We start from the raw sequence: 144,179 nt of genomic DNA on the forward strand, positions 1-144,179 counted from the left end.
TGAGGAGTCAGAGGTGATCAAATTAACCCACACTCCTCTCAACTCTGCTAGCAAACATGCAATCTTTGGACAATAAAATGGAGGAGTTATTGGGAAGATTTAACGACCAAAGGGACATTAAAAACTAACATCTTATGCTTCACAGGGTCGTGGCTGAACAACAACAAAATCAACATAGAGCTGGCTGGTTATACGATGTACCGGCAGGATAGAACAGTGGCGTCTGCTAAGACAAGGGGTGGCGGTCTATCTATTTTTGTAAAAAACAGCTGGCGCACGATACCTAAGGAAGTCTCGAGCTATTGCACGCCTGAGGTAGTTTCTCATGATATGCTGCAGTCCACATTACCTACCGAGAGATTATCTATATTCTTTGTAGCTGTTTTACATACCACCAGTCAGAGGCTGACACTAAGATAGCATTGAATGAGCTGTATTCCGCCATAAGCAAACCAGAAAACGCTCACCCAGAGGCGGCGCACCTAGTAGCTTGGGACTTTAATGCAGGGAAACTTAAATCAGCTTTACCAAATTTCTATCAGCATGTTAAAGGTGCAACCAGAGGGAAAAGAACTCTGGACCATCTATACTCCAAACACAGATATGCATACAAAGCTCTCCCTCACCCTCCATTTGGCAAATCTGACCATAATTCCATCCTCCTGATTCCTGTTTACAAGCAAAAATGAAAGCAGGAAGCACCAGTGACTAGATCAATTAAAGAAAGTGGTCAGATGAAGCAGATGCTAAGCTACAGGACTGTTTTGCTAGCACAGACTGGAATATTCTCCAGGATTCCTCCAATGTCATTGAGGAGTACACCACATCTGTCATTGGCTTCATGACCCACAGTGATGGTACGTACATACTCGAACAATCACGCTCTCCACAGCCAATGTAAGTAAGATGTTTAGACGGGTCAACATTCACAAGGCTGCAGGGCCAGATGGATTACCAAGATGTGTACTGCGAGCATGCACTGACCAACTAGCAAGTGTCTTCGCTGACATTTCCGACTGCTCCCTGTCTGAGTCTGTAATACCAACATGTTTTATGCAGACCACCATAATGCCTGTACAAAGAACACTAAGGTAACCTGCCTAAATGACTCCCGGTCCATAGCACTCACATCTGTAGCCATGAAGTGCTTTGAAAGACTGGCCATGGCTCACATCAACACCATCATCCCAGAAACCCTATACCCTGTCCAATTTGCATACAGTCCCAACAGATCTACAGATGATGCAGTCTCTATTGCACTCCACACTGCCCTTTCACACTTGGACAAAAGGAACACCTATGTGAAAATGCTATTTATTGAATACAGCTCAGCGTTCAACACCATAGTGCCCTCAAAGCTCATCAATAAGCTAAGGAATCTGGGACTAAACACCTCCCTCTGTAACTGGATCCTGGACATCTTGACGGGCCGCCCCAGGTGGAAAGGGTAGGTAACAACACATCCGGCACGCTGATCCTCAACACAGGAGCCCCCTCAGAAGTGCATGCTCAGCCCCCTCCTGTACTCCCTGTTCACTCATGACTGCTCGGCCAGGCACGACTCCAACGCCATCATTAACTTTGCAGATGACAAAAGTGGTAGGCCTGATCACCGACAACGAGACAGCATATAGGGAGGTCAGAGACGTGGCCATGGGGTGCCAGGACAACCACCTCTCTCTCTCTCAACGTGATCAAGACAAAGGAAGTGATTGTGGACTACAGGAAAAATAGGACCGAGCACGCGCCCATTCTCATCGACAGGGCTGCAGTGAAGCAGTTTGAGAGCTTCAAGTTCCTTGGTGTCCACATCACCAACAAACTAACAAGGTCCAAGCACACCATGACAGTTGTGAAGCGGGCACGACAAAACCTACCCCCCCCCCAGGAGACTGAAAAGATTTGGCATGGGTCCTCAAAAAGGTTCTACAGCTGCACCAGAGAACATCCTGACTAGTTGCATCACTGCCTGGTATGGAAACTGCTCGGCCTTCGACTGCAAGGCACTACAGAGGGTAGTGAGAACGACCCAGTACATCACTGCGGCCAAGCTTCCTGCCATCCAGGACCTCTATACCAGGCGGTGTCTGAGGAAGGCCCTAAGAATTGTCAGACTCCAGCCACCCTAGTCATAAAAATAGTCAGACTGCTACCACATGGCAAGCGGTACCGGAGCGTCAAGTCTAGGTCCAAGAGGCCTCTAAAGAAGGGTAGAAGCTTCTAAAGAGCTACCCCCAAGCTATAAGACTCCTGAACATCTTGTCAAATGGCTACTCGCATTGTCATCTATGCATGGTCACTTTAATTAACTACATGTACATACTACCTCAACTAACTGGCACCCACCTGTATATATTGTTATGTTTTACTGCTGCTCTTTAATTACTTGTTACTTTTATCCGTATTTTTTAAAACTGCACCGTCGGTTAGGGGCTCGTAAGTAAGCATTTCACTGTAAGGTCTACACCGGTTGTATTCGGCGCATATGATTCATAGAATTTGATTTGATTGAGAGAATGCCAAGAGTGTGCAAAGCTGTCATCAAGGCGAAGGGTGGCTACTTTGAAGAATCTCTAATATATTTAGATTTGTTTCACACGTTTTTGGTTATTACATGATTCCATGTGTTATTTCATAGTTTGTCTTCACTATTACTCTACAAATGTAGAAAATAGTAAAAAGAAAAGAAAAACCCTGTAATGAGTAGGTGTCAAAACATTTGACTGGTATTGTAGCTTCAAATTTAAATGACTCAAACCAAACTATAAATTGTATAAATGTATAATGTATAAATTGTATAAATGTATGAATGAGAAAACTAAGAATGAGACAATGAAAATGTTTGCAACATGAACATTTTGTAATTAATTGAAGGTCTCTAACTAGCCCCGGAGATAGGCTATCCAAAGTCCAACCAATATTGCCAGTTGCACACCTGCCAGCTGAAGCTAATTGGTGTCACGCCTTGGTCATTGTATTTTGTGTTTTCGTTATATTATTTGGTCAGGCCAGGGTGTGACATGGGTTTATGTTATTGTATTTTCGTATTGGGGTTTGTAGTATTTGGGATCGCGGCTGAGTAGGGGTGTTGTATGGGCTTGGCTGCCTGAGGCGGTTCTCAATTCTCAAGTCAGGTGATTCTCGTTGTCTCTGATTGGGAACCGTATTTAGGTAGCCTGGTTTCGCTTTGTATTTCGTGGGTGATTGTTCCTGTCTCTGTGTAGTTTCACCAGATAGGCTGTAATTAGGTTTCACGTTCCGTTTGTTGTTTTGTATTGTATAGTTATTTCATGTATCGTCATTTCATTCATTAAAGAACATGAGTAACAACCACGCTGCATTTCGGTCCGACTCTCTTTCGACAAATGAAGAACGCCGTTACAGAATCACCCACCACACACGGACCGAGCAGCGTGTTAACAGGCAGCGACAGCTTGAACAGCGAAGGGAGGACGTTATGGACAGCAGAGGCATGGAGTATACGACGTGGGAAGAAATCAACAGGTGGGCGGCCGACCCAGAGAGAGTGCAGGAGCCCGCCTGGGATTCGCTGGAGCAGTGCGAAGAGGGCTATAGGCGAATGGAGTCGAAAAGAAAAACACGGCGGCGCAGAGCGAAAACCGAAAGTAACCCCCAAATATTTATTGGGGGAGGGCTCAGAGAGAGAGTGGCTGAGTCAGGAGTCAGACCTGAGCCAACTCTCCCTGTTAATCGTGAAGAGCAGTTGCAGTTGCAGAGGCTGCACCACTTGGAGAATTGGACATGGGAGGAGGAATTAGACGGAAAAGGACCCTGGGCTCAGCCTGGAGAATATCGCCGTCCCAAGGAAGAAATAGAGGCGGCTAAAGCGGAGAGGCGCTGGTATGAGGAGGCAGCACGGCGACGCGGTTGGAAGCCCGAAAAGCAGCCCCAAAAAATTATTGGGGGCTTAAAGGGACTACAGTAACCAATAGACCATGCCAAATAATTTTCTTCCAGGATTCCAACAATGGTAATTGAGAGGGATGAACTTGAGCTTAGTGTTTATATCCACATTTTTTATTTATTTAACTAGGCAAGTCAGTTCAGAACAAATTCTTATTTACAATGATGGCCTACCATATCCACATGTAGGTAATTAAATCATATGCTATTTAAAGCTGTTAGCAATAAGCTTAAATCAGAGGTTGAATAGCGTATATGATTATGAGAACCTAAAAGATAAAGTAAATTAGTAAGAAGGCTTAGATGGGGTAGTTCATATTGAAAATGGTCATAGGTAGGCTGCACTGCAATTCCATCATCTTTATTGTAAACTGCCAAAGTGCTCCATTTATTTTTTCTTATAAATGAAACCTCTATTCTATTAGCATCAGTGAGCCACATGCAATATCTCCTCAGTCATCGAGTGCACTCATATGGTATTCTGACTGGGCTAGACATTCATCCTTGTAAAAGTCCACTCAGGGTTTCAGGCAACTGCTTTTAATGTGAAATCAGAAACATGTGCGAGAAATGTGCCGAGATTCACAATGTCAAAGAAAATAGGCAACACATAACAGATCCCTACAAATCGGGTTTCTCATCAATTTCCCACACTAGATTATGTTTACAGATGTCTCTCCAACACAAGCATCAATACAAGGCCAATCCATATTGCTTCGCTGCACAGAATATAGATAAAGTAGAGAATTAAGAGTTGACCTAATCCATGTGACAAACTCCCTTAATTTTGTTACACAAGAAATCTAAGATGGAACAAAAACGTCAAGCAACCATAACATGGCCTCAAATACTCAGGCATATGCTAATAAACAAATGACAGGCCAGAGGCAGTAAGTGAACAGCATCTGGAACAATACATATGGCACCACACCTTGGAAATGGTGTAGATCAGTTATGATTTGATTGTCCCTTCAAAGTGTTCCAACTGAACCAAGGGGCTAATCAGAACCAAGTACTAACAAAGTGTTGGATGATTTGTTTGTACTTCAACAGCAAGAATGCAACATGTATGGGGAAAGGAATTCAACTACACAAATAAGAGTATAGCCAGGGAAATGTGCACAATATTCAAAAAAGAGTTCTTTAAAACATTAAAAAAAGCCTGTGCAAACAAGGTGCCTAGCACAAACGAGGAGTGACAGTACAAAAAGGAAATAAGTGCAGACAGGAGACAGGCAGGCACAACGATTGGCTATTACGTTATTTTTGTTCCTTTTCTGTCATCAATGTTATGATTATACTGGATGGTAAGCTGAAAGGAACATAATTTAAATTCAAGTACAACAAGATCGAACAAATTGAAAAAAAAAAAACTCTGGGCTTCAAGACACTAACAATAAACATACAAATCTTGAGCGAGGATAAATTAATTAATTTCAAACAAAAACAAAAGACATTGTTAAAAGCTGAGAAGAAGTAAAGGATTAATTCAAGTTTTAACCGTTTAACCGTTACAATATAAGAGCTCAAATCTTAGACACCTAATGACCTGAGTGATGTCATTTGCCAAATTTAAAAGTGTACTTCCCTATACATTCCTCTGGTAAAATGCTTTGTTGCTTGGATTTACAGAACTGGACTTCTCTCAAAGATCTGTGGGAGATTGGCAAAGCGCTGGTGGTTCCTGTAGTTCTGGTTCTGCCATTCGTCCAGAGTGTAATTTGTTCTGTCATTTCCAAATCGTCTTTGGTAATTTCTGATGAACAAACATTTGAGAAAAATAAAATAAAAAATGCGCTCTCTTAAAAACGGGAAAAAAATTGTATGGGGTAAAGTGAAATCAATACTCAGAAAGGAGTATGTGACTGCATTAGAAAAGATGCAATCAATTGTCCAATTAAGACTGAAATGTCCTCTACAGAGGGCAGCTGTAGAAAAACACGCATGTAGATGCCTGTACCTGCGGGTGAGATCCGAGGGGTGCTGCCACTGCCTGCCGTTGGTGCCTGGTCTCTGATCGGCCACATGGTTCATCAGGTTCAGCAGCTCAGTCATCACCCCTGGAGACAAACCCATACAGGTAACACACACACACACAAAGCTGAACAAGTACTATGAAGAAGAAGATACAGGACAGCAAGAATATACAGCATCAATGGCACAGAAAACCTGGGAATTATGCCATTTGAGGGTCATTACAAGCATTATTCAGAAATCTAGAACAAGTGGCTTCAGATAAGTGTCTGCTAAATGACCATTATTATTATTTTTATTAATAATATTAGATTAAGCTGTGTCCATAACAAAAAGGATATAATTATGGCACAAAATAGACAAGAAAAAAAACCTAGCCAGTCAGTGAGCAAGTCCTAATAACAGTATTTCTGTGAAAAAAGTCAAACTATCAATGAAAAATGGAAATCCAAGACAACTTCCTAGTGAAGATGATTATCCTCCCCAAGCAGCTCTTAAAATTTGTTACATGTGTGGTAAAGTACCTGGCGACGGCTTAAAAAAAGATGATGCCCAGAGCTTACCTATGATGTTGCACTATTGTAAATTTTATGTATGGTATATTTGGGCTTGAAGTGGGATCTTTGTGGAAATCAGTGTCAATGACGTGCAAGTGCATTCTGACTTGCGTGTCAGTTACAGGGCTGGCTTTAGTTAATTTGGAACCACCTACAGTACCAGTCAAAAGTTTGGACACAGCTACTCATTCAAGGTTTTTTCTTTAAAAATTGTACTATTTTCTGCATTGTAGAATAGTGAAGCCATCAACATTATGAAATAACAAACATGGAATTATGTCGTACACAAAAATGTTATTCTAAATATATTTTATATTCTTCAAAGTACCCACCCAAATCAATTAAATAAATGCTTCAGAGTTCAAGTAACAGACATCTCAACATCAACTGTTCAGAGACTGAATCAAATTGTATTAGTCACATGCGCCAAATACACAATTACTGTGAAACGCTTACTTACGAACCCCTAGTAGTGATAGTGTAGTTTAAAAAAATACAGATAAGGTGAGATAAAAGTAACAAGTAATTAAAGACCAGCAGTAAGTGTATATCCCCCTTTATACATACATACATACATACATACATACATACATACATACATACATACATACATACATACATACATACATACATACATACATACATACATACATACATATATATAAAGGGGGATGCCGGTACAGAGTCAATGTGCAGGGCACTGGTTTGTTGAGGTAGTATGTACATGTAGGTAGAGTTAATTAGAGTGACTATACAGGCAGTGGTGTGGAGAGGGGCAATGCAAATAGTCTGGGTAGCCATGGGTCTTATGGCTTTCTAGTCTGGTGCCGACAGAGATGGCCGCCTCGCTTCGCGTTCCTAGGAAACTATGCAGTGTTTTTTTTTTTTTACGTGTTATTTCTTACATTGGTACCCCAGGTAATCTTAGGTTTCATTACATACAGTTGGGAGGAACTACTGAATATAAGAGCAATGTCAACTCACCATCATTACGACCAAGAATATGACTCTCCCGAAGCGGATCCTGTGTTTTGCCTTCCACCCAGGACAATGGATCGGATCCCAGCCGGCGACCCTAAACAACAACGCCGTAAATGGGGCAAACGAAGCGGTCTTCTGGTCAGGCTCCAGAGACGGGCACATCGCGCACCAGTCCCTACCATACTACCAAGACTGCTTCAATCACGTGGATTGGGATATGTTCCGCATTGCGTCTAACAACAACATTGAGGAATACGCTGATTCGGTGAGCGAGTTCATTAGAAAGTGCATCGGCAACGTTATACCCACAACAACGATTAAAACATTCCCAAACCAGAAACCATGGATTGATGGCAGCATTCGCACGAAACTGAAAGCGCAAACCACTGCTTTTAACCAGGGCAAGGTGACCGGAAACACGACCGAATACAAATAGTGTAGCTTTTCCATCCGCAAGGCAATCAAACAAGCTAAGTGTCAGTATAGAGACAAAGTAGAGTCGCAATTCAACAGCTCAGACGAGAGGTATGTGGCAGGGTCTACAGTCAATCACGGATTACAAAAAGAAAACCAGCCCTGTTGCGGACCAGGACGTCTTGCTCCCAGACAGACTAAATAACTTTTTTGCTCGCTCTGAGGACAATACAGTGCCACTGACATGGCCCGCTACCAAAACCTGCGGGCTCTCCTTCACTGCAGCCAACGTGTGTAAAACATTTAAAAGTGTTATCCCTCGCAAGGCTGCAGGCCCAGACGGCATCCCTAGCCGAGTCTTCAGAGCGTGCGCAGACCAGCTGGCTGGTGTGTTTACGGACATATTCATCCCAGTCTGCTGTTCCCACATGCTTCAACAGGGCCACCATTGTTCCTGTTCCCAAGAAAGCTAAGGTAACTGAGCTAAACGACTACCGCCCCCGTAGCACTCACTTCAGTCATCACGAAGTGCTTTGAGAGACTAGTCAAGGACCATATCACCTCCACCCTACCTGACACCCTAAACCCACTCCAATTTGCTTACCACCCCAATAGGTCCACAGACAACGCAATCGCAACCACACTGCCCTAACCCATCTGGTCCTATGTGAGAATGCTGTTCATCTACTACAGCTCAGCATTTAACACCATAGTACCCTCCAAACTCGTCATTAAGCTCGAGACCCTGGGTCTCAACCCCCAACCCCCGTGCAACTGGGTACTGGACTTCCTGACGGGCCGCCCCCAGGTGGTGAGGGTAGGTAACAACATCTCCATCCCGCTGATCCTCAACACTGGGGCGACACAAGGGTGCGTTCTGAGCCCTCTCCTGTACTCCCTGTTCACCCACGACTGCATGGCCACGCACGCCTCCAACTCAATCATCAAGTTTGCGGACGACACTAAAGTGGTAGGCTTGATTACCAACAACAACGAGACGGCCTACAGGGAGGAGGTGAGGGCCCTCGGAGTGTGGTGTCAGGAAAATAACCTCACACTCAACGTCAACAAAACAAAGGAGAGGATTGTGGACTTCAGGAAACAGCAGAGGGAGCACCCCCAATCCACATCGACGGGACAGGAGTGGGTAGTAAGTTTTAAGTTCCTCGCGTACACATCACGGACAAACGGAATTGGTCCACCCACACAGAGCGTTGTGAAGAAGGCACAGCAGCGCCTCTTCAACATCAGGAGGCTGAAGAAATTCAGCTTGTCACCAAAAGTACCCAAACTTCTACAGATGCAGAATCGAGAGCATCCTGTCGGGCTGTATCACCTCCTGGTATGGCAACTGCTCCGCCCACAACCGTAAGGCTCTCCAGAGGGTAGTGAGGTCTGCACAACGCATCACCGGGGGCAAACTACCTACCCTCCAGGACACCTACACCACCCGATGTCACAGGAAGGCCATAAAGATCATAAAGGACAAGAACCACCCAAGCTATCATCCAGAAGTCGAGGTCAGTACAGGTGTAGCAAAGCAGGGACCAAGAGACTGAAAAACAGCTTCTATCTCAAGGCCATCAGACTGTTAAACAGCCACCATTAACATTGAGTGGCTGCTGCCAACATACTGAATCAACTCCAGCCACTTTAATAATGGAAATGGATGTAAAAAATGCATCACTAGCCACTTTAAACAATGCCACTTAATATAATGTTTACATACCCTACATTACTCATCTCATATGTATGTACTGCACTCTATATCATCTACTGCATCTTGCCATCTTTATGTAATAAATGTATCACTAGCCACTTTGTTTATATACCCTACATTACTCATATGTATATACACTGTACTCTATACCATCTACTGCATCTTTCCTATGCCGTTCTGTACCAGCACTCATTCACATATCTTAATGTACATAGTCTTTGTCCCTTTACACTTGTGTGTATAAGGTAGTAGTTGTGGAATTGTTAGGTTAGATTACTCGTTGGTTATTACTGCATTGTCGGAACTAGAAGCACAAGCATTTCACTACACTCGCATTAACATCTGCTAACCATGTGTATGTGACAAATAAAATTTGATTTGGGGGTAGAAGCTGTTTAAAAGCCTCTTGGACCTAGAGTCAGGCCTTCATGGTAGAATTGCTGCAAAAATAATACTAAAGGGCACCAATAAGAAGAAGAGACTTGCTTGGGCAAAGAAACACGAGCAATGGACATTAGACCGGTGGAAACTTGTCCTTTGGTCTAGAGTCCAAATTGGAAAATTTTGGTTCCAACCTCCATGTCTTTGTGAGACAGGTGAACAGATGATCTCCGCATGTGTATTTCCCACCGTAAAGCATGGAGGAGGAGGAGGTGTTATGCTGTGCGTGTGCTTTGCTGGTGACACTGTCTGATTTATTTAGAATTCAAGGCACACTAAACCAGCATGGTTACCACAGCATTCTGCAGCGATACACCATTCCATCTGGTTTGGGCTTAGTGGGACGATCAATTGTTTTTCAACAGGACAATGACCCAACACATCTCCAGGCTGTGTAAGGGCTATTTCACCAAGGAGAGTGATGGAGTGCTGCATCCCACAATCCCCCGACCTCAACCAAATTGAGATGGTTTGGGATGAGTCAGACTGCAGAGTGAAGGAAAAGCAGCCAACAAGTGCACAGCATATGTGGGAACTCCTTCAAGACTGTTGGAAAAGGATTCCAGGTGAAGCTGGTTGAGAGAAAGCTTTGCACGCTCTTGGCAGTCAAGGAAAAGGGTGGCTATTTGAAGAATCTCAAATAGAAAATATATTTTGATTTATTTTACACTTTTTTGGTTACTACATGATTCCATGTGTTATTTCATAGTCTTGAGGTCTTCACTATTATTCTAGAAAATATTTTTAAAAAGAAAGAAAATTAGTAGGTGTCCTAAAACTGTAGTGTACACAAATTACCTAGACTAACCTGTACCCCTGCACATTTACTTGGTACCGGGCCCCTGTATATAGCCTCGTTATTGTTATGTAATTCTTCTGTTAATATTTTCTTAACTAAATAAAATAAAAGTAACTGTATTTCTTGAACTGCACTGTTGGTTAATTAATGGCTTGTAAGTGTGCATTCGGCACATGTGACAAATCAGAGTCTCTGAATGTCCTTGAGTGGCCCAGCCAGAGCCCGGAATTGAACCAGATTAAACATCTCTGAAGAGACCTGAAAACAGCTGTGCAGCGACGCTCCCCATCCAACCTGACAGAGCTCGAGAGGATCTGCAGAGACGAATAGGAGAAACTCCCCAAATACAAGTTTACCAAGCTTGTAGCGTCATACCCAAGAATACTTGAGGTTGTAATCGCTGCCAAATGAGCTTCAACAAAGTACTGAGTAAAGGGTCTGAATAGTTACATGTGGTATTTCAGTTGTCATATACATACACACACGCTAACATTTCTAAATGACTGATCTTGTCCTTTACGCACTGCACAGCAAAATTCATAAGTAGGTTAGGATTCAAGGTTATTAGGACTGGTATGAATTAAGTCTGACTTAGAACGGGATTTCACACAAAGCCTTACACATCATTACAGCAAACCAGAGGATTCACGACAACATAAGATAAGGACTCAGTGTGGAAATGGGGTAAGGTTTTGGGGCGATAAATAGACTTCAAGAGAACGAGAAATTAGTTTAAATAACTTATGTTGGGATAACAAGAACATTTCACTAAACTCACCAATTGAAGCACCCGGTTAGCACCAGGCCCCCAACATCCCAAATAATGAGATACACCTCTTACCTTCTCCTGCACCAATGTTCTCCCTTATGTGTCTGGTGACTGAGTCCACATAGAGCCACTTCTCACGCTGCCAGTCCTCCTCCCTGTCATAGACCACTGGCCTGGAAAAGACATCCACCCAATTCAAACACTCAAGAAATCTATTCTGCTTCCTTCCACTCTCACAAGACCTCAGATCTGACAGAATTGAATAAGTAATGCTTTATTGAGGCTTTGACCATTCAAGTCATGTAAAAGCATTGATTAAATAAAGATGCATTTGTGAAGTGGTTGAGTGGGAGAATAACCAGACCGTCTGTCTACATTCTGAGAAGAAAAATAAACAAGTCTCTCTGGAAATAATACCAGTCAGCAGGGCCTGAAGCTCACTTTTTGGTCAACTACGGCATGTAGATTTTAAAATTTACCCACCACCCAAAATATTTTTGTCTGCTGGAATTACACCAACACAAAAAAAGGGATGAGCATCCTTTGTCATGTTTCTAAATCAATAATTTTATTACTAGTAAGATGTAATGAGGAATGGTGTTTCATTTGATCTTTTGTGACCAAGTCTAAACCAAAATGTCAGATGAGACAAATGTTCACCTGGCCCTTTCAAGGTGGGAGGTTACAGTGGTAATGCCAGTTGAGCCATGTTTGTACCTGTGAGATTGAGTCTGACTAGGAGCCAACGTCTTCTCTTCCCTAGCAGTTGAAACTCAAACATTGAAAAACAACCTAGCTTGTGAACAAAACAAAGTATATAGCCATGAGACACAAGGACAGTCTCACTTCAGTCAACTTTCGTTATGCCTATGCGTAGCGCATCTAAGCACTTCACATCAGCACAGCCCCCAGCCAGGCAATGTTGCTGAGCGCGGTGGGATAGGCTATAGGATTAATAGTTATTTGACTTTGTGCGATTCATTTACCAACTATGAAACATAAAATAGCAGAAATACTGCGGATGCATTTATTTTGCTATAAATCATACTATTTTAATTCATAAATGCAAGTGAAATGCTAGCACTGGAGCCTTGACCACCCGCCAACATGGCTGGTGAAATAGACATCTTACCGCCAATGCCAAAATCTGCCTGCATTTGGCGGGTGTTAATTTTAGGCCATGCCAGATAGGGAAGAAAAATCATCAAATTGCTCCCTCTAGCGGAGATTTAGAAAACATCAAGGACTCTGAAATGTACCTTGGTGCAGTTTTCTGGACAGGTCTTGTATTGACCACTTTCTGGTCAGACGAAGTTGAAGCTGCCTGGACAGGTTTTATCTTTGTCACTTTCTGCCCAAGCGAAGGTTTATGGACAATTGTGTTCTTGATAATGTTCTGTCCAGGTGAAGGTTTCTGGACAGGTCTTGTTGTCGTCTTGACAACATTCTTCTCCAGAGAAGGTTTCTGCACAGACCTGGTCTCAGACACTTTCTGCTCAGGCGGCGTTGAGGGTTGGCTGCTGCTGCTCTGTTGCACGCTGGGAACCACCAATACTGACCTCACCTGGACACGGCAGAAAGGTGTTACAGCAATATGACCAGAGAAATCCACACAAGCACTATACAGTCACAACCAAATCTAAGCTATCCTAACAGTTGATGCAGGCAAAACTATTGATTAGGCAAAACTGATTAGTTAAATCAAACAGCTACATTGAGAAAACAAAAGAAAGTATGCGTTCGGACCACTTACCTTCTCGTAGCTGGGCTCCACGGTTACCTCTTCGGCCAGGAGTGTGACCTGGCACTCCTGAACTGAATCAAGCACACCTCCCCCCCCCTCCACCACATTTCCCTCACAACCCGCATTGAACTCCACTGGGGCAACGTGACACAATGAGGACTCCAGTATCGGGGCACCGATACTCCAATCGTCCCCTGCCGTACCCTCCAAGCCCTCATCTGCACCCTCCACTGCGACCAGAGATGCCCCATATAACCCATAAGCTACATCCTCCGAAGTGAAAGAGTAGTGCGGCTGGCAAACCATAGCCTGGCCCCCATTGGGATCAGGGAACCCTGGAGGACATGGAGGTTCCCCATCATCTGACACAGCCACCTGCAGCCTCTGCATCACCTCCCTCCCCATAAACAAAGGGCTGGACGAGATGCGGGGCTGCAGGGGTGGCACATCCTTTCCTGCTTTAAGTGCTGCAAGGTAGGACCTGGAAAAAAAACCCTCAATGCTCACAACCTCCTTGTCCTCCTGATTGTTTATCTCCTCATTGCCCTCTTTTCCCCTTTCTCCTTCTCCCACCATCTTCTCTCCTTTCCCCTCCTCCCGCTCTCCTATGTCATATCCCTCCCTTGAAACATGGTTCTGTGTTGAACTATGAGCTAAGAAAGGCTTAGTTTGCTGGGTGTCGCCGTCACTGGGGTTACGGGTGCAGTCGTCGTAAAAACTGTTACAGCTATCGACAAAGGCTTCAATGCCCTCATCGCTCCCCCTGTCGCTGTCAATGGGGCTCAGGCACATGATGTCGTCAACGTCAAAGTCAAAAACAGGACCAAGGTCCATCGAGACTTTCTCAGGCTCATGGCTCAGGGTCTCAGACGAGGCCTCAGACTCGTTTGATACGGGGCCGCCTGGAGCTACAGCACCACCCGGTCTACTTCCAGCCTCTCCTGAGTTTGGCACACATATCACAGCTTCGGATGTACCTTTATCTTTGACTGTATTTTCAACACTAGATGGCACTTTTTGGAGGTCAGTGGTAGGGGAGACAGTGGCTACATCTGGAAGGATGCTGCATGAAACTACAACACAAGCCAGGTCTGGGGAGATGGCCTTAGGACTGCAGGGCTTTTTGTATGTAGTCTCGTACGTGTCATCAAGGCAGGAGTCATCCAATCGCCTCTTGTGTCTTGTAGGGGCATTGTTGTTCACAATCTCTATTTTCAAGTTGCAGAATGGATTGGATGAATTCCATGACTGGTTAGTGCCGCTAGGACTAACCCTACCGTTTTCACAAGTTATCATTCTAGAATAAACAGAGAGCGGTCTCAAGTGCTCAAAACTCTTATTATCTCCTCTTGGTTTTTCACTACTTAGCCTATGAAATAGTGTCTTCAGAGGCTGGATAGGCCTCTCCATTGCCCCTGATACAGTGGTCAACCAGCTGGGGCTAAACAGATACCAGGATCAGGAACTCTTCTAGAATGTTTCCTAAGGGTAGAAAAAAATGATATCTACAATTATTTTGCTTCAATTCCAATTCAGACCCTCTGAGCTACAGTTGTGAAGCAGGAAAGAATAACTAAGCACTTCTGGATCACAATGTATATAGACTCCCCTTTTTTTCTACTGTGTTATTGACTTGTTAATTGTTTACTCCATGTGTAAGTCTGTGTTGTCTGTTCACACTGCTTTGCTTTATCTTGGCCAGGTCGCAGTTGCAAATGAGAACTTGTTCTCAACTAGCCTACCTGGTTAAATAAAGGTGAAAAAAATAAAAAATAAACATATTTTTGGAATCCTTCAGAATAAGAGTCCTGTACACCTGGTAAAAACAACAAAAACATAAAACGCAACATGTAAAGTGTTAGTCCAATGTTTCATGAGCTGAAATTAAAAATCCCAGAAATGTTCCACCCGCACAAAAAGCTTTTTTCTCTCAAATTCTAAGCACAAATGTATTTACATCCCTATTAGTGAGCATTTCTCCTTTGTCAAAATAATCCATCAACCGACAGGTGAGGCATATCAAGAAGCTGATTAAACAGCATGATCATTACACAGGTTCACCTTGTCCTGGGGACAATAAAAGGCCATTAAAATGTGCAGTTGTGTCAGGCAACACATTGTCAGATGTATCAAGTTGAGGGAGTGTGCAATTGGCATGCTGACTGCAGGAATATCCACCATAGCTGTTGCCAAAGAATTAGGGCTGACCCTAATTGGTCGATTGTTTGGTCGTTAGGCTATTGGTTGACCGGGATTGGTTTAGTCGAGTAGTAACATACATATACAGTGCCTTAGGGAAGTATTTTGACTACTTGACTTTTCCCCACATTGTTATGTTACAACCTTCTAATAAAAAAATAAAATAATAACTTTGTCACCAATCTACACACAATACACCATAATGACAAAGCGAAAACAGATTTTTAGAAATTTTGCAATTGTATTCAAAATAAAAACAGAAATACCTTATTTTACATACCCTTTGCTACGAGACTCGAAATTGAGCTCAGGTATATCCGGTTTCCATTGATCATCCTTGAGATGTTTCTACACCTTCATTGGAGTCCACCTGTGAGGTTGAAGGAATTGTCCGTAGAGCTCCGAGACAGGATTGTGTCAAGGCACAGATCTGGAGAAGGGTACCAAAAAATGTCTGCAGCATTGAATGCCAAGCGTCACGTCTGGAGGAAACCTGGCACCATCCCTACGGTGAAGCATGGTGGTGGTAGCATCATGCTGTGGGGATGTCAGCAGCAGGGACTGGGAGACTAGTCAGGATCGAGGCCAAGATGAACAGAGCCAAGTACAGAGAGATCCTTGATGAAAACCTATCCAGAGCACTCAGGACCTCAGACTGGGGCAAAGGTTCACCTTCCAACAGGACAATCCCAAGCACACGGCCAAGACAACAGAGGAGTGGCTTCCGGACATGTCTCTGATTGTCCTTGAGTGGCCCAGCCAGAGCCCGGACTTGAACCCAATCAAACATCTCTGGAGAGTCCTGAAAATAGCTGTGCAGCGACGCTCCCCATCCAACCTGAGAGGATCTGCAGACAGGAATGGGAGAAACTCCCCAAATACAGGTGCGCCAAGCTTGCCGCGTCATAGCAAAGAAGAACCGAGGCTGTAATCGCTGTCAAAGGTGCTTCAAGAAAGTACTGAGTAAAGGTTCTGAATAATTATGTAAATGTGATATTTCAGTTTTTGTAAAAATAAAAACAATATGCACACAATTCTAAAAACCTGTTTTTGCTTTGTCATTATGGGGTCGTGTGTCGATTTCTGAGGGGGGACGATTTAACCTCTAATGACTCCCCATCCCGCATGAGGGAGCGTAATCATCGAATGACACTAATTAGCATAACGCAACGGACATAAATATTCCTAGAAAATATTCCTATTCATTAACATCACAAGTGAAATATATTGAGACACAGCTTAGCCTTTTGTTAATCACCCTGTCATCTCAGATTTTCAAAATATGCTTTACAGCCAAAGCTAGACAAGCATGTGTAAGTTTATCGATAGCCTTGCATAGCATTTTGTCCAACTAGCAGCAGGTAACTTGGTCATGGAAATCAGAAAAGCAATCAAATTAAATTGTTTACCTTTGATGAACTTCAGATGTTTTTACTCACTAGACTCCCAGTTAGATAGCCAATGTTCCTCTTTTCCAAAAATAATATTATTGTAGGCGAAATAGCTCCGTTTGTTCTTCACGTTTGGCTGAGAAATCGCCCGGAAATTGCAGTCACGAAAACGCCGAAAAATATTCAAAATTAGCTCCATAATATCGACAGAAACATGGCAAACATTGTTAATAATCAATCCTCAAGGTGTTTTTCAAATATCTATTCGATAATATATCCACCCGGACAATTGGTTTTTCAGTAGGACCGATTGGAATAATGGCTACCTCTGTATTTTACGCGAGAATCACTCTGGGAGCATCAGGTGACCACTTGCGCAATGTAGCCGCTTACGTATATTCTTCAACATAAATGCGTAAAACTACGTCACAATGCTGTAGACACCTTGGGGAATACGGAGAAAAAGTAATCTGGTTGATAGCCCATTCACTGCTCAATAGGGACACATTGGAACGCAGCGCTTTCAAAACACGAGGCACTTCCGGATTGGATTTTTATCAGGCTTTCGCCTGCAATATCAGTCTATTGCATAGACAATAGAATGAAAATGAACTTAACTTTTAAGCGATCTGATTTTTTGTTTCTAAATCATTTGCAACAATGATACACTTAGCTAGCTACCCACCTCTTTCCTTTCTGTTAGCATGTAGTACACCATCATGTTTCGGGAGGCGTGTCTTCTCAGATTCCACAATGCCTCTTTAGTTGTGGACACTACATCACCGCACTCCCTCTCTTGCTCTTTGTAAGTCAACTTGATCTTGCACCGGTGTGTTTTGTCAGTTTCTTAATGAAAATATGAAAAAAAGCCTTTGAGTAACTTTGCTCCACGCTTCAGTCAAATTGGGCACGCGCAATTCCTCTGGGCCCAGTCTGATTACCTGGAGCCTGTCGCACCACCCTGGGAAGCTTCTCCTTTTATAGATGCACTTCAGACCCTATCCTAACCCGTGATGTACTCCTAAGGAGCCGAACGTTACATGATAGCCAGAACACCACCTAAACGTGAATAGATTATCAATATACGGTTCTAGAAACACATGCGAAATGCACACTTACTGTATACTGTTAAAAATGCAGTTGGCTAACCTCACAAAATTACCATTATATTGATTTTCCTACTAACGTTAGCTAGCCAACACTGTAGCTCGCTAGGAAATGCGATTCATCACGACAAATCTCAAAATCATTTTAGAGGCAGACGAGCTAGCTCAAGTTGGCATATTTCGTCTCATTTACTGTTATCTGAAGGTGTCATGCTTCAATAATGATCTTAGATAGGTATTGTTTTACGTAAGTTAAAGTTGTAAAAACATGCTAACGTTAACCGTTGACGTTAGCGCGTCCCTTCCCCCTCATCAGAATTTTTTTTATCGGTCCAACACAAAAGTCTGATAGTTGGTTGTATAACTAGCTAACTGAACAGTAGCTAATGTTCATAAACTCACCACTTGTAATTGTTGTCAAATCACCCAATGCACAGCCAAAAACACTTGTGGTAATTGGCGCCTCAATTTAGCGGGGTGCCTGCGTGTAGCTGCATGTGCAAGGAAGAGCAATGAGTTCACGTGACATCTTCACCGTTAGAGGGTACATTTGACCGATGGACCAGAAATCTATCCTTATTTGGATACAATCGAAGTGAGGCGTGTGTACTAGGAGCTTGACACGGAAACAGGGGTCACACGGGACTCTGGCAGGAATGAGAGTTCAGAACAGAACCATATCGACAGTCCAGAGGAACTGGTTTAATCTCGCGCCTCGCTCCAGTTGTAGCCAGTCATTACTTTACTTCAGATGCACGCGGAGAAATACACAATAACACATGTCTATTGCCGCGTTCAAGACAACTGGGAACTCTGAAATTGCGAGGTTACATCATGACGTCGGTGATCTTCAGCTCGGAAAGTCAGAGCTCTAGAAAGAGCCCCGAGTTGGAATTCCGAGTTGGATGACCGTTCAAATCGATTTTTCCCAGTCGGAAAAGGAATAGATACCATTATAAATGAGACTCAAACAGGATTTTTGAAGGACCGTCACATAAAACTCTAACATTCGTTTAGTCTTGGACCTTATTCAGATGCAATTGACTCAGATGCGGTTGTCCTATTTTTTTTACTTCCGTAAAGCCTTTGACACAATTGAACATACATTTCTCTAGGTCTCTAAAACTTTTGGGATTTGGTGGAAGTGTTATTAAAGTAATTCGCATGTTTTACACAGATATAAGTCGCTTTGGATAAAAGCGTCTGCTAAATGGCATATATTATATATTATATTATTATATATTATTATATAAATAGTCCTGTGCTACTAAACCCTAATACTTCCAAAATATTCAGTATCAACAGAAGTGTACGACAGGGATGCCCAATTTCGCCATTTTTATTCATTTTGGTTGTGGAACTTCTATCTGTAGATATTCTGAATAATGCAAATGTGTATGGCTAAACCATTTTTAACAAAGAAATCAACATTTCCCAACTGGCTGATGATACTACTCTTTTCTTAAGAGACAAAGACCAGGTCGCCCATGCCCTTAATGCTATAACTGCATTTTCTATTGCATCAGGATTAATACTGAATGTTTCTAAATGTGAAATCTTATGTTTATTTGACTCTGATGATAAAGAAATAGAAAGTATTCCTGTAAAAAAAACACTAAGTCAGACAACATTTGATTTTCTCTCCTAAAATTAAGAGAACTAAAAATATATTTAAGAATTGGCTACAAAGAGATTTTTCTATACTTGGGAGAGTACTTCTGTCCAAGGCAGAGGGACTGTCGTTTTGTGTAACCCGCATTATCGTTATGTGTAAATCTTGCTACTTGTAAAAGAGATCAATAAGACCTTTCTTGACTTCATCTGGAAAAATACGTTTCACAAACTAAAAAAATCTGTCCTTTCTAACAAAAGAGCTGAAGGCGGTCTAGAAGTGTTGGATTTTGTTGACATAAAATACACTTTCAAGATAAACTGGTTGAAAAAACGTTTGATCAATACTGATTACCAAATAATGTGTTTAATAAATTGGGAGTTCTTCAATTTTACTGAAATGTAATTATATTCCTGAAAGATTACCTGCTAAATTGGCTAGGTTTCACCAACAAGCTTTAATGGCCTGGAAAATATGTTTCCTGCACAATTTTTCCCCACATAACTCTTTTGTGGAATAATTCAGACATTACTATAAGGAATAAGTCATTGTTCTACCCCAGCTGGCAAGAGAGGGATATTGACTTTGTTCTTGATATTTTCGACAACAAGGGTAATATTCTCACATATGAACAATTTATAACATTGAAAGAGTTTCCAATACCTTTCAAAAAGTTTATTTCTATGATCAAAGCCATTCCCAGTGGTCTAACTACACTAATGAAAACTAATCTTAGCTTTGGTAATGATCACAAAGTTTATCCAGAACTCAGATTGGAAGGCATGGGCTTACTTGAGAGATCTTGTTATAATAAATATATGACACATTCTTCATTTACAAAACCAACTTACACCGAGTTTTTCTGGAACATACTTATTCCTGACATTGTCTGGAAAAATGCATGGTTAAGGCCTTACAAATACTGTATCCCAAACAAAGTTAAGGAAGTGCACTTCAACATTTTGCATAAGATATATCCATGTAATTCTATGATATCCAAATTTGTGGCTATTGATGATATCTGCGTTTTCTGTGAAAAAGAAGGTGAGAATCTGTCTCACTAGTTCTTTGAATGTAAATTTGTGTCAGAAATACTTATTTACCATTATGAACACTGCCTGTTTTTGACATTCAATATATAATATGTTACTATTGCAGTGATAACAGACCACTGAAATTATTGTAAAATGTTCATTCTTGTTGCCAAATACTTCATACACAAACAAAAATTCCAAAATTCTATACCAAAATTACATATTTTTCTGATTGAATTCTACTATCTTATTAAAACATTAACCCTAGTGTATAACAACAAGAATAACATCTTCCTAAATCATTATAATAAGATTGTTCAGTGAATACAATTGCACTAAAATCGTTGATTTGTTGTATTATTTTAGTGATATTTTTGGTGTTTGAGTATTTTCTTGTTAATACCTGTTTTGTTTTGTCAGACATGTTTGATGTAGCAATGTAAAGTTGATTTTTGTATTATGAATAATACAGAGAAAATAAACTAGTCACAGAAAAAAAAGAGCTCTAGAAAGAGCCCCGAGTTGGAATTCCGAGTTGGATGACCGTTCAAATCGATTTTTCCCAGTCGGAACTCGAATGTTTCAGAGACTAACAGCTTACATAGGGTATGCAATTAAGGTCACAGTTATGAAAACTTAGGACACTAAAGAGGCCTTTCTACGTACTCTGAAAACACCAAAAGAAAGATACCCACGGTCCCTGCTCATCTGTGTGAACGTGCCTTAGGCATGCTGCAAGGAGGCATGAGAACTGCAGGTGTGGCCAGGTCAATAAATTGCAATGTCCGTACTATGAGACGCCTAAGACAGCGCTACAGGGAGACAGGACTGACAGCTGATCATCCTCACAGTGGCAGACCACGTGTAACAACACCTCCACAGGATCTGTACATCCGAACATCACACCTGCGGGACAGGTACAGGATGGCAATAACAATTGCCCGAGTTACACCAGGAACGCACAATCCCTCCATCAGTGATCAGACTGTCCGCAATAGACTGAGAGAGGCTGGACTGAGGGCTTGTAGGCCTGTTGTAAGGCAGGTCCTCACCAGACATCACCGGCAACAACGTCGCCTGTGGGCACAAACCCACCATCGCTGGACCAGACAGGACTGACAAAAAGTGCTCTTCACTGACGAGTCGCGGGTTTGTCTTCCCAGGGGTGATGGTCGGATTTGCGTTTATCGTCGAAGGAATGAGCGTTACACCGAGGCCTGTACTCTGGAGCGGGATCAAGGTGGAGGGTTCGTCATTGTCTGGGGCAGTGTGTCACAGCATCATTGGACTGAACTTGTTGCCATTGCCTGCAATCTCAATGCTATGCGTTACAGGGAATGACATCCTCCTCCCTTATGTAGTACGCTTCCTGCAGGCTCATCCTGACATGACCCTCCAGCATGACAATGCCACCAGCCATACTGCTCGTTCTGTGCGTGATTTCCTGCAAGACAGGAATGTCAGTGTTTTGTCATGGCCAGCAAAGAGCCCGGATCTCAATCCCATTGAGCACGTCTGGGACCTGTTGGATCGGAGGGTGAGGGCTAGGGCCATTCCCCCCCTGAAATGTCTGGGAACTTGCAGGTGCCTTGGTGGAAGAGTGGGGTAACATCTCACAGCAAGAACTGGCACATCTGGTGCAGTCCATGAGGAGGAGATGCACTGCAGTACTTAATGCAGCTGGTGGCCAGACCAGATACTGATGGTTACTTTTGATTTTGACCCCCCCCCTCCCTCCCTTTGTTCAGGGACACATTATTCCATTTCTGTTAGTCACATGTCTGTGGAACTTGTTCAGTTTATGTCTGTTGTTGAATCTTGTTGTGTTCATACAAATATTTACACATGTTAAGTTTGCTGAAAATAAATGCAGATGGCAGTGAGAGGACGTTTATTTTTTTGCTGAGTTTATCAAGCTAGCTAGCTACAATCAGGCTTGGTTTCTAATGCGATGCTGCCGCAGAGCGGGGACAGACAGACTAGCAGCTAATTATTTCTGATTTCTGCGCGTAAACGGGCCGAGAGTAAATGTTATAGGGATGGGGCAGGAACGTTCCGGATTTATATAACTGTTGCATGATCAGGACCATACGGGTGAACATTTGACAGGACAAGACGCGGCATGAATTAATGTTAACCCCCGTGTCAACCTCTAGTGTGTAGACTATATCTAATTTTAAACTACAGCCTCTCACAGTAACCCGTTTTCTATCCAACAGTTTTATGCTCGTAAAGTACAACAACAACAAAAAAGTATGTCGCGACAGGCCTGATGGAAACTGCTAATTTATCGGTAAAGTTTCCAAATGTCAACAAAACAAAATACGTTAGAAAAGGTGGGATTTTTTGTTTCGGTAAAATGTATTATGATATAACCATCATATCAAAGTAAATTTGGTTTCCGTCACGCGATGACGTGTATGGTCATCCCACTACGACTCGGGAAAACATGCAGTTTATTAAACTACAGAGGAAATAAACAATGAACTTCACAGGGTGGTGAAAGTGCCATGTGATGAGCTTGGTGCTCCTTTCCAATAAATATCGAGGGTCTTATTCTGGTGACATGATGATCGATGATTGCCTTCCGTTTGACAAATTAAAAGAATCTCTTCATGTAGGCTATTGTATCTGCCAGTTATTGTCTAGAGTGCAGGTGCCAATACAAGAGTGGGCACATTCACTAAATAACGCAATTGCTTTTGTGTCAAAACCATCAGTAGAGGTGAAAATGCAATGGAAACCCAATTCATTTGCATTCATTTGCATATTTAATACATGTGAATTGAACCCCAAAATGTATTTTTATGTGCACAAGTCAACAAGTCAATTTGATGGAAACATTTCTGGTGGGAAAATGTGCATATTTTATTTATGCTGATTTTCGAATATTCGCATGGAAATCTGTCGCCAATTGGATGGAAACCAAGCTACTTTGTTGGAAGAAAAATATATAAGCGGAATAATAGTGCCCTCTGCTACATCTTGGGGCTGCCTCTATTGCAGCCACTCGCAGGTCTACTGCTTACAGCCAGCCTACTGCTTACAGCCAGCCTACTGCTTACAACCAGCCTACTGCTTACAACCAGCCTACTGCTTACAGCCAGTCTACTGCCCACAGCCAGCCCACTGCTTACAGCCTACTTCAGTGACATTCATAGGATTAGGCTACATCTGTATCATTCATATTTAATCAAATTGGCCTGTCATGATTACTGTCATTCTCTGACATGTTACGTGTACTTTTAATAACAAAACAATTCAAATTCATACATTTTAGCTAAAAACCAATGTCTCAAAATTCATGTCATTACTGAAACTGCATTTAATTTCCCTTAGGAATGCAATAGCCTTCCAACTGGGATCTATCATTCTATCATGCTGCAAATGGATAACCACACTTTCAGGAGACATCTCTGAGTTACCCACAACCAGTTTGACAATCTTACCATCCAACGGAAGCAGCATGCATCAAGCACATTAGCCTGGAGGTTGCCCAAAAGTTCCTCTGATCAAGAAAGTTCTGATGTTTGTATGGTACCTTGCCAATCAGAACTGTTTCCGGGAGATGTCAGACAAATTTGATGTTTCCCAAGGAGCAGCCCACAGTGCCATCATGGAGGTCCTGACATTGGTATGCAAACTTGCACCAGTTTACATCACCTGACCTACAGACTGCAAGAAGAGGTCAACATCTGGCTTTTCCACAGAGTCTGCCATAGACGACGTCATTGGAGCATTCGACGGCTGCCACATCAAGATCCAGAGGCCAAAGATAAGGTGCGATAACTACATTAATTGGAAGTCATTCTATTCAGTTCCCATCCAAAATAATGATAATGGTGCCCTACAAGCTGCAGACCTAGAGCAGAATGCCTGTGTGAGCCGTGGGAGGGTGGTCATTGAGCAGACCTTCAGGCCTGGTCGCATAGACTAGATGTAACATAGTAAATGTACATCCAGAACAGTTGAATTAGTATGATATGTTACGTTTCGTATGGTTACATAAGACAGAAGGTTAACTAAGGCAAAAATTAAAGTAGGGCAGTTGGTCGGTGTGGATGGGTAGGTGTATAACGCCAACATCTAGCAACCCAAAGGTTGTGTGTTCGAATCTCATCACAGACAATTTGAGCTAATTAGCAACTTTGCCACTACTTAATAATTTTAGTTACTTTACAACTACTTAGCATGTTAGCTAACCCTTCCCCTAATCTTAACCAGTTTAGCGAACCTTTCCCCTAACTTTTACCATTTAACCTAACCTTAACCCATAGCCTAGCTAATGTTAGCCAGCTAGCTGACTTTAGCTTTAGCCACCTAGCTAGCCACAACAAGTTGGAATTCGTAACATATTGTACGTTTGTAAATCGCAACATATTGTACAAATTGCAAATCACAACATATTGTACAAATTGCAATTCGTAACATATTATACAACATGGATGGATATCCTCAAATTAATACATACCATATGAAACGTAACATATCATACTAAATGTAGTGTCTCAGATTTATGTACAGAATAATATGAAATGCTCAGACCAGGTTAGGCAGAAACAAATCAGTAACTTTGTTATTTAACTTCAACGAATCACGACCTGGCATAGGATATCAACACTGAAGGGTTGGCTGTTATTTAAGTGTTAGTTTTTATTGGTGTGCGGCCATCGACTTTTATACAGAGTGCCCAGAATTATCTGTGCCATGAGTTAAAAAATGATAGCTAATGACGTTCTAAATCCTGCCATAGACAGTCGCATATAACAAAATCAATGGTACCAAACCAAATATATTAATATGTTTAAAGCAATCGAGGTAATGTATTTGTGATGACTAAACAATCTAAAGCACAAAGTGTGTAATTCCATTCAATATAATGTGCTGAAAATGCAAACTTGTGTAATATAGTAACACGTTTTGTGCACCAGAGAAATTTAAATAATATAACATACCTAACTAAATATTCTGAAAGTATTCAGACCTCTAGACTTTTTCCACATTTGGTTACGTTATAACCTTATTCTATCATTTTTATAAAATAGCTTTTTTTTCTCATCAATCTACACATTATACCACATAATGACAAAGCATAAACAGTTTTTTAGACATTTTTGCACATTTTATTAAAAATAAAAAACAGAAATACCTTATTTACGTAATTATTCAGACCTATGCTATGAGACTCGAAATTGAGCTCAGGTGCATCCTGTTTCCATTGATCATTCTTGAGATGTGTCTACATCTTGATTGGAGTCCACCTGTGGTAAATTCAATTGATTGGAGATGATTGGGAAAGGCACACACCTGTCTATATAAGATCCCATAGTTGACAGTGCATGTCAGAGCAAAAACCGAGCAGTGAGGTTGAAGGAATTGCTCCAAGACAGGATTGTGTCGAGGCACAGATATGGGGATGGATACCAAAATATTTCTGCATCATTGAAAGTCCCCAAGAACACAGTGGCCTCCATCATTCTCAAATATAATATGTTTTGAACCACCCAGACTCTTCCTAGAGCTGGCCGCCCAGCCAACTGAGCAATTGGGGGAGAAGGGCCTTGGTCAGGGAGGTGACCAAGAACCTCATGATCACTCTGACAGAGCTCTAGAGTTCCTCTGTGGAGATGGGAAAACCTTCCAGAAGGACAACAATCTCTGCAGAACACCACCAATCAGGCCTTTATGGTAGAGTGGCCAGACGGAAGCCACTCCTCAGTAAAAGGCACATGACAGCCCGCTTGGAGTTTCCCAAAAGGCACCCAAGACTCTCAGACCAGAGAACCTACTCTCAGACCAGGAGAAACAAGATTCTCTGGGCTGATGAAACCAAGATTGAACTCTTTGGCCTGAATGGCAAGCGTCACGTCTGGAGGAAACCTGGCACCATCCCTACGGTGACGCAATGGAGGTGGCAGCATCATGCTGTGGGGATGTTTTTCAGCGCCAGGGACTGGGAGACTAGTCAGGATCGAGGTGAAGATGAACGGAGCGAAGTACAGAGAGATCCTTGTTGAAAACCTGCTCCAGAGCACTCAGGAACTCAGACTGGGGCGAAGGTTCACCTTCCAATAGGACAACGACCCTAAGCACACAGCCAAGACAGCGCAGGAGTGGTTTCGGGACAAGTCTCTGAATGTCCCTGAACTTGAACCCGATGAAACAACTCTGGAGAGACATGAAAATAGCTGTGCAGCAACACTCCCAATCCAACCTGACAGAGCTTGAAAGGATCTGCAGAGAAGAATGGGAGAAACTCCCCAAATACAGGTGTGCCAAGCTTGTAGCGTCATACCCAAGAAGACTCGAGGATGTAATCACAGCCAAAGGTGCTAAAACAAAGTACTGAGTAAAGGGTCTGAATACTTATGTAAATGTGATATTTCAGTTTTTATTTTCAATAAATTAGCAAAGATGTCTAAACGTTTTTTTTCCCTTTGTCATTATGGGGTTTTGTGTGTAGATTGATGAGGGGGGAAAAACGGTTTAATCCATTTTAGAATAAGGCTGTAATGTAACAAAATGTGGAAAAAGTCAAGGGGTCTGAATACTTCCTGAAGGCATTGTATGATGATAGTAAATGTAGCACACTCGTATATATTTTTGTTCCTACTTTAACCACGGAGAGGTAAAAATGCTCCTAAACACAATCCATAGGGTCTATACAGCAGGCTGAACATTTGACTTCCTTAAAGGCAGTACCTTTAGCCCTAGATATTTGAGTTGGCTAACCTTAAGCATCACAAAATGACAATTAGCTATATTGTTTTTACTAACGTCAGGGAGTGAACGCGTCAGGGAGTGACATTAATTTATGTCGTTATAGAATAGATGTTTCGGCGGTTGTCGGTCTTCGCGTTCAATGATACCGAATTCTTAGCTGCAGACTAGCAATTAATATCAAAGACTTGTTCTTATTCTGTCGGTATCGATAGTCTAAGAGTTTAACCACGTCGTATGGTTAAAAGATTCAGTCCTCTACTCAAACCTTATTTCCCTCTATGATAGAGGTACTGGTCTCGTCTCAAACCTTGGCCCTCTCGTTATCGAGGTAAGCTGGTCTGCAACCTTTAGCCATCTCGTAATTGAGGTAAGCTCGGTCTGGTGATAGAAAACCCGGGTGGGGTTTTATTCGGAAGAGCAGAAAAGGGCCTGTCCCAGAACGCCAGACAATAACTGTGCTCATGGGCGGTCTTCTGATTTAGTTCAGCTCCAAAGGGAATTGGAGTTGCCTTCATTAAACAGTCCAAAATCACATCACACAATTTCATAAACATTATCATCCTCACTCATTCATCTTATACAACAATTAGATGTAAGCCTCATATCTGAGGCTATGGTATAAACAGCGTTATGGTAATGTGGCCGTATTGTCTCCCATGAGTTTCACAAAATTGTACCAAACGGACCAGTTCGTAGTGGGATTCTTCACCGATCTTTTATACCTTCTCCAGAACATGAATGTTGTTCGGACCTCAAGTTCTGTGAGGTGGAAGAAATTCCTTTGTTCTCTCTATGAAAACTCACTCTCTCTCTATACTGTGGCCATGAGGAGATAATCTCCTCCAGGAATTTACGACCTCTGACCACAGTAGCCTGGTTGTAGGAGACAGAGAGATAGGAGATGGTGCATAGAAAAGGGCTGGTGCAGAGGGAGTGGTGGGTAGTGCTCGCGGTACCAAAAGAGGGCAACGCCAAGTCCCAGCCTTCTGGCAGAGGCAACCAGATTGTCAGCCAAAATTGCCTGGTACTTAGTGGAATTCATTATGCCATCAATCTTAACCAGTGCCTCTGGACCTCTGGAATTAAAACAGCCCCAAAACATCACTGACCCACCACCATATTTCACTGTGAGTATGAGGTGCCTCTCCTTCAATGATGTCGCTCTTGCTGCTGGTGATTCTCTGATCCACCTCTACGCAGATGACACCATTCTGTATACATCTGGCCCTTCTTTGGACACTGTGCTAACAAACCTCCAGACGAGCTTCAATGCTATACAACACTCCTTCCGTGGCCTCCAACTGCTTTTGAATGCTAGTATAACTAAGTGCATGCTCTTCAACCGATTACTGCCCGCAACCTCCTACACGACTAGCATCACTACTCTGGATGGTTCTGACCTAAAATATGTGGACAACTACAAATACCTAGGTGTCGGGTTAGACTGTAAATTCTCCTTCCAGACTGACATTAAACATCTCCAATCCAAAATTAAATCTAGAATCGGCTTCCTATTTCGCAACAAAGCCTCCTTCACTCATGCCGCCAAACTTACCCTCGTAAAACTGACTATCCTACCGATCCTTGACTTCGGCGATGTCATTTACAAACAACGATGTCATCCCCCAACACTCTACTCAGCAAACTGGATGTAGTCTATCACAGTGCCATCCGTTTTATCACCAAAGCCCCATATACTACCCACCACTGCGACCTGTATGCTCTCGTTGGCTGGCCCTCACTACATATCCATCGCCAAACCCACTGGCTCCAGGTCATCTATAAGTCTTTGCTAGGTAAAGCCCCTCCTTATCTCACCTAAACCATAACAACACTGACCCGTAGCACGAGCTCCAGCAGGTATATTTCACTGGTCATCCCCAAAGCCAACACTTACTTTGGCCGCCTTTCCTTCCAGTTCTCATCTGCCGATGACTGGAACAAATTGCAAAAATCTCTGAAGCTGGAGTCTTATATCTCCCTCTCTAACTTTATGCATCAGCTGTCAGAGCAGCTTACTGTACCTGTACACAGCCAATCTGTAAATAGCACACCCGACTACCTCATCCCCATATTATTACTTACCCTCTTGCTCTTTTACACCCCAGTATCTCTACTTGCACATCATCATCTGCACATCTATCACTCTAGTATTATGCTAAATTGTAATTATTTCACCTCTATGGTCTATTTATTGCCTTACCTCCCTACTCTTCTACATTTGCACACACTGTACATAGATCTTTCTATTTTTCTTTTGTGTTATTAACTGTACAGTTGTTTATGTGTAACCCTGTGTTGTTTTTTTTGTCGCACTGATTTGCTTTATCTTGGCCAGGTCGCAGTTGTAAATGAGAACTTGTTCTCAACTGGCCTACCTGGTTAAATAAAGGTGAAATAATCTCAAATAAAAAGCATTACATGGCAATGCAGAAATGTTGATAGCGCACAGGGCTGCGGGCCAGAAGGTTGTGGAGGTTCACAGATCACCTTGAACAAGAATAGGGGTGGAAAGATCTCGTTTACAGTAGAAGCATTACATTAACCTATCATCAGTATTTGCAGATCTGAGAAGAAATAGCCCTTTTATAAAACATTTAATGCAATTCTAAGTAATTTTACATATTAGCAGAATATTTTTTAATACCAGACAAATTACTGAAATTACAGGCTAAGAATAGACCGAGAGATAGGCCTGTGTTCATCTTATATTTCTCCAATGCCAAATCAGTGTGTCTTGTTTGTAACAAAACTGTCCCTGTTTACAAATAATTAAATCTGAGACATCAATAGGAATCTGAGCATGGTACTTAAAAAAATTAGGCCTACCTTTTCCAGCCCAGACAGTAGGCCTACCAACGTAGAAATATTTAAGCTTTAACTACTGGCTACTTTTCTTCCTTGGCTTAACCAAACGAGAGAAGGTCACAAGTGTTTCCCTAAAAGCTGTCTGGGTTTAAACATCTTCTACAGATCGAGTTTTGATTTTAACTTAACAGCCCTTCACTGACATGGAGGTAGGTTATTTAAAGAGTGCACGGTGAGTGGAGGAATCGGCCGATAAAAATCTATGTATATAGCAGCCTATAGCTTAATTTCATCTGTCAAACAGGTAGGCCTAGCTCGTATTTCTTAAAAAGGAGGAAATAGGCTCCAAAACAAAGCCCTCGTTTTTATTAAAGTCTAAATGAAGATGGTTGAAATTAATTAGCCTACTTTCAGCACCATGAGCTGTCAATTTTCGATTGATTGTGCCGCGACTGCTGGTTCAAGTTTCAGCACCACAATGCAAGTAACTAGAATCTGGCTTATTGTGAGGTCAATAACTCTGATAAATACATAATGGCAAAAAACTGTTTTTATTCAAATGAATTATAGTAGTAGCAAGCTATCAAATTTGACCTCTTTGACCTCATCTTCGCCCTCTCCTTCTCAAACTGAGCAGAACATAAGCTAGTCCGTGTGCGAGATATGGCATATTTTTGGACTAGGCCCAATCAAAAATTATTTTCAGAAGAATTCTTTGACTCTCCTCCTGACCTGCCAGTGTAGCACTACACCCAGGCAGCACAAAAACATTTTTGGATCAGCAAGATCAAAACAGACTCAGGGTTGGAATATCCATTACCGTGTGTTATGCAGCCTGGTTTTATTTTCCACATCCCAGCAGCGATCTTAGAAATACAACTTTGCTCTGTGCTTCTCCAAGCATGCAATTCGTAGCCTATGGATCATTTGATTGAGACCACACTAAATAGCCTATGGATGCATTTGATATTGCATGCCCAGCAGAGAACCAGAGACGAGGGGCTGCATTGGACACACAGGTATATAGTCTAATACGCAACTCATTCTAAAACACAGTAATATTGAAATTACATCAATTACGTGACCCTTCCCTGGACTACATTTAAAAAATACGAAACACTCCCCTTGACAGAAATGAAAAGTATGACCCTCCCCCATGTACCGATTCTGTACATTTCGATCCATCCCTTAGGTACTAGAGTAGCGAGGTCGAAAACGACAGCTGGAAAATGCATTCATCACATCATGCATAGCTCTCACACGAACATTTTACATCTTATTCACTGTTATTGAAAGAGGTGACCTGCTTCAAAAAATGACCTTAGCTAGTTGGCATCATTTACAGTTTCCAAGTTGGGGGAAAAGAAGTGAAATGTTCAAGATGGCACTTCGCCTCACCCTCCCCTCAGAAACATGCTTATCGATCTAACGCAAAAGTTTCATAATGGTTGTATGGGTTGATATTTTTTTAACTAACTGAACGGTGTCAAAGATAGCTAGCCATCTCACCACTTTTGTCAAATTGGCCACTGCACGGCCCAAAAATAACTTTTGGGGTCGTAGCAGGTGCATGCTCAAGAAAGGACAATGAGTTCAATCACATTATGGATATCAGGTAAATTTGACAAATGCACAAAAATATTTCATTTGGATACCATCAAATTTGTTTAATATGGCATTGGCCAATTGTTTTACCCACAAATAACATGTTTAATGCCAATGTTATGACTCATGAGTTACTTGAATGTAACCACAGGTGGCCTATGAGAGAAAGCTGAGCTGTAATATTTGTAACTGGTGCAGTGTGTGTACATGTACAGTAGATTATTAAAACAGCCTCACATTGATACATACATTTTATTGAATTCAATAGGAGTAACAAACCCGGAAATGATTTAAATACATTTCAAACTAAGAAAAAATGTCAGACATTAACACTGAGAAGACCTAAAATCCTCATACCCAAACTGATGAGTAAACTATCAAATCTTTATTAGCACAAACAAGGTCATAGACAACATTACAGTGGTATATGTAAGAGTTTGATGTTATAACAATCCCCAACATGAAAGTATGTGCTTTGGAGAGGGATGAGTAGAGTGCAAAAATAGATCTAGCAATAGAATAAAAGATTAATCCATACACACACAACTCACACATTATATATGCAAGTCAATTTTGATCAAGTCTGTTTGCCCAATTATTAGAGCACAGAGGAGTCACCCGCACTCATTATTCTTATATTTGGCATCAGGGCTGGAGTTCAGCTGGTGGCTTTCAATCCATCACCTGTGAAGTTTCCCCTCCATCCACAGGTATATTAACATAGGGAACATAACCATGGCATTAGCCCCGACTCCACATCAAACACTGACCATAGGTTTAACCTGGTTTATACATTTTCTGCCTCTAAATGCTTAACTGCGCCTTCACCAAATGCTCAAAAAAAATGATAAAATATAGCTCTATCAGCTTATGTATACAGTAGATACATACTTAAATTGTGTACACACAGTTCAAACATACCAGTAGACACATATACAGTGGGCAAATAGAAAAATAAAAAATTAATGCAGAGTTGAATTTAACACCAGATGGCTGCATGTTTAACATTTAATTAAAATAAACAAATGGTTACATTGCTTTGGTATGAGTTATGGAGGCTCTCTGCTCAGGAAGGTATCACCTGGTTGGTCAGCTAGATGCACAAACAGTCACATCCCTCAAGATGGCGCCACTGAGTGGACTTTCAGGGAGAATCAGGTACAAACTCCATGGCACTATATTTCACAGACATCCCAGTCACTGCCTCTACCGCTTTCACTCAAATCCCTCTATCTTTCTCTGCCTTCCTCAATGCCTCGAGTCCGCAGTGGCTCCACCCTTAGAACCCAAACATATCGTCTTTCTCTGTGTTGTCTGCGTCCGTTTTGTCCCAGTTAGTTGGGGACAGGCACTCTTCGGTGTTGAAGTCCTGAGGGTTTACCCCAATGTCCAGGACCTGGGGGTTATTGCGAGACTCAGCGAGTCTAGACAGGGAGAAGGAAAGACTTATCACATTCATCAGGCAAAAGACACCATATAACAGATGGGATGTGAACACTCAATACATTGAAATGAATGGAGATGTCGTTGCATTAACATTGAAATGCATTGTGCAGTAGTACAATTTAAAATGGTCAAATGTGTGTATTGGCTACAAGCAAACATTGTTGAACATGACATTAAATATACTATACACGAATGTGTCAAATTTGAGTAAGTGTAACTACAAATACTGTGTTGGTCTCATGTTACAGTGTCCAGAACTAAACAGTAGAGGCATGTTGTGTGAAATAATCAAAGAGTGAGGTATGGTCATCTAAGTAAGACAAATCTCTTCACACGACTACAGCTCTCAGACCTGACACAAGACAATGTTTCAACACACGCCAGACACTTTCAACACTTCACTGCTACCACAGTAACCACTTGGCTCACCATGTCATCACTCATTTAGTGATGTGGCAACAACGGTGAAATGGCTGATGATTATGAAGAAGAACACCACAAATCCGAGGCATGGACAAAATGAGAATACATAACATAACACGTTAGCATAGAACCCTGCCTTGCATACACAGCACAGCCTTCCCAGCCTCTGTGCACTTTGCTGGTTTTAAGTAGGATCCTCTAGTCCACACTTAAATCATATGGGTACTTCTTGGTTTGAGCCCTTCGTTACCACAGCATCGTCAATAGGGAAAATCAATAGGACAGGGTTCCGAGCTGTGGTAACAGAATACTCCTACATCGAGATATGCAACTACATCGTGGCAGTAAATGTACACATCCACGCTCAGACAGATGGGCTGGGTGCGGTGAGGACAAGAGAGTGACAGAGGGGGGTCACAGTTTGGATGAGAGTGGTGAATGTAGTGGTGGTGACTGGGGGAAGGGATGGGGGGGCATGGCACATCCAATGGATGACATCATTACCTGAGTATGATTCAAAGCTATCCAGACTGCGGCTGAGGGGTGCAAAGGAAATGTAAAATGTCAGACAGCTGTTAGAACGTCATACCAGTACTAAAAGATGAGAAAATCATGTCCCCTATAGTCATAATGAGGAACTGCAGAGGATGTCCGCCCATGCCCAAAGTTTCCAGTAACCTTTTACGCCGGAAGGTGTCACTGTAATCCCTTGATTTAGAGCAATGGCTCATCAGTCCAAGGTCAGTATCAGTATTGAGAAAAAGCCCTGGGCTCAACTTTGCTACATACCATTGTTTAAAGGGATGTACAGGGTGAGGTTTACGTGACCATACAGCTGAACTTAAAATCACTCACGCAGAGAATAAAGGGAAGAAATGTCAACACTGTATAGGTTTTAGAACTAGTAAAACGCTAACATACAAGGATGGAGGATTGACACGAAAACTGTTCTTGGATTCACAAGAAGTCCTGAAGGAGGAAAACCACTGTCAACATTACATGCGTCCTTTGACTTCCAGACTTCTGCTACCCCATTCTACCACCCACAGCATATTTGGAGGAACCAAAGCCCTACTGCCAATTAACTGGCTTTTACTGAAAGCTCTTTCCTCAAACACAGAGGAAAAGTTTGACCTCACTCCACCCCATTCCCTAAGAAAAGAAAGGAAAGAACAAGCATTAGCAACAACAAAATATACCCGATTATAAACTCCCTACGTGTGGACAAACAGCCCAGTCTTGAGGAAGACTAAGGTCTCAGACAGAATCAAATTTTTCTGTCATCACTGGGTCTTTTTAGAAAATTCATACTAAAAGAGCCAGCTTGTTTGAGTCCAGTGACAGAGACTTTGAAGTGGCAGCCTAAGTAATGAAAAACTCTCCATACGCATATCAGCAACAGGCATGGAACTAAAAAAAGAATTTAAAAAAAAGAATGAGTCTACAAGTACTGACATCAGCAGATCATCAAGGTCAGTCCATATGACACTTAGTTTTACCATTGGCTCAACGCCTCCTCAAAGGCTTGCACCAGATCCTCCTAAATTTCCCTCAATTAAGACAATCACTTCTCCAGAGTCCCCTCGTTAATCACAGCAACAGACACCGCAGCAGATATTAACAGCTTAGTGAGTAATTACTGTGTGCGCAGACAAATAATTATCTGATAACAGCGTTAGATGGCTTGATTACCAGTCTATGAAGCAAACTGTCCCTACCTCTAGACAGACAAACAGAGGAGGCCACTGTCAGTTTCAACTGAGAAAATTAAAAGAGTCCTGGGGGAAATTAAAGCACTGACAAGACTGGAATTAGACTCTTACTTTGTGGTAGGCATTAGAAAACATAAATATATTGGGAATTGTGATTCAGCTCCCCAAACTCCACAGTAGGCCTCAAAACCCCATCGGGGTTGATTGAAACAAAATGGCATCTTTTGAGCTCTGCATGAGTTGGGTTAGCTTAAAATGAGCCCTTGAGTAATCCCAGTCGGTGCAAAAGCACAAGGAATACACTGAAGGACATGTCCAGTCAACCTTGAACCTGCTAGTTGTGTGACCGAAAACCAACGCTCTGTATTTATCCCTCAACCACAACCATTCTTGTCTGCCAGATTCAATCTATCCCAACTTGAAAACTTACTTGTTAAATCACAGCATGTGGGGGCCAAAAGAAAGAGAGGCTGAGAAAGCAGATGACGACAAAGTGTGGTGTTGACGCCAGTAAACTGAAAACACAGTCTGTTTCTAAGATATAAGCGCAACGAGCCAGGAGGAGGGAGTGGCAGCATTTATGAGACGAGCCCTAACCACCGGCTATTTCCAGAGCAGAGTGTGTGTGTGGTGGGGTGCTGCAGAGGGGGACTGGATGAGGTACAGTAACATCACCCACCTTGAGAAAGCTTCATCCAGACCATCCTCAAGCTCCTACCAGAAAAAAAATGTCAAAGTAATTTAAATACTGTTAAAAACATTTAGAAAAGGTTTACAGTAGGTACACTTCAGGAAGTGATCTCCAATATAGATAATGGCATCAAACGGCTCTTATGGTTTTACAGTAGATTTAAAAAGGTAGAGTTATGAACAGCTAAAGTTAACACACACCTCTATCCAAATAAGTATATAATTGCAGAGTAACAACCTGACACCCTCCCCTGTTATGGGGACTATCTGACAAGTATTGTCCTTTTCAATGCACCATTGTCCTGAGCTTAACTCAACCCATACATATACTCTAGTACAGATTTTCCCAACCCTGGTCCTCCAGTACCCCCCTTACTGTATACATTTTTATTGCAACTCTGGACAAGCACACTTGATTCAACTTGTCAACTAATCCTCAAGGTCTCAATGAGGTGTGTTTGTCCAGGGATAAAACTAAACAGTGTACTGTTGGGGGTACTGGAGGACCAGGGTTGAGAAACATTGCTCTAGTATAAATACCCTGCCTTTGAATAAAGCGTGTATGCTAGGAGCTATTGCCAATACTGTATTGCTTCCATCTTACCCGTACAGTATACTGTTGCTGTTCCATCCATTTTATCTAACCCATACAGCTAGTTGTAGCAAAACATATGCTCGCCAAGCCTTGGGTTGTCATCCATAAAGCATTGCCCCTCTTATCAAGCCTGTGCAGCTCCAGTAGTACTATTCTAGCCCCCATTCTCTTACCCATACAGTATTGTTGTTCTCTGTGGAGTGGTTGCACACCATGAAGGGGTCCAGCTCGCTCTCCTTTGTCCCCGAGTGGATCAGTGCCATGTTCGCCCCCTCTGCCAAGTCTAGAAGGTTTCCTGTGGCCACTTCTGTAAAACAATGGACAGCAAACATACTTAATGGAACTCTGAGACATATACAAACCTGTCTTTTAAACAGACAAAAAAAGTATTGCCTAAATGACATTACAAGCTGTACAAGTGAGACGTCTACCAAGTTTATCATAGCATACTTAGCACCAATACTCATGCACACTTATAATCATCATATGCAAACATAACATTAACCGGAATCATTAGGACCAAGCCTTCCTTATTACCCCTCCTAATTGTCTGAGCATCGATTGTCTGGTCAGACTGTCACCGGTCCCTTGAAGAGGTCAAATCTCAGTTCTCTAAACCCGTCTCAAAGTTGTACTTGGCTCCATTAACTTCTTGATGCACCCATCCCGTTAGTGGGATCATTTTCGTCAACATCCGCTGAATTGCAGAGTGCAAAATTACTAAAATGTTTTAATTTTCATGAAATCACAAGTGCAATATAGCAAAACACAGCTTAGTTTGTTGTTAATCCACCGGGCGTGTCAGATTTCAAAAAAGCTTTTCGGCGAAAGCATACCAAGCGTTTATGTAAGGACATTTACATCTCTCTCAGTAGACAAAACATTAAACAGCTAGCAGGCAAGTAGATCGGTCACGAAAGTCAGAAAAGCAATAAAATGAATCGCTTACCTTGGATGATCTTCGGATGTTTGCACTCACAAGACTCCCAGTTACACAATAAATGTTCCTTTTGTTCCATAAAGATGATTTTTATATCCACGTTGGCGCGTTTTCAGAAATCCACAGGCTCGAGCGATCACGACCAGGCAGACGAAAATTCCAAATAGCATCCGTAAAGTTCGTAGAAACATGTCAAACGTTTTTTATAATCAATCCTCAGGTTGTTTTTACAATATATAAACGATAATATTTCAACCGGAACTGTAGCTTCTTCAATAGGAAAGAGAGAAAATGTCTGCTCCAAGCTGTTGCGCATGCAAAACGCTGCTGGCACCCAGCCATACAATGACGCGATGTGATCTTTCTCGCTCATTTTTCAAAATAAAAACCTGAAACTATGTCTAAAGACTGTTCACACTATGGGGAAGCCATAGGAAAAGGAATCTGGTTGATACCCCTTTAAATGGAGCGAAGGCAGGCTATGGAACAGAGAGCTTTCAGGAAAAACAGCACGTCCGGGTTGGATTTTCCTCAGGTTTTCGCCTGCAATATCAGTTCTGTTATACTCACAGACAATATTTTGACAGTTTTGGAAACTTTTGTATTTTCTAATCTATTTTAGATTCTGGGCCTGAGAAATAGGCCGTTTCATTTGGGTACGTTTTTCATCCAAACACTGCCCCCTATACTCAACAGGTTAAAGCACCTATCCTTCTTTTTCCTTAGAAGAACTTGGCCTTTTCTTAATTAGATTTGCTCAACTGTTGGGTTCTCTCTCCTCCGTCCTCTCTGTCCTCCTTTTGAAAAAGGTCAAAGGTAACCGAGAAGAGGGAATGTAGACAAACGCCCTTGTATGAATCACGTGTCATCAGGCAGCTAGTTGTGCAATACATTTGATAGATAAAAGCATAAGCAACATATCGTTTTTAAATGTTTGCATGCTTTGGAGCTGGGGTCTGGGCATCGTCTGGCAGGCTTGCCCCAGGGAGTGAGCGGCAAACAGGAGTATCATGTTACAGGCCTCTAAGAAACTACATCTCCAAGTGGAGAGGACACGGGAGCATGTGCATAGAGATGCACACGTCAGCACACAAACACTAGTTTGTGTGATGAGCAGGAAACTATCAGAGGGGCTCCAGCAACACACCTTCCTGAGGCTCCCAGGTGGTGTATACTTACTGTGAGCACGTTGCATCTCTGTCAATACCACTTCATTATGGGTCTAACCCACACATTCCTCTGTGAGTCATAGCTCAAGTACTACCAAAAATAAAGTGACAGGGCTGCAATCCCCTTACACTAAAGCCCCTCTGTTACAAAAATATAATTTCCAGGTCAAGGGTTTTATCCTCTCTCTAGAGAGGATCTATAAATCTCTGAACCCAAATGGCACTGATCCTTTTGTGATCTCGAGCTGATCCAGTCCCGGCCCATGTTAACAGTGTCAGCTGAGGGATCCCACTCTGGCTGGCTGGGGTCCAACTGGCCAGAAGACGGGGGTGCGTGGCTAAGACTATGTTTTAAGGCTGCTCTGTATGTGTCACACAGTGACTGATCCCCATGATCCCAAAGGAGGGGAGAAGAGGGAGAACTCAGATTGCCAGAGGTACTGTATGGTGTAGGGATCTGGAATGCAGCTGTAAACCCCCTGGTTACTTAGTTGTTTTTTTAGCACAGACTGTATAACTTATTATAAACTGGGTAGGTTGAGCCCTGAATGCTGATTGGCTGACAGCCGTGGTATATCAGACTGCATACCGCGGGTATGACAAAACATTTGTTTTTACTGCTCTAATTACATAAGTCACCAGTTTATAATAGCAATAAGGCACCGCGGGGGTTTGTGGTAGGTGGCCAATATACCACGGCTAAGGTCTGTATCCAGGCACTCTGCATTGCGTCATACATAAGAACAGCCCTTGGCCATGGTATATTGGCCATATACCACACTCCCTCATGCCTTATTCCTTAAGTATGTACTGGTATTGTTGCATGTGGGACATATTTGGGAGACTGAGCGGTTGCTAGGGAACTGTGCAATGCGAGTGAGGGAAGACTACTGAAAACTACAAGCTTTCGACATTTGCTAATTAGTTGTTTCAAGCAGTGTAAAGTTGTGTAACTCACTCACCAGTGAAAATAAAAGTACTAAATATGACAAACATTTACTTAACCACAGTGAGGGTTTGGAAGTACGTACGTACGTACGTACGTACGTACAAATCCTGTCGACAGACAGACAGACAGCATTGCCACGGTCGTGAGTTGCCATTGGTTGTGGTAAAAGTGAGAGGAGTTAATAGTTTGAGTGGTCCCGTTTAACTGAAAGAGCACCATTTAGTTTATTTTCACAAAATAAACTGTCGAGCTGTGTTTTATTGGGACAGCCACAGGTCCGTTGACCATTTCCATTCGCACGCTGCACCTCCGGTCAGGCGCCAGTAAAGCTTGGAACGGATTCTTGGACACAGGACCTTAAGTTTATTTGGGATTGAGCAGTGTTCTTGTTTCTTTTATTGTGTTGAAGGGATCCACCTTTTAAAGTATCTTTGAGCTGCCTGGTGTGTTCCTTGTTCTTCATGATGCTCTCTGCGCTTTTAACAGACCTCTGAGACTATCACAGTGCAGGTGCATTCATACGGAGACTTGATTACACACAGGTGGATTGTATTTATCATCATTAGTCATTTAGGTCAACATTGGATCATTCAGAGATCCTCACTGAACTTCTGGAGAGAGTTTGCTGCACTGAAAGTAAAGGGGCTGAATAATTTTGCACGCCCAATTTTTCCGTTTTTGATTTGTTAAAAAAAGTTTGAAATATCCAATAAATGTCGTTCCACTTTATGATTGTGTCCCACTTGTTGTTGATTCTTCACAAAAAAATACAGTTTTATATCTTTATGTTTGAAGCCTGAAATGTGGCAAAAGGTCGCAAAGTTCAAGGGAGCCGAATACTTTCGCAAGGCACTATACATACATACATACATACATACATACACACTGCTCGAAAAAATAAAGGGAACACTTAAACAATACAATGTAACTCCAAGTCAATCACATTTCTGTGAAATCAAACTGTCCATTTAGGAAGCAACACTGATTGACAATAAATTTCACATGTTGTTGTGCAAATGGAATAGACAACAGGTGGAAATTATAGGCAATTAGCAAGACACCCCCAATAAAGGAGTGGTTCTGCAGGTGGTGACCACAGACCACTTCTCAGTTCCTATGCTTCCTGGCTAATGTTTTGGTCACTTTTGAATGCTGGCAGTGCTTTCACTCTAGTGGTAGCATGAGACTGAGTCTACAACCCACACAAGTGGCTCAGGTAGTGCAGCTCATCCAGGACGGCACATCAATGCAAGCTGTGACAAGAAGGTTTGCCGTGTCTGTCAGCGTAGTGTCCAGAGCATGGAGGCGCTACCAGGAGACAGGCCAGTACATCAGGAGACGTGGAGGAGGCCGTAGGAGGGCAACAACCCAGCAGCAGGACAGCTACCTCCGCCTTTGTGCAAGGAGGAGCAAGAGGAGCACTGCCAGAGCCCTGCAAAATGACCTCCAGCAGGCCACAAATGTGCATGTGTCTGCTCAAACGGTCAGAAACAGACTCCATGAGGGTGGTATGAGGGCCCGACGTCCACAGGTGGGGGTTGCGCTTACAGCCCAATACCGTGCAGGACGTTTGGCATTTGACAGAGAACACCAAGATTGGCAAATTCGCCACTGGCGCCCTGTGCTCTTCACAGATGAAAGCAGGTTCACACTGAGCACATGTGACAGGTGTGACAGTCTGGAGATGCCGTGGAGAACGTTCTGCTGCCTGCAAATTCCTCCAGCATGACTGGTTTGGCGGTGGGTCAGTCATGGTGTGGGGTGGCATTTCTTTGGGGGGCCGCACAGCCCTCCATGTGCTCGCCAGAGGTAGCCTGACTGCCATTAGGTACCGAGATGAGATCCTCAGACCCCTTGTGAGATCATATGCTGGTGCGGTTGGCCCTGGGTTCCTCCTAATGCAAGACAATGCTAGACCTCATGTGGCTGGAGTGTGTCAGCAGTTCCTGCAAGAGGAAGGCATTGATGCTATGGACTGGCCCGCCCGTTCCCCAGACCTGAATCCAATTGAGCACATCTGGGACATCATGTCTCGCTCCATCCACCAACGCCACGTTGCACCACAGACTGTCCAGTAGTTAGCGGATGCTTTAGTCCAGGTCTGGGAGGAGATCCCTCAGGAGACCACCCGCCACCTCATCAGGAGCATGCCCAGGCATTGTAGGGAGGTCATACAGGCACGTGGAGGCCACACGCACTACTGAGCCTCATTTTGACTTGTTTTAAGGACATTACATCAAAGTTGGATCAGCCTGTAGTGTGGTTTTCCACTTTAATTTTGAGTGTGACTCCAAATCCAGACCTCCATGGGTTGATAAATTTGATTTCCATTGATCATTTTTGTGTGATTTTGTTGTCAGCACATTCAACTATGTAAAGAAAAAAGTATTTAATAAGAATATTTCATTCATTCAGATCTAGGATGTGTTATTTTAGTGTTCCCTTTATTTTTTTGAGCAGTGTATACACTTGATTCCATATGTGTTACTTTATAGTTTTGATGTCTTCACTATTATTCTACAATGTAGAAAATTGTAAAAAAAAATAATAATAAAGAACATCCCTTGAATGAGTAGGTGTGCCCAAACTTTTGACCGGTACTGTACACACTCACACACTGTAGGGGTATATTCCCACTGGGTGGAGGCTCTGCACTATTTATGGTTGCCCCCCAGTCCACACACTCATTTTCACATACTGCCTGCTTACATAGTTTATAGTTTATTATTGCCATACACCTAGATACTAGGTCCAAACGGTAATGAACTCAGGTCCCTCAGAAGAGAGGGCAACACAGTACTTCAGGGTAAATATGCCTCACCAGCAGGATTTGAGTAAACGGTCACAGGGACTAGAATCTCTTGGCTTATAGAATTCCATGGATGAGGAACCGAACAGCCACAAAGAATGTAGATCCCTCAAGCTTTTCAAACAAACTGTTTCCTGTTGTTGGACTCAAGCTTACATGCCAGAGGTCACCTACCTCCTTAACATTCCTCTGTGCCAAATAGCTTTAAAAAAAAAATACAATCAGAGAGACAAGATTCTGAGAAAAACAGACCTCAAGGAAGTATTGATCAAGCCATTATCTACAGAAGAACAAAGACAGTAACCAGCATGAGTGCGTGATGGTGGATTTAGGCTAAAATGGACTCCAAGACAAAGGACTCAACATGCACCAGATTATAATCACCTGCCCCTGGGCTATATGAATATCTTGCCTTTTGAATATCTTTCCATCCTTGAGGCAGAGAGACATTATGGTTGGTGACTCACCTCCTCCCTTCAGACTGCCCAGGCTGGCCGAGCTCTCCGACTGGCTACTACTGGCTCCTTCCCCATCCGACCCAGACTTCACACGCTTCTCCTTGTCTGTGGAGGAGAGAGATAGAAAGACTGAGGGAAAAGAGAGGTTCAATCATCTAGAATATTAATGTTTAGCTGATCATGTTTGTAATGTCTGTAAACCACTGTTCATCATTCTCAGCAGATATCGGGCACTTGACCAAACAACACTATGGGTGTGTTTGTAAATTCACTCTGGCGTGCGCTCTGGGCATTCGTAAATGCAGAGCATTGTCAGATTGTCCGCTCGTAAATTCAGAGCGTCTCAAATATTTGAGATTCTTTAGAGCGCACACTGGACACTCAGGCCGATAGTGTTGATCCAAGTGTTCTGACCTCACAAGCGCTCAAGCCAACTGGCTAAACTTGCTAGCTACTTCCAAGACACAAATGAGAGAAACTGACTATTTTACTCACCCTAGCAGAGCTGGTTAGGCTGTTTTGATGTTATCTAGAGCGTTGGTGGCTAACTGTGCTGCTGGAAACAATTGAATTACGTTTTTTTTTGCCAACGTTCACTAACGCCGGTAATATTAAACTAACACCGGTTCGTAAATTCATCAGTTATTCTGTACTCTGGCACACTCAGACGAGAGTGCTCTGAAATCGGAGTAAATAGCCAGACTGAATTTACGAATGCACCTAAACATTTAGACATGAGGGGTTGAAGACACCACAAGGACCAAAAGCTTCTGTAGCGCCTACACTTAACCATGCCAGTCAGTGGCCTTGGGCCAGGAGATTTAAATCGAGTAGAACCAAACAGTGGTCAGGTCTGTAGCTTCAGGAACCAGTCCATCAGGCAGGCAGTTCCTCCACTGCTTTAATAAAGGAGCATCTGGGTCACGTGGATAAAGCCTGTCTCCTCTCCTAACATTCTTACCTGAACGGGAGCAGGGCTCAGGTTCCAGCGTGAGGCACTGACCCAAAGAGACAGAGCTTTCCTGGAGAATAATTGTTTCTCTGAATTTCAGTTGGTCTACAGCAGTGTTCCTCAACTCCAGTCCTCCAGTACCCCCAACACCCCAACTCCAGTACCACCAACTCCAGTACCCCCAACACCCCAACTCCAGTCCTTCAGTACCCCCAACACCCCAACTCCAGTCCTCCAGTAGCCCCAACACCAGTCCTCCAGTACCCCCAACTCCAGTCCTCCAGTCCCCCCCAACTCCAGTCCTCCCAACACCCCAACTCCAGTCCTTCCAACACCAGTCCTCCCAACACCCCAACTCCAGTCCTCCCAACACCCCAACTCCAGTCCTCCCAACACCCCAACTCCAGTCCTCCCAATACCAGTACTCCCAACACCCCAACTCCCAACACCCCAACTCCAGTACTCCCAACACCCCAACTCCAGTCCTCCAGTGCCCCCAACACAACGCATTTTTGTTGTAGGCCCGGACAAACACCTTATTCAACTAATCATCAATCCTTCAATGAGTCGTATCGGGTGAGTTTGTCTGGGGCTACGAAAAAAAGTGTGTGCTGCTGTTGGGGGTACTGGAGGACTGGAGTTGGGAAACACTGGTCTACATGTTCACATTAGGTGGGTCTCTACACACACCTCAGTATCCACTATGTTTATGCATTGCATGCATGTTTTCTTGCCCCCATGGTGAAAGGGGAGGTTCTTGCTCAAGCATACACACATACGTCTGCTGGTCTGACCATACGCAGTCTGCCTGCTGGTCTGACCATACGCAGTCTGCCTGCAGGTCTGACCATACGCAGTCTGCCTGCAGGTCTGACCATACGCAGTCTGCCTGCAGGTCTGACCATACGCAGTCTGCCTGCAGGTCTGACCATACGCAGTCTGCCTGCAGGTCTGACCATACGCAGTCTGCCTGCAGGTCTGACCATACGCAGTCTGCCTGCAGGTCTGACCATACGCAGTCTGCCTGCAGGTCTGACCATACGCAGTCTGCCTGCAGGTCTGACCATTCGCAGTCTGCCTGCAGGTCTGACCATTCGCAGTCTGCCTGCAGGTCTGACCATACGCAGTCTGCCTGCAGGTTTGATCATTCGTCAAAAGGCCTGGCTGCTGACCTACTGTAACTCATGCCTCCATTAATTTCTGTGGCGATTAAAAGCACATGTCAGCTTGTCCCCCAAGGACAATAGTTACATGAAGTCCCTTTTAGGACTCCTTCGACATTGTCCAGCAGAAGCATCAAAACTCATGCACTGCGTCCCATTCCCCAGGAGAGCCAAGGTGGCTGAGTGGTGGCTGGGTTCCAAACTATTCCCTGGGTGGCTGTGCACTCTTTCCCCTCCGGTGGCAACACTGCACGGGGATAACCCCATGACAGGGTGTGAGAGAATGCCATTAGGCATTCCAAAAATATTGAGAGTTCACAGTCAATATCAAAGCTATACTAGCTAGTTGTGTCTACTTCAAATGATTGCTTCTCGTGCATAGAGATAAGATCTTATAAGGATGAGGGTCACAGATGCAGTTTGGAGAAATATGGCAGGGTTGTGTGTGGTCGGTTGGGGCAGAGGGATGGATGCAGTGGTGTACAGCAAAGAGACAACCACCCTGATGTTCCTACCCACAATCCTCAGGGGACATGTAACTCACGGAGCAGACTATGATTGTTAGTTTGCTCTCCTTCTGCCACAAGAGAACATGACTACTCCCTTTGATAGCTCCCCAAAGCATCACTTCTTTCTACTCCACTCCCTCATCAGCCACATTGTGTAGAACAAGACGAAAAGGCAGCCCAGGAAATCAGAGGGGTTAGCAGTCCTTATGGCTCTGAGTATGTGAACTCTGATGAGGCACGAGGGCAGCGAGCGAGAGAGCGGGGGAAAGCCTGCACTCCTCCTTTTCAGCTTTAATATTAATTTCTGGAATGTGGAGCAGAACACAGAACATATAAAATAGTCCACTGCCTTGATCTCTGGAAAATAATACAATCAAATGGAAATGCATCTGAATTAAAACACTACCAAAAGGATCTGCTGTAAACAACCTGTCCAAAACCACAAAAACGGGAGTGTAAATAAAAGGGTGGGAAGTGTAAAGGAATGAATAGATAACCTCTCCTTCACTCTCAGTGAGACTGGATCAATTGCACAGGGACCCAGCTGGCAGACAGGACTTAACTACCATTGTCAGACCCTCCTCCTCCTCCTCCTCCTCCTCCTCCTCCTCGACAGTGACAAACAGAAAGAGGGGAATGGGTGGAGGGTTTTGACGAAAAATAAACCAGAAACTTTACAAGGATCTAGGTGCCAGACCAGATAGTCACAACAAAACATCTAGCAACAAAAAATAACTACTTGTTGCAACTAAATCCTGATAATGAGACATTTTGTATCAAACGAGAACTGATTCTAGGGTGCTATGTTCAGAAGACAACAGTTAGAGAGGGTGTGTTATATGGAAGATTGAAGAGGAAGAATTATACTGACACCCACATGTATAGTATACACCCAGGAGTTCTCATTTACATACAAGTCATACATGCAGTAAATGACAGACGTGTTCTGCTGACCTTATGAGAACCATACATGGGTGTGTGACAACCTTCCTTACACAGCACTTTCAGTGTTCATCCGTTTAGCAGGAGCGAGTACCCTAGGGGCTGGATGTCTGTCTTTACAGTAATCTGTGTGTGTGTGCATGTGTATGTGTGTGTGTGTGTGTGTGTGTGTGTGCGTGTGTGCGTGTGCGTGTGTGTGTGTGTGTGTGCGTGTGCGTGTGTGCGTGTGCGCGCAACAGAAAAAAGTGTACTTAGTAAATAATTCAAATGGACTAAAATCTAAATATTTCCAGTCAGTTTTAAGGAGTAGACTTCATCTATTTGGCGACTTCCATCTCCCCCTTTTCTGCCCTCATGTTTTCACAGTAATAACACAGGAAACACAGCAGATTGACAAGCCTTCTCACCTAGTCCTCAGGCTACATCTCACTGAGCTCCTGTCAATATCAGCCTTTAACCAGAGTAATCTGCCCTAAATTAAGAGGGTTTAATGAACAGAACAAAGTTTCCCTTTCTGGCCTGGTTGTTCCCACAGAGGGACTGTTTTAATCAATGTGGACATTCCTGTTGGGGAGCTAACTGAAAGGTGGGAGCGGCCTTGCAGAGATCCACCATTTCACATGCCTCTGAGGGGTCAGGGCCAAGGACGGGGAGGACAGGGGAATTTATGTTGCTACATTGTAGAGGAACTATGGTGGGATTGAGCAAACGCACTCCATCCTCCCTCATTCAGCTGCTGTACAGAACATCTACATGCAGTGCATGGGAACAGGAGGGATTTAAAGGGATACTGCGAGATTGAGATTTAGGTTGTTTTTGTACTTACCCAGAGTCAGACAAACTCATGGATACCATTTGTATGTCTCTGCATGCGGTTTGAAAATGATTGAAGTTAGCATATTGTTAGCCTAGTGTAATTGCTTGAAGTCTCCAGGTACAGTAGCCAGCTCCTCTCAAAATCAGGGAAACAGACCTAACTACTTTGAAGCTGGGTGGATTGTAATTTGGCCATTGTGGCATCTGAGCACACAGGCAGCGCCATTGAGACAATTGAAATGACCAACCGGGGGCCTCCCGGGTGGCGCAGTGGTTAAGGGCGCTGTACTGCAGCGCCAGCTGCGCCACCAGAGACTCTGGGTTTGCACCCAGGCTCTGTCGTAACCGGCCGCGACCGGGAGGTCCGTGGGGCGAAGCACAATTGGGGTAAAAAGAAGAAGAAGAAAAAAGACCAACCACCCAGCTTTGGAGTAGTTGTCCATTTCCCTGATTTTAATGGCCATTGTACCGAGAGACTTTTAGCAATTGCACTGAGCTAACTCCAATCATCTCGAAACTGCTCGCGGAGACATACAAACGACCAAAATCTCAAAGTTTCCCTTTAAATGTGTACTAGAGAGAACATAGGCCGAGAGGCAACCGAGTGAAATAATGAAAGAGTAAGGGGGAGGTGAGAGAGAAAAGAGGAGGATAAGAACAGTTACACTCAAAGAATGAGACATTCGTCACACTTCTCCAGTCATCCGGGGTGACCACGCGTACCTTCTTTGGCAGCCTGCCAGAACTCAAACGCCACTCTGAAGGCTTGGGCCACTGTTAACGTCACTGCCTGGGCCTGAGGGGGGGAGAGAGGGAGCGAGAGGTAGAGGAAAATAAGCACAGTAAATATGACATACAAGATGTTGGTTAAGTGTTTTAAGATGGGAGAGGAAAACCCATTGAAGACAGATAAGAGCAGAACTAGAGACTAACAGAGGGAGGGGTCGCCGGCCTCCAGAGGAAACTCCTCAACTAAACACCTAATAAGGGAACATTAACCCACGTGACAGTGTTGGTCCCTACTACTCAATTCAACTTCCTCTTCCTTACTGGTTGTTTATGTAGCTGGGAGGAAGTGTAGCCGTTGGACCAGAGCTAAATTAGCAAGGGGAAGGAAAGAGAGGGAGTGGCACACTCATTCACAAAGCCACCCCCTGGGAGAGATACTATTTGGAAGAGGGGCCACAGAGACACACAGACTCACCACTTTCCTCTTGGTGCAGAGGTAGGCGTGACACTCCAGGGTTTCATTCTGTTGGCTCTGGGCGATGTAGGCAAACACTTTGTCGTGCATCTTGTCTGCTGTGCAGTAGGATATCCTGAGGGGGAGTCACAGAGACAAACTAGTTTTAATAAAAAGTGTCCCTGCGGATTGGGCAGGGCTATCACGCAACTTCATCTTCACTAAGCCTTTAAGCCCACCACAATCAGATTTAGACACTTAAATCTTTCATTTCCACATTAAATAAACCCATCACATTTCACACACACACCCTAGCGTGCAGGCGGAGACCCAATCAAAAGATCCAGGCTTTGAATTTTAACTTAAGGACATTCGTCTGTGGTATGTCCCCAGGGTACCTCGGCTCCATTAGTTTTAGCCAAGACGACTGTGTGATCCCTGCTGTGTCTGTCCGCCCAGCCCTGTGGTGTTTCAGTATTATTGGATTGGACCTTGCCTCTTAAGTGCAGGTCTACTCTAACATTGGAACATGCTCTGTATATATATATATATATATGCTCTGTTCTGCAAATGTGCTGAGACATGACATCATATCACCCCGAGACCTCATTGACAGGTGGGTTGGGTAATGAATGACCGCAATCTGCCCTCCCTGTTCCTCTACATCAGCACCCTACTGCTCAAACTCTGAACATCACTCTGCAGAGATCACACGTCTAGTTAACTAACGACTCAGTGATATAAAAATGCAACATGTAAAAAAAAACATTTCTCTGCTATAAAAGCCAACAGCTGCACGACGCGACGTTGTGGGATTTACAACAGATGTTAAGAGTGAGAGCATTGTGAAATTGGGCGTCTAGGTAAATACATTTCATTTACTGCTCATCCATCTTCTCTAGCAGATGACTGGAGAGGAGGACCTCAGTGAATGACAATGTTTGCTTTAAATTGAACCAAAATCCTTACATTGAGTCACAGCTAAATAGTTAGTGTTGAAGATCACACAGCCTCAGAGAAAACTGTTGTGCTCCAGTGTGATGAAGAGTTAAGCAACATGATTGTAATTTTGTCCTCAATGTGCCAACACCTCCTCGGTTGCTGCGAGAGCGATCCAACACCTCCTCGGTTGCTGCGAGAGCGATCCAACACCTCCTCGGTTGCTGCGAGAGCGATCCAACACCTCCTCGGTTGCTGCGAGAGCGATCCAACACCTCCTCGGTTGCTGCGAGAGCGATCCAACACCTCCTCGGTTGCTGCGAGAGCGATCCAACACCTCCTCGGTTGCTGCGAGAGCGATCCAACACCTCCTCGGTTGCTGCGAGAGCGATCCAACACCTCCTCGGTTGCTGCGAGAGCGATCCAACACCTCCTCGGTTGCTGCGACCTCCAACACCTCCTCGGTTGCTGCGAGAGCGATCCAACACCTCCTCGGTTGCTGCGAGAGCGATCCAACACCTCCTCGGTTGCTGCGAGAGCGATCCAACACCTCCTCGGTTGCTGCGAGAGCGATCCAACACCTCCTCGGTTGCTGCGAGAGCGATCCAACACCTCCTCGGTTGCTGCGAGAGCGATCCAACACCTCCTCGGTTGCTGCGAGAGCGATCCAACACCTCCTCGGTTGCTGCGAGAGCGATCCAACAGCGATCCAACACCTCCTCGGTTGCTGCGAGAGCGATCCAACACCTCCTCGGTTGCTGCGAGAGCGATCCAACACCTCCTCGGTTGCTGCGATCCACCTCCTCGGTTGCTGCGAGCGATCCAACACCTCCTCGGTTGCTGCGAGAGCGATCCAACACCTCCTCGGTTGCTGCGAGAGCGATCCAACACCTCCTCGGTTGCTGCGAGAGCGATCCAACACCTCCTCGGTTGCTGCGAGAGCGATCCAACACCTCCTCGGTTGCTGCGAGAGCGATCCAACACCTCCTCGGTTGCTGCGAGAGCAATCCAACACCTCCTCGGTTGCTGTGAGAGCAATCCAACACCTCCTCGGTTGCTGTTACGTTCCCCAGTTTGTGTATTTCAGGAAATGGCTTCCTGAAGTCCAAAGCAGCTGATTGGTCGGCCCCATTGCAGATTGGAGCTCTGACCCCGCCCTCTCGTCAGGGGTTACAGCTGTCTGCAATTACCGACTCCTTCTGCAGCTTGAAAAGCCAGTGTTCCTTTGTTAGGAGGAGAGAGCTTCTTTGTAAGTCCTGTGTTTTGAAGTTGTCTGTATAATTTGTTGTAAAGTATTTTTTAGCCGGTCCTGCAGAGGTATGTGCATGTCAAAAGGACTGTGTTTTTGATTATTGAAACTGCTCACTTTACATTAGTAATTATATTTTTGTTCACAGGGGGGAAGGGGAAGGCACCTTGGGAGTGTTTAGACTAAAAGCCTGGGGGCATACATATACCAGTAGTATGTACTGTCTATGCCACTAGGTAAGACCTGGGCAGACCCCAGGCAAGTCAGTTAAGAACAAATTCTTATTTTCAATGATGGCCTAGGAACAGTGGGTTAACTGCCTTGTTCAGGGGCAGAACAACAGATTTTTACCTTGTCAGCCCGGGGATTCGATCTTGCAACCTTTCGGTTAGTAGTTCAATGCTCTAACCACTAGGCTACCTGCCGCCCCCTTCGTTTCATTTCGAGAAGGAGTGCTTAGAAGCCTCCACTTCTCAAATGTGGCAAGCGATTCAAGGTTGGCCTAAGCAATAACAAGTCACACTGTTTTTGTAAGGTGAAATTGAGGGTGTGTGTGCTATCGCGCGTGCCTGAGTGCTCACACCCCAGGTTAAAGCTCAGACACACAGCTGTTGTTGTTGAGGCCTCCTGAGGGAGAGGACATTGATGGAAAGCGCTATCCACCCATCCACCCTTCATCACCGCAAATCCCAACACTCAGTCTCAAAGTGATGGATGAGAGTGGAAGGGGGATTCTGGGGGGAAAACAACTTGTTTTATTGGAAGTTGAAAATTAAGAACTTAAAATTTGGGGCACCCCTTCTCTGAGTGAGACTAACCTGTAAATGGATATGTTCTCGATCAGCTGGTTAGAGGCATAGTCATAGAGGATGATTCCTCGAGGGGACACTTTTAATGTCACTTTCTGGAGTTTCTTGCCGCTGGCTTTGGCCTAGAAGAAAGAGGGTGAGAGGGCAAATAGGTTAATGATACTCATGCAACCTCAAACCTGTGACTTTGCCAGTGTGCAAGTATGTGCTATAAGTACACATCTATAGTGAACTAAAATACACTGCTCAAAAAAATAAAGGGAACACTAAAATAACACATCCTAGATCTGAATGAATGAAATATTCTTATTACATATTTACATAGTTGAATGTGCTGACAAAATCACACAAATTATCAATGGAAATCAAATTTATCAACCCATGGAGGTCTGGATTTGGAGTCACACTCAAAATTAAAGTGGAAAACCACACTACAGGCTGATCCAACTTTGATGTAATGTCCTTAAAACAAGTCAAAATGAGGCTCAGTCATGTGTGTGGCCTCCACGTGCCTGTATGACCTCCCTACAATGCCTGGGAATGCTCCTGATGAGGTGGCGGATGGTCTCCTGAGGCAAACGTGGACTAAAGCATCCGCCAACTCCTGGACAGTCTGTAGTGCAACGTGGTGTTGGTGGAGCGAGACATGATGTCCCAGAATTGGATTCAGGTCTGGGGAACGGGCGGGCCAGTCCATAGCATCAATGCCTTCCTCTTGCAGGAACTGCGGACACACTCTAGCCACATGAGGTCGAGCATTGTCTTGCATTAGGAGGAAACCAGGGCCAACCGCACTAGCAAATGGTCTCACAAGGGGTCTGAGGATCTCATCTTGGTACCTAATGGCAGTCAGGCTACCTCTGGCGAGCACATGGAGGGCTGTGCGGCCCCCCAAAGAAATGCCACCCCACACCATGACTGACCCACCGCCAAACCGGTCATGCTGGAGGATGTTGCAGGCAGCAGAACGTTCTCCACGGCGTCTCCAGACTGTCACATGTGCTCAGTGTGAACCTGCTTTCATCTGTGAAGAGCACAGGGCACCAGTGGCGAATTTACCAATCTTGGTGTTCTCTGGCAAATGCCAAACATCCTGCACAGTGTTGGGCTGTAAGTACAACCCCCACCTGTGGACGTCGGGCCCTCATACCACCCTCATGGAGTCTGTTTCTGACCATTTGAGCAGACGCATGCACATTTGTGGCCTGCTGGTGGTCATTTTGCAGGGCTCTGGCAGTGCTCCTCCTGCTCCTCCTTGCACAAAGGTGGGGATAGCGGTCCTGCTGCTGGGTTGTTGCCCTCCTACGGCCTCCTCCACGTCTCCTGATGTACTGGCCTGTCTCCTGGTAGCGCCTCCATGCTCTGGACACTACGCTGACAGACACAGCAAACCTTCTTGCCATAGCTCGCACTGATGTGCCGTCCTGGATGAGCTGCACTACCTGAGCCAGTTGTGTGGGTTGTAGACTCAGTCTCATGCTACCACTAGAGTGAAAGCACTGCCAGCATTCAAAAGTGACAAACATCAGCCAGGAAGCATAGGAACTGAGAAGTGGTCTGTGGTCCCCACCTGCAGAACCACTCCTTTATTGGGGGTGTCTTGCTAAATGCCTATCATTTCCACCTGTTGCCTATTCCATTTGCACAACAGCATGTGAAATTTATTGTCAGTGTTGCTTCCAAAGTGGACAGTTTGATTTCACAGAAGTGTGATTGACTTGGAGTTACATTGTTGTTTGTGTTCCCTTATTTTTTTGAGCAGTGTATACGGATTGTGGCCTGTGGAACGTAGTCCCACTCCTCTTCAAATGGAGGGAGCTGGAACACGCTGTCGTACACGTCGATTCAGAGCATTCCAAATATGCTCAATGAGTGACATGTCTGAGTATGCTGGACATTTTCAGCTTCCAGGAATTGTGTACAGATCCTTGTGACATGGGGCCGTGCACTATCATGCTGAAACATGAGGTGATGGCGGCGGATAAATGGAACGACAATGGGCCTCAGGATCTCATCACGGTATCTCTGTGCATTCAAATTGCATGTGTTTGTTGTCCATAGCTTATGCCTGCCCATACCATAACCCACCACAACCATGGGGCACTCTGTTCACAACGTTGATGTCAGAAAACCCCTCTGCCACACACGTGGTCTGCAGTTGTGAATCCAATTGCACATACTGTAAAATTCTCAACAATTACGTTGGAGTTTGGCTTATGGTAGACATTGGTAAACATAAAATTCAGTGGACATTCCTGCAGTCAGTATGCCAATTGCCTCTCCCTCAAAACGTGGCATTGTGTTGAGTGACACAAATGCACATTTTAGAGTGGCCTTTTATTGTCCCCAGCACAAGGTGCACCTGTGTAATGATCATGCCATTTAATCAGCTTCTTGATATTCCCCACCTGTCAGGTGGATAGATTATCTTGGCAAAGGATTCGTCATTAACAGGAATGTGCACAAAATTGGAAAGAAATAAAGTGTCAATCACCTCTGAGACTCTGTCCTGTGTGCCCCGGGCCCTATATACTCCCCCCAATTTAATGTGGAGCTGCCAGATTTAATAACAGTACACCTTCCTGTTACTGTACAATACACCTGGCCAGAGCAACACTCGGATGCATCACAACTAATTGCATCTGGGTTAAATGGCTGTTGCAAAAGGTTGGCTTTCATGATGGCGACAACTTGAATGGGAAAGTAAATGGGACTGTTTTATACTGTGGTGGTACGGGTATCGGAATAGATCAATCTACTGTATTAGGGAAAGTTGTCAAAAGACCCTTTAGATGGGGAGGTTTGTGTTTTTGAGGGGGATAGGGTGTAGAATGCCTGGGAAGGTCAAGTGTGTGTGGTGCTGACCGTGGCCACGATCCTCTTGACGGCGGCTGCGGAGAGCTCTTCTCCTTTGGGCTGCTCCACCAGCGTGACGCCCAGGTACTTGAGCTGGAACACCATGCCCTCCAGCAGGGTCTCCCGCGTGTCTGTCCAGTTCTCTGGAAGCTCTATGGAGAGGAGAGGGCACAGGTCAGAGACCGGTACAGGTGACCGGTCAAACAGATGGCCCAACACTCTTCAATCTACAACATAGCTGAAAGGTAACAACAAAAAGGTAATTGAACTGCACTATCATTTGTGGTTCTGCCAAACCAGTCATGTATCCAGACATTGGGCAAATACAACAGGACAAGCTTGTCTTCTCCATTTAATAACCTTATCAAAAAGGTAAGAATCAGAGTCATTTGTCAAAAGGCTGCTCTCCCTACATACACTGAGTGTACAAAACATTAGGAACAGATGCTCTTTCCATGACAGACCAGGTAGATAAAGGTGAAAGCTATTATCCCTTATTGATTTCACTTATTAAATCAACTTCAACACTTTGTGTGCCATTCTGAGGGTGAAATGGCAAGACAAAAGATTTAAGTGCCTTTGAAGGGGGTATGGTAGTAGGTGCCAGGCCAACCGGTTTGAGTGTCAAGAACTACTCAACAGTTTCCAGTGTGTATAAAGAACAGTCCACCACCCAAAGGGCATACAGCCAACTTGATAACCGAGGGAAGCATTGGAGTCAACATCGGCCAGCATTCCTGTTGAATGCTTTCGACACCTTGTAGACTCCATGCTCCGGTGAATTGAGGCTGTTCCGAGGGCAAAAGTGGGTGCAACTCAATATTAGGAAGGTGCTCCTAAAGTTTTGTACACACTGCGTATACTGTAGCTGTTCCCTTCAAAATGTTTTTATGAAATTCAATGCGTGTCCTTTCCAAAGAGCATGGGTCCCGCGCTGCATAGCGATGACATTCAGTAAATCAAATATAACATTGTGAGTTGAATAGGAGCCCTGCCATTTCATTTCTTTCATCTCCAGAATGTGCTGTGAGCAGTACACGAGTGATTTCTCTCAGTCTCTGTATAATGCCAGATAGCCAGAGGCATTTAGTCACAGCACAGAACAACAGTTAGTTACAGCAGAGATGGCACGGAGCAGGACACAGGACTACTGCTAGTACCCATACTCCCCCTCTCCCATGAGACCTCAGTCTCAGCCAAGGCCATGAGGGACCACCGCAATAGCCCAGCTATAGAGGGGCACGGCACACCCCTCCCCCTCTGGCTTCACTACAGAGTAGCTGTGCAGGACTTAACAGGCTTCGTATTCACAAAATGCTTTAAAGCGCACCATGTTTAACTACACTTTGACTTAATGAGCAGTCTTACAGGCCTAGTTCTGCAAGGCTGGATGGTACGCTGTATCTAAATTCATGTTTCTGAGACAAAAGAGGAATGACAGGGGTTGTTTTGCACAGCTTTCATTTACTTTTTTTTGTTTAATCATCCTGCACTTCCTTCCTCAAATCAGTAACATGTTAACATGAAAAAGATCTGTATCAGAAATGAAAATGGAAGAAAATGACAGTTGATAGTGGCAGTGATCTCTGAGGAGAATTCACAAGCACCAGGGGTGCTCCATTCTGTCAGTTAGAGACAACTATGAAACATGTCCACGGTGGGTCTCTGGCGGTCAGTGATATTTCCTGTTGATCTTGAGGTCATCTGGCCAGAGAATCCTGTTTTTACAGCTGCCATGTTCTTACAGAGCCATTCAGCCAACTGGAATAGGTCACTAGGTTAAAATCATGGTCAGACCTTCAAAGGTAAACCCAAGGACTGGAATCCATGTAAGTTATATTCTTCAATGCAAAAGGTAAAAGGTTCAGATTGTTATGCTTTCACCCTTATTAAGCCAAAGTCACATTCTACTAGGGCAGTCCGACTAAAAAATAAAAATCTTGGGTCGACCGAGAGTTGTCTGTTCTTTCGACCAATCGATTAGTCTACATTTTGAAACGTGTATTTTTCCATATAAAGAAAAATCCTAGGTGTTTTAATTATTGATGCACCGTTATGACTTTTGGGCCGATATCAATATTTTCCTTGCCAAAAATAAAAAAACATACCGGATATTTAAATGTTTTGCGGCCTTTTAAGCATTCTAGTACAGTTAAATACAGTGGGGCAAAAAAGTATTTAGTCAGCCACCAATTGTGCAAGTTCTCCCACTTAAAAAGATGAGGCCTGTAATTTATCATAGGTACACTAACTATGACAGACAAAATTAGGAGAAAAAAAATCCAGAAAATCACATTGTAGGATTTTTAATTAATTTATTTGCAAATTATGGTGGAAAATAAGTATTTGGTCAATAACAAAAGTGCTGCAGTGCTGGTCATTAAAAACAAAAGCTAGCTCATGGATGCAAACAATGTTCTTCACCAAAAACATAGCAAAGCAACAATCTGTTTCAGTAGCTATAGTTAGCTAGCTAACTATATAGCTCGGTGTCCTCATCTAAAATAACCCAAATTTATAAGACAGTTCTCATTTGATTAATGGTGGTCTGACCATTATGTGAAGCTAGCCACAATAGTGGACTGTGCGGTTAGCCTTCAAAGTAAAAGTATGTCATCGACAGTGATGCAAATGAATACAAATAGTAGAATTATGCCATAATTGAATATATTATGCTAAAGGAGGTTGGCATGTTATATAAAATCAACAAAATACTTAATTTGACAAATCTTTTGAAATCACACTGGATGTATTATACTTTAGAATTGCATTGGGGACATACTTATTTCACTGTACAGCCTTAACTATGGATTATGGATCAATGACATGGGGTATCAGTCTCCTCCGCGACACCCAGAGAACATTAGCGTTGTAGCTCTTATTGCGGGACTGAAACAACTGAATTGAGCCACATTTATTGTCAACCTGTGTTTATTGAACACTATTGCAGAGGAAAAACAATCATGTGTGGATGTTTGAGTCTGATAATGCTGAGAAAGACGTTGGGAAAAAATTACTTGGGTATTGAGTAGACTGATACCCCATTTCATTGATCCCCAAACCTTGATCCCCCAAACCTTAGGTAAAGCTGTACAGTGCAATATGTCAATACAAACAAATAGGCTGACCGGGGAGGTGATTTTACACAGTCACAGTCCCGCGATAAGAGCGACAACGCTAATATTTGCATAAACTCTTCACAGTTGTTCGGTGGGTGTCACAGAGTAGACATAACCCATTTCATTGCTTCACATTCTAACCTGGTTTAACATGATCAAATCTAAATATGGTATGATTCCACCAATTGTAACCTTCTGCATCACTTTTAAATAGGTACTTTTATTTTGAAGGCAAACTGCAAATTCCACTATTGTGCCTAATCCTTATTGTGGCTAGCTTCACAACTTAACCCAGTCCAGTAGAGCCTCACTTCCCAGACTAAACTAGCTCGCTGCTTATAATGCTAGCTTTGGGCAACAGGGTTAAGTAGCTGGCTAGCTATTTATTTTCATGAACTGAATAGGCAAACAATACTTACTCACAAGGATTCCTAAATCATTGCTAAGAATAATGAAAATGACTGCAGTGTCTACTGGTCATCGTTTTCAGGCTGGTTGTGTTGGTGCTAGCTAGGTACCAAACTAAAGCTAGCTATCTATCCCAGAAATTGCGGTCGAACAAATAATGCTTCATTACCAACGTGGTATTGTAAACACATTGTTCGTGGCCTTTGCAGACTTTTTTGTACAGCTTTGACAGTGCTACTGATATTTGCGGTGGCGCTTGGCTTGCACGTGCAAATTCAGAACACACAACATTCTATAATAGAACTGTTATTTGAAGTGACAAATTAGAAGCTTATTTAACACGTCAAATAGTGTTATTTGAAAGTGTTCTGACATGCATCTTCTTTGACACGCAAAGACCCAAACGGCGTTCCATATTATGTTGTGAAGCCAGTGACACTATTACTGTGTAACTCTGAAAAATAGCGCGCTTGACATGGTAGTGTATACCGGTGCTCAACCAGTCGGCAAAAGCCAAGATCACCCACGACAGAGAACGGTTGATTGTCAAGGGCAATGAATTCCATTATCATGGCGTTAATGGATTTTGCCTTTGAGTGGTCTAGCTGAAATGTTGACCATTTCAAATGACTGCTCGATCCACACAGCAGACATTGTGCGCTAGGTTAGGAACGCTGTCTTGCACGTGTATCACAACATTTTACGTCATGTAGCTTTGACATCGGTTTTGTACATCAGCGTTAAACTAGACATCGGGCCGATACCGATTTTAGCTAATATCGGCCGATTCCAATACGTTCACCAATATATTGTGCATCCCTAGTTTTAATCAAATCAACTACATGCACTGAGCTTGTCTGATGCTTTAAGTGCACTGTTTTGATTAAATAATTAAGACACACAAATAACTAGACAGTCCGACTGCAATTGATTTGATTGTGCCTGGCCGGGCTCAGACTTGCTGCGCTGTAAAAAAAAATTAAATACAGCTTTTCACTAGCAACGGTTGTCTCTCTCTCGTCCCTGTGGCAGCTACAGTGGTTCCTCCTTTTAAAAGTTGCATCATACTGCAGCACACTGGGTGCATTCTGTGGCACGTCATTTAATTGTCAGCCATTTCTTCTGTTACTGCTAGTTATTGCTAGTTTGTCCACCAGAGGGCATCTTTGAGAAGCATTTGATAATATTCCATATGGGCATTACCAGAGAATTTAAAACCTTTTTTAATAAGAGTATATGCGATTGATTACGAAATTTGGCTTAATTAGTTTGATTAATATTATGGTGTTTCCATTCAGAGAAAAACGAAAGGGTTTCCGTTAAGATGGAAAATATGGCGCTGTACAACGATTGTTGGGAGTAGGCTACAGGATTGGAGGATTCTAAACCTGTCTATTTCGCCAAATTCTCACTGTGTATATTTAGTTTTTTTTTCGGGTGTAACCGGTGTGAAATGGCTAGCTAGTTAGCGAGGTGCAAGCTAATAGCGTTTCAAATCGGTGACGTCACTCGCGCTAAGATCTTGAAGTAGTTGTTCCCCTTGCTCTGCAAGGGCCGCGGCTTTGGTGGAGCGATGGATAACAATTCTTCGAGGGTGGCTGTTTTCGACGTGTGCAGAGAGTCCCTGGTCGAGCCCAGGTTGGGGCGAGGAGAGGAATGGAAGCAAAACTGTTACATGGGCATCATTTTAAAATCAGGAGAATCAAATATTTTTAAGTCTGGGCAGTGAGCTCATTTGTCATTGATCCCTAGACCAGAAATATACATGTATTTTTCCCCTACTTGTTTATTACGCAGACATAAGCACAGTTGACACCATTGAGGTGCGGATGTTTACTTTCTACACAAGTTGTTTTTTTCCAGTTTTGTCCGACGAACAGATTGGAGTAGTAAAATAAAAAGGGATACATTTAATGGAATTCAAAGCATCACTCCAGTCAAAACAGGCTCTGCAAACGTTTGATTCCATTCATTTGCTATGGGCTCGCGCTAGTGTTCCAGTTTAGCCAACGTTCTTTAGCCGTTTTTCAGCCTTGGGTGAATTTTGACTCCTATTGTCCAGCCTATAGATAGCCAGAGTGAATTTACGAAAGCACCCAAATGTCCATTGAGAAAGCACAACAACTATACCATTTAGCTAAGTTAAGAATGATGAGAAGAATGATGAGAATAATCAAGTCAATAAACATTGGGTAGTTAGATAGCCTATAGACAATATACTGGCATGTTTGATGTATAACTACTAACGTTAGGTAGCTGTAATGATATGCTATGTGGTTCGCAAGGACAGCGTAGCTAACAAATTGTCATCCAACATAACGTGTAAGGTAACTTATTTGAAAAGTCATTACTTTATTACATTGAGTAGCAAGCTACCCCGCGGTCGTTATGGCAAAACTGGTCTGAGATAGGAGGGGGGGGTTTCACACCTAGCTCGGCCCGTGCTTCACGGTTGGGATGGTGTTCTTCGGCTTCCAAGCATCCCCCTTTTTCCTCCAAACATAAAGATGGTCATTATGGCCAAACAGATCTGTTTTTGTTTCATCAGACCAGAGGACATTTCTCCAAAAAGTACAATCTTTGTCCCCATGTGCAGTTGCAAACCATAGCTGGCTTTTTTAACGGTCGTTCAGGGTATGTCGATATAGGACTCGTTTTACTGTGGATATCGATACTTTTGTACCTGTTTCCTCCAGCATCTTCACAATGTCCTTTGCTGTTGTTCTGGGATTGATTTGCACTTTTCACACCAAAGTACGTTCATCTCTAGGAGACAGAACGAGTCTCCTTCCTGAGCGGTATGACGGCTGCGTGGTCCCATGGTGTTTATACTTGCATACTATTGTTTGTACAGATGTACGTGGTACCTTTAGACGTTTGGAAATTGCTCCCAAGGATGAACCAGATTTGTGGAGGTCTACAGTTTTTTCCTGAGGTCTTGGCTGATTTCTTTTGATTTTCCCATGATGTCAAGCAAAGAGGCACTGAGTTTGAAGGTAGGCCTTGAAATACATCCACAGGTACACCTCCAATTGACTCAAATGATGTCAATTAGCCTAGAAGCTGCAAAGGCCATGACACCATTTTCTGGAATTTTCGCAAGCTGTTTAGAGGCACAGTCAACTTAGTGTATGTAAACTTCTGACCCACTGGAATTGTGATACAGTGAAATAATAAATAATCTGTCTGTAAACAATTGTTGGAAAAATGTGTGTCATGCACAAAGTAGATATGATTGGTGATATAAAAACCTTGGGACACAAATGCATAATGGATGCTCTAACTCCCCCTTGTGGTTGGCTGGAGCAATGAAGCCGTGACGCTGGGTCCAGCGGTGCAAGCTCGCAACTTTTAAAGGAGGAACCACTGTACCATCACAGAACATCAACAGTATTTGGAACAGTATAAACACTAAATGAATTCTAAGTCATACGAGAGGCTGTTCTAACGAGAAAAAAAGAAGTGTAAAGCTTTTATTACACCATAGCAAAGATCAAAAACAGCCAAATTTGTTAAATTGTTTATCCGACATGTGGTTGCGAGGCTTAGTGCGCACGGAATCAGTAGGCTATTAAACAAACACTGAAACCGGCAACAGAAGCAGGATACGTCTCATGTCTGTAGATATATATGGAGGATTTAGGCACATTTAACAGTTAGGAAATTGATTATAGCCATAATTAAGTTGGGGATCCCAGTAACTTTTTAGACAATTAAAGCAAGGGCTGTTTTCTCGTCTCCAAACTCGGCTGCTGCCTCCGCCTTATTGTTTGCAACACCAATAACCTGGTTCAATTTGCTATTATGCACATAGCAACATGGTCTAGGAAAAGGTGCCAATTCAACAACGCACTGATGTTTCAGACCCACGGACAGCGACTGCTATCAAATGCTGGAGAAAGCCCATTTGTTATAAAATAATATTGTTATTATTAGTGTTGCGCCATTGTCTTTAACCATATACAATTTCAGTAGCACGTCAGTGATGGACTGCCATCGTCACAGCATCCACAATGGATTAGTCCACAGGAGCAAATCATACAGGTGTCTTGTAGACCATGGAAAATGTGTATATTTCTTCTACTGCTCGACAAAGAAATCTTGGTCGACCAACAGCCTATCGACCAAACAATCAACTAAAATGGGGTCAGCCCTATATTCTAGCAATGTAAAATGCCTAAAGGTCTAGCTCGCTACTCAGAACAGAACACTGTCAAGGTAATGACAGTTTTCCTTTTTTCTGAGCCAATAGCTTCCCAACTGAGACCACACGCACTCAAGGTCACTGATTTGAAAAGTGCAACAACGTGACTTTCCTTTAAAACGGAACAAAATGTGAGTGCATAAATCTTCAAATGTACAGTACACCCTGTTCTGAATGTGGGGGAGGAGTAGAAACTGGAAACTAACATTTCAAAAAGGCAATCTATAATACCCATCTCTTTAGTCCCCGCCCTTGGCGACCAGCCCTCAGTAAACACAGGCTTTGTCATTTTCAACCTCCTCCATCCATAGCTCCATTTTATGCTAACCTAACCTCATCATAAACCCAGCCTTTCCAGTCCAGCTAACCGTAACCAGGGCTTCTAAGTGACTGAGTGAGGTTTAATGGTCTGTAATGGTCTTAATGTGAACCTAGACTTACCTTATAGGAGAGTCTGGTAAACGCCCATGATTGAGGTCAAGAGCCAATCTGACCGTGGGTCCTCCACTGATCCGACAATACACTTTGCACATAAAGAGACTATGTTCCTAGACATTACAGCATGAAACCACTAAAAGCTAATTATGCTCCCTTATTAGGTTGCTAAGCAGAAGGATATGGCCATTGTGAGAGTGATGCTTTCAGTTTTACAAGCAGAGGTATAGTCACTTAGTCTTATTAGTGTATTATAGGTGAAATGCCAGTCGAGTCTCATACATTCTGATAGGAATTTGACAGCTGATATATGAACTTTAAATGGTGGCAGGTATCCTAGCGGTTAAGAGTGTTGTGCCAGTAACCGGAAGGTCACTGGTTCGAATCACAGAGCCGACCAGGTAAAAAAATAAAAAAGTAGATGTGCTTTTGAGCAAGGCACTTAACACTAATTGCTACAGTAAGTAGATCTGCACAAGATCATCTGCTAACTGATTAAAATGTTATTTTATACAGTAGGCTGAATTCACTGCACCACTGCTCATTGGGCAAGGCAATGGTTTCCAAGATAGGTAAAGCTACATTACAATTACGCATTGATCCGACCACAAGGGTCCTGAAAGCTAGTCCCTGAAAAGGCATCAAGCAGTCTGAAATTACAAACATCCTCCTAAAGAAGACATTTTCCACCAGCTGTTTCTTCCTACTCGCGCAGCTGTCAGGTCAGACCAAAAAATAAAATGAAATAAAAACATGCAATGAAGACTCAACCAGTTGAGGTTTAGTTAAGACCTTAGGGGCATTTCTTCCTTTAAAAAAAATAATAATCTCCAATTCCAATTCCTAGTAGAGGCCATTTGGGGGGGGTTGACCAACAGTTCACTCTCCATACAGGACCTCAGTGTAATCCTTTTCTCATGGTCCTCCCCCCCAGAACCATACATTTACATGGCTCTGCTCTTGCTCTGCCTCCATCCCTTCCTCGCTCTTCCCCTCACACTCTCTGTACATCTTATAGAAAACTGCAGGAGATAAATCAACTATCTAGCAAAATGATGTACCACAAAAATAAATTAAAATGTTCATGCCTAAAAGCAACAGAGTAATGGAGGGGCAATTTTCCACGTGTGCCAATTACTCCTGAAATAGCTACATTAAAGTACATCTACCCTTTGAAGCCAAACTCAATGTTCATGAGAGCGGGGTAGTGAGTGAGCTGGTGCTATTTTTATACACTAGCCTATACTCAGAGAGCTGCTTCGTATGGATAATTATCCCTTTCCATATTGTACCAGAGCTCCACAATCTCCTTGCGGTGATTAGTACTCTCTTCAAAAGGCTGTCTACGCTGTCTGGTCAGCAGCACTGCCTGTAAATGAGCAGAGCGCTGGAACACTGCTGCATGCTGGGAGGCCCATGCCGTTTGGCAGCAACAGAGGACCACAGCTGCTCCCAGAGCAGGGGACATAAAAACAGTCGCCTCGGCCCGTGATCTTCAAAGCCAAGCCTGGATAATGAAACAGTAGATGTCGGTGTGTATATGTATGGAAGCTGCACTCAGGCACTGGTGGGGTAGGTGTCTACCTCTGCTCTCATGGGACGACATTAAAAACAGGCCACATCGAACCTTAGTCTACATAGACAAGAGACCGAGGTGATGGGGGCTTGATTAAGAACAAGCCAAAAATCTCACACCAAAGCTAGCCGCTGCACAGTGCACGCACATGACTTGACCGAGGCATGTTCACCGACACATTCCTGTGTGCAAATCCGAGGCAATACATATGCTCCTCTGGAAAAATGTAAAACTAGGCCCTACTTGAATTACCAGGCACCACCATTATGAATTAACAATGAAACAGTTGCAGGAATACAAAATATAGAACCCCACTGAATGTACAGACATTCTTCAAACAGTAGGGTGGCAGGTAGCCTAGCGGTTAAGAGCGTTGGGCCAGTAACCAAAAGGTTCTCTAAGCCAGCAAGGTGGAAAAATTTGCAAGGCAGTTAACCCCAAACAACAACTGCTCCCCAGGCGCCAATTAAGGCAGTCCACCGCTCTGATTCTCTGAGTTGAGTTAAATGAAGACACATTTCAGTTGAATGCATTCAGTTGTGCAACTGACTAGCTATCCCCCTTTCCCTTCCCAAAGACTCAGTGAACACCGTGTACAAAACATTAAGACCACCTTCCTAATATTGAATTGCACCTCCCCCCTTTCCCCTCAGAACAGCCTCAATTCGTCTGGGCATGGACTTCAAAGTTGTCAGGTGTCATAAGCATTCCACGGGGATGCTGGCCCATGTTGACTCCAAAGCTTCCCACAATTGTCAAGTTGGCTTGATGTCCTTTGGGTGGTGGACCATTCTTTATACACACGGGAAACTGTTGAACGTGAAAAGCAGCATTGCAGTTCTTGACACTCAAAGCGGTGCGCCTGGCACCTACTACCATACCCCGTTAAAAGGCACTTCAAATCTTTTGTCTCCCTCTGAATGGCACACACACACACACACACACACACACAATCCATGCCTCAATTGTATCGTCGCTTAAAAATACTCAACCAGTCTCCTCCCCTTCAACTACACTGATTGAAGTGGATTTAACAAGTGACATTAGTAAGGGATCATATAGCCTTCACCTGGATTCACCTGGTCAGTCTACGTCATGGAAATTTTACGTTTTGTACACTAAGTGCATGTCATAGCTGTTAGAAGTCTGAACCAATTCCAGAGTGTCTCCCGTCACAGCAGAAATAGAGCTTGTCTGGTACCTGGATCGTGTGGAAGATGCTGGGTTTTGGCAGCAGTGAGAGAAAACCAGTGAATGGCTCTGAATATAAAAACCGATGTGTGCCAGCGGCTGCAAACGGTCTACCAGTAGGCCTGTGTGTCTGTCAGTGGTTGATTCACAGTGTGTGGAAATTCCACCCATCGGAGGTCTCACAGTACTAGTGGGAAGCATCAGTGATAAGTGCCCTTAGCCGCCCTTTGAGCTTCTGTAGCTGTAACACACCTTTGATGTGGGACCGGAGAACAGGGCAGAGAGATTGTGTTTAGAACAGGAGCTCAGACTCATCTGCAGCAACACACTGACAGCATCTGTCAATCCTCCTCCCAGTTCAGTCAGGTCATTTGTTCTCACATCGCTCCTGACCTCAGCTGCACGTGCCACAGAGACTCCAAATGCACTGCTTCTGAACATCAATAACAGCATGGAGACCCTGGGTTCATCCAAACACACAGCGGCCGTTCCCTCCCTTGTAGCATTGACCAATGGGCGTTAGGAGTTCAGAGGATCACTGCCTTACTCATAGAGGAAACCCATTAGCCTGCCTTACAGTTATATTAAATTGAGGCTACATTTTCTGAAGAGAAATCTGAAGAATACCAAATTCAGTATGGCACAGAGACCATCAACCTCTCCTGACGCAAAGAGATGCCACATTTTTTTTTACAGGGGGATTGGAATCCAAAGCACTGTAGGCTTGACCCCATTGAGAGGACAGACGGTGGCAGTAGTTAAGCAGACACCGCCAGGTGCTGTGCCAACAGAGGAAATAAGGCTGGAGATTTAGAGATGGGAGACAAAGGGTCACGTCAGATCACAGCAGTCTCCTCCGTCAACAACCTGTAGTTACAGCAGATAAGGAGGAAAGGAATCCATCCCTCTAGTCTCAGCATAGGCTACCCTCTGCCCGGGAACTTGAGAGGAGGGGGTGAGAGAGGGAAAGACAAAGACGTACAGACAAATACTATTGCCATCAGCCAGAGGAAATGCTTTCTTTGAAATCAATGAAAGCTGCTATACTGCCCATGAGCTCATAACTTTGCATGCCATCCAATGGCAGTGTCCAAGCTCAAGAATCGGCAAAGACCACGTCTCGATGGCTGATGCGTGCGTTCATTCCATCTTGTGAATTTAAATAATGAGAAATAAAGTTGATTTTGGTTGCATATGACCAACTATACACCACTGGTTATTATTGTACTAAGATTTATGAAGTCAAGAAACTAACAAAAGCAACTTGTGTAATTAGACGATCCTTTAGTACCACTAGCAACAATTCAATTAGTAGTTGTGAAAAACTGGACCAAAGCTATTGTATTTACACAAATATATATTTTTAACTTTAAAATATGTATATATATTTTTTTTAAATCGATGAATATGGTACAGTAGGGGAAAAGACACACATCCCTATGCTCTTCTCAGCTCTCAAAACAAAGCGTGCTGTGTAGCAGGTAGTACTTCACATGGATGAGATCCTTTTAACGCATGTTGGTGCTAGCAAGCAGGCCAGATAGTGCTAGGTATCAGCAGTCAATCCAGTAGGGTCTGGATATTATAGTCCGCTTCGATTGGTCAATCACAACACGATGTCGCAGAGTATTTCAATAAAGTTCAGCTTACTCCAACTATGGTCCGGCCCTGTTCACATCCCTCACCCATGCTCACACGCCTACTTCTCTTCTTTATTGAAAATTAATGGGCTTCTGTTGTTTCGTCGCTCCCAACGTGCTATGTGGATCTCGTGTGACATGGAGCTATATAATGGAGCTGAAGTGTTGGACAATGAGAGAGAGAAACAAAAGACAGTCAAACAGAGAAAGACTGAAAGAGAGGGAGGCACACACACACACACACACACATATCTCCTCCTGGCTGAGAGAGTAACACAGCCAGTCTTGACAGGCCATTGCATGTTATTCAGATACAGTGCATTCGGAAAGTATTCAGACCACTTGACTTTTTCCACATTTTGTTACAGCCTTATTCTAAAAAATGGATTAAATAGTTTCCCTCAATCTACACACAATACCCCAAAATGAAGAAGCAACAACATTTTTGCAAATGTATTCAAAATATAATTTACATAAGAATTCACACCCTTCACTCAGTACTTTGTTAAAGCACCTTTGGCAGAGATTACAGCCTCAAGTCTTTTTGGGTATTACACAACAAGCTTGGCACACCTGTATTTATAGAGTTCCTCCCATTCTTCGCAGATCCTTTCAATCTCTGTCAGGTTGGATGAGGAGCGTCGCTGCACAGCTATTTTCAGGTCTCTAGAGATGTTCGATTTGGTTCAAGTCTGGGCTCTGGCTGGGCCACTCAAGAACATTCAGAGACTTGTCCCGAAGCCACTCCTGCATTGTCTTGGCTGTGTGCTTAGGGTCGTTGCCCTGTTGGAAGGTGAACCTGAGCGCTCTGGAGCAGGTTTTCATCAAGGATCTCTGTACTTTGCTCCATTAATCTTTTCCTCGATTCTGACGAGTCTCCCAGTCCCCACCACTGAAAACATCCCCACAACATGATGCTGCCACTACCACGCTTCACCGTATAATATTTTTTCTCATGGTCTGAGAGTCCATTAGATGCCGGTCATGTGCCTTTTACTGAGGGGCTTCCATCTGGTTGTCCTTCTGGAAGGTTCTCCATCTCCACAGAGAAAGTCTGGAGCGCTGTCAGAATCATCATCGGGTTCTTGGTCACCTCCCTGACCAATACCCTTCTCCCCCGATTGCTCAGTTTGACCAGGCGGCCAGCTCTAGGAAGAGTCTTGGTGGTTCCAAACTTTTCATTTAAGAATGGAGGCCACTGTGTTCTTGGGGATCTTTAAATGCAGCAGACATTTTTTGGTACCCTTCCCCAGATCTGCACCTTGACATAATCCTGTCTCGGAGCTCTAAGGACACCGTAAAATGTGGGATCATATAAACAGGTGTGTGCGCCTTTCCAATCAATTGAATTTACCACAGGTGGACTCCAATCACGCTGTAGTACCACCTCAAGGATGATCAATGGAAACAGGATGCACCTGTGCTCAATTTTGAGTCTCATAGCAAAGGGTCTAAATAAGGCATCCGTTTTGATTGTTAATACGTTTGCAAACATTTGAGCACCCATTTTCGCTTTGTCATTATGGGGTAGTGTGTAGATGGATAAAAATAAATAAAGGAAATACACAGCAATTGTAGAATAAGACTAACGTAACAAAGTGAGGAAAAAGTCAAAGGGTCTGAACACATCCCAAATGTAATGACTGTGGAAATGTGCACGGACTCTCAGTGAATGCAGCGATAGTAAGACTCAGAGCGAGTGAATGACAAAGGCATTCAATGACAGAATGAATACGCACATTATGGCTGTGCATTTCCACAGTGTGGAAATAGGATGGTTATCGTTTCTATTTTGGTGTTCTAGACATGGGAGTTAAGAATCTCAAGACAGAATCTTCACTAGTTGAAGAGAATTAAAGAGAATTAAAATAGAAAATAAATCAAAAACAAACCCGCCCCTCTCAGAGATCCACCTACTCTACACCATGTAGGCTGTGGTGACAAGGCGGATCAGGTTACGATGTCTTTAGTGAGTGTAGCAGAGTGCTAGCTGACGTGGGTTAACCCACTCAACTTACACATGGGCAGAGACAAACATGTCACCTAAAGTAGCCTCTCAAGTTCTCCATCATTGCAACAACGTCAAATCAAGTAACTGTAAAGCCACACGGACACGAGTTAAACATTTTTTTTTTAATAAAAAAAAGTTAGTCAATAATAGTCCGTTAGTTACACTTCCTCATTCCATTGGCAGGCTGGCTGAATTACTTCTGCTAGCTATACTCTGCTGCTCCAGTTTACATACAAACAAAAACATTCAGGTAAATTATTAACAACACCGGCATCTCCAGCAAGTCAAGCCTGCTGTATCAACAGTTTTGCCTTTGTAGAGCCTGAACAAGCTTCTGACAGTTGAGAGCTCCCTGCACAGTGTCTTATTGAGCAGAGCTAAATGCTGCCTGGCTGATTGAATGACCCTGCATAGAGGTACTTGTCCATGCAGTAACTAAGCACTCTGATCCCCAGCAGAATGCAGGCCTGGCAAAGAGGCATTGTTTAGACGAAAGCAAGCCCAACGCACTCCAGCAGTTATATTACACTGGTCACCCCCAAAGCCAATTCCTCCTTTGGCCGCCTTTCCTTCCAGTTCTCTGCTGCCAATGACAAACAAACTAAAATAAATATATATTTTTTTTTTAAATCGCTGGAGACTCATATCTCCCTCACTAACTTTAAGCACCAGCTATCAGAACAGCTCACAGTACCTAGCGTATCTGTAAATAGCCCATCCATCGACTTCATCCCCATACTGTATTTATCTTGCTCCTTTGCACCCCAGTAGCTCTACTTGCACATTCATCTTTTGCACATTATCACTCCAGTGTTTAATTGCTATATTGTAATTACTTCACCACCATGTCCTATTTACTGCCTTCCCTTAACTTAACCTACTTATTGTCTTCCCTTACATTTGCACACACTGTATATAAACTTTTTCCACAGTAGGTTTGTTTATTCCATGTGTAACTCTGTTGTTGTGTGTCGAACTGCTTTGCTTTATCTTGGCCAGGTCACAGTTGTAAATGAGAACTTGTTCTTAAATAGCCTACCTGGTTAAATAAAAGGTTAAATAAATCAAATAAAAAACACTTAGCTCTGCCCACCTACTCACACCACATAGAAATAAGAGTGGATTTCTTTCCAGTTGTCCTCTACTTATTGCACTCATATACAGTACCAGTCAAAAGTTGACACCTATTCATTCAAGGGTTTTTCTTTATTTTTTAAACTATTTTCTACATTGTAGAATAGTAGTGAATACATCAAAACTATGAAATAACACATATGGAATCATGTAGTAAACAGAAGTGTTAAACAAATCAAAACATATTTTAGATTCTTCAAAGTAGCCACCCTTTGCCTTGATTACATCTTTGCACACTCTTGGGATTCTATCAACCAGCTTCACCTAGAATTATTTTCCAACTGTCTTCCCACATATGCGGAGCACTTTTTGCCTGCTTTTCCTTCACACTGCGGTCCAACTTATCCCCACCTCCATGCTTCATGGTGGGAACCACACATGCAGAGATCATCTGTTCACCTACTCTCTGTCTCACAAAGACACGGTGGTTTGAACCAAAAACCTCACATTTGGACTCAGACCAAAAAGGACATATTTCCACCAGTCTAAAATGTCCATTGCTCGTGTTTCTTGGCCCAGGCAAGTCTCTCCTTCTTATTGGTGTCCTTTAGCAGTGGCCTCTTTTCAGTAATTCAATCATGAAGGCCTGATCAACAGTCTCCTCTGAACAGTTGATGTTGAGATGTGTCTGTTACTTGAACTTTGTGAAGCATGTATTTGGGCTGCAACTTCGACCCCGGGATGCTGGCCTTCCAAGCAGAGTTGCAAAGAAAGAGCCATATCGCAGACTGGCCAATAAAAAAAGAAAATATTAAGATGGGCAAAAGAACAGACACTGGTCAGAGGAACTCTCCTTGAAGGCCAGCATCCCGGTGTCGCCTCTTCACTGTTGTTGAGACTGGTGTTTTGCGGGTACTATTTAATGAAGTTGCCAGTTGAAGACTTGAGGCATCTGTTTCTCAAACTAGACACTAATGTACAGTACTTGTCCTCTTGATCAGTTGTGCACCAGGGCCTCCCACTCCACTTTCTATTCTGGTAAGAGACAGTTTGCGCTGTTCTCTGAAGGGAGTAGTACACAGCATTGTACGAGATCTTCCGTTTCTTGGCAATTGCTCGCATGGAATAGCCTTCAATTCTCAAAACAGGAATAGACTGACGAGTTTCAGAAGAAAGTCTTTGTTTCTAGCCATTTTGGGCCTGTAATCGAACCCACAAATGCTGAACTCGTCTAAAGGCCAGTTTTATTGCTTTTTATTTCACTTTTATTTAACCACGTAAGCTAGTTGAGAACAAGTTCTCATTTACAACCGCGACCTGGCCAAGAAAGCAAAGCAGTGTGACACAAACAACCGAGTTACACATGGAATAAACAAGCGTACGGATGGCACTGTGATTACTCAGCAATCTGGATGCAGTCCGAGTATTGGAAGCTATTTTGTAAATGACAGTCAAGGATCGGTAGGATAGTCAGTTTACGAGGGTATGTTTGACAGCGTGAGTAAAGGAGGCTTTGTTGCGAAATAGGCCAATTCTAGATTTAATTTTAAATCAGGACAGTTTTCAGCTGTGCTAACAATTGCAAAGGGGTTTTCTAATAATCAAATTAGCCTTTTGAAATGATAAACTTTTATTAGTTAATGCAACATGCCATTTAAACACAGGAGTGATGGTTGCTGAGAATGGGCCTCTGTACACCTATGTAGATATTCCTTTTTTTATCAGCCGTTTCCAGCTACAATAGTCATTTACAAAATTAACAATGTCTACACTATGACATTTTGATATGATAATAATGGACAAAAAAAAAAAAAAAGATTTTCTTTAAAAAAAATAAGGACATTTCTAAGTGACCCCAAACTTTTGAACGGTAGTGTACGTAAACTTTGTTAAAACTCTGCTGTCCTTATTCGGTCTCTAAATGTTGTCTCACTAGCAGCAACAGATCACCAAGTAAAATTCTGAGTATGTGTAAATGTACTTGGCAAATAAAAAGGTGATTCTGAAACAGGTTTTAAAACACGAAAGCGACCAAAATCGGTGTTCCATTCGCAATGGAACGCTTTGTATGGAAAACCAAGTTGAAACCAACATTCAATGTTTTCTTGCTCATAAAAAGCACAACAGACTAGTGCAACACCCTTAAATTGAAACAGCAGGAAACAAACAAAAGCGCCAACATCAACAAAACTGATCAGAAATGAAATGACGGAATAATTATATTGGAGCAGTTGAACGTCTAAATTTGATACCATAACTAAGGACGAAAGAGCAGAGGAAATATCTGATTTTCAAAATGTAGACTATTCCACCAAAACTGAACTTTTTAAATACCCATTCTTGCCTTAGCATTTACTGTTAGATATAACTTGGAACATCTTTCCTACCGCTACCGCTCTTTGCTCCAAGCAACAACCAGCTGTTTGAGAGTTGCGCCCTCTTCTCTGCCCGACATTATCTATAGGCTATATGTGTGCAGCACTCGTGATAAATACATCGACATAAGAAACAAACAGCTTCGGGAATCAATCCGTTTTTTTAATCAATTATACACTGAGTGTACAAAACATTAGAAACACCTGCTCTTTCCATGACAGACTGACCAGGTGAAAACTATTAACTCACCTGTTAAATTCACTTCAAAATCAGTTTATATGAAGGGGAGAAGAACAGTTAAAGAAGGCTTTTTAAGCCTTAATACAATTTAGACGTGTGTGTGTGTGTGTGTGTGTGTGTGTGTGTGATTCAGAGGGTGAATGGGCAAGACAAAAATTGAAGTGCCTTTGAACAGGGTATGGTAGTAGGTTCCAGGAGCACCAGTTTGAGTGTGTCAAGAACTGCAACGCTGCTGGATTTCACACACTCAACAGTTTCCCGTGTATTAAGAATGATCCACCACCCAAAGGACATCCAGCAAACTTGACAACTGTGGGAAGCACTGGAGTCAACATGGACCAGCATCCCTGAGGAATGCTTTCGACACCTTGTAAAGTCCATGTCCCATCGAATTGAGGCTGTTCTGGTGGCAAAAGAGGGTGCAACTCAATATTAGGAATGTGTTCTAATGTATAGCCTAGATGAAAATAGCATTATTACAAGATTTATTCACTGGCCCAAGCAGGAAACTGACGGGGATGATCTACTGCCCCGGAGGGTTTTCAAAACCACCCCTGTATGTCAAGACGACAAACAGACAGGGGCATTCCCGTTTATTTTTGATCAATTGCACATTGTTTGAATAAATCAGGATTGTGAACCCCCATAAAATGTGTTGCACTGCCGAGTCAAACGGTCGCAAATGCGACGTTTTGGTCACAGTATCAAACCCTGTTAACCTCTTAAATGTAAATTTCCAACTAAATAGACATACCCAAAAGTAACTGCTGTTCATGTGTAATTACATAATTCTGACAAGCGAAATCTTCATATATTTGGAAAGACATCTGGGAGATTGAGGAATTGATCAGAAGATCGGAGTTACATACTTCAGAATACACAAGATTAAGCACACAAAATAACATTGTTTTTTGTAAAGTCATCTTTTATTGATAAGCTATATGTGAATTATTGATGACGAGAGCTGGAAACGCATCCGATGGCTTCCACAACATGTGAACAATATTAGAAACAAAAATAGGATTGATAGACCTAACAACTAGAAATGGGCAGATGTTTTAGTAAGTGGTGCCAGTGGGATCACGGGGCTTTTCCAAGTGTCCCTAAACCTCTCCAAAGTGGCATATGTCTGTAAATTAGATACTCCAGTGCTATTACACATTTGCAATCCCTAAATGCTATTTGTTCAGTATAATAATATCCAAGTGTTTTTTCAACCCCTTGAGTGGGGGGGTCTTGATGGTTGGGAGGTTGCTTTGGGCCCCCAATTCAGCCATTTCCACCACCAGCTGCTCTCAGAAGCCAACTAGGAGAGAGGGGTTTGACCTTTTGCTTTGGCCATCTGCTTGTGGAGAACGAAAGCATTTACTGTTGCAATGTCCACAAAAAGTCTTATACCACTTCCTGGTCTTGTGGAGGGACCTGGTAGTAGGCTATCAGAGCATCAGATAGGTCGACACCCCCCATGCTGGCATTGTAGTAGTTCATAGAAACATTCTTCCTGACCCATGCCCCATTGGCATTTTTCGTGCTCCTTGAGAAATGGTCGTTATTGAATGCCTTATTGTGTGGTGAGCATGGTTACTTCCCTAGTGTCCTTCCATTTCACAAAAAGCAGCTTGTTAGTTCTGATCCAATGTATGATCCCCCTCTCCCCCATGTTTGTCATGTCATTTACCTTGGTCTTGGGAAAAACGATTCTGCTAGGACAAATGGTGACACACTCCTATTGTCTTTTTCAAGGTTTATGAAAAGCATGGGACTAGTATAAAAATTGTCCACAAAGAGCTTGTACCCACTGCCAAGTAAGGGGAAGTCCATCAGCTGCATGACAGAGTCATAACTAAGGTCTTCCTAGTGGGTGTGATCGCCTTGCCTTCATAGATGAAAAAAATTCCATGTGTAGGCAAAATCAGCTAGCACAACGAGCTTGTAGCCCCATTTGGGTCAACTTATTTTTCATATATTGCTTCAAGCCAATACAAGCCTTTGAGGCAACCACGCGCTAGATATATTTTGCGCAGGCTAGAAGTAAGATTTGCATGCCTCCACCATGTCATGATAAAGGAGCTTGACTCATGCAAGATGATCGTACCCTGCAGTCCCCGTCTGGTCATTCGCCTGATCCTTTTGTGGGTCACTCATGTGAAAAGTACAATTGATGGCCAAGAATCGGTTTTCACTCAAACCGATAGAGTGGGGACAATTAGTCTTGATAAATTTACCAGTCCCAAGTAAATCACCAAGGAAATGTAGTTGAGCATGTCACCCATGGTGACAGGTTTCCAGGACATCTTCCTTCCCCTGCTGCTTCTTGTCCCCATACTTGTTGGCATTTCTAATTAGTGTTCCCAGTACAGAGGTGGTAAAGTAGAAACAGTTGTAAGGGAGTGTATGTTTCATCACTAACCAACTGTGGGCGTTTGGGTTTAAACCTAAATTGTTCTGGCTCTTCATCTTCAGGGACCGTATGGCACTTGTTATAAAAGTGTCATCTCCCTCTGTCGTGCTGCTTCCACTGCCTCTCCCTCTTCTCTGTTGAGGCCTAGATCTCCTCCCTGCCCCTGCACCTCCAGATGAACTTACAGAGAGGGGAGTGGTGCCAGAGCCTGCAGTGGGGGTGGTTGAAGAGGAGTGGGTCTCTGCGGAGTGGTGGATATAGAACCATCAGACAGGGCCATTGCGTAGCAGTGGGGGGTGAAGACCTTGACCGGTGGGGACGCTTGCTGGGGAGGGATGGCTCATGAAACGTCATCAAATCCTCTGCATCTGCCACTCGGGCTGGTGATCAATAACTGTAGGTCACAGGAAGACAAATAAGATCTCTTCATCTGTGGATTCTCATCTTTTGGTGTGTATCAACGTATTCAGTGTTTAATTCATTAATGCTTCACAACACTAACCGGCATGGAGGTAGCAGCCATCTTGAAATTAGGTCATCGGCTCAGCCTTCACTTATAAATTCATATGCCCACGTATGGTAGTAAGTCAAGATTTGAAGGCACCGAGGGGTTACCGTTCTCAGACTGAATTTAAAAATATAAATAAATAGTGTCCCCAAATATGGTGACTTTACATTTAAGGAGGTTAAATGACTAAAACCAGATAAATGTAGAAAAGATCAAATCAAGCTATATATTTTGAAATAATATCTTTGAGACCTAACAACCACCAGATTAAAAAGGCAGGTACAAATAAATGTAAATAATGGCATGGGGCCACCATTGATGTTGTTGTGTTTGAGTCACTCAGATAGCATAAGAACACTGCATAAGCCATGGTAAAAATGTATAGAATTGCAGGAAATTTGCTTTCAAACAGCAACACTGTATCTGTGGCCAAGAGAAGGACATTAAAAATGTTGGTCAGAGTCTGCACCATTGGCCACGCAGAGGCATGTAGACTGATCAAGAGCTTGGAACACAATCTACTGGATTTCAGCAACTCCTGCCTGAGACAAATCTTGTGCATATGGTGGCCTGAATGGATCTCTAATATAGACCTGTGGAAGAAAATCAACCAGAAGCCCGTTTCGAGCACCATCCAAGAGTGTAAGTGGAGATGGGTTGGTCACACGGTCCGGAGAACATTGCAAAACATGCCCTGGATTGGACTCAACAAAAAAGCGAAGAAGAGGATGTCCAACAATGACCTGGCACAGGTGTCTAGAAAGCAACCCAAGGCGTGCAATGTTGGAAAACTTTAGTACAGGCCCCTATGTTCCTCCAGGAACCAAGAAAATGTAGTAAGTTAAGCAGTGCACTTATCTGTCCGGATGTCAATGTTTTGTTTCTCCAGAATTGCCCATCATAACTCATTGACTATTGTCTGGGGCCATCTGTGTCCACAAACTCTGCCAAATCAGGTGAAAACTATTAACTAACAAATAGCATCCAACTTGAGCAGATTCTGACAAAATGATCAACATGCTTTCTGAAATGAATGTCAGTCCGTATAAAATATTCTGTCAACAGCAGCAGTTACAGGCGTTTTATTTTAAAATTAAAATTCTTATTTACAATGGCAGTTGTTCCCTGGTAGGCTGTCTTGTTCAGGGGCAGAACGACAGGTTTTTACCTTGTCAGCTCAGGGACTTGATCCAGCAACCTTTCGGTTACTGGTCCAACGCTCTAACCACTAGGCTACCTGCCACCCCAAAATAGAGTTGCCTGTAATGAGATTTGAACACACAACCTTCGGGTTGCTAGACGTTCATGTTATACACCCGACCAACCACCCTACTTTACACTGGTACAGGAGAAAGTACTAGATTGTTGCCTAACACAGAGTAGTTGTCAGTTTGATTTGGTGCGCTTCCAAAACAATTCCAGCTGACTGGAGGAAGGGATTAGCAGATCAGATAAGACTCTAATCGCTGGCCTGTAAGTCCCAACAGTGAGACACGTGCTGTGCGGCACTGATCAAATCCACTGGGAAAGTGAGGAAGAGGGGGGAGGAGGGGAATTGTCCCAGCCGTTAGGGATAAAACCAGTGGTCAGCTAGGGCCTGTGCTGTTATAGAAGAAAAAGAAACGCACACCTATTAAGACGAGGTGCTGGCTAGCGGAGTAGAAACTTGAAAATAAAAGAGCCGCACACTCTAGGAGCTCAGATGTTTGTGATTACACCCTGATGAAGACAGCTTGGCTGTCGAAACGTTGGTATTACATTTTTGCATCTGAGCTCCTAGAGTGTGCGGCTCTCTTTTATTTTCAAGGGCCTGTGCTGTTAACATGTGCGTGAGGAAGTGGTACAGCAAGCAGTGGGACATCCTTTACACATACAGTCCTTCGCACATTGTTCTTAGATTAATTGACAGCCCTCAGAACAGAGAAAGAGAGGGGTAGATAAAGTCCCTTTGCCACAGCTGGGACACCTCATCCAGGAGGCTACATAAATAAACTTGTCCTTTAATTGGATTTGAAGGCCTTCAACTTGCTGTAAAAAGCATTGGCTTTCAGAGTTCCGAAAGCCAAACAGTCTACTGTATGGCCTAACACTCGCTTAACAATTCTGGTATCACACACACAGACAAAAGTTTGGACACACTTACTAATTCAAGGGTTTTTCTTTATATTGTAAAATAATAGTGAGACAAAACTATGAAATAACAAGTGGAATCATTTAGTAAACAAAAACTATTAAAAATCAAAATATATTTTATATTTGAGTATTCTTCAAAGTAGCCACCCTTTGCCTTGACAGCTTTGCACACTCTTGGCAGTCACTCATCTGGCTTCATGAGGTAGTCACCCGGAATGCATTTCAATTAACAGGTGTGCGTTGTTAATTTGAGGAATTTCTTTCCCTTTTAATGCGTTTGAGCCAATCATTTGTGTTGTGACAAGGTAGTTGTGGTATACAGAAGATGGTCTTTTACTAAATAGGGCTAAGTCCATATTATGGCAGGAACAGCTCAAATAAGCAAAGAGAAACGACAGTCCATCATTACTTTAAGACAAGAAGGTCAGTCAATCTGGAAAATTAAGAAACTTAACATTTCTTCAAGTGCAGTCACACAAATCATCAATCGCTATGATGAAACTGGCTCATGAGGACTGCCACAGGAAACGAAGAGACATAATTACCTCTGCTGCAGGGGAAAAGTTTATTAGAGTTAACAGCCTCAGAAATTGCAGCCCAATTAAATGCTTCACAGAGTTCAAATAACAGACATATCAACAACTGTTCAGAGGTGACTGTTGAATCAGGCCTTCATGGCTGAATTGCTGCAAAGAAACTAGAGGTTGACCGATTTAAATCGGAATGGACGATTAATTAGGGCTGATTTCAAGAATTTCATAACGATCGGAAATCTGTATTTTTGGGCGCCAATTTTTTTTATACCTTTATTTAACTAGGCAAGTCAGTTAAGAACACATTCTTATTTTCAATGACGGCCTAGGAACGGTGGATTAATTGCCTCGTTGAGGGGCAGAATGACAGATTTACATCATGTCAGCTCGGGGGATCCAGTCTTGTAACCTTAGTTACCTAGTCCAACGCAATAAGGATCTGCCTCTATAGTTGCACTCCACAAGGAGACTGCCTGTTACGCAAATGCAGTAAGCCAAGGTAAGTTGCTAGCTCGCATTAAACTTATCTTATAAAAAAAATCAATCATAATCACTACACATGGTTGATGATACTACTAGATATTATCTAGCGTGTCCTGCGTTGCATATAATCTGACTGAGCATACAAGTATCGAAGTATCTGACTGAGCGGTGGTAGGCAGAAGCAGGCGTGTAAATATTCATTCAAACAGCACTTTAGTGCGTTTTGCCAGCAGCTCTTCATTGTGCGTCAAGCATTGCGCCGTTTATGATTTCAAGCCCACCAACTCCCGAGATGAGGCTGGTGTAACCAAAGTGAAATGGCTAGCTAGTTAGCGGGGTGATAGCGTTTCAAACGTCACTCGCTCTCAGCCTTCTGGTAGTTGTTCCACTTGTTCTGCATGAGTAACGCTGCTTCGATGGTGGCTGTTGTCGTTGTGTTGCTGGTTCGAGCCCAGGGAGGAGCGAGGAGAGGGACGGAAGCTATATTGTTACAATGGCAATACTAAAGTGCCTATAAGAACATCCAATAGTCAAAGGTTAATGAAATACAAATGGTATAGAGGGTAATAGTCCTATAATTCCTATAATAACTACAACCTAAAATGTGTTACCTGGGAATATTGAAAAGTCATGTTAAAAGGGACCACCAGTTTTCATATGTTCTCATGTTCTGAGCAAGGAACGGAAATGTTAGTTCTTACATAGCACATATTGCACTTTTACATTCTTCTCCAACACTTTGTTTTTGCATTATTTAAACCAAATTGAACATGCTTCATTATTTACTTGAGGCTAAATTGATTTTATTGATGTATTATATTAAGTTAAAATAAGTGTTCATAGGCCTCCCGGGTGGCGCGGTGTTTAAAGGCGCTGTACTGCAGCGACAGCTGTGCCACCAGAGACTCTGGGTTCCAGGCTCTGTCGTAACCAGCCGCGACCGGGAGGTCCGTGGGGCGACGCACAATTGGCCTAGCGTCATCCGGGTTAGGGAGGGGTTGGCCGGTATAGATATCCTTGTCTCATCGCGCCATCCCATCTAATTTGCTCTTAGTGGGACTATCATTTGTTTTTCAACAGGACAATGACTGAACACACCTCCAGGCTGTGGAAGGACTATTTGACCAAGAAGGAGAGTGATGAGTGCTGCATCAGATGACCTATTCTCCACAATTACCCAACCTCAACCCAATTGAGATGGTTTGGGATGAGTTGGACCGCAAAGTGAAGGAAAATCAGGCAACAAGTGCTCAGCATATGTGGGAACTGCTTCAAGACTGTTGGAAAAGCATTGCAGGTGAAGCTGGTTGAGAGAATGCCAAGCGTGTGCAAAGATGTAATCAAGGCAAAGGGTGGATGCTTTGAAGAATTTACAATATATTTGGATTCTTTTAACACTTTTCTGGTTACTACATGATTCCATTTGTTATTTAATAGTTTTGACATCTTCACTATTATTCTACAATGTAGAAAATTGTAAAAATAAATGAATCCCTTGGCTATTTCAGCCACATCCATTGCTGACAGGTGTATACATTTTTTCAAAAACCACTAAATTGAGCAAACAGCCATGCAATCTCCATAGACAAACATTGGCAGTAGAATGGCCTTACTGGGGAGCTCAGTAACTTTCAACGTGGCACAGTCATAGGATGCCGCCTTTTCAAGTCAGTTCGCAATTGTCTGCCCTGCTAGAGCTGCCCCGGACAACTGTAAGGGCTGTTATTAAAACGTCTAGGAGCAACGATGGCTCACCCTCGAAGTGGTAGGACACACAAGCTCACAGAACGAGTCTGCAGAGTGCTGAAGTGTGTAAACATTGTCTGTACTCAGTTGCAACACTTACTACCGAGGTCCAAATTGCCTCTGGAAGCAACATCAGCATAAGAACTATTCGTCAGGAGCTTCTTGAAATGGGTTTCCATGGCCAAACAGCCGCACATACGCCTAAAATCACCAGGCGTTATGCCAAGCATTGCCTGGAGTGGAGTAAAACTCGCCGCGATTGGACTCTGGAGCAGTGGAAACTTCATGCTTCACCATGTGGCAGTCCGACGTACAAATCTGGGTTTGGTGGAAGCAAGGAGAATGCCACCTGCCCCAATGCCTAATGCCAACTGTAAAGTTTGGTAAGGAGGAATAATGGTCTGGGGCTGTTTTTCTATGATTCAGGCTAGGCACCCTGGGTTCCAGTGAAAGGAAATCTTAATGCTACAGTACACCATGACATTCTAGACGATTCTGTGCTTCCAACTTTGTGGCAACAGTTGGGGAAGGCCCTTTCCTGTTACAGCATGACAATGCCCCCGTGCATAAAGCGAGGTCCATACAGAAATGGTTTGTCGGGATAGGTGTGGAAGTACTTGACTGGCCTGCACAGAGCCCTGATCTCAACCTCATTGAACACCTTTGGGATGAATTGGAACGCCAATTGCGAGCCACGCCTAAACCACCCAACATCAGCGCCCGAGCTCACTAATGCTCGTGGCTGAATGGAAGCAAGTCCCCGCAGCAATGTTCCAACATCTAGTGAAAAGCCTTCCAGAAGAGTGGATGGAGGCTGTTATAGAAGCAAAAGGAAGGGGGCCAACTTCATATTAATGCCCATGATTTTGGAATGAGATGTCCGACAGTCCCTGTACCAGTAGTAGGGCACCAAAAGTAGAGCCTACAGACTTTTACTTCTCTATGGTTATATGGCTCTCCCCATGATGCCACCTATAATATTCTGGTCACACAGGCCACAATAACCAGTTGGCCACGCTCTTCAACATAACACCATGACCATGATGTTTCAGCAACCACCAGAAAAAAACTCATGGCAGGTAAATGAACAGCCATAAAGAGCAAATGGTTTTTGCGCTTCACCTTGACCTCAGATTACATTCACTTGGGGATTTCCCCAGTCCTCCATCTGTGCATATCCTGGATCAACTGGTCAAGCTTCTAAATCCAGTATTTCCAATGTAGGAATGGCTCCAGGGAGGTAGCAGAGACAGGTCCTAGGCCAGCACTTACGCAATGTGTCCGAAGCGCAGACAAACAGCAAATATAGAATTGGAAAGAAAGTATTAAGAAAAGAAACCAAATGTATTGGTAATTGTTAATGTGAAATATAATTTGACAAACGAAAGCAATTCAGACATGGTGAGCTGTGCAGTGTAAGCCTTTGTCAGCAGCAAAATCACAAGAGCTGTTTGAAGCCAGCGGGAAATGACATGGGTGTCACATTTTATTCTATGCTGAAGTCAGGCAGGGTATGGAAAACAGAAGACAACTGACTTGTGGTTTTAGAGGATGTTAGTTTGACTGCGCAATCTATGACGAAATGTGCTATTATTATAATAATAAAAGACATTCTCCAGAATTGTTACAGGGATTGGAATTGTTTTTAGACCACATTTGTATTCCTTGCGACTATGAATGCCTTGAATTATGCTCAATGTGGTTAATGCTTTTTGTGTCATTGTATAATTGCTGCAGATTTGAGAGGTCTCCCTTGAAAACGGCACTGGATCTCAATGGGATCAATAAATTATGAACAAATAAAGGCAAGGTTACCAAAAGGACAGAATGTGGGGGGATGCTCTTAGCATGGAAGCCAAAAGAAAATTTGGCATGCATTTACAAGGCCAAGCCCAAAGCATGAGCGCCAAGAGTTGTCAGAATGTTTTCGGTAGAATCCCACATATCTAGCATACATCATGTAGGGGTAGAGGACACTAACATTTAATCCAGGTGCGTTTGGACTGGTAGGTGCTTTGCATGGACTCCAGACATCTCAATAACAAAGCCCTGAATACTTCCATTTCGTGGTCTCAGCATTGAAAGCAGCATGCATCACTTTCACAACAAAAAGGACTGTCTTGCAGCAGTGGTTCAGTTTCCTGTTACGACAAGCTGAAACAAGTTGCTTTCTATCAACAGCTGATGGCAGCTACCTGATCTAGCCATGCTGTATTGAAATATCCACATGGAAACAAGAGGCAGTTATAATGAGTGGTTCAGTGTTATGACCATAAGCACTACCGTACCTTGCTGTGAAGAGTGTGGGTGAGAGGAAATGCAGGTCTAAACAAGAGGCCATCACAGTCCAGGGCCCACATGACATGTGTGTTGAGAGGTCAACAGAAAATATGAGGATGCAACTTTCCCATATATCTTTAACCATGGGTATTATCATCTTCCACAAGTCATCCCTGCCAGGAGAGATCGGGGACTGGGACCAGGCCTCTAGAAAGCCTCTTTACTCCCCCAGAAAAAAATGGACCAAAACAAAGAATTGATGGCTCAGCAGGGCACATGTGGCATCATGCTGCCAAGTCTGTCAACGACGCCATGGTCTAGGAAGGAAGGTGAGACAAGGGAGGGGGCATTCTCTATGAAACCAAAAATATGCCTCTCCTTTGACAAGCCATACTACAGTAGTGTGACCATGTGCACCCGCCCGGGTGATTGCGCATAGCCAACATTGCATTGCTCTCTGTATGACAACCCACTGAAGCCAGAGATCAAAGCTATTGTGAGAATCCTGCAGCTTTGATCAACACTGGGATCACTACTTAGATGTTGACCCGTAATTGACATGTAATTGACATTCATTGAGTACAAAGACAATAGAATAGTGCATTCAGAAAATATTCAGACCACTTTACTTTTTCTACATTTTGTTATGTTACAGCCTTATTCTAAAATGTATTAAATTGTTTTCTCCTACCGTCATCAATCTAAACCCCAAAATGACAAAGCAAAAACATGTCAAATTACTTTGGCAAAAGTATTAAAAATACAAATTTCAATAGCACATTAAGTATTCAGACCCTTTACTCAGTACTCTAAGCTCCGTCAGCTTGAATGGGGAGCGTTGCTGCACAGCTATTTTCAGGTCTCTCCAGAAATGTTTGATCGGGTTCAAGTCCGGGCTCTGGCTGATCCACTCAAGGACATTCAGAGACTTGTCCCGAAGCCACTCCTGCATTGTCTGGGCTGTGTGCTTAGGGTCATTGTCCTGTTGGAAGGTGAACTGTCACCCCAGTCGGACGTCCTGAGCGCTCTGGAGCAGGTTATCACATCTCCCTCTCTATACTTTGCTCTGTTCATCTTTCCCCTGGATCCCGACTAGTCCCCCAGTCCTTGCCGCTGAAAAACATGCCAACAGTGAAGCATGGTTGTGGCAATGGTTTTCAGAGGCAGGGACTGGGAGACTAGTCAGGATTGAGGGAAAGGTGACCAGGTTTCCTCCAGATGTGACCCTTGGCATTCAGGCCAAATAGTTCAATTTTGGTTTCATCAGACGAGAGAATCTTGTTTCTCATGGTCAGAGTCCTTTAGGTGCCTTTTGGCAACCTCCAAGTGGCCTGTCATGTGCCTTTTACTGAGGAGTGGCTTCCGTCTGGCCACTCTACCATAAAGGCCTGATTGGTGGAGTGCTGCAGAGATGCAGAGATGGTTGTCCTTCTGGAAGGTTCCGGCATCTCCACAGAGGAACTCTGGAGCTAAGTCAAAGTGACCATCTGGTTCTTGGTCATCTCCCTGACCAAGGCCCTTCTCCCCCGATTGCTCAGTTTGGGCTGGCAGCCAGCTCTGGGATGAGTCTTGGTGGTTCCAAACTTCTTACATTTAAGAATGACGGAGGCCACTGTGTTCTTGGAAACCTTCAATGCTGCAGAAATTTGTTGATACCCTTCCTCCAGATCTGTGCCTTGACACAATCCTGTCTCGGAGTTCTACGGACAATTCCTTCAACCTCATGGCTTGGTTTCTGCTTTGACATGCACTGTCAACTGTGGGACCTTATATAGACAGGTGGGCTTCCTTCCAAATGATGTCCAATCAATTGAATTTACCACAGGATGTACCTGAGCTCCATTTTGAGTGTCAATACAAAGAGTCTGAATACTTACGTAAATAAGGTCTGTTTATTTATTTGTAAAAATGTTAAAAAAAAACAGCTTTGTCATTATGGAGTATTGTATGTCGATTGAGAAAAAAAAAACAATTGAATCAATTTTAGAATAATGCTGTAATGTTACAAAATGTATTAAGAGTCAAGGGGTCCGAATATGTTTCTGTGTGTGTATTAGAGGTCGACCGAAGCATACAAGTATCTGACTGAGCGGTGGTAGGCAGAAGCAGGTGTGTAAACATTCCTTCAAACAGCACTTTTGTGCGTTTTGCCAGCAGCTCTTCGTTGTGTGTCAAGCATTGCGCTGTTTATGACTTCAAGCCTATCAACTCCCGAGATGAGGCTGGTGTAACCGAAGTGAAATGGCTAGCTATTTAGCGCGCGCTAATAGCGTTTCAAACGTCACTCGCTCTCAGCCTTCTAGTAGTTGTTCCCCTTGCTCTGCATGGGTAACGCTGATTCGATGGTGGCTGTTGTCATTGTGTTGCTGGTTCGAGCCCAGGGAGGAGCGAGGAGAGGGACGGAAGCTATACTGTTACACTGGCAATACTAAAGTGCCTATAAGGACATCCAATAGTCAAAGGTTACAGAAATACAAATGGTAGAGAGAGAAATAGTCCTATAATAACAACCTAAAACTTGTTACCTGGGAATATTGAAGACTCATGTTAAAAGGAACCACCAGCTTTCATATGTTCTCATGTTCTGAGCAAGGAACTGAAACGTTAGCTTTCTTACATAGCACATATTGCACTTTTACTTTCTTCTCCAACACTGTTTCAACACTGTTTTTGCATTATTTAAACCGATGTATTATATTAAGTTAAAATAAGTGTTAATTCAGTATTGTTGTAATTGTCATTATTACAAATACATTTCCCCCCGGCTTTTTTGGTCCTCCAATAATCGGTATCGGTGTTGAAAAATTATAATCAGTCGACTTCTAGTGTGGTTATACAATTTTTTTTTGTCCACAGAAGTAGGGATGCACGATATTTCAGTGAAGATCGAACGGTATCGAACGATATTAGCTAAGAAATGCCAACATTGGTATCGGCCTGAAATCTAGTTTACCGCTGATATGCAAAACCAATGTCAAAGCTGACGTGCACACCTATATAACGTAGGTACATGACGTAATGACGGCATGTAAAATGTTGCGCTACACGTGCAACACAGCATTCCTAAACTCGTCCACAATGTCCACAAAGAGATTAGTACAATGCAGGCCAGGTGGGGGGGGGTGTATCTGTACTTTTACATGTACATTTTATTCAACATTCCTAAAAAACAATATACTTTTACTCCATACATGTTCCCTGACACCCACAAGTACTTGTTACATTTTGAATGCTTAGCAGGAAAATGGTCCAATTCACACACTCACCTACTGACTCTGATCTGGCGGACTCACTAAACACACATGCTGTGTTTGAGTGTGACCCTGGCTATCCGTAAATACATGTGTTTTATATAAACAAGATAATGGTGCTGTCTGGTTAGGTTAATGTAAGGAATTTGAAAATTATTTACACTTTTGCTTTTGATACTCACGTAATATTTAAAACCAAAAATACTTTTACTCAAGTAGTATTCTACTGGGTGACTTTTACTTGAGTCATTTTCTATTAAAAAAGGCATCTTTACTTTTACTCAAGTATGACAATTGGGTACTTTTTCCACTACTGGTACAGTGGTTCCCAAACTTCGGTAGTCCCTAGTTACCACAGCCACAAGTTATGACTAAAACCCACCCATTTCTACAATGAATCTTCTTAAAATCTGATTTTAAACCTTAACCATACTGCTAACCTTATAAGTAACCTTAAATTATGACCAAAAAGCAAATGTTTGTTTTTAGTCATTTTTACAATAGGCTATATATAGCCCATTTTGACTTTGTGAATGTGGTAACTCGTGACAACCTCAACTTTGGGTCGGGCCCCATCTGGGGCCTCCTGAGAGAATCTGTACAAATTGTATCAAACAAGTTAGGAACTAAAAAAAATATTATATGTTTCAATATGAACATCTCCACATCTTAAAACACAAACAATACAGTTCTAGAAAAGTCATGTTTTAATTTATATTAGTGGTTGTCTTACCACGGTCACCTACTGGCATTTAGTTTACCACTACATCACTGATAAAACAGAATAGCAAGTAATATTCTAATAATTCATGTGAATGTCATCTGATCGATCATCTGTGTGCTCTATTGATTCTGTTTTTTTGTGGAGTTTGATTAGCAGGAATACAAATATGAATGCTATGTCATTTGAGAATAGTCTGCTAAATGACTTAAATGTAAATGTGAGAATAGAGATATGTAAAGAGTTGTTCATTTTATGCAATTCATCATTACAAACTGACTGAACAGACGCTGATGCTACTTGTCAGTGTGAATAATTTGTTATAGTCCCCCCCATTTTAGGGCTATATCATTACAATTGTATAGCTAATAGGCTGTGTGTTTGTAGATCGACTGGTGTGAATGAACCTACAGCAGCCAATGTAACAACGGCTGGACTGGAGTCATTTCTGCTAAATTAATAATTTACGAAGTGTTGATCCTGTGTGTTTAAAATGGGTCACTTGGTGTGCTTATAGGCTACATAATGTTACCCAAAACTGAAACTAAATCGAGCCCCCTTCTTTAAAAAAACACCACCACTACTTCACACATTTTTTTTAGCACATAGCAACAGCGGGTTGCCAGGTTTGTTTTGAGTCACTTTCGTGTTCGGTGCTCTTCTAGCTCCCATTCCTTTCAAGCCCTGAACCTGCTCGAGTTCCAAAATCGAAGTGAATGTAACAGGTAGCCCTGCTGATTCCAAGAGTATTCCATGATCTAGACCAGTCTATAATAGCAGAACGATGCATGCTAGTTCCACTCCACGGTGACGTGGCGGAATAGACGTTCTTCACGTCTGTGAAAAAAAACCACTTAACTAGTTTGTTACCTACCATTATATAAACCAAAAGAAAATTAACTAAAAAAATATATATAGTTACATGCACACAACAATGGAATCGTGGATAGACATATTCATATAATAGTTCGATTAAAACGTCCGATACATTCAGTTGTTCCGAACTCACTTCACTCGCGCTAAATAGGGATGCTCGCTCGGTTGTTGCAAGCACATGCGCAGATCAAATACACCGCTAGAACGTCGATTGAGGTGTCCAAGTAATATTTGAAAGATTGTTCAGGAAACCAGGTGTTTGTATGTTTACTTCAATTTTGACCTTATGACGATTAAGATAAGCAGAGTAAGGTGTTTACATGACATTTACACAACCTGCCATCATCAGTTGAATATCAAATGATTAGTGTTTCGAAGTCAGATATTGAGCATGCTAGTTAGTCAAGTTACCAAACAGTATCGTAACACCGGTACACAAAGTTGGCATGCATGGCCATTTTGGCGACGCATTTGACGGTCTGTCAGGTTCTTGACAAGCCAACACGGGAGACACGCTCCCTAAGGAAAAAATTGTCACGTTTAAACACATTTCATAACAAATTATCCATTGGCAGTCATGGAAAACGGCAATGCATACCATACATTCAGTCGCCTGTTTAGCTACGATTCCCACGATCAAGTAGGTACTTAACTTTACAGAGAAACGGAGTAACGTTAGTACATGACGTTAGCTAGGTGGATCCTAGGTTATTAGCAGTATTAGTAGCTACATAGAAAAGACTAGTCATCAGCCATTTTCGCTAACCTTGTATCCACTTGCTAGATAGTCAACTCGCTTCCAATACTTACTTTTATGTCTGCCTACACCCCATGACTGTTTAGCGAGACTGGGGCTCCGAATTATTGCCCTTCCAGCCGACTTCAAAGCGTCCATACCGTAATCCAAAATTGGGGCAAAGAGCCCAACAAGCTTCGGTTCTTGTCTCTCGAAGCACTTGGCCCTGTTCGTCACACACTCTCCCAAACTTTTCCAGCTGTTTTTTTGTCTTCTACTTCAGAGACAGCGCAGAATAAATGGATTATGATGTTCATCCCCACTCTGGGCGGTGTTATATGTAAATTAACCGGATAATGTATATGACGTGTATTTGTGGTATAGCACGTGCGAGGTCGCTGCCCGCGAAGCTTGCACAGGCGAAGCCTTCTCAGTGACTGAAATGTATACATCTGAAATAATATTCCAAGTTATTCGGATAGTTTGTCAAAAATATCAACAAATGATGTTCAGTGGAACATAATTTAAGGTGAAATATATAAATGTATGTGTTTTCATGGGTTAATATAATTTGCATAAACGAAGTGTGGTTAAGTAATGAGGCTATGGGCATGATGAATATGTAGACTAGATTAATGAATTCCCAGTCGCTTTATATTATTTTGTTATCAATGATATGTATTTATTAAAGACTGAATTGACATGACTCCTGTCATGGAGAAATATCATACATAGATGGGCTACAATGTGTCATCAAGAGATGATGTGCACTGCACACAGGTGATGGATTTAATCTCAAATTACACATTAATTTGATACATATTTCAAATCTTTAGATTTTCTCTCAAGTTAGACATTTATTTAATATACATTTCTACCCTGGTCCCTCTTCCCTCCCCTTGTGTAACCCAAGACCCTTTCTACCCAAGCCCCACAGCTGCTGGTGAAAAAAACAGTCAAACCAGTTCCTCAGGGCAGTGTCAGTGGGCCTCTGCTCCATCACCATAGACCCCTGCTCACCTCACCTGGTCCCTCCAGACTACTCTGTCCTTCCCTGGCATGCTCTGGGTGACATGTTCACCAGTCTGGAGGCAGAGCTATGTGGATAGGACTCATTCATGGGTGTCACATTCACTCATACATCTCCCTCCAAAGGCCATAACAAAAGCTATTTCTTCTTCCCTAGATTCATGAAGGAAAGGTGACTGTTTGTCCTCAATATACATATTTAAATGTTGGTTGTAGTTAAATCTGAGTAATGAAACTGTGATTCCCACACATGAGCATATGATGACTGTTTCCATTTTTCTAATATCTTTAATCAACCAACATCTATAATGGATAACATTATGGATGTTATCCACAAGGTGAACTTTCCACATTGGATTTCCTTGAGTTTTAATCAACAGTCATTGTCTATTCACATTGTGCACTCAGGGGTTTGGAATGTAAAAAATCTGGCACTTCCAGATTTCTAGGGGAGATGACAGGCCACAAATATAGTAAGAGTACTACAATGTATTGTTTTCCTAAGTGCATAAGCATAGCTGAGTTACAGTATGTACAGTACAGTACAAATTACAAAGAGCTCATTTGACATGAATCAGACGCTACAGATCAAATGAGCAATAAAACTAGCATCTAATACCAAGGGACTCTGTTCACTCTGGTGATAACGAAACCAAATCAAAACCCAGATTCAATAGATATATCTCTTGCAATAACACATACATCTCCTTCAGATGTACAGTTTCATGATGTGTGCTTATACCCACCCACATCATTTGATGAAAGCCTGGAAGGTTCTAAAAGTTCTTTGTACTGCCAATAAATCTCAGCTCCAGAGCGAGACCCTGTTCAAAGTTTTGAGTATAGCAGACATTTTTCAGAATCAATGAATTTAGCAAAAAGAGAGAGACACAGTGGATCAGGTTCAGGTGAGTAGGTAGGCAGTCACTGAAGGCAGATATTTGATATAAGATGATAATGTAGCCATATCTTGCTCTGCTGGCAGGGGGGACTGTAAAATATAATTATTAATGTGTAATGGTATTCACGTATAATGTAGTTACTACTTAACTATAATTCATGCACATCCTGTTTGTTTAATAAATACAGTTTGACAGTATAACTGCCATTGTCGTAATTTGTTGTGAGCAGCAAGTCTATCCACAAGAGTACTGGTTGTCCCCTCATGGAGAAATAGACCTACCCTTCTTCCGCTGGGTCTGCCCACATTATTCACACCAACGGCCTCTACTATTTCACATCATTGGCAGCACAGTAGATGATATCGATTTAATTGTTTCGCATTGCTCTCATTTCCAAAGGCAACATTTTATGACCAGAGCAACCGAGAGAGTATTTTTAATCTGGTAATTTCTTCTTTGACATATGTTTATTAGGTAAGCAGAGAAAAGACAGAAAATGTAATGCTGTCATTCCTCAACTTTATTTCCACAGTCTGGCCATAGCAGACAAAATAATCTAAACAAATCAAAATGCTGATGAGACTAAATTTACATTGCATAATGGCTTCATGCTTTGGTTACTGCATACTTTGCCAGATTCAGATTGCTTGAAAAGACCCATTATAATCTACTGTGTCAAATCCAAACGGTAGATGTGCCAAATGGAGATGTTAATTTGGAACAAGTGCAATAACGCACTCAGGACATGCAATTCATTCTTAGAATGCTGCAGTTTTATTCCTGATAAGGTTCCTCTATGTGAGGTGGTCAAATATGCATGGTTTGAGGCCTCTATTCCTTACAGTGAGGAATGCCCATGCAGATCAGGTGTATAGAAACAGCCGCAACAATACTCGCATAAAAGTATTTGCATATAAAGCATGTGAAGAAACTCTTTGTAAAGTGTTTTCGTGCATCATGTTAAAAGGGTTCATTTAAGAGTATAATGTTGAAGAACCAGAAATGCAATGCACTGATACTTGCCACGCAAGCTTGTTTTCTACCATTGAAAGACTGTCACTGGCAAAGCTACTCCCTTCTCTTCTCTTACATTTTCCCCAATGCATATGAATGATCAAAATGAAAATATGCAACCAGCCCATAATTTGTTTCCATTTAGAGTTCCTTCACTTAGAAATCATTGGCTTTGAGGTTGTTCTAAAGACTCATCTATTTATCTGTGGCTCTCAGACAGCTAAAGATGTGGCTAGAGAATGCATAGAGGGGTCGGTGACAGAATAAATGGGGTGGTGGGCTTAAGTGCCCAGACTGGTTTGAGGATTAAGGCCATCAATATATTAGCCTTGCGTCCTCCACTAATTACCTTCTTATGTCTACCAAGCCTGGCTAAACAGCCTATTGCACAGAGGCAGCTAGTTTATTATCTGTGATTTAATGTGATTTGATTTCATCTCAGATGAGACTAAAAAAAATGTACAAATAAAAACACACTGATGCACGTTTAAGTTAGAGAAACCTCTCAGCTGAACATGTGAGTTGAGGTTACAGAGGCTTTTGAACACTAAAGAGATGGACACTGCCTCCTAGTGGGGGTGAGACTACAGTAACATTTAATTGCCCTTTCAAATATCACAGATCACTCTACTGCCTGATGATGTTTATGTACAGTTGAAGTCAGACATTTACATACACCTTAACCAAATACATTTAAACTCAGTTTTTCACACTTCCTGACATTTAATCCTAGTAAAAATTCCCTGTTTTAGGTCAGTTAGGATCACCACTTTATTTTAAGAACGTGAAATGTCAAAATAATAGAGAATGATATATTTCAGATTTTATTTCTTTCATCACTTCCCCAGTGGGTCAGAAGTTTACATACACTCAATTAGTGTTTGGTAGCATTCCCTTTAAATTGTTTAACTTGGGTCAAATGTTTTGGGTAGCTTTCCACAAGCTTCCCACAAAAAGTTGGTTAAATCTTGGCCCATTCCTCCTGACAGAGCTGGTGTAACTGAGTCATGTTTGTAAGCCTCCTTGCTTGCACACGGTTTTTCAGTTCTGGCCCAAATTTGTTTATAGGATTAAGGTCAGGACTTTGTGATGGACACTCCAATACCTTGACTCTGTTGTCCTTAAACCATTTTGCCACAACTTTGGAAGTATGCTTGGGGTCATTGTCCATTTGGAAGACCCATTTGCGACCAAGCTTTAACTTCCTGATGTCTTGAGATGTTGCTTCAATATATTCACATAATTTTCCTACCTCATGATGCCATCTATTTTGTGAAGTGCACTAGTCCCTCCTGCAGCAAAGCAACCCCACAACATGATGCTGCCACCCCCGTGCTTCACGGTTGGGATGTTGTTCTTCGGCTTACAAGCCTCCCCCCTTTTCCTCCAAACATAACGATGGTCATTATGGCCAAACAGTTCTATTTTTGTTTCATCAGACCAGAGGACATTTCTCCAAAATGTACAATCTTTGTCCCCATGTGCAGTTGAAAACCGTAGTCTGGCTTTTTTATGGCAGTTTTAGAGCAGTGGCTTCTTCCTTGCTGAGCGACCTTTCAGGTTATGTCGATATAGGACTTGTTTTACTGTGAATATATATACTTTAGTACCTGTTTCCTCCAGCATCTTCACAAGGTCCTTTGCTGTTGTTTTGGGATTGATTTGCACTTTTTGCACCAAAGTACATTCATCTCTAGGAGACAGAACGCGTCTCCTTCCTGAGCCGTATGACGGCTGCGTGGTCCCATGGTGTTTATACTGGCGTACTATTGTTTATACAGATGAACGTGCTACCTTCAGGAATTTGGAAATTGCTCCCAAGGATGAACCAGACATGTGGAGGTCAACAATTTGAGGTCTTCGCTGATTTCTTTTGATTTTCCCATGATGTCAAGCAGAGGCACTGAGTTTGAAGGTAGGCCTTGAAATACATCCACAGGTACACCTCCAATTGACTCCAATGATGTCAATTAGCCTATCAGAAGCTTCTAAAGCCATGACATCATTCAATAAATTTGTGGAGTGGTTGAAAAATGTGTTTAATGACTCCAACCTAAGTGTATGTAAACTTCCGACTTCAATTGTATGTCATAAAGGACAAGGAAAGAAACTCCAGACTGAGAAAATTTGCAAGAAAATAATTTATTCCTTGTTAACCTCAGAGCGCAGCCAAGGTCAGACCCGGGGAGAAACAGAGCAGTGACTGCGGGTGGGCATAGAAAACAAAAACATTTTATACTTTCAACATCAGTTGAGCCAATGACATACGTAGCACTGAGCAAAACATTTTCCATATACAGTTGGTCATAACCACACACACAAAATCACCATTTCAGATGACTGCAAAACCACATCAGACTCAAGCTAGTCCTCCCTGCAGGATATAACAATACCAAAAAGAGGAGTAAGGAAACAACTGTAGACGGTTCTTAACACCCATAGCCCAGGCAGTTGCCAATACTGTAACATTCACAAAAATAAAGTCCCTTACTTTCAACTACGTAAACAGTCTACTACAAACAGGTGAGCATTTTCCCACCTGCTTGACATACTTCAGACAAGTCAGTAAGAGGACGTTTGTCAAACACGTCAGCCAATGTATTTGCAGTACATTCCTGGATAGCACATATTACTAGAAAACAAGCAATCCATTCTTGGCACATGGGCTGAAGTTGAGTATTCAGGAATAAAAAGGAGCCAGATGAAGAATTTTCTATGCAAAATTCAGTGGAAATAAATTGTCTCGTTTGGCATTTCCAGAGTCTCGTTTCTTGTACACATTGCACAAAATCAATCAGTTTTCCCTGTCAAACAGGTTTTTTCTCAACAGTGCAAATGAAGTCAAATCAATAAAAAAACATACGTAGGGACAATAGTTCAACCAACAGAACAAGAGTTTACAGCAGAGAGATGTGTTATAGTTGGATGCAGGGGAGAGGCCATGCTGGGAGCCTGGGACCTGTTTGCAGTAGACTTCGTAGTGGCTAACATTACCATATCAACACACTATAAAGGAGTAACATGACCATGCTAGAACAGACAAAATGGCCATATCGTCAGAACTGTTGAGCAAGTAGATGGGCTATCTGTTCTGAACCTAAGGTGAGGGTCCAGGTTAGGGGTAAAATTGTATTTGTGGTTGGAACGCCCTGCAATTCAGTCCTTTCTGGCATAGCCAGATATTGACTCCCACCACTGAGGCCTTGTCTCAAGGCACTGTGATCATGACAATTTGTGAGAGACTATTCTGGGTTTAGAGAGGCATATTATACATGAACTTCGCAATACTGTCTTTGCTTAACACTCTTTTCGACAGGATCATGGAAATTAGGGGGCTTTGAGGGAAATAAATGTAATTTTGCAGTTGATACTCAACATTTAGGGGTTGTTGTGGATCGTTTACTTTGACATCTCGTTATTGAAACAAATAACGTCTTGGTACAGCTCTGTTCTCATCTCAAAGTGATTTTCCTAACTTTTTGTGAAAGAAGTGAAAAAGGAGAGACCACACAATCCACTTTCTAACATTTAAAAAAAACAATACCACAAAACCCAAGAACAGCCAATGGAAGTTTCAATTTGGTCTCTGATATTCACAACTGAAAAATAATAATTGACAAAACAGGGCTAGAGTCCATGCCAATGTTGCACTACAGTCCTCTGGGCATACTGATGGTACCTTCTTACCTTAAAAATGAACTGATATCTGTTCTCAGCGATCAGAATTTATTACATAGAAATAAGGGTGAGCACTCCTGCTACCAGAGATCCACATCCCAGCTCTAAAATAAATGAAATCGACACCAATTACCCAATCCCAAGGCCAGAGACCAAGTAACTGGTAGCAGGTGGAGTAGATGGGGAGGGGAGGGGGCTGAAACGCCCTAGATAAGATCCACGCCCAATTCTGAGGTTTCACTAGACATTTACAAGCAGAAACACAACTGGGAATTCCTAGTCGACATGAATGTCCCATAGACCTTTTTTTGTTTTAACTACAACAAATACAGTCACAATACAACATCCTTCAGACCCCCCCCCCAAAAAAATAATAATAAAGTTCTCAGCCGCAGACATGACAAGCAGATCTGTAGGTGGGCTTGAAAAAACCAAACAAGAGGATGGAAGGAGCGTTCACTTTTTGAGGGGCTGGTAGACAGAGGCGTTGGGGTCCAGGCCGGAAGGACTGGTGTCCATAAACTTGGAAGAGTAGTGGGGGGCCACAGGAGTCATGTTGCTGCTGTCAGCAGTGTAGGAGATGCTGGGCATGACAGCCATCACCTCAGCTATCTTCTGCTTCAGGTCCTTGATCTCCTGGTCCTTCTGCAGGATCTGACCTAGGAGACAGACACACCCAGCAAGAAACTTTCAGATTAGACATTCATAATGTCGAGCAATCTATTCTACATCAATCACATTTAGTAGGAGGTAGGTGGGACTGAGGCAGTATTGCAAAGGTGCTGGACCCAGGCTGAACACGGACCTTGTGCGATCTCCAGCTGTCTCTTAGCGTCACCCAGTGCTGAGAACAGGTCCAGTTTGATGCGGGTCTCTGCAGACAGGCTGTTCTCCAGGTGCTGGGTCTTATCCTGCATGGCCGAAAGCGCTGACATCAGCACTTCCGTGTCCTTCTCATTCTCTTTATACTTGTGGAGCTCCTGAGAGAGGGGGAGAACATCAGTACAAGTGGCATTGTCTGTGTGCCAGTGTACAGCAGGTGTGAATGAGTTAACATTTTGCGTTACTTTAACCAAAACTGATGTTGACGTCAAAAGGCCGCCAACAAAACATACCCAAGTCTTAACTGAACAATGATCCTCACCTGTACTTTCATCTCCAGCTCTCTGATCTGGTCTTCTTTGAGCTTGATATCCATGGTCAGCTTCTTACACTCAGTCTCCAGTTCCGTGATCCGCCTCCTCAGCGTATCTGTGCACTCCCCCCTGTGGAGCAGACAGAGAGAGGGATCACACCTATACTAACGGCAGGGAATAGCTTGAAACTGGCTAACAACAACTGATAGCAGATTATTTATGGGGAACTATTACCTGGATGCTGCTGCTAGTGCGACGGCTCTAGCTGTGGTGGCCTCTTCCAGCTTTTTGCGTTTCTTCTCGTCTGAAAGCTGTTTCTCTGCATTGGTGCGGGCCTCCTGCTCAACCTTCAGCCTCTTCTCCAGTTGGCCCACAGCCTGTTTGTCCTTCTGCTTGGCCTGGACAGCGTTATGGAGCCTGCATACACACAGCAGCCACAGACCAAATGAGCTAGTGGGACTCCATCCCACCCCAAGGATGTGTGTGTGTGAGAACAATAGTACTAAAAGCTAGCCATGTTCAAGAGTGTAAGTAACCACTGAGTCTATGCATTGTGGAGTATGGTCAGTTAGATGACAGGTTGGCTGGTCAGTTGGGTAACCAAGCCAACAGTCCAACCATTTCACAGTACTTCAGTAATCCTTAGACTAACATAATCCAACAGAGCCTTGTGCTCCAGTCTCTACCAACAGACAGAATGAATGAGTGAGTGAATTCAGGCTCTGATGAGATTGAATAGGAATCAGCTGGTCATTAGGAGTAGGCTGTCACCTCCCCTTTAATTGCATCACATGATTAACTGGCCATAACAACTGGAGTTTGTGTCTGTTAAGTATATGATAACTGCCCTATTAGGGTGGTCCTCACTTACGAAGCTGTATCACATTAGTGGATACTTCACACTGCTCTCAGGGCAGGTCTGCCGGTTTTGACGAGCAGAAGTGACTTTTTGTAGCAGCTTAGGAGGTTAGGATAATGAAGGTTAAGAAAAGGGTTAGCTAAAATTATAGAATTGTCCCCGACGCAACTCGAAAATATCTAGCTACAACCAAGCAAGCCCTGACAACAGTCTTGGTTTCCACTAATGCAATTCTGCACCTAGGACACACAGGAATCCCATTTGGTCAATAATGACTTAATTGGACAATTAAAGCAGCCAGATGCCTAAGTGCTCCCTCTGCTCCAGTCTGGACTGCTGTGATTTGAAGCCTGCCAGAGACTCAAGCTTTCACATGCATGCACTGAGACGAGCAGTAGACTGGATCCTCATCCATAACCTTCACTAATTATTTATGATTTAAGAAAATCCATCTTGTCAGTCCTCCCCCACTCCTGAATGTCTTAGCACAGAGTTATCACTAAATTTCAAACTAGCTCTTCCTGACCCTGGACAAAGTCATTTCGACGAGGGCATTCCAAGCTAAACCCAGTGTTTTTAGCCTCTTGAGCTTACATGAAAAAAGCTGTATGATAACCCTTATGACCTTCGGTCCCAGCTAGTTTTTCCTGACTACGTGACCCGACAAGAAAAAGCTCCTGATCCTAGTCCCAGCAGGTGATCAGATCCAGTCATGTATGACCTTTGACCTGTGCCACTCACTTGTTCTGCAGCAGCTCATTCTCTTGTCGCAGCTGGCCCAGCTCAGAGCGTATGGAGCGCTCAGCGCTGCTCAGGGAGCCGATCTGACTGCGCAAGTCCTGCTCCACCTGTCTGCTGGCCTGCAGGTCCGCCTTCAGCTTCTTCACATCCTGCTCCAGCCTGCAGGGTTTGTTTGAAGGTACAAGGAAATAAATGGAGAAAGAAGGGATGATGAGGAAGAGAAGCAGAGGGGAAAGGGAGGAATAAGATGTACTTTATTCGTGCATATGAGATGGAAATTTCTCTTCTGCTTTCCCCTCTGACACACACACACACACACACACACACACACACACACACACACACACACACACACACACACACACACACACACACACACACACACACACACACACACACACACACACACACACACACACACACACACACACACACACACACACTTACTGAAGAGCTCAGTGACTTTCAACATGGAACAGTCATAGGATGCCACCTTTCTCTCACCTCGACGCTACTGCCACCCGGGACATGTTTCTGCATAGTGCATACAGTAGCTTTGTATCATCCACAGTTCCTTTATTTCTCCAGTCTTTGGTAAAAAGGTTTACCTTGGTTTCGTCTGCTGTTTCAGTAGGGCAATCTTTGTACTTCTTAGCTAATTTCTAACCTGTCTTATGTTCTGCTGCTGCTGAATGGTTTGCATTTTGCTATAGCCTGTTATTCTGCTGTCAAAGCCCCCTGCTGATGGTAGATTGTGCCTGTTGGCCATTTCACTGACAGATGTTTTAGGGTTTCGGTCAATTGTCAGTTGTTTTCCTTGGCCAATCAGATCGTTGCCGATTGATTGTCACTGCTGGTTTCTCTTTTTCAATATGTTCCAAATTGTTGTTTTAACTGTAACTGTTTTCTTTACTACGGTTCTTGCTTTAAGTTCTCACTTCAAAATTGCTTGCTTTTCTTTAACCTACAGTTCTTTGGTCGGTTTACTTTTTCCTTTGGAGTCAGAAGTTCTTTAAACAAAGGCTAAAAATACTAGAAATCCACAGATTTGTTATCATTATGAGTGTACAATCAATGCAAAAAGCAACATCTGACCAATAAGAAACGTGCTAGCCAAGTGTCTATTCAGCCATATTTGGATACAACAAAAACACAGTGTACCAATAATGTAAGCCAGGGAATCCACTCGTCAGAGTGTGGCAAATGCAGGGTACATATGAATGTGTATTACCCTGAACACCATGACAACTTGCCACACCAAATTTGACTTTCTTCTCACATTCTATACCCAGCTGAACAACTACAGACACAAAACAGGCTGACACAGCCATCTTAAACTCAAGGTTCTCCTTTTCAGTCAGCATCATTTTGTGGCAAACATATATTTTAACAGTCCAAGTTTCTCACACCCCAGCCCACACAGTGGAAACAGCTCTACTTAACACCTATCTATCTGGAGCCTGGGTTAGTTTGAGGTGTCAGGGACTGGCTCCACACTCACATAACATCTGGTAAGGGGAAGCATCCCATGCAGCCATCATGTATCAGCAAGTTACTAATACTTTGAGAATATGAGAACTGACATCCAGGTGTGACATTCAACATGCTTTGGCTAGACGAACCAAACGAGTGTCCTCGCATACTCCCTTAAAAAGTCTTTCACTTGAAAAACACCAATAGTAAAATAGTATTTTTCAAGTGAAAACATCTGCATGAAAACGAATGAATTAGTCTCTCATTGAACACTTCATTGAAGAATCCCTACTGTTGACCAATCACCGACGAAGGGGCGTAGAATTTGGCTACCAACTTTAGATTGCCTTGATTTAAAAATGGCATGTGCACGAACAACCGAAAAAAACCTTGCCGAAGACCAAAACGTCATAATATATGCATGAACTGTTCCGGCTGGGAAGCACGTGGACGCCTTAATGAGTGAGCGTGTGTGTGTGTGAGTGGCCTCAAGCAAGCACAGCTGTTTGTGTTTGGATGATGTGTTCTCTCTACTGTACTAGTGCCGTAGACTTCTCTAATGGGTGCGTGTTAAACTCGCTTTACCAGGTAAGTGTGCTGTACATACTGTGCTATGTATATAATATGCTCTTATCATAAGAGCACCTTCAGCCAGCTCAGCCAGATGTATACAGTATGTGCATCTGCATATAAGTGCTCTTACCGTACGAGCGCCTCAGGCTTGCTCAGCTGATTGTTGGGGATGCAGTTGTCTGTTGAGTCCCTGTGGGAGCCCGCTGCTGGACCCTTCCCCACTGCACACTTCTGCTTCTTCCCAGAGGAAGAGGAGGAAGGGGCGGACAAGGGGACGCTGCCGTTGGTGGCGCTGTGTCCGCGGGGCGAGGAGTTAATTGCGGTGTTGCCACTAGCGTTCTTGAAGTTTTTCGAGGAGGAGGATGAGGAGGAGGAGCAGGAGGAAGAGGAGTTCTCATCCTTCAGTAGCAGGTTCTCTGTGCTGCCCACCAGTTCTGTGGTCAGTCTCTTGTTGTTCATATGGTTCTCCATGTACTCCATCTCCTGGAGTTTAGAGTCTACCGATGACGGCAGGATGCTATTGTGTTGCTTCTTGGCCTCGCGGCCCTCTTTCCCTTTTTCTCTGTACTCCAGCTCCGGTAGCGGTGCTGGCGTCTTTTTACCGACAAGTGCCCCATTCTGTGAGACTGGGGCGGAGTCCACCTCAGATATCCCTTTAGCTGCTGCAGCTGAATTGAGGGTGAAAGTCAAAAAGGTGAGAGATTAAATACAGTTGAAGTCAGAAGTTTACATACATTTAAACTCAGTTTCACAAATCCTGACATTTAATCCTAGTAAAAATTCCCTGTCTTAGGTCAGTTTGGATCACCACTTTATTTTAAGAATGTGAAATGTCAGAATAATAGTAGAGAATGATATTTCAGATTTGATTTCTTTCATCACATTCCCAATGGGTCAGAAGTTTACATAAGCTCAATTAGTATTTGGTAGCATTGCCTTTAAAATTGGTTAACTTGGGTCAAACGTTTTGTGTAGCCTTCCACAAGCTTCCCACAATAAGTTGGCTGAATTTTGGCCCATTCCTCCTGACAGAGCTGGTGTAACTGAATCAGGTAGGCCTCTTTGCTCGCACACGCCTTTTCAGTTCTGCCCACACATTTTCTACAGGATTGAGGTCAGGGCTTTGTGATGGACACTCCAAAACCTTGACTTTGTTGTTCTTAAGCCATTTTGCCACAACTTTGGAAGTATGCTTGGGGTCATTGACCATTTGGAAGACCCATTTGCAACCAAGCTTTAACTTCCTGACTGATGTCTTGAGATGTTGCTTCAATACATCCACATAATTTTCCTCCCTCATGTCGCCATCTATTTTGTGAAGTGCACCAGTCCATCCTGCAGCAAAGCAACCCCACAACATGATGCTGCCACCCCCGTGCTTCACGGTTGGTATGGTTTGTCCCCATGTGCAGTTGCAAACCGTAGTCTGGCTTTTTAATGGCGGTTTTGGAGCAGTGGCTTCTTCCTTGCTGAGCGGCCTTTCAGGTTATGTCGATATAGGACTCGTTTTACTGTGGATGTAGATACTTTTGTACCCGTTTCCTCAAGCATCTTCACAAGGTCCTTTGCTGTTGTTCTGGGATTCATTTGCACTTTTCACACCAAAGTATGTTCATGTCTAGGAGATATAACGCTTCTCCTTCCTGAGCGGTATAACGGCTGTGTGGTCCCATAGTGTTTATACTTGCGTACTATTGTTTGTACAGATGAACCTGGTACCTTCAGGCGTTTGGAAATTGCTCCCAAGGATGAACCAGACTTGTGGAGGTCTACAATTTTTTTTCCTGAGGTCTTGGCTGATTTCTTTTGATTTTCACATGAGTTTGAAGGTAGGCCTTGAGATATATCCACAGGTACACCTCCAATTGACTCAAATTATGTCAGCCAGCCTGCCTATCAGAAGCTTTTAAAGCCATGACATAATTTTCTGGAATTTTTGGGAAAAATGACTTACTTAAAAGTAGATGTCCTAACTGACTTAACCAAAAATATAGTTTGTTAGCAAGAAATTTGTGGAGGGGTTGAAAAATGAGTTTCAATGACTCCAACCTAAGTGTACGTAAACTTCCGACTTCACCTGTACATATTTATTAGGAATCGGACAATCACTTGGATCATTACTTGAACCACATCCTTTCCTAATGGTATCTGGAGCATCTGTTGCAAGGCATGCGTGCATCTCACCTTCCTCCGCTTCCCTCTCTTGTCTCTGTAGCATCTGTTGCTCTGGGGGCAGGGCCTGTTGCAGGAGCTGCATGTAGAACTCATTCTCCTTCTGCACCTCCTTCTGCTTTCTTAAGCGCATTTTATAGCTGACGTAGCTCTTGAAGCCAAAGCCCAGCGTCACCACCGGGTAGCCAATGCTACAGAGAGATCGATCGAGAACAAAGTTCAGACAACTCATCCTGCCTGATGTATCCAAGAAACTGGTTCACAAGTTGAGACGGCGGCAGGGTAGCCTAGTGGTTAGAGCGTTGGACTAGTAACCGGAAGGTTGCAAGTTCAAACCCCCGAGCTGACAAGGTACAAATCTGTCGTTCTGCCCCTGAACAGGCAGTTAACCCACTAGGCCGTCATTGAAAATAAGAATTTGTTCTTAACTAACTTGCCTAGTTAAATAAAAGGTAAAATAAAATATATATATTTTTTTAAAGCATAGGTACTATGAAAAAAAGCCTGGAGATGAACATCACTGCCGTATGTAAAGCTAGAGGAATTACAAGCCTTGATATCCTGCATTATAATATAATAATAATATATGCCATTTAGCTGACGCTTTTATCCAAAGCGACTTACAGTCATGTGTGCATACATTCTACGTATGGGTGGTCCCGGGAATCGAACCCACTACCCTGGCGTTACAAGCGCCATGCTCTACCAACTGAGCCACAGAAGGACCGCATTACTACATTACTACATAACAGCGCGTAATACATGCCATCTAAATCCACTTAGAGGTCTTTGAGAGTACTTAGATTATAAATGGTGTGTATGACCTTACAGATCTGGGGCAGAAATATTCCGAAACCCCATCTTAGAAGATCATATTTTTCATAATTCTACACACTGAATGAAACCAGCATGTAATAGTGTTCTCTTTTTGAGCTTGGGGGATATCTAGCAGTCATTACTTGTACATTATGCCTAACAAGCAGAAATATTGTTTTCTGAAAGTCAATGGGGCAGAACAATCCCATCCCCTGCTTGGCCTGTGGGTCTAAGAAGGATTCTTCCTCACAGATAGCCTACACACAGACCTGCCTCCAGAGCTTGGACAAAAACTGGACTTAAAGGAAAATTCCACCAATCTGGCCCAGATTTCTGTATTTTGAATGCTACATATCTTGAAATCTTAATTGCTGACATGCAAAACATGTTGGGACTATATCAACAATGGACTAATGAAACAAATGCCAAAATATTGTTTTTGGGTGGAGATTTCCTTTAACAACTTACCAATGTGCAGCAAATGGGCGACACAAGTCGACATGGAAGTTCTTCAGGTCTTTGAATCGGATGGCTGCCTCGATGTACACAAATAGTATCCAAAGAGACACTGTGGGGAGACAGACCCCTCTCTCTGTGAAAGCAACAAAAAAAAAAAAGAGGTGTGAGAACAGAAAATAGACTACTGGTCATGATAATCACACAACTACATGCGTCAAGATACAGTGCCTTCAGAATATATTCACATCCCTTGACTTTTTCCATTTTTTGTTATACGTTACAGCCAGAATTGAAAATGGATTAAATTCAGAGTTTTTTTGTCACGGGCCTACACACACACACACACACACAATACCCCATGTCAAAGTGGAATAAGGTTTTATACATTTTTACAAAAATGAAACGCTGAAATGTCTTGAGTCAATAAGTATTCAACCCCTTTGTTATGGGAAGCCTAAATAAGTTCAGGAGTAAAAAAAAAACAGAAGTTACATGGACAAACTGCAATAATAGTGTTTTTCATGATTATTGAATGACCTCATCTCTGCTGCTCTGTACCCCACACATACAGATAATTGTAAGGTCCCTCAGTCAGGCAGTGAATTTCAAACAAAGACCAGGGAGGTTCTCCCAATGCCTAGCAAATTAGGGCACCTATTGGTGCAGACAATGAATATCCCTTTGAGCATGGTGAAGTTAACACTTTGGATGCTGTATCGATACACACGTTCACTACAAAGATACAGCTGTCCTTTCTAACTCAGTTGCCGGAGAGACGGGAAACCGCTCAGGAATTTCACCATGAGGACAATGGTGACTTTAAAACAGTTAGAGTTTAATGGCTGTGATAGGAGAAAACTGAGGATGGATGAACAACATTGTAGTTACTCCACAATACTAACTAATTGACAGAGTGATTGTTAAGGAAAGCACATTGAAAACATGGTTCAAGTCTGCTTTCCAACAGACACTGGGAGATGAATTCACCTTTCAGCAGGACAATAACCTAAAACACAAGGCCAAATCTACACTGAAGTTGCTTACCAAGAAGACAGTCAATGTTCCTGAATGGTTGAGTTACAGTTTTGACCTAAATCTGCTTGAAAATCTATTGCTAGACCTGATAATGGTTGTCTATTAATGATTAATAACCAATTAGACAGAGCTTGAAGAATTTGGCAGATTTGGCAAATGTAGCACAAACCAGTTGTGGAAAGCGCTTCGAGTCTTACCCAGAAAGACTCACAGTTGTATTTGCTGCCAAAGGTGATTCTAACATGGGGGTTGAATAATTATCTAATCAAGATACAGCTATCAGCGTTTTATTTAGCATCCATTTTTTTTTAACAAAATGTCCACTTTGACAGAGTATTTTGTGTAGATCATTGACAAAAAAATGAAAATTACATACATTTTAATCCCACTTTGTAACAACAAAATGTGGGAAAAGTCAAGGAGTGTGAATACTTTCTGAAGGCACGGTACATGGTCAAGATAACCACATGTCCACATGAAAAATATCCATGCAGACCTAGTTCCTCCAAACATGAAACAAGGTTTTACATTGTGGTCAGCAAAGCAGCCTCCCACAAGAACACAAACATCACAACAGAAACAGGGTAGATCAGCTTTTGAGTGACAAGTACAAAGTGAGACAGACACACACACACACAACCACAAAAGGACAGCTTTTCAGTGAGGCATACAAAAAAAACAAAGAGCTCTCCAGAGCTAACATGACTCAATGTGTGATTGTTGGCTGAGACAGCAAGCCAGCCCCCTTCACCATGTCTGATCCCTCATAGTACGTTCAAACAACCCACTGGCTTTATGGAAAAGTCCCGGGCCAACTATAATTACATCAGCAGCAGGACAAACAGAATCAGTGGATAGAGAATAGATAACCCCTGTCCATTGTCTCCTGGGCAGAAATAACCACAGGCACATTCACCAACACAGGGTAGTGAATAATGAATGTATATTAAAGATGCACTATGCAGAAATCGCTTCACTATTTCATGGCTGTAAAAATTCTAATAGTTCACCTAATTTCAATTGATGTGACAAAAAGGCAAGTATAGTGTAGAGAATCATTGTACCAACTAAACCGCTGTGAAATATATTTTCAATAACCAAAAATATTGTATTTAATAAGACAAAATAAACTCAACTTAAAAACGAGAAGTATTGAAATGGCACACAAAGAACAGATTTGCAGCTTCTTCAATGAGAATGACATGCATAACACACATTTCTATGTGAATTTGGTGGGTCGCCCAAAAAGTTACATATTGCAGCTTTAATACTCAAATGACAAAATAATGTATTATTTCTCATTTATGCGTTAAGATTAAAATGTCAAATATGTCATTAATCCTTCCTCCAAATGACCCTTCTATGGATAACATTGTGGAAAACCCCAAATCATGGTATTTTTTCGTTCTTGAAGAGTCACCCTCCTGTGAAACTCCTGTCACCAGTCCCATTTCTTTACAGCTAGGCTTAAATAGTGCAATACAGGGATAACATCGAGGTTGGTGGCACCTTAATTGGGGAGGATGGGCTCGTGTTAATGGCTGGAGCGGAATGGTATCAAATATCAATCAAATCAAATGCCATTCCATTTAATCCGTTCCTCAGCAGCCTCCGCTGGATGATAACCACACACTAATTCACTGTAATCACTAAGCTATTTTCCTTGTTAAAAAGACAGGTGAATAGGAAGAGAGCTTACCTGTATGCCACACGTACTGCACCCACACGTAGGTACTGGCAGCAAAGAACAGCCATTGTACAGGGATGAAGAGCAGGCATATGATGTCGGAGGTAAACGCCACACACACAAAGAACACTGAAAACGCCTGGAAGAATGGAGACACGAGTGGGGTTAGTAGGAGCTCTGCAAAAAGGCAGAAAAACACATCGCTCCAAACAACCAGAGAGATGTGGGTCACATATTCTCCACATCACAATTTGTAATTGTGTGATGATTAAATTGGCAATTAAATGCAACAACATATCTGCAAAAGACATCAAAGCCCAATCAATGACTTAGTAGAGTCACCTCTAGAGAATTGGAGGGGAATAACATTATGTAAATGCTTTGAAAACATAGCCGCACTAGTCCAGGACTCAGATCTTGTTCTGCAGAGGCTCCATAGACCTACTCTCCTCGTCTATACCACAGATCGGTCAGGCCAACCCAGGACACAGCCAGACAAACTCACCAGCCCCTGGTATCTGAAGGAGTCGTACACACTTCTGATGAACAGCCAGAAGGGCCACAGGTACTCAAACCTGAACTCGAGCACAAAGTCTGCCAGTAGCACCAGTGCCCACACCACCAGGAACTTCAGGTACAGGAAGGTACTGGAGAAGAAAGAAATGTATGAGTTTTAACATGTCCAATGCCACAACCAGCCACAGACTGTTCTCTATGCTACTGTCAGGCAACCGGTACCAGAGCATCAGGACTTGGACCAACAGGCTCAGAGACAGCATCCATCTCCAAGCAATTAAGACTTAGCTAATCAATAGCAACTCAGACTGTATGGACTATTTGCATTGACTACCTGCACTCAAAAAGTCCACACACACACAACTTAGTATTATGCATCCTGATGCCGAGTCACTTTACACATCTACCTCTAATACCACATATCCCTTCACATTGATATGATAATGCTACTCCTTGTACAGTGTCTTGCGAAAGTATTCGGCCCCCTTGAACTTTGCGACCTTTTGCCACATTTCAGGCTTCAAACAAAGATATAAAACTGTATTTTTTTGTGAAGAATCAACAACAAGTGGGACACAATCATGAAGTGGAACGACATTTATTGGATATTTCAAACTTTTTTAACAAATCAAAAATTGAAAAATTGGGCGTGCAAAATTATTCAGCCCCCTTAAGTTAATACTTTGTAGCGCCACCTTTTGCTGCGATTACAGCTGTAAGTCGCTTGGGGTATGTCTCTATCAGTTTTGCACGAGAGACTGAAATTCTTTCCCATTCCTCCTTGCAAAACAGCTCGAGCTCAGTGAGGTTGGATGGAGAGCATTTGTGAACAGCAGTTTTCAGTTCTTTCCACAGATTCTCGATTGGATTCAGGTCTGGACTTTGACTTGGCCATTCTAACACCTGGATATGTTTATTTTTGAACCATTCCATTGTAGATTTTGCTTTATGTTTTGGATCATTGTCTTGTTGGAAGACAAATCTCAGTCCCAGTCTCAGGTCTTTTGCAGACTCCATCAGGTTCTCTTCCAGAATGGTCCTGTATTTGGCTCCATCCATCTTCCCATCAATTTTAACCATCTTCCCTGTCCCTGCTGAAGAAAAGCAGGCCCAAACCATGATGCTGCCACCACCATGTTTGACAGTGGGGATGGTGTGTTCAGGGTGATGGGCTGTGTTGCTTTTACGCCAAACATAACGTTTTGCATTGTTGCCAAAAAGTTCCATTTTGGTTTCATCTGACCAGAGCTCCTTCTTCCACATGTTTGGTGTGTCTCCCAGGTGGCTTGTGGCAAACTTTAAACAACACTTTTTATGGATATCTTTAAGAAATTGCTTTCTTCTTGCCACTCTTCCATAAAGGCCAGATTTGTGCAATATATACGACTGGTTGTTGTCCTATGGACAGAGTCTCCCACCTCAGCTGTAGATCTCTGCAGTTCATCCAGAGTGATCATGGGCCTCTTGGCTGCATCTCTGATCAGTCTTCTCCTTGTATGAGCTGAAAGTTTAGAGGGACGGCCAGGTCTTGGTAGATTTGCAGTGGTCTGATACTTCTTCCATTTCAATATTATCGCTTGCACAGTGCTCCTTGGGATGTTTAAAGCTTGGGAAATATTTTTGTATCCAAATCCAGCTTTAAACTTCTTCACAACAGTATCTTGGACCTGCCTGGTGTGTTCCTTGTTCTTCATGATGCTCTCTGCGCTTTTAACGGACCTCTGAGACTATCACAGTGCAGGTGCATTTATACGGAGACTTGATTACACACAGGTGGATTGTATTTATTATCATTAGTCATTTAGGTTAACATTGGATCATTCAGAGATCCTCACTGAACTTCTGGAGAGAGTTTGCTGCACTGAAAGTAAAGGGGCTGAATAATTTTGCACGCCCAATTTTTCAGTTTTTGATTTGTTAAAAAAAGTTTGAAATATCCAATAAATGTCGTTCCACTTCATGATTGTGTCCCACTTGTTGTTGATTCTTCACAAAAAAATACAGTTTTATATCTTTATGTTTGAAGCCTGAAATGTGGCAAAAGGTCGCAAAGTTCAAGGGGGCCGAATACTTTCGCAAGGCACTGTATATACAGTATAGCTTCATTCTTGTGTCTTTTATAGGCCTGACTCCATTTAGTCAACTGGTCGATTGTTTGGTCGACAAAGAATTCTTTAGGTCGAGCAGTATCCCACCCCCATAAAAAAAATGTCCATGGTGTACAAGACACCTGTCGGATTAAAGACGGTCTGAGGGGACTAATCCATTGTGGAGGCCGTGGGGTTGGCACAGTCCATCGCTCACTTAATATTAGGGCAAATTTGGGCCAAATTAGAGTTGGCTCAAATGGAATTCTCAAATTCTAGCTGGATCAAGGGAAACCCGGGCCAACGCTGCCCAGTTTCACAACTGGTGCCAGCTCAATTAGAATTTGGGGTGGTGACGCAGTTACTATGCAACCATCAAGCTGACCATTGGTGGATTTTTTATTTATTTAACCTTCATTCAACCAGGTAGGCAAGTTGAGAACAAGTTCTCATTTACAATTGCGACCTGGCCAAGATAAATCAAACCAGTTTGACACATACAACACAAAGTCACATGGAGTAAAACAAACATACAGTCAATAATACAGTAGAAAAATAAGTCTATATACAATGTGAACTAGTGAGGTGAGATAAGGGAGGTAAAAGCAAAAAAAAGGCCATGGTGGTGAAGTAAATACAATATTTTTTATTTTTATTTTTTTATTTCACCTTTATTTAACCAGGTAGGCTAGTTGAGAACAAGTTCTCATTTGCAACTGCGACCTGGCCAAGATAAAGCATAGCAGTGTGAACAGACAACACAGAGTTACACATGGAGTAAACAATTAGCAAGTCAATAACACAGTAGAAAAAATGGGCAGTCTATATACAATGTGTGCAAAAGGCATGAGGAGGTAGGCGAATAATACAATTTTGCAGATTAACACTGGAGTGATATATATATATATATATATATATATATATATATATATATATATATATATATAGCAAGTATAGCAAGTAAAACATTGGAATGGTTGATTTGCAGTGGAAGAATGTGCAAAGTAGAGATAGAAATAATGGGGTGCAAAGGAGCTAAATAAATAAATAAATAAATACAGTAGGTAAAGAGGTAGTTTTTTGGGCTAAATTATAGATGGCTATGTACAGGTGCAGTAATCTGAGCTTCTCTGACAGCTGGTGCTTAAAGCTAGTGAGGTAGATAAGTGTTTCCAGTTTCAGAGATTTTTGTAGAACATTCAAGTCATTGGCAGCAGAGAACTGGATGGAGAGGCGGCCAAAAGGAAGAATTGGTTTTGGGGGTGACCAGTGAGATATACCTGCTGGAGCGCGTACTACAGGTGGGTGCTGCTATGGTGACCAGCAAGCTGAGATAAGGGGGGACTTTCCCTAGCAGGGTCTTGTAGATGACCTGGAGCCAGTGGGTTTGGCGACGAGTATGAAGCGAGGGCCAGCCAACGAGAGCGTACAGGTCGCTAACACAACGTTAGCTAGCTTGTCTGGGCTTGTTACTGTTAGCTAACAAATGGACAAGCAGTACTGCATTAGTCAGACATAACACAAATTACTACCATAGCTGGATCCTTCGTTCCTTTTTGTACTACACAATACCAACTTTTATGAGAAGTCAGCCCTCGAATGCTAACTACCCACCTACCGTTAGCTAGCAAATCAGAGTTGAAACAAGCTAGCTAGCTAGCTAGCTAACGTGAGCCAGCAGAAATTTCAGCTGGCCAGTCCATATTGAAAGCTAGATCATATCAAACTTGTCTGGTTTGCTTGGTCAGCTCGCTAATAGCTAATGCCATGGTAAGCAAGGTAGGAATTAAGCTAGCTAGCCTGTTATGCTAGCAGTGATGCTACCCGTTTAGCTAGCTAACGTCAGCAAGCTAAATACATGGCTCTGAGTCTGGCTGGCACTGGCAGGACTATGGGACGAAATAAATTCAACATCTTGATAGCTAGCAACATTGGCGAGGCCAGCTGCAGTCACATATTGGCTACCTAGCATAATTTCTCATTTCTGGGGGAAGTGGGAATTCAATTTGAGCTAGCCCACCAAGGCCAGCCCAACCTGGGTTGACTTCAAAGTGCCAATGGAAACAGGGCTTAAGACATGTGCTACTGAAATTGTATATGGTTACATTACATAAGAACAAAACGGTGCAACACAAATTAAAATATTTTAAACTCAGCAAAAAAAGAAACGTCTCACTGTCAACTGTGTTAAAATCAAAAGTAACAGTCAATGCAGCTGGTGGCCACACCAGATACTAAGTACTGCAGTGCATCTCCTCCTCATGGACTGCAACAGATTTGCCAGGTCTTGCTGTGAGATGTTACCCCACTCTTCCGCCAAGGCACCTGCAAGTTCCCAGACATTTCTGGGGGATATGGCCCTAGCCATCACCCTCCGATCCAACAGGTCCCTGACATGCTCAATGGGATAGAGATCCGAGCTCTTCCCTGGCCATGGCAGAACACGGACATTCCTGGCTTGCAGGAAATCATGCACAGAACGAGCAGTATGGCTGGTGGCATTGTCATGCTGGAGGGTCATGTCAGGATGAGCCTGCAGGAAGGGTACCACATAAGGGAATGACATCCTCCTTCCTGTAACACATAGCATTGAGATTGCAGGCAATGACAACAAGCTCAGTCCAATGATGCTGTGACACACTGCCACAGACCATGACGGACCCTCCACCTCCAAATCAATTCCGCTCCAGAGTACAGGCCTGGGTGTAACGCTCATTCCTTAGACCATAAATGCAAATCCAACCATCACCCCTGGTGAGACAAAACAGCTACTCGTCAGTGAAGAACACTTTTTGCTAGTCCTGTCTGGTCCAGCGACGGTGGGTTTGTGCCCATAGGTGACATTGTTGCCGGTGATGTCTGGTGAGGACCTGCCTTACAACAGGCCTGCAAGCCCTCAGTCCAGCCTCTCTCAGCCTATAGCGGACAGTCTGAGCACTGATGGAGGGATTGTGCGTTCCCGGTGTAACTCAGGCAGTTGTTGTTGCCATTCTGTACCTGTTCCGCAGGTGTGATGTTGATGTACCGATCCTGTGCAGGTGCTGTTACACGTGATCTGCCACGGCGAGGACAATCAGCAGTCCGTCCTGTCTCCCTGTAGCGCTGCCTTAGGCGTCTCACAGTACGGATTGCAATTTATTTCCCTGGCCACATCTGCCGTCCTCATGCCTCCTTGCAGCATGCCTAAAGCAAGTTCACGCAGATGAGCAGGGACCATGGGCATCTTTTTGGTGTTTTTCCAGAGTCAGTGTAAAGGCCCGTTTTGTGTCCTAAGCTTTCATAACTGACCTTAATTACCATCTTAAGCTGTTAGTGTCTTAACGACCATTCCACAGGTGCATGTTCATTAATTGTTTATGGTTCATTGAACAAACATGGGAAACAGTGTTTAAACCCTTTACGGTGAAGATCTGTGAAGTTATTTGGATTTTTATGAATTATCTTTGAAAGAGGGTCCTGAAAAAGGGACGTTTCTTTTTTTGCTGAGTTTATAACAAATGCGCTTTCTCCCGCATTAGTTAGTGGTCACTGTCCGCTGTTCTGAAACATTGTGCTGTTGAATTGCCGCCTTTTAATAAACCATGTTGCTATCTGCATAAAAGCCATGTTATGTTACCCAGCATATTGGTGTTGCGAACAATTTGGAGGCAGCAGTGGAGTTACGAGATGAGAAAAACAGCCCTTGCCTTCAATGTCTGAGAAACGTGATGAGAGAGGAAACCAACTTAAATTAGGTCTGTAATCAACAGCCTAACTGTTAAATGTACCTGGATTTATTTATTTATTGAGGTCAGAAGTTAACATAAACAGAGTTTAAATGTATTTGGCTATGGTGTTTCTCAATTCCTGACATTTAATCCTAGTAAAAAATTCGCTGTTTTAAGTCAGTTAGGATCACCACTTTATTTTAAGAATGTGAAATGTCAAAATAATAGTAGAAATAATTATTTATTTCAGCTTTTATTTCTTTAATCACATTCCCAGTGGGTCAGAAGTTTACATACACTGAATTAGTATTTGGTAGCATTGCCTTTAAATTGTTTAACTTGGGTCAAACATTTTGGGTAGCCTTCTACATGCTTCCCACAATAAGTTGGCTGAATTTTGGCCCATTCCTCCTGACAGAGCTGGTGTAACAGAGTCAGGTTTGTAGGCCTCTTGACTTGTACACATTTTTTCAGTTCTGCCCACACATTTTCTACAGGATTGAGGTCAGGGCTTTGTGATGGCCACTCCAATAGCTTGACTTTGTTGTCCTTAAGCCATTTTGCCACAACTTTGGAAGTATTCTTGGGGTCCATGTCCATTTGGAACACACATTTGCGACCAAGCTTTAACTTCCTGACTGATGTCTTGATGTTGCTTCAATATATCCACAAAAATGTCCAACCTCATGATGACATCTATTTTGAAGTGCACCAGTCCCTCCTACAGCAAAGCACCCCGCAACATGATGCTGCCACCGGCGTGCTTCATGGTTGGGATGGTGTTCTTCGGCTTGCAAGCCTCCCCCTTTTTCCTCCAAACATAACGATGGTCATTATGGCAAAACAGTTCTATTTGTTTTCCATCAGACCAGAGGACATTTCTCCAAAAAGTACAATCTTTGTCCCCATGTGCAGTTGCAAGCCGTAGTCTGGCTTTTTAATGGCGGTTTTGGAGCAGTGGCTTCTTCCTTGCTGAGCGGCCTTTCAGGTTATGTCGATATAGGACTCGTTCTACTGTGGATATAGATACTTTTGTACCGGTTTCCTCCAGCATCTTCACAAGGTCCTTTGATGTTGTTCTAGGATTGATTTGCACTTTTCGCACAAAAGTATGTTCATCTCTAGGAGACAGAACGTGTCTCCTTCCTGAGCGGTACGACGGCTGCGTGGTCCCATGGTGTTTATACTTGCATACTATTGTTTGTACAGATGAACGTGGTACCTTCAGGCGTTTGGAAATTGCTCCTAAGGATGAACCAGACTTGTGGAGGTCTACAATTCTTTTTCTGAGGTCTTGGCAGATATTTTGGGGATTTTCCCATGATTTCAAACAAAGAGGCACTGAGTTTGAAGGTAGGCCTTGAAATACATCCACATGTACATCTCCAATTGACTCAAATGATGTCAATTAGCCTATCAGAAGTTTCTAAAGCCATGACATTTTCTGGAATTTTCCAAGCCGTTTAAAAGGCACAGTCTTACGTGCCCTAGGTGTATGTAAACTTCTGACCCACTGGAATTGTGAATTTTCAGTGAAATAATCAGTCTGTAAAAAATTGTTGGAAAAATTACTTGTGTCATGCACAAAGTAATGTCCTAACAGACTTGCCAAAACTATAGTTTGTGAACAAGAAATTTGTGGAATGGTTGAAAAACAATGACTCCAACCTAAGTGTATGTCAAGTCCGACTTCAACTGTGTGTGTGTGTGTGTGTGTGTATGTATGTATGTATGTATGTATGTATGTATATATATATATATATAGACACAATTCCTTGTGCATTTTGCTATTTGCCTCATGACTCCTGCATACTTTGTTGAATATAAACTTTCTTTACCCAACCGTGGGACAGACGGTTTGTTCCCACACTCGGGACTCTGACTCTCTATTTGTTGTTACACAGACTTTTGGCCTCCCATCCTATCCTATTCTAACCACCTCTCGCTGGCTTTGTATTCATGTTACCTGATGAAATTGCTGTACAATATGATCTTGTTGCTATCTGATGCACATTCAGATGTCCTATGCCATGTCTTGATCGTATTACTGTTGATGATATCTGGAAATGTACATGAACACCCTGGCCTATCTACTGTTGCTAGCCCCAATTCTGACTTGTGCTCGGATATCTGCTTCACTAATTACTGCTCTCGTAAATGCCTGGGTTTTCTGCACGTTAGAACACTAGAAGCTTATTACCTAAAATGGATACATTTAAAGTGTGGGTTCACAGCTCCAATCCAGATGTGTTGGTCTTTACTGAGACGTGGTTAATGAAGAGTGTTCAGATCTTCTAAATGGTGGAGGAGTGGCAATCTTTACCAAGGATCACCTTCAGTGCTCGGTTGTCTCCATCAAGTCTGTCCCCAAACAATTTGATTTGCTCTTTTTAAAATGTTCAAACAGCTCTTTGATGACTATTGCTGGGTGGTATCGTCCTACATCAGCACCGGCCTGTACACTACCGGTCCTAATCTCTCTACTGGCTCCTCACACCAAGTCTGAATTTGTCCTGCTAGGTGACCTAAACTGGGACATGCTTAAAACCACCTGACCAAGTCCTAAAGCAATGGAACTATTTTTCAGATTATTACCAATCCCACAAGGATGACTCCAAACACCCAGAAAAGGCTACTCTCCTCTGTGTTATTCTCACAAATAATTCTAATAGGTATCAGTCTGGTGTTTTCTGTAATGACCTTAGTGATCACTGTTTTACAGTCTGTGTTCGTAATGGCTGCTCAATGAAACAACCTGTCCTGATTTGTCATAGACGCTTGCTAAAAAACTTTAATGAGCAAGCCTTCCTTCATGAACTAGCCTCTGTAAAATGGTATAGAATCAGCTTGATCCCCTCTGTCCAAGACGCTTGTACCTTCTTTTTAAAATATTTTCCGTGGTATTGTTAAAAAAAAAATTCATAAAGAAAATGAGAACTAAAAAAACGGTTCAGCCCCTGGAACGACCGTGATCTTGCAGAGTTACTCCACCTCAAGAATTGCATTTGGCGAAAGGCTCGGCACGCGCATGCTCAGGCTAACTGGATCTCATTCAGGAAAATTTGAAGTGCATCAGGCTAACCGGAGGGTCAAAGTTAGTTACTTTAAGAAGCAATTCTCTCTGTGGGTCTAACCCAAATAAGTTCTGAGAAATGGTTAAAGACCTAGAGAATTAACCCTCATCCTCACAGCTGCCCATGTCCCTTAATGTTGATGTGGTTGTTACTGTCAAGAAGCACATGTCTGAGCTCTTTAAAATCACCACTTCATTAAGTCAGGATTCCTATTTGACTCAGACATGCCTCCTTGCCTGTCAAACATTTTCTCATCTATCACCCATTTGAATGATACTATCACCGATGCTCCTCCCTCTTTTTCCCCTGCCCCGCTACAAAGTTACTCCATGCAGGCAGTCACTTAAGGAGCTCCTTAAATTTGACCACAAAAAAACCATCTGGCTCAGATTGTTTAGACTTTCTTCTTTAAGGTCGCTACCCCTATCATTGCCACGCCTGTCTCTCCTTTCTGGGTAGGTTCCCATTGCTAGGAAGGCAGCCACGGTGCGTCCTTTATTTAAAGGAGGAGATCAAGCTGATCCTAACTGTTATAGGCCTATTTCTATTTTGCCCTGTTTATCGAAGGTGTTGGAAAAACTTGTCAATAATCAACTGACTGGCAATCTTGATGTCTATAGTATTCCCTCAGGTATGCAATCTGGTTTCTGCTCAGGTTATGGATCTGTCACTGCAACCTTAAAAGGTCCTCAATGATGTCACATTTCCCTTGAATTTAAAAAAAATAATAATAATTTTACCCCTTTTTATCCCCAATTTTGTGGTATCCAATTGATGTAGTAGCTACTATCTTGTCTCATCGCTACAACTCCCGTATGGGCTCGGGAGAGACGAAGGTTGAAAGTCATGCGTCCTCCGATACACAACCCAACCAAACCGCAATGCTTCTTAACACAGCGCGCATCCAACCCGGAAGCCAGCCGCACCAATGTGTCGGAGGAAACACCATGCACCTGGCAACCTTGGTTAGCGCGCACTGCGCCCGGCCTGCCACAGGAGTCACTGGTGCGCGATGAGACAAGGACATCCCTACCGACCAATCCCTCCCTAACCTGGATGACGCTAGGCCAATTGTGCGTCGCCCCACGACAGAGCATGAACCCAGGGACTCTGATGGCACAGCTGTCGCTGCAGTACAGCACCCTTAACCACTGCGCCACCCGGGAACATTCTAACATTCCAATGTTCTGCTATCTTTATTGATTTGGCCAAAGATTTTGATACGGTAGATCATTCCATTCTTGTGGACCGGCTAAGGAGTATTGATGTCTCTGAGAGGTCTTTGGGATGGTTTGCTAACTACCTCTCTCAAAGGAGTGCAGTGTATAAAGTTTTTCAAAATCTGTCTCAGCCACTACCTGTCACCAAGGGAGTACCCCAAGGCTTGATCCTATATACCACGCTCTTCTCAATTTACAACAACATAGCTCAGGCAGTAGGAAGCTCTCTCATTCATTTATATTCAGATGATACAGTCTGATATTCAGCTGGCTCCTCCCCGGATTTTGTGTTAAATGCTCTACAGTGTCCAACAAGCTTGCTCTACCCTTAACCTTGTTCTGAACACCTCCAAAACAAAAAGGTAATGTGGTTTGGGAAGAATGCCCCTCCTCCCACAGGTGTGATTACTACCTCTGAGGGTTTAGAGCTTGAGGCAGTACTTGGGAGAATGGCTAGATGGTGCACTGTCCTTCTCTAAGCACATATGAAAGTTGCAGGCTAAAGTTAAATCTATACTTGGTTTCCTCCATCATAATCGCTCCTCTTTCACCCCAGCTGCCAAACTAATCCTGATTCAGATGACCATCCTACCCATGCTAGATTATGGAGACATAATTTATAGATTGGCAGGTAAGGGTGCTCACGAGCGGCTAGATGTTCTTTACCATTCGGCCATCAGATTTGCCCACCAATGCTCCTTACAGGACACATCACATCACATCACTGCACTCTATACTCCTCTGTAAACTGGTCATCTCTGTATACCAGTCACAAGACCCACTGGTTGATGCTTATTTATAAAACCCTCTTAGGCCTAACTCCCCCCTATCTGAGAGATCTACTGCAGCCCTCATCCTCCACATACGATACCCGTTCTACCAGTAACATTCTGTTAAAGGTCCACAACGCACACACATCCCTGGGTTGCTCGTCTTTTCAGTTTATTGCAGCTAGCAACTGGAACGAGCTGCAACAAACACTCAAACAGGACAGTTTTATCTCCATCTCTTCATTCAAAGACTCAATCATGGACACTCTTACTGACAGTTGTGGCTGCTTTGTGTGATGTATTGTTGTCTCTACCTTCTTGCCCTTTGTGCTGTTGCCCAATAATGTTTGTACCATGTTGTTGTTATGTTGGGTTGCTACCATGCTATGTTGTCGTCTTAAGTCTCTCTTTATGTAGGATCTCTTGTTGTTGTGTGTTTTGTCCTATATTTTTATTGTATTTTTTAAATCCCAGGCCCCTGCCTCCGCAGGAGGCCTTTTGGTAGGCCATCATTGTATATAAGAATGTGCTCTTAACTGACTTGCCTAGTTAAATAAAAGGTTAAATAAAATAATTAAATACAATTTTAAAAAACTGTTCGGGCAGGAGAAACTGGTCCTCTCCTGAATGGCTCTCGCTGTAGGATTGTATGAATACACAGTTTTGAAGTCAAATGGTTTGGCTTACAGCAGAATCTGGGAGCTCGGACCTAGGCGGAGAAGAAGATCAGAGTCTACCCAGACCTGAGTGCCAAACTGCTAAGGCAAGGGCCACCTACAATGAGGTGAGGTCCCAGCTACACAAGCCAAATCTGAGATGCGGTTTCATTTGCCCGGAAAAACAAATCTTGACCTTCCAGAACAACATACATGTTCTCAAGACTTGAGAATCACATCAAACCCAAAACATAAGGGCATGAGTCAACAGATATAACTCCATTATGACTGGCTTAATATTCAGGTATGCTTATCCATCCACAATCACCTAGCCTATGGCTATGATGCTGCCCTCAGCATAAGAAAATGGATGTTTCTCAAAATGCATACTACAGTGCTCCGAGCACGCAAATTGGAGCCCAGGAGGGTCGGAGTAGGAGTCCAAATCAAAGTACGCGAAACGGAGCATGGAGGGCACTTCTCAAATGCGTACTCCGTTTGGACATATTTTAAAGCATGCATTGATGCACATACACGCACATTGTAATATTGTTCTATTATACATTTAGTATTGTAGATATGTAGTTGTGTAATGTTATATGATGTACTGTTTTATATTTTGTTTTGTCTGTGATGTAAGTGTCTTGGTGGGTTTGGACCCCAGGAAGAGTAGCTGCTGCCTTGGCAGCTCCTTAATAAATACAAATATGCCAATTTTTCACAATAACGCCTTGCTATCTGGAGGGCGGCTTTTTGCGGAATTCGTACCCCTGCCAATATCATGGGTGTGAGAACCTACCACGATTTGAAAGACATTACCAGGCAACTCCCTTTTCCTATATTTACAACTTAAGTCAGCTATCCAAGCTTATAGAGTCCCATGAAATACCAAACTACCAAACCCCCCAATGATGGGATTTAGAAATAAATGATCTGGGCTCCCGAAAGAACTGATCTTTATAATATATAAACAACTTTTGGAAAGAGAATATTCTGAGCTAGTCATTAAAAAAGGATGGTCCACAGATCTCAGTGAATCTGAACAACCCTTTACTTGGAACAGAATATGGAAAAATATGATCTTGGCATCTCGTAATCTGAACCATCCTTTAATATATAAAAAATGTCAAGACCATTTAACACCAAGGAAACATTTCACAATGAAATTGGCCCCAACTCCCAACTGTTCACTGTGTCCCCTAAATTAGGTAGGCACATTCTTTCATAGAACGTGGGAGTGCAGTGCAGTTAATTCAGTTGGAAAATTCATTTTGAAGTGCATGAATGTAAATATTAAATTCTTTGCATCTACTATGTGTTAGTTAACCATGATAGCCCTTTGAAAATCGCTCTATTAAATCAGAGAAGATTACTGCTGGCAGGCAGCACTGCCGCAAAAATGATGTTGGCTCTTAGATGGCAATCACCTCACTCTCTCCCAATGCGCCAGTAGATAGTTACTATAAGAAGTTACAACATAATTATCAACAGTAAGAATGAATGATGCTAGTCAAGGAACAAATATACTTCACTCTGTAAAGACTAATTTCAGCTAATGTTGGGCATTAGCTAAGATTATTATTTACAGTTACAGAGCTTAATGGCTATGATAGGAGAAAACTGAGGAGAGAGAAAGAGACTTCAGAAAGTATTCACACCACTTGAAATTTTGTTGTTACAGCCAGAATTTAAAATAGATTAAATTTAGATGTATCACTGGCCTACACACAATAACCCACAATGTCAAAGCTGAATTGTGTTTTTCAAAATGTATACAAATTAATTAACAACGAAAAGCTGAAATGTCTTGAGTCAATAAGTACTCAACACCTTTGTTATGGCAAGCCTAAATAATTCAGGAGTAAAAATGTGCTTAAAAGTCACAAATTGCATGGACTCGCTATGTGCAATAATAGTGTAAGGCAGGGCTGCCCAACCCTCTTCCTGGAGATCTACCATCCTGTGGGTTCAGTCCAACCCTAATTTAACATTCCTGATTCTACTAATTAGCTGCGCAACAAGACCTTGACTAGCTGTATCAGAGATGCTAAATTAGGGTTGGACTGAAAACCTACAGGACAGAAAGAGGGTTGGGCAGCCCTGGTGTAAGGTCTCTCAGTCAAGCAGTACATTTCAAACACAGATTCAACCACAAAGACCAGGGAGGTTTTCCAATGCCTCAAAGGGCACCTATTGGTAGATGGGTAAAATAAAATAAAACAGACATTGAATATCCCTTTGAGCATGGTGAAGTTATTAATTACACTTTGGATGGTGTAGCATTAAACAGTCACTACAAAGATGCGTCCTTCATAACTCAGTTGCCAGAGAGGTAGGAAACCACTCAGGGATTTCACAATGAGGCCGATGGTGACTTTAAAACAGTTACAGAGTTGAATGGCTGTGACAGAAAACCGAGGATGGATTACCATTGTAGTTACTCCACAATTAAGGATATTAACATTTGACCAGTCAGGCTTATCAGTCTATGGGTTCATTTGTATAATTTTGTGGAATGAAATTTGTGTATTTTCATTAGTCGTCACGCGTCTTATTTATTATAAGCGCACATCACATAGAGCATTCCAGTGCATAGGCTTTAGCCTGCTGACCGTTGACTTTCAGCACATCACCCACCACTTTGCAATGTAAGCTTGAGGCAATACAAATTCTTTGAAACCTAAATGTTTTCCTTCACTACAAATAATGAGGCATGTCTTACCTTGCTTCAAAGTAGCCTTGTGAAAATCCAGCCATGCTATTGGTTCATATCAACTTTCTTTCACTGTCCAGATACCAAAGGCACAATCCTAGTCATATTGCCAACCCAACCCATCATAGAGGGGAATAGTGAATAGTGAAAACTCAGTGTCTAAGTGAGATTTTCATCTGTCACATATGGAACCAATTGCATTCGGTGCGCTGTTCAAAAAGGTGTTTTCTGCTAACTGCATTTTGGCACATTTTTGAAAATAACGTTTTATTAACTACTAAATCACAGAAGTTGGACGTTCAATAATAGGCTGTAGCCTTTTGACTGTAAGACAATAGGCTTGCTATTGTTGCATGTTTCCATTAAGCTCTTAATTAATGAAAAATGTCCAGTATGCATGCATAGTATCAGAGAGGAAGAGACAAAGCGAGAGGTTTCACCCTCGCCAAAATAAGCACATTGCATTTTTAGCGGCTTATTTTGGGCCTAAGCTTATCGCCTTTCTTCCCACCTTGGGATGACTCCCATTACAGGGCAGAAACATAAGCATCTCGTCATTATATTCAGATCTCTGATAGTATTTTTTTATCAGTTAATGAGGGTCATTTAGCAGGCAGCAAATTGTACCGAAATGTGCATCCCTATCCAGAATACTAACCTAATTGACAGACTGAAAAGAAGCAAGCATTTACAGAATAAAAATACTCCAAAACATGCATCAAGGCACTAAAGTAATATTGCAAAAAATGTGGTAAAGCAACTAACTTTTTGTCCTGAATACAAAGTGCTATGTGTTGTATTGGATTTGCCACAAACATTACTGAGTACCACTCCTCATATTTTCAGAAAACCTGGTTCATCTTAGAAAACCACCAGACGCCGATGCATTCACGATTCAGCAGGACAATAACCTAAGGCCAAATCTACACTGTAGTTGCTTACCAAGAAGACAGTGAATGTTTCTGAGTGGCCGAGTTACAGTTTTGACGTAAATCTACTTGAAGATCTATGGCCATACCAGAAAATGGTTGTCGAGCAATGATCAACAGCCAATTTGACAGAACTTGAAAAATGTTTAAAATAATTCAAATGGGCAAATGTTGCACAATCCAGGTGTGGAAAGCTCTCAGAGACTTACCCAGAAAGACTCACGGCTGTAATCACTGCCAAAGGTGCTTCTACAATGTATAGACTCAGGGGTGTGAATTCTAAAATGAGATATTTTTTGCATTTCATTTTCAATAAATTTGCAAACATTTTTACAAACAAGTTTTCACTTTGTCATTATGGGTTATTGTGTGTAGAAGGATGAGAAAAATATATTTAATCAATTTTGAATTCAGGCTGTAACAACAAAATGTAGAATAAGTCATATATAAACTGCACAAAAAAATAAAAGGGAACACATAAACAACACAATGTAACTCCAAGTCAATCACACTTCTGTGAAATCAAACCGTCCACTTAGGAAGCAACACTGATTGACAATAAAATGTCACATACTGTTGTGCAAATGGAAATGGCAACAGATGGAAATTATAGGCACTTAGCAAGACACCCCTAATAAAGGAATGGTTCTGCAGGTGTTGACCACAGACCACTTCTCAGTTCATATGCTTCCTGGCTGATGTTTTGGTCACTTTTGAATGCTGGCGGTGCTTTCACTCTAGTGGTAGCATGAGACAGAGTCTACAACCCACACAACTGGCTCAGGTAGTGCAGCTCATCCAGGATGGCACATCAATGCGAGCTGTGGCAAGAAGGTTTGCTGTGTCTGTCAGCGTAGTGTCCAGAGCATGGAGGCACTACCAGGAGACAGGTCAGTACATCAGGAGATGTGAAGGAGGCCATAGGAGGGCAACAACCCAGCAGCAGAACCGCTACCTCTGCCTTTGTGCAAGGAGGAGCACTGCCAGAGTCCTGCAAAATGACCTCCAGCAGGCCACAAATGTGCATGTGTCTGCTCAAACGGTCAGAAACAGACTCCATGAGGGTGGTAATGAGGGCCCGTCCACAGGTGGGGGTTATGCTTACAGCCCAACACCGTGCAGGACGTTTGGCATTTACCAGAAAACACCAAGATTGGCAAATTCGCCTCTGGCGACGTGTGCTCTTCACAGATGAAAGCAGGTTCACACTGAGCACATGTGACAGTCTGGAGACGCCGTGGAGAACGTTCTGCTGCCTGCAACATCCTCCAGCATGACCGGTTTGGCGGTGGGTCAGTCATGGTGTGGGGTGGCATTTCTTTGGGGGGGCCGCACAGCCCTCCATGTGCTCGCCAGAGGTAGCCTGACTGCCATTAGGTACCGAGATGAGATCCTCAGACCCCTTGGGAGACCATATGCTGGTGTGGGTGGCCCTGGGTTCCTCCTAATGCAAGACAATGCTCATGTGACCTCATGTGGCTGGAGTGTGTCAGCAGTTCCTGCAAGAGGAAGGCATTGATGCTATGAACTGGCCCGCCCGTTCCCCAGACCTGAATCCAATTGAGCACATCTGGGACATCATGTCTCGCGCCATCCACAAACGCCACGTTGCACCACAAGACTGTCCAGGAGTTGGCGGATGCTTTAGTCCAGGTCTGGGAGGAGATCCTTCAGGAGACCATCCGCCACCTCATCAGGAGCATGCCCAGGCATTGTAGGGAGGTCATACAGGCACGTGGAGGCCACACACACTACTTCGCCTCATTTTGACTTGTTTTAAGGACATTACATCAAAGTTGGATCAGCCTGTAGTGTGGTTTTCCACTTTAATTTTGAGTGTGACTCCAAGTCCAGAAAGCCATGGGTTGATACATTTGATTTCCATTGATAATTTGTGTGATTTTGTTGTCAGCACATTCAACTATGTAAAGAAAAAAAGTATTTAATAAGAATATTTCATTCATTCAGATCTAGGATGTGTCATTTTAGTGTTCCCTTTATTTTTTGAGCAGTATATATATATATATATATATATATATGAGTCTGCTATGCAGACGACACACAATTAATCTTCTCCTTTCCCCCTTCTGATGACCAGGTGGCGAATCGCATCTCTGCATGTCTGGCAGACATATCAGTGTGGATGACGGATCACCACCTCAAGCTGAACCTCGGCAAGACAGAGCTGCTCTTCCTCCCGGGGAAGGACTGCCCGTTCCATGATCTCGCCATCACGGTTGACAACTCCATTGTGTCCTCCTCCCAGAGCGCTAAGAACCTTGGCGTGATCCTGGACAACACCCTGTCGTTCTCAACTAACATCAAGGCGGTGGCCCGTTCCTGTAGGTTCATGCTCTACAACATCCGCAGAGTACGACCCTGCCTCACACAGGAAGCGGCGCAGGTCCTAATCCAGGCACTTGTCATCTCCCATCTGGATTACTGCAACTCGCTGTTGGCTGGGCTCCCTGCCTGCCCTACAACTCATCCAGAACGCCGCAGCCCGTCTGGTGTTCAACCTTCCCAAGTTCTCTCACGTCACCCCGCTCCTCCGCTCTCTCCACTGGCTTCCAGTTGAAGCTCGCATCCGCTACAAGACCATGGTGCTTGCCTACGGAGCTGTGAGGGGAACGGCACCTCAGTACCTCCAGGCTCTGATCAGGCCCTACACCCAAACAAGGGCACTGCGTTCATCCACCTCTGGCCTGCTCGCCTCCCTACCACTGAGGAAGTACAGTTCCAGCTCAGCCCAGTCAAAACTGTTCGCTGCTCTGGCCCCCCAATGGTGGAACAAACTCCCTCACGACGCCAGGACAGCGGAGTCAATCACCACCTTCCGGAGACACCTGAAACCCCACCTCTTTAAGGAATACCTAGGATAGGATAAAGTAATCCTTCTCACCCCCCTTAAAAGATTTAGATGCACTATTGTAAAGTGGCTGTTCCACTGGATGTCATAAGGTGAATGCAACCATTTGTAAGTCGCTCTGGATAAGAGCGTCTGCTAAATGACTTAAATGTAAATGTAAATATATATAAATAACAAACATTTACATTACATTTACATTACACACAAAGACTTTTCAAAACATTAGGAAACAACATTCCTAATATTGAGTTGCACCCCCCTTTGCCCTCAGAACAGCCTTAATTCGTTGGGGCATGGTGTCGACAATGTGTCGAAAGCATTCCACAGGGATGCTGGTCCATATTGACTTCAATGCTTCCCACAGTTATGTCAAGTTGGCTGGATGTCCTTTGAGTGGTGGACCATTCTTGATACACACAGGAAACTGTAGAGCATGAAAAACCCAGCAGTGTTGCAGTTCTTGACACATTCAAACCAGTGCACCTGGCACCTACTACCATACTCTGTTCAAAGGCACTTCAATATTTTGTCTTGCCCATCTGATTGGTACACATACACAATCCATGTCTCAACGATCTCAAGGCTTCAAAATAATTATTTTCCCTGCCTCTACCCCTTCATCTACTGATTGATTAACAAGTGACCTCAACAGATTGTAGCTTTCACCTGGTCAGTCTATATCATGTTCATAATGTTTTGTACAGTCCGTGTATATATTTTTTACTCAAATATAATCATAAGGATGTTTATTTGTGAGTGACAGACCACTGGTGAATATGAAGTGATTATATAAAATTTGCATATTATACCTGTAACCCACATGGGAAAAAATACAAAATAAATACAAATGTGGTCACAAACAAAGGAAAGTATAATTTTGTAATTTGGGTGAATTATCCCTTTAATGCACATCGACATTTTTGCTGTCTGAATTACAATGAGTGTTATCTGAATGACAGGGTGCAATGCAGGCAAGGTTTGTTTGACCAACTGAGTTGGCAAATAATCTGCAAAAGGGGTGATTAACTCCTGCTAACTGTTCCATAAGTATCCAGCCAAGCTAGGAGGCTAAATAACGCTGCTGCCTCCCGTTGTAGTTAGTTAAAGTTACCTAGCTAACTGACTACTTCAGACCGCAATATGGGATAAATATCGTTATTTGAGATGCCTAATTGAAGCAGGTGTCAAAACCAGCCCCATGCTACGGCTTGGGGCCTATCCCTGGCTAATAACCTAACGACGTTACACCAAAGATAATGTATACCATTCAATTTAGCTAGCTAGCTATTCTATCCACAACATAGCTAGCTAGCTAGCTAGCTAACAACTTGTTACCTAGCGGATTTACTTGAATGTGAGTGACAGTGTAACATTATACATTAGGAGTGACACAGTAGCTATTGTTAGCTAGTTAGATACTAGTTGACAACCCAACCCTGCAATTAAGGAGTCTTAGAAGCAAGTACCCTTAAAGCAGTGAGAACACATCACTAGTAGCCTTCATATACCTGCCGTATATACCCTCGGTGATTCGGTTCCGTTTTAACGGCCGCCGGAGTTTGCTGCAGTCCGCATTGCGCCGCTTCATCCTCCTCCCCTTCGCGTTGGCTTTTGAATTCCTATTGTAATCTTATCCAGTTTTCTTGCGTGAGCGGACAATGATAATAAATATAGTCCCTGTGAAATATAACACTGTTATTATTTTTCTACTGGAAACAAAGAAATAAATAAAATACTATTCAGGAACCTCCTCTTTTCTCAAAGCGCATGCTAGAGCTATAATTTACGTCTGTCCGGTTGTGAGACATTCGCTTTATCCAATCACTTTATTTGCCAAAAACTTTCATATTTTGATTGATGCAAAGATGAGCCATTTATATTGCTCGTGTCCACCAGAGAGGTACGGTAGACAGCATCTCGAGCGTGAGCCTCGCCATTCGACCAATTATATTATTTGTGGACAAATCAGGCATTTCTGATTGACCTATTGGTTAGCCCTGGGGCGGGTTTTCTTCCCACCGTGGAACCAATGAACACCCCGTACCGTGACGCTAAACGAGAGACACAGGCAATCTTGTTGGCCATGATTTGTGTAGATTTTCAGGGGTGTAGTGCTGCTTTAGCTCCCTTACTTTTTTATTTATTTGAGCTGTTAAAACTATTTCTGGAAAATGTATTACGATACATTCTACATAAAGTATATCTAATTACCACTAAAATTCCATACAAAATGATAGAATGACAAACCAAATAAATATGTATAGCAACCTAGAGGTAGGTAAATTGTGGTTTCTTCCATGTCGTCTCTCTGGCGCAAAAAACGATGCGGGCGCTTCAATGAGGCAGCAGTCCAGGTGTTGTTGTGATTCTGGATGGCCAGATAGCCACCTACAATGACAAGACACTGCCATCTGGGGAATCGGAAGTGACTCGTTTCAGCTAGTTTAATCTTGTTATTGATACCATTTCTTGTTTTCAGGTGTTTTGACAGATTTCAACTGTAACAATGTATTTGACAGACAAGTGTTCATTGTGCAAATGTATTTATGTTTTCAGTAAAGATTGGAGACGAAATATAGTTTACATGTTGTCAATAATCGAAGCAAACACCGTTTGTTTTGTCCCATAGTTGCAGACACATCGGTTTTGTTGCTAAACAACCAAACCATATATAAGCTGCATGTGTGTGCTGTGCGGATGCCCGTTGGAGGCTTGACCACTTTGCCCAATCAGAACGTAAAAAAAAAAAATCTACATTCACAGTGTGTCTGCCTTTATGTTCATAAAACTCCACGGACCTCTTGGAAGTGAACAAAGCCAGAACGATATGTGTCCACTTGGTTACGGAGACACCATTCCACCTAGGTCACCGAAACCAGTGGCCACCGCAAAGCCCTGCTTGGGATATTTAGCCGACATTGGTTGAGTTGAGACGCAGGGCCCGTTCTAGTTTGGTATGTCAGGTTGGCAATTGGAAATGTGAATTGGGCCAAGTTGGCGATAATAATGCATTTAGGCAGTAGTGTAAAGTACTTAAGTAAAAAATAATTGAATGTACTACTTAAGTCAATTTTTGGGTGGTATCTGTACTTTACTATTTATGTTTTTGAAAAAGTTTACTTTTTAATTTCCTGCAATTTAACTTAGAAATCGTTTATGATCACTACTTGGTCAATTGATTTGATAGCATCTATTCAAATAAATTCTATGAATTGGTAGTTCACCTCTCTGTTTTCTTTTATTCTGTAATAGGGTATACTGTAGCCATGTGATCAAGATAAATCAACGTTTATTTATGATACAGCGTGTACATTACACATTACAATAAAATGCCTACTCAAAATAAATCTCTCCTCACAAACAGTGCAATGATATTAAGCTATATGTATAGTGCATTCGTAAAGTACTCAGAACCCTTGTCCTTTTCCACATTTTGTTACTTTACAGCCTTATTCTAAAAGTGATTCAATTGTTTTTTTCCTCATCAATCTACACACAATACCCCATAACGACAAAGCTAAAACTGATTTTTAGAAATGTTAGAAAATGTATAGAAATTAGGTTGTTGTCCTGTTGTAAGGTGAACCTTCACCCCAGAGGTCCTAAATATTCTGGAGCAGGCTTTCAAGGATCTCTCTGTACTTTGCTCCGTTCATTTTTCCCTCGATCCTGACTAGTCTCCCAGTCCCTACCTCTCAAAAACTCCCCACAGCATAATGCTGACACCACCATGCTTCACCGCAGGGATGGTGCCAGATTCCCTCCAAACGTGACGCTTGGCATTCAGGCCAAAGAGTTGTTTATCATGGTCTGAGATTCCTTTAGGTGGCTTTTGGCAAACTCTAAACGGGCTGTCATGTGCCTTTTACTGATGAGTGGCTTCCGTCTGGCCACTCTACCATAAAGGCCTGATTGGTGTAGTGCTGCAGAGGGGGTTGTCCTGGAAGTTCTCCCATCTCCACAGAGGAACTCTGGAGCTCTGTCAGAATGACCAATGGGTTACCAAGGCCCTTCTCCCCTGATTGCTCAGTTTGTCCGGGCAGCCAGCTCTAGGTCTTGGTGGTTCCAAACGTCTTCCATTTAAGAATGATGGAGGCCACTGTGTTCTTGGGGACCTACAATGCTGCAGACATTTTTTGTTACCCTTCTCCAGATCTGTGCCTCGACACAATCCTGTCTCAGTGCTCTGAGACTGTTCTCTGTAATGGGTAAGTATAACAATTGGATTTGTGTCTGCACTGATATCAACCTTGGGATCCCGGTACATTAAGGCAGCATTTCCCAAACTCGGTCCTCTGAACCCAAAAGGGTGTATGTTTTGGTTTTTGCCCTAACACTACACAGCTGATTCAAATGATCAAAGCTTGATGATTTGTTGAATATTTGAGTCAGCCACACACCCCTGGGTTCCAGAGGAGATTGGAAAACACTGCATTAATTTACTGATAAACAAAGTAATCAATGATGAGTGAAATGCTCTGTTTGTATCAAACAATTAATTAGGTTAAAAATCCATGCAGTTTTATATCAAGCAATACATGTGCCTCTTGAAGTTATGCTGTCTAACCTAAATCATTGGAATGTTGGAAGATAAAAAGGAGACTAAAATGTCTCCAGAGAGGCCATGTATAATTTTAACCATACAATATTCCCATGAATCTCCAAAATATTGTTTTGTTATTTCTTAGTATGTGAAAACTGCACTGTAATATACCATTGTGACTGTTGAGTCAAACTTCAAATATTAGCCAAGAGAACAGAGAAAATTGAACTGTGAGAGCTGTGCATAAAGACTCATCTCACACTTGTTTTACATTTTCTATTTAATGCTGCCGTAGTTGTTCAGGTTCAGTGATCTCAGTAAGCATTGCAGTCAAATACAAGAACAGAGATGGTGGTCAGAGCATCAAAACCTCTGAATTAAATCCTTCCTTTAAACTACACCTTGAATTATGAACCATCAGATTATGGTTCAGTAGAATGGCTTAATTACAGACCCCACATCTCGACAATAGGAAAGACAAATTGCCCACATTAAAGGTTAAATTCTTATTATCAGTAACTGTATCATAAGAAAATAGGCTGCTGCCAACACACTGTCATTGACACTGACCCAACTCCAGCCACTTTAATAATGGGAATTGATGGGAAATGATGTATGATGTAAATATATCACTAGCCACTTTAAACAATGCTACCTTATATAATGTTACTTACCCTACATTATTCATCTCATATGCATACGTATATACTGTACTCTATATCATCGACTGCATCCTTATGTAATACATGTATCACTAGCCACTTTAACTATGCCACTTTGTTTACTTTGTCTACATACTCATCTCATATGTATATACTGTACTCGATACCATCTACTGTATGCTGCCCTGTACCATCACTCATTCATATATCCTTATGTACATATTCTTTATCCCCTTACACTGTGTATAAGACAGTAGTTTTGGAATTGTTAGTTAGATTACTTGTTGGTTATCACTGCATTGTCGGAACTAGAAGCACAAGCATTTCGCTACACTCGCATTAACATCTGCTAACCATGTGTATGTGACAAATAAAATTTGATTAGATTTATTTACAGGACTAACACTTCCATAGATGTCATGCCCCCCTGATATATGCCCTCATCCGAAATCAAAATATTTCTAAACATTATTAGTGCACTAATGTGTACTGTAAAAACAATAAAAAGGAAAATAATAATCTGCTCATTTATTATTTTGCACAGTTTCCAAGATAAATAATGGAAGGTAGTAAATTATTGTAACAGAATGGCTCCACACATTTGGAGTGAAAATACACCTAGATCCCATTACAAGAATTCAAAAGAAAAGAACATTGAATTAAAAGATGGAACAGCAAATGATGCTTTAGTAAAATGTACATTTGTACAGCAACAACCAACCTACTTATAAATTAAACAAGTTAATCTAAAAAGCAAAATTATAAAGTCATTATATAAAGTGAATATTTTCTAACGCTTGAAAGACGGAAGGTAGTGTTTTGACAGGCCAAAGTGTACACTGCTGTCTCATACAATAAGAGAACAGATAGTATGACAGTTGACAGAAACCATTACTGCCACAAGTCTTCAGTGCGTCCAAACTTAAACACCAAGCCCCTGGAGGAAAAGATTGGGGGTTTATTTAGAGAAAATAACTACCATAAACATTGTGTTCTATAATACTAAGGTCAAACATAAATAAAATGTAATACTTACCCAAAGAAAATGAATGCATTTTGGAAGAAAACCGCAATACCAGGATACACAACAGGTTTCTCTGTAAACATAAAAAATACCTTTATCATTCTTTACAATGTTTTGCACAGTGACGGTTCAATGTCGATGAGCTGTTTGTTTGGGGTACATAGCAAGCACATGCTGGACTTACTGGGCACTACGAAGCCTCCAAACAGGATCCACATGGAAGCGATGAGAGAGCCGAACGCCAGCATGAAACCAATGAAGAGCCACACACGAGCTCCTGCAATCAGTGATACAAAGAGTTGGGAGGGATTAATTTGTGTCTGAAGGTCTCTTATTTAAACTCTACGTATGTGGGTGTATATATCTGTGTGTGTGTATTCTTATAGCAAGAAGTCACCAAAGAAGTCAAAAACTGGGCCCCCAGAATTAGGTAAATCATGTTACTGCAGAGGTTAAAACAATACAGTGAGCAATGCCGCTCAGAGCTGAACTTATCTACATCAATCTGAATTTAGAGTCAACTCCTAACTTCTAATCTCTCATACACATACCTGTCTGCCCAATGCAACCTTCACTGTAGCTGTCCCCTCTCACCTGGCCATTCGAGACAGCATTGATCCTAGATAGGTACAAAAGACAAAAGTTGAAAGAGTTAAATGTATTTAAGGAAGATTTGAACAGATAGTTCCTGAATTAAAATGAGACTGACCCCAAACCTGTATGACACATTCCCAACACAGCATGACTTACATGAGAAAAGCCACAGTAGCGATGACTCCACATGTGTGATAGGCATGATGGAAGACCGCCTCATCTGGATATTTCACAGCTGCATCAATGATTATCCACCAACCAGTGAAAAACTGCAAGAACATGAATTAAGATTTAGGCGAGAACATGAATTAAGATTTAGGCGATATGCCGCCGCATTTTCCTCTTTACAGTGATCTAAAGTTTTCAAATGTAATAGCAAAGTAGAACCTACCAGGACTCCAGCAGCTATAGATGCCATGGTGTTTCGCCTCTCTCCCCAGTCCACATTGCACTCGCAGTCTCCGCATCGGACACTGTCCAAAAACCCTGACATGGTACTGAGCTGAAAAGTGAAGGGAAAAGGAGCTGGGTTAAAAAGTAACAGACACATGCAGGGATGGAGTTGACTATTACAGCTAGGTAGCTAATTACAGTTCATGTATAATTCCTGCACCGTGAATAAATTCACTTTTCCCATCATGAAAATATTCTAAACTCTATTCTAAAATGTTGCACAGACACTAGTTTGTGAGATGACAGATGACAGGCACCCACTCCACGCATACAGAGTAAAGGTCTTCAAAACAAATAAAATACCAATAAAATAAAACGTTTCAGAGAGGATTCAAGACAGACGGGGTTCATCTGACAATTGATGCAGTTGCGCAGAATAAAAACAAAATGGTGATTCAACTCAAGTTTAAAACAATTCACTAATACAGATTATTACCAAGTACTAAAACAATAATCAACTAAAATATTGGACCCATTCCGAAATCTATCCTTGGCTTTCCCAACCGACACTAATAAATGTATTTATTTTAAAAAATGAGACCCGTTCCCAAATGGACAGTCATACCCGTTCCAAAAAGGCCCGTGGAAAAACAGACCAGTGCCGGTTCGGATCCGAAGACCCTCTCAGATCCGAGAATATAAAGAAACCCCAGACTGGGCACCGTCAATAAACGAGCAATATTGGCCAAACTATCCACAGTTACATATGGCATATTTAAAGAACTGGTTAAACCTTCAGAAACGTTTTCAACAGGCTAGGCCTATAATTGCAGCAATTACCAAAGGCGGCAAGTTCCTACCATAGGTCTACCCAACAAACGACAGGAATAGGATAATGATATTAATTTCACAACAGGTCTTCTTTGAACCTATTTTAAAAGAAATACAGAGCACAAAATAAAAACAGTATAAACTTAATTTAGAAAATTCTCAACAAAATGAAACATAACTATTTTTTTATATTTAAATAACTGGTTTAGATATGTAAATATGACTAAAATAATAATGACATACAATAATAAAAACGAAAAATAAATTAAAAAGTACAAAATTGTATTAAACCTGAATAGCGGGTTGCACACAGTACACCAGGTCCGATTACGTTATCCTCATCTTTGTCCGCTACAATATTAAAACTTTCCCCCAAGGAGGACAATCCCATTTTCATCTTATTTTCACTATACTCTTAATAAATTGTATTGAGTCGCAATTGGCTTACACAGATTGGAAGCTTGCGCAGTTGACATCACCTCACAAATTAAATAAGCAGAGGAAGGATCCAAATCGGGTCCAGTCAGTAAATAACGTTTACCCAGACCAATGCCGTTTATATCAGACCCGAGACAAAAATCAAAATGTAGGACCTGCTTCCAGGTCGTTTCTCGGAATATCTGGCATGTTGGACCCGTGAAGACGTCTAATAGAGACATAGTAATGGCGTATTTTTGTAGGCACCAACTCTGCCATGGTTCGTTGCACCAAGCCTATGGAGAAAATTGGATGATAAACGCGAAACATGATGTCTGCGATAAACACAGGTTTAGGAGATCTTATGTTTTGTTCCACGAGAAATATTCATCAGCTAACGTCACTTTGTGTATTTTTAATCATTTATAAGATCAAAGGCTAAGACATTCATAAAGGGCATGTTAATTTACTGTTATTATCCCAGATAACAAAACGTATAAAATCATTTTTTCTCATACATTTTTTCGCCGTTTATACCAAAAGCCATTTTTTTTACATTAATTTTCCCATAGGGATGCCTGAACGAACCAGAGAACTCGTTTCCTGGATTTTAGGACTACAAGGACTTCATGGGACATGTAGTCTAGCTATATTTCCAACAGCTTAAAACTGCGACAGAGGAAACGATTGTTAAATTGGCAAGGGTCTGCTATCGATCCTGGGGCCGTCCGAGGATCCCGGCTCAGTATACCCGAGCTTTCAGTGCTAAGGATTCGCCTATTTAACACCCCATGCATGATTTTTACCCTATCCGTGTGTTAAAATCAGTTCGAGTGGAGTTAACAAAGAGCAATGTTGACGCTCTCAACCGCATAAGCTCTCAAACACGAAGAATCACCCGAACAAACGTTTTCAGGAATCACACTAATTATGATAACTTACGTGTGTATATATATATATATATATATATATATTATTATTGTTTCAAATAAATCGATACTGCGACAGTCCCATTTGTGGGTTTGATCGCAGTCCATTGTTCAAAGCATTTCCTTCCTTGAAGGATCCTTTGTGTTGGGACGCAACGCACAACTCAGTAACTCAAACTACAACATCTCAACGGCAATAACAAACACACATTAGAAATGGTACTGTCGCCTAATATTCAGTTAATTACCTTTTCTTTTTGGGGTTCGTTATGGAACCCCTAGATGCCGTTTATTAGCCTATACTTTGCTTCTGAGAGAGCTGAGACACACGCCTGCTCAGTTCACTTTCCACGCCTCTTTGACGTTGGATGCGCCAATGCCATTTTTGTAGATCGGCACAGTACTGTACTCACCATAGATTGTTCAATGTTCATCAATTCAGTAGATTAAATACCATACTTAAATAAAAACGTACGTTTCAATTGCACTATTTTATAATAATAGTAAAACAATTTGAAAAGATAATTTAGAGCTATGTTACGTCAGGATAATCACTATGGGCCAGTGGGCATACCGTGTAAGCTACTGTAACCACTCACTGTCTGCATCTCTCTGGCATAGTAGAGGGGAAACCATTGGTTAGAGGATTGTTTCATGACTTTCCATTTCCACGAGACAGTCACATGAGATCACAAGTGTCATATGACTTGCTTTCTTTTCTTTTTCTACCCTTTGTAAAAAATATATGACTAGAGCATCAGAATGTATAGCATGATGATATAAGTAAAGTTTCTGACAATGTTTACATTAATCTTTATTAACATGTGGTCAGTACATGGGAATGGAAGGTTAAAACAAATGCCTGATAATCATAACTTTTTGCATGCCATTTTCATAAAATACAGCTGTAGTACTTTCCATAATGGTATACCATTGTTTACAATAACAATAGAATTCAGATATGGCTGAGATACTTAAGTTGCTAAAAAGCATATCAACTGTAGGAGTGCCTTGGGAGTCCAACCATTTTCACTCATGCCCTGTGACTCAGAAACGGTCTCAAAAGTAATAAACAAAGGGAGGTGTTGGTGTCATGATGTGCAATCTCATTGCAAAAAATGGTCTTTATCTCCAGTGTAGTAACTCCAGGCACAGGAGAACCTGCTCGTGACCTAGATTGCTAGAGGTGGAGGGATGAGTGGGATGAGTGATTGGGTAACAGAAGAAAGGGGAAACAGAGTGAGGGAAGTAGGACAGAGAGCTATAGTCAATAAACTGTAAAATTGAGAAGATGCTGAATAATTTTGCTGCAACGCCAGTGAGATGTGGCCCTTATTGATATGTGCTGTTGGGTGTGTAAAGAAGACAGATCAATGCAACAGACAGGGCTGTCAATTATCATCCAGAGAACATGGCATGGTACTACCACATTGCTTACTTATGTGTATAGACATTACATGAATGAAAAAGGTGTGTACAGCAGTAGTTATATAGGATGAGGTTTGGCTAGAATACAGCATATACATATGAAGTGGGTAAAACAGTATGTACATTTTATTAAAGTGACCAGTGTTCAATGTCTATGTAGATAGGGCAGCAGTTCCTAAGGTGCAGGGTAGAGTACCGGGTGGAAGCCAGCTGGTACCAAATAAAATGTTATTGGTCACATACAGTACACATGGTTAGCAGATGTTATTGCGAGTGTAGCGAAATGCTTGTGCTTCTAGTTCCGACAGAGCAGCAATATCTAACAATTCCACAACAACCTAATACACACAAATCTAAGTAAAGGATAAGGTACTGGGCGGAGGCTACTTAACAGTCTAATGGCCTGGAAATAGAAGCTGTTTTTCAGTCTCTCCATCCCAGCTTTGATGCACCTGAACTGTATCCGCCCTCTAGATGGTAGCCGGGTGATATCATAATAAAAGGTAATACATTTTAAAAGTTAAAATCCAAATCTTTATGACAAGGCCCACAGAAATCCTATTGAATTAATAGAGATTCTACATGTAATTTGATGATTAAGCATGTGCATACATAGGAGGTCCAGTACTGGGATGAAATTACATTACTTTCACCCCTGCTTATTATCAGAAAATGTCACTGTAGTGATAAACCTTCCATTAGAAGTATTAATATCTATCAGTATTAACACAGGAATAAGCTCTAAAGTACAGTGTGTGAGTTGACAAAATAATTATATTCAACTAGGTTGAGATGCTCTGTGAGGCAGTAGCATGCTAAATGTGAGACAGGTTTCTGAAAGTATATGTGAAACCAATGTGTGTGACAGTATAAGTGATGTAACCTGGTAATGTTGGTTAATGTGGATATGTACTGGGTAGACAAGAGCTGCAATGGTCTGGGACACAGGTCACTGAGGTTACACCTCTAGTGTGTTCTGGTTGGCCCTCTGGATGCAGTTGAACACCTGCTCCTTGTCACTGTACATGGTAGGGTACTACCCAGGAGGAGATACAAAAAGACAGTGGTAAGTACCATATTTCTCTGAGCTCATTGTGCCAGAAATTAGGGATAGTATAATATCTGTGTACCACAACTGCATAATCATCATTACGCTTCTAACACACCGACAGCGTAATTGTGCAAAATAGTATGAAGCATCATCTGGATATGTATGCAACAGAAGTTCCACATTCACCTTCTGCTACCATTTCTGTCAAGCAGTCTACACATACAGTGCATGTTTGACGTATGCACCACACCGAACGAACTGCCTCTACAACGCAATGCTGCAAGGCAAACGCAGCGTTTCATTTTAAATTAATGTCCTTCTGGTGTACCAAAATGCAATGATGCTGTCGGTGTGTTCGAAGCGTTATACCCTGACTATACACTGTTGGCATCGCGATGCGCGAGCATTGCAAAATAAATGTAGATATCTATATTATTCAATTATTGCACCCACACTGCTCACGCGTGTCAACGAGCATCTGCGTTGCCAAGTGCTAAAATAGAAGTCAGTTCTATTTGTGATGCAGATCCCGCTGCAAGTCCTAACTATCCCATCTCCTCATTGGTTTATAGAAGCAGATAACCAATGTGGAGATGGCACGTGGGTATACCCACATGGGTGATTGAAAGACAAACTGTGTTGTCAGTTGTGGTAATACTATGAAAGTTTAGATGCCAATCAATATATAAATTCAAAGAAGAAAAAGCCTGGATGGAGGAGAGATGACTAGAAATGATTCAGTTGACCATTTTATGTGTGGATTAATTGTCAGTGGACCTTGTGCATTTCTGGTAAAATAACTCAATGTTTATATCCCAGGACAAATTAGCTAGCAACAGCAAGCTAGCTAAATAGGACAAGTTAGCTCGCTAGCTAATTTGCCATAACTGTTTAATGCTTTTTGGCCTGTCCCAAAATTCATATAATTGGTTCTGAGTTTGTTTTGATATTTTAACCTGCTGTCTTGATCACGTTTGTGGGGGCACAAAATCAATTTGCGCATGATGGCGGCTGGTTTGGGTACAGTTTAATACTTGACATAAAGGGAAACAAATGTACATATACCACATGACTCATCAAGTGTACTGTATTTATACTGCACTAGCAAGTTCACTTATGCGTTTTTCTTGCCCCATTCAAGTCTACTCATGTCTGGCAAGAAGTGACTGACTGATATTGCATGAAGCTCCCAATAGAGCAGGATTGTTTTTTAAATTGTATGTATTTAACTAGGCAAGTCAGTTCAGAACAAATTCTTATTTACAATGACAGGGTTTGGCAGGGTTAGGCTAACAACGCTGGGCAAATTGTGCGCTGCCCTATAGGACTCCCAATAACGGCCAGTTGTGATACACCCTAGAATCCAACCAGGGTCTGGAGTGACACCTCTAGCGCCGAGAGAGTGCCCTAGACCACTGTACCACTCGGGAGCCTCAGATCATTTGGCTATGTTCCAGGTGGTTTACAGGGCTAAAATATACTGTAGCGACCCGCACAGACAGCTGTGTGATGTGTTAGGCTAGTAGGTGGTTATGTTGTACTTACAGTACCCAGTGTTCGCGGGGTCCGACATGCAAATCCACCTGCTATCTGCCAATCACGGGAATGCCTGGAATGTTCTGATGCCGGGCATCCTGGCGGTTGGCGGAGTGGCGTGGAGGGGGGTTGGGCAGGGGGATGGAGCATTGGAAGTTAAGACCAGGTTTAGCCTTTGTTCTCTCTCTTACGTCTGGGCTTCACAAGAGAAGGTCACGATTGGCTTGTGGGTTATCTTTCATTTATTTGGCATGGGCTACGGCCAAACAGTAGCCTGTGTAAAGTTGGTTTAATAAACCGACATTTCGTAAACTCACTACAATACGTATATGGCATTGCAGTGCAGTTATTCAATTTTCGCTCCATTTGACAGTTACATTATTTATTTACCGTCACATCGTATTTCTTTCTGGCAGCTCCAACTTTATTACTGAGAACTCAACATGACCCAGCTATAAAATTATGTAAATATGACATAACCGAAGCTTGATGACACCAGCTCTAGAATTTCCATTACAAAAGAATAAAGGAAAATCCCAACTAACCTCCGTGTGTAAACTGCGTTTGAGTGCTAGTCGGAACTACAGTACTCAAATGTCCGACTTGTTAATTAACTGGTTTAACGCGACACGTGTATATCTACAACCTGACATTTAGCAAGTCGGACATTTCCGAATGTCCCAGTTCCGACTAGTATGTAAACACAAAATTTGTATTTAACTAGGCAAGTCCGTTAAGAACAAATTCTTATTTACAAAGACAACCCACTGTTCCTAGGCTAACTTCCTTGTTCAGATTTTTAACTTGTCATCTCGGGGATTTGATCTAGCAACCTTTCTAACCTGCTGCCCTGCCCTGCTTATGCTGAGGCTAAATAAAGGTTGAATACAAATAAATACATCAAAATGGTACATGTATGCTGTTTTCTCGCGAGACATTATTTTCTCGTTGTGTTTAGTATGCTCCATATGTTTTATACAGTCTACTGATCTATACTGCCATATGGTTTGCTTGCTAGTAAACATAGCCAAAATAATGTTTTACTGCAACTCCAGCGTATTGAAGGTTTACAAAATCACCTGTTCAGCTCACTTCGCCGTCCTGTGGAAAGAGCGTAGACTATGCGCAGTGCCTGTAGCAAACTGACCCTCGTGAACAAGCGGAACTTTTTAAACTGGGTGGAATTTTCCACAGCGACACTCGATGACGTAGAGATTTTGTGTGGCTAGTTGTTTGGTCAAGCAACAGACAGATTTATTTCAGCCTTTGATACTTAGCTAGTTTAAAACTCGACGTTTTCATCTACATTTAATTATATATTTAACCATTTGCTAGGTTTCTCTAAGAAAATTGCATTGAAACATTTAAATGTTATCTCGAAATTGATTGAATTTCATTACATAATCTAGTTTACGAGCAGAATCGGATTCCTAGCGCCGAGTCGACTGAATTCAACGTAAATTCGCATTACGGTAAGTCGCATGCGGGTAAGTTATAATTAGACTATGAAATACTGTGAAGACCATACAGGTAATTATTTGATAAAACGTTATATCCTGTCCAACCACATTCAGAAATGGACATAATATGAAGTTTACAACAACGTATAGCTAACTACTAGGAAGACAACGGCTACAGTTGTAAGTTACAGTATCTATAGCTAACGTTAGTTCTTCCAATATGGAATTTTCAACAGTTGTTCTAACTAATCCTACTCCCAACAGTTGTCAGTATAGTTATTCAATTTTGTCGGAGGTATCAAATCATTTTTATGCAATTTCAGGCAAACCCTATTTAAAAACATTGATGAGAAGTTACACAAGACGCATGTTTATGGTACTTAACGTTAGATGTCTAACAATTGTACACACTTGTTTAATAGGATAACTCCTTCCAATAAGATGAATTTGGTAGTCATTTGCTTTTATTTAATGTTTTTATTATAGATGCACACCAAGAAGACCGACGGGAAGGATTCACATGTTCAAATGGCCCAGGCCCCTCTGAGTGAAGGGTTAAGTTTGATCTTTGATCAGGATGCCCAATCCAGCTCCTCCCGTTCTCGTTACCCATCTAGAAGTAGTCATACCAGTAGCCAGTCCTCTGGCTCTAGACGACAACTTAAGCGAAATAATGCTCGTAGGGGACGTCACAGGTCCTCCACCAGTTCTTCGTCCTCCAGATCATCCCACTCATCCAACAGCAGCCCTCGGACCCGTCCCAGGTCCCGGTCACACCCGCGTTGCCACAGAGCCTCCTCTAGCTCACGCTGCTGCCGTCAACATCAACAGGCACATGGACATAGGCGCCACCGCTCACCATCACGCTGTTACAGGGCCCACTCGCGCTCCTACAGCCCTTCCTCTTCCCCTGACAGGCCAAACCGCCACAGTTCCCGCTCCAGGTCAGGCTGGAGCAGGGTTCATAGGGGGTTTGTGGGCAGGGACAAGTGCAGGTTTTCTGGATCACCCAACAGAAGCCACAAGACCTACACGAGCCGCTCCACATCTTCAGGACGCTCATTTGTCAGTCTCCGTATAGAAAGTAAGGCTTATGTTTATACACTGCTCCAAAAAATAAAGGGAACACTAAAATAACACATCCTAGATCTGAATGAATGAAATATTCTTATTAAATACTTTTTTCTTTACATAGTTGAATGTGCTGACAACAAAATCGCACAAAAATTATCAATGGAAATGACATTTATCAACCTGTGGAGGTCTGGATTTGGAATCACACTCAAAATGAAAGTGGAAAACCACACTACAGGCTGATCCAACTTTGATGTAATGTCCTTAACACAAGTCAAAATGAGGCTCAGTAGTGTGTGTGGCCTCCACGGGCCTGTATGACCTCCCTACAACGCCTGGGCATGCTCCTGATGAGGTGGCGGATGGTCTCCTGAGGGATCTCCTCCCAGACCTGGACTAAAGCATCCACCAACTCCTGGACAGTCTGTGGTGTTGGTGGATGGAGCGAGACATGATGTCCCAGATGTGCTCAATTGGATTCAGGTCTGGGGAACGGGCGGGCCAGTCCATAGCATCAATGCCTTCCTCTTGCAGGAACTGCTGACACACTCCAGCCACATGAGGTCTAGCATTGTCTTGCATTAGGAGGAACCCAGGGCCACCCACACCAGCATATGGTCTCCCAAAGGGTCTGAGGATCTCATCTCGGTACCTAATGGCAGTCAGGCTACCTCTGGCGAGCACATGGAGGGCTGTGCAGCCCCCCAAAGAAATGCCACCCCACACCATGACTGACCCACCGCCAAACCGGTCATGCTGGAGGATGTTTCAGGCAGCAGAACGTTCTCCACGGCGTCTCCAGACTCACGTCTGTCATATGTGCTCAGTGTGAACCTGCTTTCATCTGTGAAAAGCACAGGGCGCCAGTGACGAATTTGCCAATCTTGGTGTTCTCTGGCAAATGCCAAACGTCCTGCACGGTGTTGGGCTGTAAGCACAACCCCCACCTGTGGACGTCGGGCCCTCATACCACCCCCATGGAGTCTGTTTCTGACCATTTGAGCAGACACATGCACATTTGTGGCCTGCTGGAGGTCATTTTGCAGGGCTCTGGCAGTGCTCCTCCTTGCACAAAGGCGGAGGTAGTGGTCCTGCTGCTGGGTTGTTGCCCTCCTACGGCCTCCTCCACGTCTCCTGATGTGCTGGCCTGTCTCCTGGTAGCGCCTCCATGCTCTGGACACTACGCTGACAGACACAGCAAACCTTCTTGCCACATCTCGCATTGATGTGCCATCCTGGATGAGCTGCACTACCTGAGCCAGTTGTGTGGGCTGTAGACTCCGTCTCATGCTACCACTAGAGTGAAAGCACCGCCAGCATTCAAAAGTGACCAAAACATCAGCCAGGAAGCATAGGAACTGAGAACTGGTCTGTGGTCCCCACCTGCAGAACCACTCCTTTATTGGGGGTGTCTTGCTAAATAATTTCCACCTGTTGTCTATTCCATTTGCACAACAGCATGTGGAATGTATTGTCAATCAGTGTTGCTTCCTAAGTGGACAGTTTGATTTCACAGAAGTGTAATTGACTTCGATTTATATTGTGTTGTTTAAGTGTTCCCTTTATTTTTTTGAGCAGTGTGTTATATATATTAATTTTATTTTTTGCTAGAACTTAATAGACTTATAATCAGCAGTAGACCTCTTTGTGTTGATGTAAATATGTCCTGTTTTCTTTCCTCAGAAAAGGGGGAACTCAGGACTACGAATGCCACCCAGGCACTGGGGATGGAGCAACTGGACCTTCCTGAGAGTGTGACGCCCATCCTGGAGGAGCAGCAACTGAAAACCGGACTAGCCACACCAGAACCAGAGGAACGGGTGAGACCAGAGCCACTCTCTCAAAAGAGTCTATCACAGGTGGGTGTTCAGGGAGATTTGATCATGTTGAACATACCGTCCTATGAACATGACACACACAGAAGAAGCCTAGCAATTGAAATTGCTCAAAGTTCAGTTGTTGACGTCATAACCGTACCACCTAGGCCATTTTAAAACACAGTCTGGAGATCTTTCCCTACCATGTAGTCTGAACTTCAGGACCTCTGATTCTGTCTTCTGTGAAACTGCTTGTCTGTTAACCTTGCACCTGTCAGAGAACACACTTGCTCTGTTTGTATTTATTCCTGTTTTTGTAGATCTCATGAGTTGTCTTCTCTCCACGGCCCCTCGGATTAGGAGAATAAGAGGGCAGTCATGTGACTTGGGTGATGTCATTGCGTTTGCGTGAAAAGGTTATCTGATTAATCTTATCATGCTCACAATGCAAGTCCAGTAGCAGGAATGGATTGTTTTGTCCAGCAATGGTACACTTAAATTATCTCACTGACTTCATGGTTTACCAATTCAGTTTGTAATGTCCCAATTCCTCACCTATGCTATTTCTTCACACAGATGGATAGATACAATTAAAACATACTGACAAGACTCCACATGGATAGAAATACATTTTTAGACCTCTGAATATGTGTGTTTACTTACAGTTGAAATGGGAACATTGTTATTTAGCAGAGTCTCCCTCCTACTCTCTGAAGAAGCGCAGGCGTTTGGACTGCGTTATTGTGACTATTCCTGACGAGAACTTTAAACAGATGGCCAACTCCCTCCGTCCGTATGCCAAAGATAAGTTGGTAATACACAAGTGGTGTTCTGAATGGTGTTTGGAAAACTGCACCATCATGCCACTCAAAGGATTTTTCTTTCTATAGTGTTTTGTTTGTTAAAGCTACCCTTGTAAAAATCACATAATGAACAGATGCCTAGCTTTGACATCAATGAAGCAAGGGTGCATGGGAACTGCAGTTTGTTGAAACTATAGACAAGTGAGCTATTGCTCATCTAGGAGAATGTATTTGTGTTGATGGGGAGACCTGAAATCAGCTGATCTGATTTTTACTCAACTGTTTTCTCTTTGCAGCAGAACAGTGACATAGAGCCTGAGGATGCACCAAGCCCTAATATGTATCCCAAGAAAAAGATGATCTCATTCAGTATTCATGTAAGTGATGCAAGTATTTAGTATAACAGAAAACATGTATTTGACCATGCCTAGAATTTTCCTTGGAATTATTTGGGCGCCACACTTAAATTCTATTCGATTCTGTGTTTCTCTTTCATTTGTTCACACAGAATTCAGTGGCCAAGCCCACAGCCATTGTTGCTTCCACCACATCAAAGGTAGCACACAGAGTGGAGAACTACACAGCGAGCAAGAACCCCTTTGGTCACTGGGTCCCAGTCAGAAAAACGGTCCAATCTTCCTTTTCTCGCACTTTGCTCAAACATTAACTTGCCACATCACGCTAATGTGTCAAGAGTACATGGACAATGTAAATACAGGGGAGGTTTTGGTGAGCTGATCTTATGGTAGATGATTTCTTTCAGATTTGAGTTAAGTGGGAAGAACATAATATTTCAGATGGGGTTGCTTTTTTGGTGTCTAATGCTGGTTAGTGATTCAATAAAGACACTTGAAATTAAATTCCTTGTTCATTGACTTTACTGTGTCTTTAAATGCATTTCATGTGATTCAACTAATTTTGCTGTGGGGTGGTGAGAACTTGGCAGTTTTAAAGATAATTCCCTGCAGTTCTACAGTCGTGGCCAAATGTTTTAAGAATGACACAAATATTAATTTTCAGTCTGCTGTCAGTTTGTATAATGGCAATTTGAATATACTCCCGACTGTTATGAAGTGATCAGATGAATTGCAATTAATTGCAAAGTCCCTCTATGCCATGCAAATGAACTGAATCCCCCAAAAACATTTCC

General features: G+C 42.6%; 5 protein-coding genes across 14 annotated transcripts; 1 reads left to right on the top strand and 4 right to left on the bottom strand.

Moving 5' to 3' along the window:
* Nucleotides 1–4,448: 4,448 nt before the first annotated feature.
* LOC118368400 (uncharacterized) lies at nucleotides 4,449–18,811 on the bottom strand. Of its 4 annotated transcripts, none has more exons than XM_035752463.2 (7): nucleotides 18,422–18,811; nucleotides 17,599–17,759; nucleotides 13,333–14,805; nucleotides 12,839–13,143; nucleotides 11,652–11,752; nucleotides 5,885–5,984; nucleotides 4,449–5,680 (listed from the first exon to the last, which is right to left on the bottom strand). In XM_035752463.2, the coding sequence occupies exons 3-7, from the start codon at nucleotides 14,731–14,733 to the stop codon at nucleotides 5,551–5,553; spliced, it is 2,037 nt and encodes a 678-aa protein (XP_035608356.1). In that variant the 5' UTR covers nucleotides 14,734–14,805; nucleotides 17,599–17,759; nucleotides 18,422–18,811; the 3' UTR covers nucleotides 4,449–5,550. The 4 variants fall into 4 exon arrangements, with proteins under 4 accessions (XP_035608356.1, XP_035608355.1, XP_035608357.1 ...); XM_035752462.2 differs by lacking the exon at nucleotides 18,422–18,811 and adding an exon at nucleotides 17,855–18,392; XM_035752464.2 differs by lacking the exon at nucleotides 17,599–17,759.
* A 13,223-nt stretch (nucleotides 18,812–32,034) lies between these two features.
* LOC118368401 (low density lipoprotein receptor adapter protein 1-B-like) lies at nucleotides 32,035–88,724 on the bottom strand. Of its 4 annotated transcripts, none has more exons than XM_052496914.1 (10): nucleotides 88,427–88,724; nucleotides 54,420–54,562; nucleotides 51,564–51,676; nucleotides 48,579–48,693; nucleotides 48,098–48,170; nucleotides 43,002–43,097; nucleotides 36,880–36,974; nucleotides 36,062–36,096; nucleotides 34,175–34,206; nucleotides 32,035–33,225 (listed from the first exon to the last, which is right to left on the bottom strand). In XM_052496914.1, the coding sequence occupies exons 1-10, from the start codon at nucleotides 88,509–88,511 to the stop codon at nucleotides 33,179–33,181; spliced, it is 834 nt and encodes a 277-aa protein (XP_052352874.1). In that variant the 5' UTR covers nucleotides 88,512–88,724; the 3' UTR covers nucleotides 32,035–33,178. The 4 variants fall into 4 exon arrangements, with proteins under 4 accessions (XP_052352874.1, XP_052352873.1, XP_052352872.1 ...); XM_052496913.1 differs by having other exon boundaries at nucleotides 36,841–36,974; nucleotides 88,427–88,719; XM_052496912.1 differs by lacking the exon at nucleotides 34,175–34,206 and having other exon boundaries at nucleotides 88,427–88,719.
* Nucleotides 88,725–93,420: 4,696 nt separating this feature from the next.
* Nucleotides 93,421–126,317, bottom strand: LOC118368403 (macoilin-2-like). The gene is made up of 11 exons (XM_035752466.2): nucleotides 125,976–126,317; nucleotides 106,432–106,573; nucleotides 105,939–106,065; nucleotides 103,214–103,337; nucleotides 101,942–102,120; nucleotides 99,888–100,425; nucleotides 97,712–97,870; nucleotides 96,346–96,528; nucleotides 96,120–96,240; nucleotides 95,781–95,955; nucleotides 93,421–95,634 (listed from the first exon to the last, which is right to left on the bottom strand). Exons 1-11 carry the CDS (start codon nucleotides 126,053–126,055, stop codon nucleotides 95,432–95,434), a joined length of 2,031 nt encoding a protein of 676 aa, XP_035608359.1. The 5' UTR covers nucleotides 126,056–126,317; the 3' UTR covers nucleotides 93,421–95,431.
* Nucleotides 126,318–130,185: 3,868 nt separating this feature from the next.
* On the bottom strand, nucleotides 130,186–138,709 carry LOC118368405 (transmembrane protein 50A-like). Of its 3 annotated transcripts, none has more exons than XM_052496915.1 (7): nucleotides 137,885–138,709; nucleotides 131,682–131,792; nucleotides 131,447–131,559; nucleotides 131,248–131,315; nucleotides 130,881–130,973; nucleotides 130,709–130,769; nucleotides 130,186–130,609 (listed from the first exon to the last, which is right to left on the bottom strand). In XM_052496915.1, the coding sequence occupies exons 1-7, from the start codon at nucleotides 138,023–138,025 to the stop codon at nucleotides 130,564–130,566; spliced, it is 633 nt and encodes a 210-aa protein (XP_052352875.1). In that variant the 5' UTR covers nucleotides 138,026–138,709; the 3' UTR covers nucleotides 130,186–130,563. The 3 variants fall into 3 exon arrangements, with proteins under 3 accessions (XP_052352875.1, XP_035608363.1, XP_035608364.1); XM_035752470.2 differs by lacking the exon at nucleotides 137,885–138,709 and adding an exon at nucleotides 134,274–134,309; XM_035752471.2 differs by lacking the exon at nucleotides 137,885–138,709 and adding an exon at nucleotides 134,109–134,263.
* A 286-nt stretch (nucleotides 138,710–138,995) lies between these two features.
* rsrp1 (arginine/serine-rich protein 1) lies at nucleotides 138,996–143,889 on the top strand. 2 transcript variants are annotated; one of them, XM_035752467.2, is made up of 6 exons: nucleotides 138,996–139,347; nucleotides 139,822–140,419; nucleotides 142,093–142,268; nucleotides 142,892–143,038; nucleotides 143,326–143,406; nucleotides 143,538–143,889. In XM_035752467.2, exons 2-6 carry the CDS (start codon nucleotides 139,822–139,824, stop codon nucleotides 143,694–143,696), a joined length of 1,161 nt encoding a protein of 386 aa, XP_035608360.1. In that variant the 5' UTR covers nucleotides 138,996–139,347; the 3' UTR covers nucleotides 143,697–143,889. The 2 variants fall into 2 exon arrangements, with proteins under 2 accessions (XP_035608360.1, XP_035608361.1); XM_035752468.2 differs by lacking the exon at nucleotides 142,892–143,038 and having other exon boundaries at nucleotides 139,003–139,347.
* The last annotated feature ends 290 nt before the right edge of the window (nucleotides 143,890–144,179 follow it).

Source organism: Oncorhynchus keta, chromosome 35, assembly GCF_023373465.1.
Source record: "Oncorhynchus keta strain PuntledgeMale-10-30-2019 chromosome 35, Oket_V2, whole genome shotgun sequence".
Lineage (NCBI taxonomy): Eukaryota > Metazoa > Chordata > Actinopteri > Salmoniformes > Salmonidae > Oncorhynchus > Oncorhynchus keta.

Excerpts from the sequence above, each read along its gene's own strand:
- LOC118368401 (XM_035752465.2), bottom strand. The coding sequence starts at position 88,511 with ATGGACGCTTTGAAGTCGGCTGGAAGGGCAATAATTCGGAGCCCCAGT. Across the intron at positions 36,975-43,001 it reads GGGCAGTCTGAAGGGAGGAG|AAGTGGCCACAGGAAACCTT; the intron begins GTGAGTCACCAA and ends ATTGTTTTACAG. Across the intron at positions 33,226-36,061 it reads CTGGATGAAGCTTTCTCAAG|ACTCGCTGAGTCTCGCAATA; the intron begins GTGGGTGATGTT and ends CTCCCTGTCTAG.
- LOC118368405 (XM_052496915.1), bottom strand. The coding sequence starts at position 138,025 with ATGCTCCATCCCCCTGCCCAACCCCCCTCCACGCCACTCCGCCAACCG. Across the intron at positions 130,974-131,247 it reads AGGTTGCATTGGGCAGACAG|GAGCTCGTGTGTGGCTCTTC; the intron begins GTATGTGTATGA and ends CACTGATTGCAG. Across the intron at positions 130,770-130,880 it reads TGGAGGCTTCGTAGTGCCCA|AGAAACCTGTTGTGTATCCT; the intron begins GTAAGTCCAGCA and ends TTATGTTTACAG.
- LOC118368403 (XM_035752466.2), bottom strand. The coding sequence starts at position 126,055 with ATGAAGCGGCGCAATGCGGACTGCAGCAAACTCCGGCGGCCGTTAAAA. Across the intron at positions 106,066-106,431 it reads CCTTCAGATACCAGGGGCTG|GCGTTTTCAGTGTTCTTTGT; the intron begins GTGAGTTTGTCT and ends CCATTCTTCCAG. Across the intron at positions 103,338-105,938 it reads GCAGTACGTGTGGCATACAG|AGAGAGGGGTCTGTCTCCCC; the intron begins GTAAGCTCTCTT and ends TTGCTTTCACAG.
- rsrp1 (XM_035752467.2), top strand. The coding sequence starts at position 139,822 with ATGCACACCAAGAAGACCGACGGGAAGGATTCACATGTTCAAATGGCC. Across the intron at positions 143,039-143,325 it reads CGTATGCCAAAGATAAGTTG|CAGAACAGTGACATAGAGCC; the intron begins GTAATACACAAG and ends TTCTCTTTGCAG. Across the intron at positions 143,407-143,537 it reads TGATCTCATTCAGTATTCAT|AATTCAGTGGCCAAGCCCAC; the intron begins GTAAGTGATGCA and ends TTGTTCACACAG.
- LOC118368400 (XM_035752464.2), bottom strand. The coding sequence starts at position 14,733 with ATGGAGAGGCCTATCCAGCCTCTGAAGACACTATTTCATAGGCTAAGT. Across the intron at positions 11,753-12,838 it reads GTCCAGAAAACTGCACCAAG|GCCAGTGGTCTATGACAGGG; the intron begins GTACATTTCAGA and ends TGTCTTTTCCAG. Across the intron at positions 5,985-11,651 it reads GAACATTGGTGCAGGAGAAG|GGGTGATGACTGAGCTGCTG; the intron begins GTAAGAGGTGTA and ends GTTTGTCTCCAG.